This window comes from Equus quagga, chromosome 19, assembly GCF_021613505.1.
Source record: "Equus quagga isolate Etosha38 chromosome 19, UCLA_HA_Equagga_1.0, whole genome shotgun sequence".
NCBI classification, from domain to species: domain Eukaryota; kingdom Metazoa; phylum Chordata; class Mammalia; order Perissodactyla; family Equidae; genus Equus; species Equus quagga.
In genome coordinates, this window is record NC_060285.1 from 7,701,797 (window position 1) to 7,844,356 (window position 142,560).

General features: G+C 44.6%; 6 protein-coding genes and 1 pseudogene across 13 annotated transcripts in view; 4 read left to right on the forward strand and 3 right to left on the reverse strand.

Annotated features, from left to right (window-relative positions):
- LOC124230279 (cytochrome P450 2D14-like) overlaps positions 1–11,365 on the forward strand; it is a 16,362-nt pseudogene extending 4,997 nt beyond the window's left edge.
- Positions 11,366–29,797: 18,432 nt separating this feature from the next.
- On the forward strand, positions 29,798–34,132 carry LOC124230280 (cytochrome P450 2D14-like). The gene is made up of 9 exons (XM_046646177.1): positions 29,798–29,986; positions 30,690–30,861; positions 31,524–31,676; positions 31,768–31,928; positions 32,283–32,459; positions 32,638–32,779; positions 33,003–33,190; positions 33,660–33,801; positions 33,899–34,132. The coding sequence occupies exons 1-9, from the start codon at positions 29,798–29,800 to the stop codon at positions 34,075–34,077; spliced, it is 1,503 nt and encodes a 500-aa protein (XP_046502133.1). The 3' UTR covers positions 34,078–34,132.
- Positions 34,133–70,003: 35,871 nt separating this feature from the next.
- On the forward strand, positions 70,004–76,879 carry NDUFA6 (NADH:ubiquinone oxidoreductase subunit A6). Its single transcript, XM_046646748.1, has 3 exons — positions 70,004–70,165; positions 75,840–75,955; positions 76,672–76,879. The coding sequence occupies exons 1-3, from the start codon at positions 70,027–70,029 to the stop codon at positions 76,801–76,803; spliced, it is 387 nt and encodes a 128-aa protein (XP_046502704.1). The 5' UTR covers positions 70,004–70,026; the 3' UTR covers positions 76,804–76,879.
- A 1,091-nt stretch (positions 76,880–77,970) lies between these two features.
- SMDT1 (single-pass membrane protein with aspartate rich tail 1) lies at positions 77,971–81,109 on the reverse strand. Its single transcript, XM_046646749.1, has 3 exons — positions 80,905–81,109; positions 79,303–79,443; positions 77,971–78,215 (listed from the first exon to the last, which is right to left on the reverse strand). Exons 1-2 carry the CDS (start codon positions 81,088–81,090, stop codon positions 79,306–79,308), a joined length of 324 nt encoding a protein of 107 aa, XP_046502705.1. The 5' UTR covers positions 81,091–81,109; the 3' UTR covers positions 77,971–78,215; positions 79,303–79,305.
- A 351-nt stretch (positions 81,110–81,460) lies between these two features.
- On the reverse strand, positions 81,461–85,913 carry PHETA2 (PH domain containing endocytic trafficking adaptor 2). 4 transcript variants are annotated; one of them, XM_046646747.1, is made up of 3 exons: positions 85,802–85,913; positions 84,297–84,374; positions 81,461–83,527 (listed from the first exon to the last, which is right to left on the reverse strand). In XM_046646747.1, exon 3 carries the CDS (start codon positions 83,459–83,461, stop codon positions 82,682–82,684), a length of 780 nt encoding a protein of 259 aa, XP_046502703.1. In that variant the 5' UTR covers positions 83,462–83,527; positions 84,297–84,374; positions 85,802–85,913; the 3' UTR covers positions 81,461–82,681. The 4 variants fall into 4 exon arrangements, with proteins under 4 accessions (XP_046502703.1, XP_046502702.1, XP_046502699.1 ...); XM_046646746.1 differs by having other exon boundaries at positions 81,461–83,475; positions 85,802–85,863; XM_046646743.1 differs by lacking the exon at positions 85,802–85,913 and adding an exon at positions 85,569–85,699 and having other exon boundaries at positions 81,461–83,475.
- Positions 85,914–86,068: 155 nt separating this feature from the next.
- On the forward strand, positions 86,069–97,765 carry NAGA (alpha-N-acetylgalactosaminidase). 5 transcript variants are annotated; one of them, XM_046646740.1, is made up of 10 exons: positions 86,069–86,200; positions 88,394–88,485; positions 89,283–89,430; positions 89,954–90,125; positions 90,612–90,789; positions 91,137–91,231; positions 91,998–92,159; positions 93,481–93,678; positions 94,710–94,853; positions 95,308–97,765. In XM_046646740.1, exons 2-10 carry the CDS (start codon positions 88,470–88,472, stop codon positions 95,440–95,442), a joined length of 1,248 nt encoding a protein of 415 aa, XP_046502696.1. In that variant the 5' UTR covers positions 86,069–86,200; positions 88,394–88,469; the 3' UTR covers positions 95,443–97,765. The 5 variants fall into 5 exon arrangements, with proteins under 5 accessions (XP_046502696.1, XP_046502698.1, XP_046502695.1 ...); XM_046646742.1 differs by lacking the exon at positions 86,069–86,200 and adding an exon at positions 86,235–86,377 and having other exon boundaries at positions 89,295–89,430; XM_046646739.1 differs by lacking the exon at positions 86,069–86,200 and adding an exon at positions 86,236–86,377.
- Positions 97,766–125,687: 27,922 nt separating this feature from the next.
- The window catches only part of WBP2NL (WBP2 N-terminal like), a 34,428-nt gene continuing 17,555 nt past the window's right edge, over positions 125,688–142,560 (reverse strand). Inside the window, exons 2-6 of the mRNA XM_046646696.1 lie at positions 136,280–136,388; positions 135,876–136,017; positions 135,592–135,684; positions 133,126–133,236; positions 125,688–126,022 (exon numbers count right to left, since the gene is read on the reverse strand). Of these exons, the coding sequence (XP_046502652.1) occupies positions 125,688–126,022; positions 133,126–133,236; positions 135,592–135,684; positions 135,876–136,017; positions 136,280–136,388 (790 nt within the window). The remainder of the gene's footprint in view (positions 126,023–133,125; positions 133,237–135,591; positions 135,685–135,875; positions 136,018–136,279; positions 136,389–142,560) is intronic.

Genomic DNA, 142,560 nt, shown 5'->3' on the forward strand with positions numbered 1-142,560 from the left:
CCGTCTAGGTCTGTGTAAGTACACTCTTAGTTTCCCACAACGACTAAATCACCTAATGACACCTTTCTCAGAACCTGTCCCCATTGTTCAGTGACACATGATTGTATATGATTTGCAAATAATTTCTCCCATTCCATACATTACCTTTTTACTCAGTTGATAGTATCTTTTCACGTGCAAATTTTTAAAATTTTCCTGACATCCAATTTGTCTTTTTCTTCTTTTTAAATTATTTTATTGAGGTCATAAAGTTTTATAACATTATGAAATTTCAGGCGTACATTATTATTTTTCAGTTTCTGTATAGGCTGCATTGTGCTCACCACCAATAGTCTAATTTTCATCCATCACCATATTTATGTGCCCCTTTACCTCTTTCGCCCACCCCGCAACCCCTTCCCCTCTGGAAACCACTAATCTGTTCTGTTTGTCCATATGTTTGTTTATCTTCTATATATGAGTAAAATCATGCGATGTTTGTCTTTCTCTGTCTGGCTTATTTTGCTTCACATTATACCCTCAGGTCCATTCATGTTGTCGCAAATGGGACGATTTTGTCTTTGAGCAGTATTCCAATTTGTATATATGCCACATCTTCTTTATCCATTGATCAATTGATGGGCACTGGGGTTACTTCCACTTCTTGGCTGTTGTGAATAATGCTGCATTGAACATAGGGGTGTGTAAGTCTCTTTGAATTGTTGATTTCCTGTTCTTTAGATAAATACACAGTAGTGGGATAGGTAGATCTGATGGTATTTCTATTTTAATTTTTTGAGAAATCTCCGTACTGTTTTCCATAGTGGCTACATCAGTTTGCATTCCCACCAGCAGTGCATGAGGGTCCCCTTTTCTCTACATCCTCTCCAACACTTGTTATTTCTTGTCTTGTTAATTATAGCCATTCTGATATGTGTGAGGTGATAGCTCATTATAGTTTTGACTTTCCTTTCTCCATCGTATGTTCTTGGAACCTTTGTGGAAGATTAGCTGTCCGTAGATGTGTGGTGTTGTTTCTGGGCTCTCAGTTCTGTTCCATTGATCTGTGTGTCTATTTTTGTGCCAGTACCATGCTGTTTTGATTACTATAATTTGTAGTATATTATGAATTCAGGGATTGTGATGCCTCCAGCTTTGTTCTTTTTCCTCAGGATTTCTTTGGTCATTCAGGGTCCTTTCTTATTCCATATAAGTTTTAGGATTCTTTATTCTATTTTGATGTAGTGTGTCATTGGGATTCTGACTGAGATTACATTGAGACTGTACATTGCTGTAGGTAATGTGGACGCTTTAACTGTGACTATTCTCCAATCCATGTGCGTGGAATGTCTTTCTGTTTGTTGACACCATCTTCTAGTGCACTCAATAATGTCTTATAATTTTCAGTGTACAGGTCTTTCACCTCCTTGGTTAAATTTATTCATAGATGTTTTATTCTTTTTCTTGTGATTGTAAATGGGATTGTATTCTTGAGTTCTCTTTTTACTAGTTCATTATTAGAGTATAGAAATACAACTGATTTTTGTGATTTGATTTTGTACCCTACAACTTTTCTCCTGTTGTTGCTTATTTCTAATAGCTTTTGTGGATGGATTCTTTAGGGTTTTCTATATATAGAATCATGTCATTGGCAAATAGTGACAGTTTTACTTCTTCCTTTCCAATTTGGATCCCGTTATTTCTTTTTCCTGCCTAATTGTTCTGGCCAAAACCTCAAGTATATTGAATAAGAGTGGCGAGAGTAGGGAGCCTTGTCTTGTTCCTGTTCTGAGAGGACTAGCTTTCAGTTTTTCACTGTTGAGTATGATGCTGGCTGTGGGTTTGTCACACATGGCCTTTATTATATTGAGGTGGAGCATGGATTTTGAGATGGTCCCAAATGCTGCTCTGTGACTTTGACCTCCTGAGGTGACCCCTGAGACTCAGTCTCCTCCATGCCTTGGGAATCATAAAGCCAGCTGCCTTACGGGGCTGAGGGGAGGACACGCAGAGTGAGCAGCAGTGACTGGCACGCGAGTGCCCCATCAGTGGGAGCTGCAATTGCACAATGATTGCAAAGGCCATTGAGCTCATGGTTGTACTGTGTGCTCATTGCACTCATGAGGTTTCCTCAAGGCCACCCTGTCCTAGACAACAGGCCCCTAGTCTCGGGAGACTCTGCCTGAATTACAGGCATGTCGGTCCCTGCCCTTCATGTCCATGTTAGGATGACTGCTTGGGAGGGCGTGACACATCCAAAACAAAGAGTGGATAAAGACAATTTGTCCAAGGTCACTGTGTGACCAACATTCAAACCATCCTGCCCCCCTTGCTAACACCACCTGATTCTCTGACAGTCCTGGGTAGAAAGGTGCTGCCCAAGGACAGGACATTCAACTGAGGCCAATGAGAGGCCACAGGCTGGATCTGGGAAGTCCCCAGGGTAACTTTGGGTCTTGCCCTCCTGGTATGTTCCGTGGCCTCCAAACTGCTCTCCTGGCCATCTGGAGATGCAGCAAACCCAGTTCCCCACAGTCCAGTCCTCGGCCAAGAGTGCCGAGATGGCTCCCTCATGCTGTCCCTCACTCCCTCACTCCCCCTGCACAGGACTTTGCCCTGTGGTCCCGCTGCCAGGTCACCTTGGCTTGCAGTGCCAAGCCTGCCAAAGTCCTCCAGGAAGCCTTCCCAGAGAGTCTGGCTGCAGCCTGGGGCAGTGTCCCCACGACCCTCAGAGCAGCTCCTACACTGTCGGCCTGGCCTGTCAGCTCTCTGCCTTCCTGCTCCTCCTCTTGGCATGAGCACCTTGGAGCAGGGGCCCACCATCATCTCCCCACCAGGCTGCGAGTGCCCTGCCAGCACCCAGCACGTGGGACGTCCAGCGGGGCTGGAACACAGTCCAAGGCCTGAGGAAGGCAAGATGCAGGGAAAACGAGGTAAACTGAGGAAGCCCACTGGGCCCCAGCACACTACACCTTCTGGCAATCAACCTGGAGGAAAGAGGAAATGTGGGAATTCAGAACGGAAGGAGCAGCTTTCACACCAAGCAGGAATTTCAAATGTTGAAAGTCAATACCAAGAGACCACAGGTGACCATCTCTAGGTGGGGGATGTCCAGAGGTGCCTTGGGAACAAGTGGTCCTCTTACTGTTAGAGGTGAGGGAGGGAGAGAACTGGGAGGACATGTGGGTGGGAGGTGCCCCCTGCAGGCGCTGCTTCATCTCGGGGAGAGAATTCTCCAGCTGGTTCCAGGATGAGACCTTACCTCACATACCCCTGGGATGGGGAAGGGGGCCTGACCCCTCCCAGGAAATGCCCCTCCCCCACACTCTGGGCTCCTGCCCCTTCCCATCTGAGTGGGTTTTGGCCTCAGAGTTCCCATCAGCTTCACTGATTTAAAAACTCAGCCTCAATCCCACCCCTTTTCCTGTTGAAGAAAGAGGGTGCTGAGGCCGGTGGGCAGTGGCCTTCCCCTGGCATGGTGTGGTCAACCCCCTGCTTGGAGAGGGCAAGAGAATGAGCAAGAGGGAGGGCCTGGGAGCCACATTTCAGCTGGAAGGAGGCACCCACTGGCCTTGGGTGGTGCCAGGGTTCGCATCTTTCCTTGAGGGACCACAGAGGTAGGGTGGGAAGGGATGGAGCTGGAGCAGGGGGGACTGGACCCAGGAAGACAGAGGAGGCGGGTAAAGGGGGAGGACCTGGAATCCATTCTGCCTGGTCCTCAGCAGGCCTGTGTGGGTTTAAGGAAATTACATTGGCCCCACTTGCTTTCCGTCCCTCTGTCTTCCAGAAAGAATTTGAGCAGCTAACTTTCAAGGACAAATGATACTGAGGAGGAGGAACCAGGCCCACTCCTCTGGGGACAGCGTCACATCCTATGCTAGGGCACCCTAATACCCTGAGCTTCCTGGCAGCTCAGTCTAGAAGGGCGAGTACTCATCCCACATTTCTCTGAGTCAGGAAAGTGGACACAGGCATGAGGAGAGTCATCACCTGGGTGGCCACAAGAGTTAGGATGTCAAGGACCAGTCTGTAACCAACTTAGGAAGGGTCTCCTGGCCTCTGAACTGGCTGCTTGGGTGACTAGGGAGCTCTGAAAACAACGCTGCTGCCTCCCCACCCCCAGAGTCAAAGGCGCATCAGTCACAACCAGATGGAAATGGAAGAAACTGAGCCAGGCGCCAGCCAGGTGAGGGTCCGCAGCATCACTGCCATCAGCCTCCAGGCAGGGGGTGGGGGGGTCAGGTTTGGGGAACCACTGAGAACTAGGAGCCCTCCTGCTGGGTCTGCGTGTGTGTGTGTGTGTGTGTGTGTGTATGTGTGAGTCTGTGTGTAACTGGTGCATCTACTAATGTGTGTGTGCATGTGCTGTGTGTCATTATGTAAGCGTGTGGGTAGTGTCTTTGTGTCAAGTGACTTGTGAGTGTGTGATCTGTGTCTGTGTGTGTTGAGTGTACTAGTGTGAAGTGAGGGACACCAAGAACTTTAATCATCGCTCTCCTTGACCACCTTGGTGCCTCTTATATTGTGAACCCCCCTGAGAGTGTCAGTACAACCCTGGGAGGTGAAGGTCATGCAGGAGGCAGGTGAGAAATGGGAAGGTGAGGATGAGTTCTGGGGATGAGGTTGTGACCACATCAGGGAGTGTGAGCCTAATGCGTCACGTCTGTGGCAGAATCAAGTCCAAAGACCCCTGGTTCTTCCTCAGAGCTTGTACCGGGGGGAGATGCTGGGGAGTCAGGCTGAGAGTGGAGACTTCCCTTTTTTCCCCCACCCCGAATAAGCACCTGGAGAAGGGGGGAGGCAAAGGACTTCTGTGGCCCCCCCTGCACTGACCTTCCCTGTCCCTGCACCCTCTGGCAGGACAGTTTTCCATACAGGTAGTCTCAGAGCAGAGGACAAAGGCCAGTCTCAGCTCCTTTATAAAGGGCCCAGGCTGGTCAAACCCTCAGGGTTGGTGAGAGAGCCCTGCCTGGCCTGGTCCTGGTGTGGTGAGGGGCGCCAGTGTGTCCAGAGGACTCCAGTGTGCACTGAGGCAGGTATGGGGCTGCTGACCGGGGATACACTGGGGCCCCTGGCTGTGGCCGTGGCCATCTTCCTGCTCCTGGTGGACCTGATGCACCGACACCAACGCTGGGCCCCACGCTACCCCCCAGGCCCCATGCCCCTGCCTGGGCTGGGCAACCTGCTGCCGGTGGACTTCCAGGACACGGTTTGCAGCTTTACTCGGGTGAGGAAGGTGGGGGTGGACACAGAGGTCCTGGGGACCCCACGTAGCAGCAGACAGTGGGTGTCGGTGACGCCACAGGCTGGACAAGGAGCTGGTAGAAAGGAGGAGGCAGGTGTGAGAGGCCTCCTGGGGGAGGGCAGCTGGGCAGGGCCTGGGGGACAGTTTGAATTTCCCATCAAAGGTCAGAGAGGGCAAAGGCCTGGAGGTGGTGGCCCTTGGCAGTGGTTTCGGGATGCAGTGGGACAGAGATTAAGTTCTATGATCCTGAGTCCCTTCTGATGACATCAGGAGGACAGGCCCTGAGAGTGGGGGAGAGGGTCTGGTCATGAGCCCCATTAAAATCAAGAAATCGAGGTTGAGAGGGGACAGTGACCAGGTTCAAATCTTTTGCTGCTGTGAGACCTCGGGCCTCACTGCTGACCTCTCTGAACCTGGGTATCCTCACCTGTAAAATGGGATGTGACCTGGGCCCACTGACAATGTTGGTGACCTCTGCAAAGTCATAGCTGGGTGGTCTGATCCAACTTGAGGTCTCGACCACAGAGCATGTGACCCCCAGCGTCACCAGGGCAGATGAAGTAGTTTTACCCCCTTGCTCCTGGAGGCCCAGGGATTCCCCAAGGCTAGTGCCAGGAAACTCTGGCTGGCATCCTGCTGGGGACGTAGATTGTCCAATGCCCTTGACCCTTGGCCTGCAGCTGTGCCCTGTTTCATGATGTGTTCAGCCTGCAACTGGCCTGCACGCCGGTGGTCATGCTCAATGGGCACCCTGCATGAGGCACTAGTGTACCGTGGCAAGGACAGCTCAGACCACCTACCTGAGCCTGTCACGGAGCACCTGGGCTTCGGACCACACGCAGAAGGTAAGCTGAGGAGGTGGGGACCGCGGTCCAGCGGAGACTGGGCCCGCAGTGACCCGAGACCAGACAGGGCCAGTTGGAGGCAGGGTGGGGGACCTGCGGTGCAGGGAGGAGTCAGCGAATTTCTAGGGGCGGCAGGTGGATGAAGGCGCCTGTGACAAGGGTGGGGAGGTGGCTGTGGGCGGGCACAGAACCGGGTCTTACAGGGAGTGGGCGGGACCCGGTAATTGGGAGCTCAAGGGGACCTTTCGGGGCTGTGGGAACGAGGAGGATGGAGTCAGTGTGGGCGGGGCAGGGGGCTGGCCGGGACAGTCTCCAAACGGGAAGGCAGTCACAGCGGGCAGAGCTTGAAGTAGGGACAAGTCCTGCCGCCAGTGGGGACAGCTTACGAGGAGTGTGGGCGGACAGAGGGTAGGACGTGTCCCCAGCGAGAAGGAGGTGTAAAGTGGGCGGGATTTAGTGGGAAGGATAATGAGATTGCAGTGGGCGGAACAGAGGCGAGGCCGCGGGGGGTAGAGGCGGGGACTTCATCAAAGGGGCGGGACTAGGAGAGTAGGTCAGTGGGCGGACGAGATTCAGTCGTGTGGAAGCGAGGGCAGGCAAGCAAGTGAGGGAAGTTTTCGCATGGAGGCGTCGACAGGGCACAGCCGAGCCACGCCCCGTACCCGCCCCGGGCGCGCGTGGCAGGAGCAGCAGCGCTTCTCCATGTCCACCCTGCGCAACTTCGGCATGGGCAAGAAGTCCCTGGAGCAGTGGGTGACCGAGGAGGGCTCGTGCCTCTGTGCCGCCTTCGCCGACTAAGCCAGTGAGTGCTGGGCTGAGGGACAGGAGACAGGGATGGAGGCTGGGGAAGAAGAGATGGAGGCGATCCCGCGCAGTACGCCCCTTTAGCCCCGACGCCCTCCTGAAAAAGCTGTGAGCAACGTGATCGCCTCCCTGACCTTCGGGCGCCGCTTCGAGTACAGCGACCCGCGCTTCCTCGAGCTCTTGGACCTAATGGAGGACTTTCTGAAGGAGGAGTCCCACTTCTTGCCCCAGGTACACGGTGGAGGGGGCCAAGGAGCCCCACAGGGGAGCTCCATGGAGGGGGCCTGCGCCCTGCACTGGGCCTTCAGGAAGGAGGATTTATACAGAGGGGTGTTGGGTCGGCGGGCCCCAGGACAGGGCTAAGGAACCTGTACTTCCTTCAGTGGAAGCCAGGGGAGCCCATGAGATGTAGATTTTAGGTTTATCCTTCCAGGGCCCATACAAGGAGCACGGTCAAGGTCCGCATTAGGGAAGACCCAGGTCAACGGTGGGGACACCCAGAAAGGGGCTGGGACCTGATGGGTCCAGGTGAACACCTGAGCACAGGGAGGAGGCAGGACCCCACATCTCTGGCCCAAACAGGTGCTGGACGCGATCCCCGTGCTCCTGCACATCCCAGGGCAGGTCACCAAGGTTTTCCTGGCAGAGGGGCTTCGTGGCCAAGCACAGGGTGACCTGGGACCCAGCACAGCCTGCTCGAGACCTGACTGATGCCTTCTTGGATGACGTGAAGAAGGTGAGTGCTAGGGACAGAGACAGGGGTTGGGTTGAAGGCCCCATGAGGCGAGCTAGGGCAAGGTGGGACCTGTGTATCACCCAGTAAGAAGGCACCCAAGATGATGGGTACAGAATGGGAGGCCTCTGGGGGGCTTCCTCCCCCTTGCCCTGAGCCCACCCTCTCTGCATGGCACAGGCTAAGGGGAACCCCGAGAGCAGCTTCAACGATGACAACCTGCACCTGGTGTTGGCTGACCTGTTCCCTGCCAGGGTGGTGACCACCTCAAACACCCTGGCCTGGGCCCTCCTGCTCATCAGCCTTCACCCAGACGCATAGTATGAGCCTGGCCTGGGATCTTGGTGGGATGGGCAAAAGAGGAGAGGGACAGGCTGGGGACCCTGAGCTTGGTTTGACCACCAGAGCTCTGAGCAGAGGCTGGGCCCTGGCTCACAGGTCAGAGTGACCTTCTCCTCCACGTGGGCTCAGCCCCTACACAGGAGTCAGGAGGAGGGCAGGGGCAGCCCCCTGGGTTCTGACCACTGTGGGGACGCTTGTCTGTGCAGGCCGTGTCCAACAGGAGGTCGATGAGGTGATAGGGTAGGCACGGCGACCAGAGATGGGGGACCAGGCCCGCATGCCCTTCACCATGGCCGTGGTCCACGAGGTGCAGCGCTTTGGGGACATCGCCCCACTGGGCTTGCCCCACATGACGTCCCGTGACATTGAAGTGCAGGGCTTCCTCATCCCCAAGGTGAGCTTTCAGCCCTCCTCAACCCAGGTCAGCTCCACTTTCTGCCAGGTGGCCCCTGAATAGCCATTGCCAGGTGGGGCCAGGACTGGAACCCAAACCTCCTTATCCTCATTTTCACAGTCAGCAACTGCCCCAGGCTGGGTGGGTGTGGGGATGAAGCCGAGGCACGGACATCGCTGTCCATTCAGAACCTCCAGTTGGTGTTACAGGGGGCAAGACACAGTAAAGTGTGCCAAAGTGTTTTGGAGGAGGGACAGGTGTCAGTGAGCATGCCATCGGAGGCAGGTCACTTGGCCCCGCCATGGGGACAGGGAGGATGCCACGAAGCTTCTTGGGCTGAGATTGACTTGAAAGACTCCCCGTGTGTGCCAGGCAGAGATTGTGGTGCACGCGTGTTTGGTGACAGGGGTCCAGGCTTCCCCCAGCCCAGACCACACTCATGCCAGGCATCTCCTGCCAGGGGACCACGCTCATCACCAACCTGTCATCAGTGCTGAAGGACGAGACCATCTGGAAGAAGCCCTTCCGCTTCCACCCTGAGCACTTCCTTGACACCCAGGGCCACTTCGTCAAGCAGGAGGCCTTCATGCCCTTCTCAGCAGGTGCCTGTGGGGAGCCCAGCTCGCTGCCCCTCCTGGGGAGTCTTGGAGGCGTGGAGCCCAGGCCCCCAGGCTCACTGACCCCCATCCCCACCCACAGGCCGCCGCTCGTGCCTCGGGGAGCCCCTGGCCCTCATGGAGCTCTTCCTCTTCTTCAGCTGCCTCCTGCAGCGCTTCAGCTTCTCGGTGCCCGCTGGGCAGCCCACCCCAGTGACCACGGTGTCTTTGGCTGCCTGGTGACCCTGTCCCCCTACAAGCTCTGTGCTGTGCCCTGCTAGAGGGGGACACCAAGCCCCCATCCCACTCCTCAGCGAGGGCCCTGATGTCCAATAAACCAGTCTGATGGCTCTAAGCTGGCTTCAGTCCCAGCTGAGCCTCCTATCAAGCTTCTGGCAGTGATCCAGCCTCTGCAGCCTCCCAGGGCAGCCCTACCCCTGCCTGATTCTCTCTCATCTGGCATTTGACCCCATTTGAGGGTCAAATCAAGCTGTCAGAAGGTGACAGCTTACCCTCCAGTCACCCATGCAGACCCAACAGTGGCTGCCCTGGTTAGTGACTAAGTCCATGTAAGTCTTGATTCCTGGGTGTCAGGGGGCGGGAGGAGTGTGAATGGGCTTCTGATGGAATCAGCCCAATCCCGGGCCGGGTGAGTGCCCTCAGGTTCAGGGATTCACTGCAAGGACTCACGGGAGTCAGAACAGCTGTTATACTCACGGTTATGGTTTTCCAGAGAAAGGATCCAGACAGAATCAGCAGTGGTCAAAGGCACATAGGTGGAGTTCAGGAAGAGTGAACACAAGCTTCCAGCTGTCTTTCTGAGGATTCATGCAGACAGTGCTCAGCTCTCCCAGCAGTGATGTGTGACACAAGCAGACAGTATTGCTTAACAGGGAAGCTCAGCAAGTCTGGTGTCCAGGGATTTTGTTGGAGGTCACTTAGACTCAGAGGGCCACATGGCTGACCTCAGTTACTCAGTCCCCTCTCAAGGTCAAACAGTGTGGCCCAAGGCCCCCACCATGAAGCAAATTGTTGGCAGACACTGTGTGGTGTGACTAAGCCCAAGTTACAATGACGCTCTCATCCCAAGCGGGTAGGGGATATTTCCCAGGAGCTGGTCAAGGGCCAGGCAGTTTTTTGGAATGCGCAGGGATTGCAATCCCCGAAAACTACCAAGTAAACTTTTTACTGTACAGGTCACTCCCCTGGCTTTTAACTCTTACAGAGAAGTGGTCATATTTGTTTGAGTATCTACATTTTGTTAGTGTGAGGGAGGAAATACACACAACATAAAATTTACCATCTCCGTCATTTTTGAGTGTACAGTTCAATGCTATTAAGTTCTCATTTTGTTTTGCAACCATCACACCATCCATCCCAGAACACTTTTCATCCTGCAAAACTGAAACTCTGTCCCTGTTAGACAATAACACCCCATGCCCCCTCCCCATAGCTCCGGCAGCCGACGTTATCCTTTCTGTCTCCGTGAATTTGACTACTCTAGAGACCTCCCATCAGTGGAATCCTACAGTATTTGTCTCTTTGTGACTGACTTATTTCACTAAGCATGATGCCCTCAGGTTCATCGATGTTGTGGAGTGTCTCAGTATTTCCTTCCTTTTTCGGGCTGAATAATACTCCATTGTATGTATAGACCACATTTTCCTTATCTTTTCATCTGTCATTGAACACTTGGGCTGCTTCTACCTTGTAGCTATTGTGAATAATGCTTCAGTGAACATAGGTACAAATGTGTCTTTGACACTCTGCTTTCAATTTTCAATAGATAACCACTGAATTGCTTTCCACAGGAGCTGTACCAATTTACACTCCCACCAGCGGTGCACCACGGTTCTGGTACTCCACGTCCTAGCCCAAACCATTTCCTGTTTTGATGCTAGTAGCCATTCTAATGGGTGAGAAGTGATATCTCACTGTGGTTTCAATTTGCATTTCCCAAGTGATGAGTGATGTTGAGCATCTTTTCATGTGCTTCTTGTCCATTTATGTATCTTCTTTGAAGAAATGTCTATTCAACTCCTTTGCCCATTTTCAAAGTGGGTTGGGTGTTTTGCTGTTATAGTTGTTTTTAAGTTTTAAAAGGTCTCTGTATATTCTAGATACTAATCTCTTATCAGATATAGTCATGTGCCACATAGCAATGTGTCAGTCAACAAGAGACCACAAGTATGATGGTGGTCCCATAAAATTAGTACCATATAACCTAGGTGTGTAATAGGTTATACCATGTGGGTTTCTGCAAGTACACTCTATGATGTTCACACAACAAAATTTTCTATGGACACATTTCTCAGAACCTGTTCCCGTTCTTAAGCAACATGTGACTACATAAGGTTTGCAAATATGTTTCCCATTCCATAGGTTGGCTTTTCACTCTGTTGATGGTATCTTTTTTTTTTTTTTTGAGGAAGATTAGCCCTGAGCTAACATCTGCCACCAATCCTCCTCTTTTTGTTGAGGAAGATTCGCCTTGAGCTGACATCCGTGCCCATCTTCCTCCACTTTATATGTGGGACACCTACCACAGCATGGCTTGCCAAGTGGTGCCATGTCTGCACCCGGGATCCAAACCAGCGAACCCTGGGCTGCCAAAGCGGAACGTGCCAACTTAACCATTGCGCCACCGGGCTGGCCCCTGATGATATCTTTTGATGCACAAAATTTTTTAATTTTCATGATACCCAATTTGTCTACTTTTTCTTTTGTTGCCTACCCCTTTGGTGTCATATCCGTATGTCATGTCCATATCTCACTGTTAAGAACATTTTGTCCTATGTTTTCTTCTAAGAATTTTCTAGTTTTAACTCTTACATTTAAGTCTTTGATCCATTTTGAATTAATTTTTTGTATGATGCTACGTGAAAGTCCAACATCATTATTTGCGTTAAGATATCCGTATTTCCTAGCACTGTTTGTTGAAAAGACCATCCTTTCTCCATTGAATGGTCTTGGCACCCAGGTCAAAATCATTGGACTGTACATGAGAGTTTGTTTCTGGGCCTTCTGTTCTCTTCCGTTGGTCTATATCTCTGTCTTTATGCCGCTACCACAGTGCATTGATTACTGTAGCTTTGTAGTAATTTTTGAAATCTGGAAGTATGAGTTTTATTCTTTTTAAAGATTGTTTTGGCTATTTGGGGTCCCTTGAGATTCCATGTGAATTTTAGGATTCATTTTTCTATTTCTGCAAAAAAGTCATTAGGATTTAGATAGGGATTGCATTAAATCTGGAGATCACATTGAGTAGTCTTGATATCTTTACCACATTAAGTCTTCCATCCATGAACATAGGATGTCTTTCCATTTACTTGTGTCTTTTTTGATTTCTTTCAGCAATGTTTTGTAGTTTTCATAGTAAAGTCTTTCACTGATTTGGTTAAGTTAATTCCTAAGTATTTTATTCTTTTTGATGCTATTGTAAATCAAATTGTTTTTCTAATTTCATTTTGGATTGTTCATTGTTACTGTATAGAAATACAGCTGATTTTTATGCATTGATTTTCTTTCTTTCTTTTTTTTTCTGAGGAAGATCAGCCCTGAGCTAACATCTGTGCCCATTTTCCTCTACTTTATATGTGGGACGCCTGCCACAGCATGCCTTGATGGGCGGTGCCATGTCTGCACCCAGGATCTGAACTGGTGGACCCCAGGCCGCCAAAGCGGAATGTGCGCAGTTAACCCCTGCGCCACAGGACCGGCCCCTGATTTTCTATTCTTGCTACTTTGCCGAATTTGTTTGTAAGTTCTAACATGGTTCTTTGTAGAATCTGTAGTTTTTTCTACATACCATCTCGTATCATCTGCACACAAAGACAGTGTTAGTTCTTATTTTCCAGTTTGGCTGCCTTTTATTCCTTTTCCTTTCCTAGTTGCTCTGGCTATGACTTTCAGTGCTCTGGTGAATGGAAGTGGCAAAAGTGACCATCCTTTTTTTATTCCTGATGTTAAAGGAAAAGTTTTTAGTTTTTACAATTCAGTATCATGCTTGCTGTGGATTTTTCATATATGGCTTGTGTTATGTTGAGGTAGTTTCCTTCTGTTCCTAGTTTTTTGAGTGGTTTTGACATGAAAGAGTGTTGAATTTTGTCAAATGCCCTTTCTCCATCAATTGAAATGATCACGTAGTTTTTGTCCTTCATTCTGTTAACATAGTGTATAACATTGACCAATTTTTATATGTTGAATGATTCTTGAATTCCATTAATAAACCCCACCTGGTCATAATCCTTTCCCGCTTGTATAATCCTTTCAATACACTGCTCAATTTGGTTTGCTAATATTTTCTTGAGGATTTTTTCATCAATGTTTATAAAGATATTGGTCTGTCATTTTCTTTTCTTGTAGTGTCTTTCTTTGACTTTGAAATAGATAATGCTGGCCTCATTGAATAGGTTAGGAACTGTTCCCGCCTCTTCCATTTTGTGGAAATGTTTGACTAGGATTCACGTTAGTTCTTCTTTAAACATTTGGTAGAATTCAACAGTGAAGCCGTCAGGTCCAGGACATTTCTTTTTCAGGAGATTTTTGATTACTTATTCAATCTCCTTATTAATTAAAGGTCTTCAGATTTTCTACTTCTTTATGATTCATTCCTGGTAGCTTGTCTGTTTCTAGAATTTGTCCATTTCATCAACAGGTTATTCAATTTGTTGGCATACAGTTGTTCACAGAACTCTCTTATAATGCTTTTTATTTCTGTAGAATTGGTAGTAATGTGCCCACTTTCATTTCTGATGTTAGTAATCTGAGTCTTCTCTCTTTTTTTGTTAGCCCATCTAGCTAAATGTTTGTCAGCTTTGATCTTTTTGAAGAGCCAACTTTTGGTTTAATTGGTTTTCTCTATTATTCATCTAGTCGCCATTTCCTTTATCTCTGCTCTATAACATTCCCTTCATTCTGCTAGCTTTGAGTTTAGTTTGCTCTTCCTTTTCTAGTTCTTTGAGGTGTAGAGTTAAGAAATTGATTTGCTATCTGTAATAATGTAGCCATTCACAATTATAAACTTCCCTCTGAACATGATTTTTGCTGGATTCCACAAGTTTTGCTATATTGTGTTATCATTTTCATTCATCTCAAGCTATTCTACTTTCTCTTATGATTTCTTCTTTGACCCATTGGTTGTTTTTGAATATGTTGTTTAATTTCCACATATTTGTGAATTTTGCAGTTTTTCTTCTATTATTACTTCTAGGCTGTGGTAGACTAATATCCTGATCACTACCAAGCCAATCCAGCATGGCTTGCATGCACAGGCAGCATATCAGCCACTTCATCTGGAAAGTTCCACCTGGCATTTAAAGGACGAGACAAATAATCCCCCTTCTCAGGTTAAAGGAAACTTTTCAGTAGTTTCCTGATTTTCCCCACTTCAACTTTGACTATATTTGTGGTGACCAGAAGTCATAGAGGTGCTTTCTATTGCCCCAGCATAATTTTTCCCTTTGGGAGCATCCTTGACACAAGTGGCCAGATCTCAGACCAGATGAAATTTGAGCTTGCTGCAGTGTTAGCATCTAGCCCCACACTCCCCTCCATTTTCATTTTAGCTAATTGCATACAGAAATAACCACCAGATTGAATATTGTCTACTTCTTAGAGTTGGGTTTTTTCTTCTTTTGCATTTCCTTACATACCCAGTGAACCAACCCCTAAGAGGTCAGCTCTATCATTTCCAAATTCCATAGGTGACTTTTACCTCCAGTAACTGAGCACAGTGCAGCTTCTGCATTACACCACGAGTGATGCAGAAACCATTCAGGAATGAAGGTTGGTCAATTACCCCACCCCATTCTTCCTTTTCCCAAACTGTGCCTTCACCATGTTCCATTGAGTCAGGGTTATTCTAATGAATGCCACTTTTGAAGCCAACTCTTGTCAGGGGTCCCCAAGACTATCCTAAAATCAATGATTTGCTGGAGGACTCACAGACTTCATTAATGCTTTTACATCCGTGGTTATTGTCTTTGTCTATTTGGGATGATAGAATAAAATACCATAGATTGAGTGGGTTATAAACAACAAACATTTATTCCTCACAGTTCTGGAGCCTGGGAAGTCCAAAATGAAGGCTCTGGCAGATTTGATGTCTGGTGAGGACCCACTTTCTGGTTCATAGAAGGTCACCTTTTCACTGTGTGCTCACCTAGTCAAAGGAACAAGGCATCTCTCTGGGTTCTCTTTTATAAGGACTTCAATCTCTTTCATGAGGATGGCCCATCCTGATGACCTAATCAGCACCATTAACTCTGCTGCCCCACTTCACATATGACACCTCAATATGTGGGGAACTCAGGGAGGGCTGGGAAGGGATGTGCCAGGTTAACACCCAGGCTCAGTCCTCTTGTGCCATAGCCCTTCCTGGGAAGCCTGATGGCAGTCCAAGAGTAAGCATCTCCCTGAGCCTCTCAATCTTCCCAAGATGGGATGGTCTCCCTTTCTCAGCTTAGGGACGTTATAGAACCTTAGGGACGTTCATATCCAGGCGCTTCCTCAGGAGGAGTTGCTCACGGCCAGGCTGGAGCTACAAAAGGACACTTGTCTGGGCTCCAACCCAGGTCACCATCCTCGGATTGGCTGGGACAGGCCAGGCTCTCAAGAGGCATAGCCACAAACAGGGAATGAGCCCTGTGGGCCAGAGTTATGCCCTGGGGACAGCAGTCAGCTTTGGACCCATGTGACAGCGGGATGCCCAGAAGAGCAGGAGGCCACATTGGGACCTTCAAGGAGGATAGCTTAGCTCTAGCTCATGACCCTAGGCCACTTAATCCCTGTCCTGGGCTTGTGTTTCCCCTTGAGCCAATGAGATGATTATACCAGACAGCCACTGGGTCCTGTCTTCCTGCTCTGACTCTGCAACCAAGACCTTGTTAGCATGGAGCCCAGGCCAAGGACACAGACAGCATCTCCACCTGTACTCACCCCTATATTCACTGCCCCTGGATTGAGCACATGGAAAATGCTTAAGTTTCTCTAATGACTGTCTATTTACCTGAGTCTTGGGTAGACCCCCTGTACATTTAGGTAACAGCTTATGGACCCAGACACTCAGGGTAGAAGCATCTCCTCCCCACCTCTAATGCCAGAGGAGCCCCACCAACAGCATCCTTGACAGGGGTTCCACCAGCGTCTTCCAGGTGCTCTCATGACAGGGAGCTCCCAGCTCTCAGCACTCAGGGAACTTGATGTGTCCGTTGGCAGTGAGTCAGAAAGCCAGCAGGGCCCCCTTCAGCCTCTCCAGAGTATCCACTGTCGAGTCAGGGCTCTATGGCGAGAGGGGGGCTTTCCTGCATCTTATGGGGACAGGGAGTATGGACAGGGCTACAGTGGGTTTGTGAAGATGTGAGGCCCCTGAGAGGAGACAGGTGAGTCTCCAGAAGCAGCAACTCTGTGGATTTATCGATACTTCGTGATTCGTGCTTCTGAGTCTTGGGGATGTCAGAGGCTGGGAACCAGCTCAGCCACACCTTCCTCACGAGCTGAAGGACCCAGTCCCTGGGCCCTTCCTCCTTGCTCTCCACCTCAGAGGCCTCTGAGAAGCACAGCAGGCAGGCCCTGTGGGTCCCTTCCTGGGAGGACCTTTCCCTAGGGCCAGGGGCCTCCTGATGGTAGGGGATCAGGTCAGCATTGATAAAAGGCTAGGTATTCCTCCAGCCCAAGGGGAGTGGCCTCAAGTTCCTGCCAAGCAGAAAGGAAACAGGAGGCAGGGGAGGCTCATCCAGGATGGTCAGGGCATCTGGGTTTCTTGGCTTCTCCACTCTGAAGGGTGTGAATCCATTTTTTGATGTTTGACCACTGAGAGCTTTTAACCATCATCTCTATCTCTTCCCTTGTCCCTCATATCTGGACCAGCTGAGGATAAATCCTTGGTGCTCTCTCCTTTGATCTGTACTAGAGTTTCAAACCACCTGGATGCAACACACAAGTGAAGCCTTGCCCCAGCCCATCACCAAACCACAGTAAATATCCAGGCCACCCTCCTTTCCTGGCTCCCTGAAGCCTTTTTGGTCCTGCTTGAGAGGCCAGTCCTGCCCTGCCCAGAGACCTCGATGGGACTAGTAAAACTTTTCATATCCTCTTTTTGTGGGAATGGTGTCATCAGTCCACATCCAAATAAAATTTTGTGTGGCGGCGTCTCTCCTGGTTTTGAAGGGTGTCACTGTAACAAGAAGCCAAAGACTTGCAGAGCTATAAATAAGAAAGAGGTCTCAGTTTTAGGAACTGAATTATCATCAGACTTCTGAACACGAACCCCTGAGGTAAAAGACACTGAGAAAGGTCTTTAAAATCCTGCAGGAGAGTTATTTCCAATTTAGAATTCTAGACAGAGCTGAACTATTAGTCAAGTGTGAATGAAAACATTTTGAGACACGTAAGGTCTCATAAACCCCGTCAGGAGAGTAGTGATACCAACAAATATGGCAGACCTCTGAAAATCGGCCATTCCAGAAGAGCAATGAAAAACTGGCCAAATGATAGACAGCTTTTTCAGAAGTCTGAGAATTAACCAAAATCTCATGGCTACTCAGGAGCATTTTTTCAAGACAAATGGCTGAATCTCAGTGTGAAGAATGAGGTCTGTGGCATTGCCTCTTCCCTGGTCCTATCCTCCACTCTCCAACTGAGTGGTAGCCTAGAAAAGAATCACCCACATTCCCCAGGAAGCTTCCTGAAGGAGCACATGGTGCTGGAGCATTTTGAAAATCTCATTCCCAAGTAATTGTCTCTATTTTAACTGGCTGAGGGTTCCCTGGAAGACCCCATGTGCAGGACTGTCTGCATTTGCCCTGAGAGCTCCCCCAGGGAAAACAGCCTTTTCGTCAGGACAGTTTGTTGGAAGTAATCAGAGGCCACTGTTGAAAACCAAACCTGCATGAGACAATGGATAACAGTTGGGACATACAACATACTAACCACAAAACCTAAAAGGAGAGGCTGGGGTATGAGATGTCAATAGGGGCTTTGCAAACCTCTGACACATTCCTGGGAATCTAAGAGGCCATGCACATGTGTAGGGCTGTGTGCAGCTGTGTGAATGCTCAAGAAAGATCTTGGGGGACCCTAAGCTCTCCTATCTTCCTGAGCTTGAGATTCTGTGCAAACAGGAAGTGAAGGCTGAGGTAAACTTTTAAACTCTAAAGCCAGTGCCTGGCTGAGTATTGGAAGTAAGTCCCAACACACACAGGGAGAACCTCTGTGCAGCAAAGACTAGGAGAGTTACTGGTTCCAGGCATTTAAGGAAATCTCCAACCAAACATTAGTGGACCACCAAACTGAGCAGAGAATTCAGCGGCCACACAGAGCAAGGAACAGAGACATTATAGAATTAGTTCAGAAAAGACACTAAGCAAAGAAACAAGTGCAATGACAACCAGCAACCACAACAAACCCTGAGGAGCAAAGAGAATCTGATTTCCAGAGTTGCCACATTATCCTATCTGAAATGTACAGTTTTCAACAAAAAAAACTTACAAGCCATGCAAAGGAACTACTAAGTATGGCCCATATAGAGGGAAAAGGCAATCAGTGGAAACTGTCCCTGATGTTGGCGTTGTTGGACAAAGACTGCATATCAGCCAATTCAATACGTTCACACAACTAAAAGGAGCCATGTTTAAAGAACTAAAGGAAAGTGGGAGAATAATGTCTCACCAATCAAGGAATATCACAATGAGGTGGAAGTTATAAAAAAGGACTCAAGTAGAAATTCTGGAGTTGAAAAGTACAATAACTGATATGAAAGCTCACTATAGGGATTCAAGAGCAGATTTGAACAGGCAGAACAAAAATCAGTGATCATGAAGACAGCTCAGCTGAGCTAATCCAGGCTGAGGAACAGAAACAAGAGTGAAGAACAATGAGCAGAGACTCAGAAACCTGTAAGTCACCAGCAAGCATATAAGCATACACGTACTGGGAGTCCTATTAGAAGAAGAGAGAGATAAAGGACTAGAAGGAATATTGAAGAAATATTGAAAACTGAATACTCCCTAAATTTGATTTAAAAAATTAATCTAGGTAGTCATGGCAGCCATGGAGCAGGAGAGGCTGTCAGTGGGAGACTAGGTGCAGGAGGTGGAGCCAAACCTGAAGCCTGAGCCCTAGGTGGAGAAGTAGGAGGAGTGCCGAGTGGCAGCAACAAGAAGTGATTGTGCTTATCATATGTCCTTGGGCCACCTCCCGCTGCTCTTCCAGAGAGGAGGACTGAGGTCAGCATCATGGTGGAGTGAGTTCTTCCCTTAGTTTCTCCCCCCTAAGATACAATAAAAAGGACATTCATAAACCAGCAGAGGACATCCCTGCAACACAATAGACGTCTGAGAGGTCCACGCAGTCATATGTTTGAAAGTGGGGCTGCTGAATCTCCTGGAAGGCAGTGGAAGGAGGTAAGTGGATCTCCTCTCCCTCCCCATTGGCAGTGATCCAGAGCATGGGACCTCAAGTGGCAGCCACCACGGGAGTCTGAGAGGAGAAAGATGAAAAGGCAGCCCTCTGCCGGAAGGCTTTGGCTCTTGGAGTTGCCTTCCAGCCCACAGGAACACCGCACATCAAGACAGCTAAGCAACTGCATGGCCGTCCCCAACAAGATGAACAGCCCAGGGGGGCAGCCAGTGAGTGCAGAGCAGGAGTGCAGGTGGGAAAGAAGGCATCCCCTCCCTCCATCCTGCCTGGTGCATCAGCTCAGCTGGTCAGCCAGGGCAGGGAATCCCCACAGAGCACCTGCACCTACATGTGTAAACCTGAGGCAGCCAGACGCAGAGAGCCCTATTGTCACAGCTTCCAACAGATGACCACAACTGCCAGGGGTTGTGGTGGGCTCAGAAAACTCAGTTCCTACCCCCACCCAAGGGTGGCAGGTGGAATCTGCCACTATGTGATGGCAAAAGTCCACCCCATCAAAAGCATGAAGAAATATATTAACATTCCAGACCAGAAAGAAAATGACAAGTACCCAGAAACCAATCCTGAAGACACAGAAATTTACAATCTAAATGACAGATAATTCAAAATAGTTCTCATAAAGAAACCCAACAGGTACAAGAAAACTCAGAAGGATAGTTCTTTGAACTCAGGGATACAATTAATGAGCACAAGGAATTCTTCACAACAGAGATTGAAACTATAAGAAAAAAAGAAACCACTCAGATATGTTGGAGATGAAGAACACAATGAATGAGATTTAAAAAAAAATGTGGAATCCTTCAAAAACAGAGCTGATGGGAAAGGGGCAAAAATGTGGAGACTAAACAACATGCTACTGAACAAACAATGGATTATTGAAGAAATTAAAGAAGAAATCAAATATTATCTGGTGACAAATGAAAAAGAAAACACGCCATACCAACTGATTTGAGATGCAACAAAAGCAGTCCTAAGAGGGAAATTCATTGCAATACAGGCTCTCTTCAATAAACAAGAAAAATCTCACATAAGCAACCTCAAACAACACCTAACAGAATTAGAAAAAGAAGAACAAACAAAGCCCAAAGTCAGTAGAAGGAGAGAAATAATAAAAATTAGAGCAGAAATAAACGATATTGAAACAAAAAAGACAGTAGAAAGGATCAATGAAACACAGAGTTGGTTCTTCAAAAAAATTAACAAAATCGACAAACCCTTAGCCAGAGTCACTAAGAAAAAAAGAGAGAAGTCTCAAATAAATAAAATTAGAAATAAGAGAGGAGAAATCACAATGGATACCAAAGAAATACAAAGGATCATAAGAGAATACTATATGCCAACAAATTGAACAACCTAGAAGAAATGGATAAATTCCTAGACTCTTACAACCTCCCCAAACTGAATCAGGAAGAAATAGAGAATCTGAATAGACCAATCACAAGTAAAGAAATAGAAACAGTAATCAAAAACCTCCCCAAAAATAGGAGTCCGGGACCAGACGGCTTCTCTGGAGAATTCTACCAAACATTCAAAGAACATTTTATACCTATCCTTCTCAAATTATTCCAGAAAATTGAGGAAGATGGAGCACTTTCTAACACATTCTATGAAGCCAACATCACACTGATACCCAAACCTGACAAGGACAACACAAAGAAGGAAAACTACAGCCCAATATCACTGATGAACATAGATGCAAAAATCCTCAACAAAATTCTGGCAAACCAAATACAGCAATACATCAAAAAGATTATACACCACGATCAAGTAGCATTTATACCAGGGACACAGGTATGGTTCAACATCCGCAAGTCAATCAACGTGATACACTACATCAACAAAATGAAAAACAAAAACCACATGATCATCTCAATAGATGCAGAGAAAGCATTCAACAAGATCCAACATCCATTTATGATAAAAACCCTCAATAAAATGGGTATAGAAGGAAAGTACCTCAACATAATAAAGGCCATATATGACAAACCCACAGCCAACATCATACTCAATGGACAGAAACTGAAAGCCATCCCTCTGAGAACAGGAACAAGACAAGGGTGCCCATTTTCACCACTCTTATTCAACATAATACTGGAGGTGTTGGCCAGAGCAATTCAGCAGGAAAAAGAAATAAAAGGAATCCAAATAGGCAATGAAGAAGTAAAACTCTCACTGTTTGCAGATGACATGATCTTATATACAGAAAACCCCAAAGAATCCATAGGAAAACTATTAGAAACAATCAACAACTACAGCAAAGTTGCAGGGTATAAAATCAACATACATAAATCAGTAGCATTTCTATACACTAACAATGAACTAACAGAAAAAGAACTCAAGAGCTCAATCCAATTCACGATCGCAACAAAAAGAATAAAATACCTTGGGATAAATTTAACCAAGGAAGTGAAAGATCTATACAACGAAAACTACAAGACCTTCTTGAAAGAAATCGATGATGACATAAAGAGATGGAAAGACATTCCATGCACATGGATTGGAAGAATAAACATAGTTAAAATGTCCATACTACCTAAAGCAATCTACAGATTCGACGCTATCCCAATCACAATTCCAATGTCATTCTTTACAGAAATTGAACAAAGTATCCTAAAATTCATATGAGGCAACAAAAGACCCTGAATTGCTAAAGCAATCCTGAGAAAAAAGAACAAAGCTGGAGGCATCACAATCCCTGACTTCAAAACATACTACAAAGCTACAGTAATCAAAACAGCATGGTACTGGTACAAAAACAGGTGCACAGATCAATGGAACAGAATTGAAAGCCCAGAAATAAAACTACACATCTATGGACAGCTAATCTTTGACAAAGGAGCTGAGGGCCTACAATGGAGAAAAGAAAGTCTCTTCAACAAATGGTGCTGGGAAAACTGGACAGCCACATGTAAAAGAATGAAAATTGACCATTCTTTTTTACCATTCACCAAAATAAACTCAAAATGGATCAAAGACCTAAATATTAGGCCTGAAACAATAAGTCTTCTAGAAGAGAATATAGGCAGTACACTCTTTGACATCAGTTTCAAAAGAATCTTTTTGGACACCATAACTCCTCAGATGAGGGAAACAATAGAAAGAATAAACAAATGGGACTTCATCAGACTAAAGAGCTTCTTCAAGGCAAGGGAAAACAGGATTGAAACAAAAAAACAGCCCCCTAATTGGGAAAAAATATTCACAAGTTATTTATCCGACAAAGGGTTAATCTCCATAATATATAAAGAACTCACACAGCTCAACAACAAAAAGTCAAACAACCCGATCAAAAAATGGGCAGGGACATGAACAGACATTTCTCCAAAGAAGATATAAGGATGGCCAATAGACACATGAAAAGATGGTCATCATCGCTAATCATCAGGGAAATGCAAATCAAAACTACACTAAGATATCACCTTACACCTGTTAGAATGGCAAAAATATCCAAAACCAAGAGTGACAAATGTTGGAGAGGCTATGGAGAAAAGGGAACACTCATACACTGTTGGTGGGAATGCAAACTGGTGCAGCCACTATGGAAAACAGTATGGAGATTTCTCAAAAAGTTAAGAATAGAAATACCTTATGATCCAGCCATCCCACTACTGGGTATCTATCCTAAGAACCTGAAATCAGCAATTCCAAAAGTCCCATGCACCCCTATGTTCATCGCAGCATTATTTACAATATTCAAGATGTGGAACCAACCTAAGTGCCCAGCAACTGATGATTGGATAAAGAAGATATGGTATATATATACAATGAAATACTACTCGGCCATAAAAAAGGACAAAATTGTCCCATTCACAACAACATGGATGGACCTTGAGGGTATTATGTTGAGTGAAATAAGCCAGACAGAGAAAGACGAACTCTGTATGACTCCACTCATAGGTGGAAGTTAACATACAGACAAAGAGAACTGATCAGTGGTTACCAGGGGAAAGGGGGAGTGGGGGGAGGGCACAAAGGGTGAAGTGGTGCACCTGCAACATGACTGACAATAATGTGCAACTGAAATTTCACAAGGTTGTAAACTATCATAATCTTAATTAAAAAAACAGAGCTGAAATTAGGGAGGACAGAATTATTAATTAAGAGGACAGAAATACAGAAATGCTTCAGGTGGAGGAGGACCAGAGAACTAAGACTAAACAGAAATGAAGACGTTCTCTGAGAAATATCCCACTCAATTAGCAAATGCAACAGAAGAATTATAGGTATTCCAGAGGGAGAAGAGTGGGAGACAGGAGCAGAGAGCTTCTTCAGAGAAGTAGTAGCTGAGAACTTCCCAAACCTGGGGAAAGGAGCTGGAATTACATGTAAATGAAACTAATATAATTCCTAATTACATCAATGTAAAAAGACTTTCTCCAAGGCATATATTAGTAAAACTGGCAAAAGTCAATGGAAAGAAAAAATATTAAGGGCAGCAAGGCAGAAGAAAATAACCTACAAAGGAACTCCTATCAGGCTTTCAGCAGATTTCTCAGCAGAAACTTAACAAGCTAGGAGAGGGTGGAATGATATATCGAAAATACTAAAAGACAAAAACTTGCAGCCAGGAATACTCTATCCAGTGAAACTATCCTTCAGATATGATGGATAAATAAAAACTTTCCCAGATAAACAAAAGCTGAGGGAGTTCACTGCCACAAGACCCCTGTGCTCACAAGAAATGATCAGGAAGACCCTCATATCTGAAAAAAAAAAAAGGGGGGGGTTACAAAGCCTTGAGCAAGGACATAAATAGACAAAATCAGAAAATTGCAGGTCTCTATCAGAGCAGGTTAGCAAGCACTTAATTATAACATTAAAGATAAAGGGAAGAAAAGCATGAAAAATAACTCTAATCATTTCATTTTAATCACAAACTGACAACACAAAAAGGAATAAGTTGTGACAACAACAACTTAGATAGGGAAAAGGAAAGGGATGGAATCTGCTTAGACTAAGGAGATACGAGGCTATCAGAAAATGGATGAGCTCATCTATGAGATCTTTTATACAAACCTCATGGTAACCACTGAACAAAAAATCAGAGCAGAGACACAAATGATAAATAATGAGAAAAACATCATAGAGAATCACCTAACTGAATTGGCAGTCGGAAATACATGGGACAAGAAACAAGGGAAATACAGAACCAATGGAAAACAAGTGAGAAAGGGGCAGTGTTAAGCCCTTATATATCAATAATCACTCTAAATATAAACTCCACTCAAAAGACAGGGAGTGGCTGGATGGATTAAAAAACAAGACCCAACAGTATGCTGCCTCCAGGAAACACATCTCAGCTCTAAAGACAAACACAGGCTCAGAGTGAAGGGATGGAAGATGATACTCCAACCTAATGGCAAACAAAAGAAAGCAGGAGTTGCCATTCTTATATCAGACAAAGTAAACTTCAAGATAAAAAAGGCAACGAGAGACAAAGAGGGGCAGTATATAATGATAGGGACAAACCACCAAGAGGAGCTAACACTTATAAATATATATGCACCTAACACGGGAAGACCTAAGTATATAAAACATCTATTCAAAGACCTAAGAGGAGAAAATAACTGCAACACAATAGTAGTAGGGCCCTCAACACCCCACTTCCATCAACGGAGAGATCAGCCAGACAGAAAGTCAACAAGGAAATGGTGGAATTAGATCAAAAACTAGACGAGATGGACTTAATAGACATATATAGAACACTCCATCCAAAAACAGCAGAAATACACATTTTCTCAAGTGCACATGGAACATTCTCAAAGACAGACCATATGTTAGGAAACAAGGCAAGCCTCAATAAATTTAAGAAGATTGAAATCATACCAAGCATCTTCTCTGATCACAATGCTATGAAACTAGAAATCAACTACAAGAGAAAAGCTTGGAAATTGACGAATATGAGGAGACTAAATAACATGCTACTGAACAACCACTGGATCAATGGAGAAATCGAAAAATATCTGGAGACAAATGAAAATTAAAATACATCATACCAACTCATAAGGGATGCAGAAGAAGTGGTCCTAGGAGGGCAATTCATAGCAATACAGGCCCACCTCAACAAATAAGAAAAATCCAAAAAAGTAATTGTAAACTACACCTAACAGAATTAGAAAAAGAAGAACAAACAAAGCCCAAAGTCAGAAGGAGAGAAATAATGAAAATTAGTGCACAAATAACTGAAGAAGAAACACAAATACACCATAGAAAGGATCAATGAAACTAAGAGCTGCTTCTTTGAGAAGATAAACAAAGTGACAAACCCTTAGCCAGACTCACTAAGAAAAAAAGAGAGAAGACTCAAATAAATAAAATTAGAAGTGAAAGAGGAGAAAGTACAATAGATACCACAGAAATACAAAGGATTATCAGAGAATACCAGGAAAAACTATATTCCAACAAATTGAACAATCTACAAGTTATGGATAAATTCTTAGACTCATACAAACTCCCAAAATTGAAGAAGAAACAGAGAATTTGACCAGTCACAAGTAAAGACATAGAAACAGTAATAAAAAATCTCCCAAAAAATAAAAGTCCAGGACTAGATGGCTTCTCTGGAGAATTCTAGCAAACATTCAAAGAAGATTTAATAACTATCCTTCTCAAAGTATTCCAAAAATTGAAGATAGAATGCTTCCTAACTCATTCCATGAGGCCAACATTACCCTGATACCAAAACCAGACAAGGACAACACAAAGAAGGAAAGTTACAGGCCAATATCGCTGATGAACATAGATGCAAAAATCGTCAACAAAATATTGGCAAACCGAATACAGGAGTACATTAAAAGGCTCATACACTGTGATCAACCGGGATTTATACCAGGGATGCTGGGATGATTCAATGTCCACAAATCAATCAGTGATGCACCACATTAACAAAATGAGGAATAAAAACCACATGATCATCCCAATAGATCCAAAGAAAGCATTTGACAAGATCCAACATCCATTTGTGATAAAAACTCTCAATAAAATTAGTACAGAAGGAAAGTACCTCAACATAATAAAGGCCATATATGACAAACCCACAGCCAACAACATGCTCAATGGGGAAAAACTGAAAGCCATGACTCTGAGAACAGAAACAAGATGAGGGTGCCCACTCTCACCACTATTACTCAACATAGTACTGGAGGTTTTGGCCAGAGAAATTAGGCAAGAAAAAGAAGTAAAAGGTATCCAAACTGGCAAGGAAGAAGTGAAACTCTCGTTGTTTTCAGCTGACACAATTCTATGCATAGAAAACCCTAAAGAATCTATTGGAAAACTATTAGAAATAATCAACAACTGCAGCAAAGTTGCAGGGTACAAAATCAGTTTACAAAAGTCTGTTGCATTTCTATACTCTAACAACAAACTAACAGAAGGAGAACTCGAGCATACAATCCCATTTACAACCTCAATAAAAAGAATAAAATAGGAATAAATTTGACCGAGGTGAAAAACCTATACAATGAAAACTATAAGACAGTATTGAAAGAAACTGATGATGACATAAATAAATGGAATGATATTCCACGCACACGGATTGGAAGAATAAGCATAGTTAAAATGTCCATATTACCTAAAGCAATCTACAGATTCAATGCAATCCCAATCTCGCAATCAGAATCCCAATGACATTCTTCACAGAAATAAAACAAAGAATCCTAAAATTCATATGGAGCAACAAAAGACCCTGAACAGCTAGAGCAATCCTGAGAAAAAAGAACAAAGCTGGAGGTATCAAAATCCCTTACATCGAAATATACTACAAAGCTACAGTAATCAAAATAGCATGGTACTGGCACAAAAACACACACAAATCAATGGAACAGAATTGAAAGCCCAGAAATAAAACCACACATCTACAGACAGCTAATCTTCGACAAAGGAGCCAAGAACATACAAAGGAGAAAGGAAAGTCTCTTCAATAAATGGTTTTGGGGAAACTGGACAGCCACATGCAAAAGAATGAAAGTACACCATTATCTAATGCCATACACAAAAATTAACTCAAAATAGATTAAAGACTTGAAGGTAAGACATGAAACCATAAAACTCCTAGAAGAAAATATATTTAGTACACTCTTTGACATCAGTCTTAGAAGCATCTTTTCAAATACCATGTCTACTCAGGCAAAGGAAACAAAAGAAAAAATAAACAAATGGGACTGCATCAGACTACAGAACTTCTGCAAGGCAAGGGAAACCAGGAACAAAATGAAAAGACAACATACTCACTGGGAGAAAACATTTGCAAATCATATATCCGACAAGGGGTTAATTTCCAAAATATATAAAGAACTCATACAACTCAACAACAAAAAATTAAACAACCTGATCAAAAAGTGAGCAGAGGATATGAACAGACATTTTTCCCTAGAAGAAATACAGATGGCCAACAGGCACATGAAAAGATGTTCAACATCACTAATCGTCAGGGGAATGCAAATCAAAACTACGAGATTAAACCTTATGCCTGTCAGAATGGCTATAATCACCAAGAGAAGAAATAAGTGTTGGAGAGGATGTGAAGAAAAGGAAACCCTCATACACTGCTGGTGGGAATGCAAGCTGATGCAGCCCCTATGGAAAACAGTATGGAAATTTCTCAAAAAATTAAAAATAGAAATACCATATGACCCAGCTATTCCACTACTGGTTATTTATCCAAAGAACTTGAAATCAATGATTCAAAGAGACTTATGCACCCCTATGTTTACTGCAGCATTATTCACAATAACCAAGAAGTGGAAGCAACCCAAGTGCCCATCAACTAATGAATGGATAAAGAAGATGTGGTGTATATACATATATATATATATATATATATATGCAATGGAATACTACTCAGCCATAAAAAAAGACAAAATTGTCCCATTTGTAACAACATGGATGGACCTTGAGAGTATTATGTAAAGTGAAATAAGCCAGACAGAGAAAGACAAACACCACATAATTTCACTCATATGTGGAAGATAAACAAACACATAGACAAAAAGAACAGATTAGTGCTTAAGAGGGGAAGGGGGTTTGGGGGTGGGTAAAAGGGGTGAAGGGGCACATATATATGGCGACTGACAAATAAGAATGTACAACTGAAATTTCACAACATTATGAACTATTATGACCTCATTAAAATAAAAAAATCAATCTAGACATCCAAGAAGATGAGTGAACTCCAAGTAGGATAAAATCAGAGATTTACACCTACACATCATACTCAAACTGTCAAAAGAAAAAGAGAGAATTTTGAAAGCAGCAAGAAAGATGTGAGATGTGTGTCACTGTGAACAAAGGATCCATCCTCAATAATATTGACATCAGATTTCTAATCAGAAGCCATAGAGGCCAGAAAGCAGTGAAATGACACTATCCCACAGGAGCTGACTAGAGGATGCAACAAGCTTAGGAAAGGGCCTCCAGGCTCCACCAATTGTCCGTGGTGGAGGGCAAATGGGGAGCCCAGAGAACAACCGTGTTGCCCCTCAACACCCAGGTTTAAACTTGCCACGGCCAGGCCAGAGCCTGGGAATCTGGGCTGTGCTGCAAGTCGGGCGAGGACCCTGAGCCTTGTGGGGAGCAGCCTGCATCAGAAGAGGTCCCGTGCAGGCATCCAGGGGCATTGATGAGAACCAGGGCACTTGGTGCTGGGTCTGTGTGTGAGAATCTGTGCACCAGAGTGTAAGTGTGAGTTTGTGTGTTGACGTGTTGTCTGAGTGTGGGTGGTATTGTGGGTGTGTAGATTTCTGTGTGGTGTTTCTGTGTGTGTGTACATGTGTGAGCAAGGAAATAAGAGTCTGGGAAAGGGTAAGTATGTGATTAGGTGTGTCTGTGTGTGTCAAGTGTGTGGGGTGAGGTGAAGGACAAATGGAGAACCTCAGCCCCCTCTGTCTCCCTGCCACCCCCTGCCGCTGTGGTTCCTCTCATCATCAGACAAGTGCCAACAACCTTCCAGGGGAAGGCCTCTCAGGAGGAGGCAGGTGTGATAAGGGAAAGCAAGGACTTGTTCTGCGAATGAAGCTGTCACCACACTAGGGGGTGAGAGGCCTAATGAGACAGGAGAGTGGCAGGATCAAGCCCAAAGATCCCTGGTTCTGCCTTGAAGCTAATACAATGCTAAGGAGTCAGGCTGGTAGGGGGGATATATTGACTTCCTCCCACCTACACCCAGGGTAAGCACCTGGAAAGAACAGCAAGGACAGGACTTCTGTGCCACCCCTGCACTGACCTTCCCCGGCCCCTCCCTGCACCCTCTGGCAGCACAGTCATGCCAACAGGTAGGCTCAGGGCAGAGGGCAAAGGCCAGTCTGGCTGCTTTATAAAGAGGTCCCAGGTTGGTCACACCCTCAGGGTTGGTGAGAGAGCCCTGCCTGGCCTGGTCCTGGTGCCTGGTGTGGTAAAGGGTGCCAGTGTGTCTGGAGGAGCCCAGTGCCCACTAAAGTAGCAATGGGAGCACTGACCGGGGATACACTGGGGCCTCTGGCCGTGGCCGTGGCTATCTTCCTGCTCCTGGTGGACCTGATGCATCGGCGCCAACGCTGGGCCCCACGCTACCCACAAGGCCCCATGCCCCTGCCTGGGCTGGGCAACCTGCTGCAGGTGGACTTCCAGGACTCGATTTGCAGCTTTACTCGGGTGAGGAACGTGTGAGGTAGGCACAGAGGTGCTGGGGATCCAGCTAGCAGTAGACAGTGGGTGGTGGAGAAGCCACAGGCTGGACAAGGAGCTGGTGGAAAGGAGGAGGCAGGTGTGAGAGGCCTCCTGGGGGAGGGCAGCTGGGCAGGGCCTGGGGGACAGTTTGAATTTTCCCATCAAAGGTCAGAGAGGGCAAAAGTCGGGAGTGCGGACGGACTTGGTTGTGAGTTTGGGATCCAGTGGGACATGGCATAAGTTATGCGAGCCTGAGTCCCTTCTGATGACATCAGGAGGAAAGATCTTGAGATTGGGGGAGGGGAGTCTGCTCATGAGCCCCATTTAATTCAGGAAGTCGAAGTTGAGAGGGGACGGTGATCAGGTTCAAATCTGTTGCTGCTGTGAGACCTTGGGCCTGATTGCTCACCTCTCTGAACCTCAGTTTCTTCTGCCTGTAAAATGGGATGCTAACTTGGCCCTTGACAATTTCGGTGACCTCTGCAAAGTCATAGCTGGGTGGCGTGATCCAACGTGAGGTCCTCAACCCTATAGGTTGTGACCCCCAGCATAACAAAGCCAAATACAGTCCTTGCACGTGCTAGCTGCCAGCAGCTCGGGGGTCCCCCAAAGCTAGTGCCAGGAGACTAGGGCTGGCAACGGGGCAGGGGGCCAGGCTTCACCAACGCCCTCGACCCTCGGCCTGCAGCTGCGGCGTCGCTTCGGGGACGTGTTCAGCCTGCAGCTGGCTTGGAAGCCCGTGGTCGTGCTCAACGGGCTGGCGGCCATGCGCGAGGCGCTGGTGCACCGCGGCGAGGACACCTCCGACCGCCCACCTGCACATATCTTCGAGCACCTGGGCTTCAGGCCGCGCTCCGAAGGCAAGCGGAGGAGGGGGGGCACCGCCGCCCGGCAGGGACTGGGACCGCAGTGACCGTAGACCCGGCAGGCACAATTGGAGGAAGGATGGTGGTCTCCTAGCGCAAGGATATCTCAGCAAATTTGTTGAACGGCAGGCGGAGGAAGGAGCCTGCGCCAAGCTCGAGAGGGGTGGATGTGGGCGGCGCGGAAGGCGGGGACTTGCAGGGAATGGACGGGCACCGGGCCAATGCGAGAAGAAAGGGGACGTCCGGGTGGGCGGGAAAGAGGGGGGACTGAGTCAGTGTGGGCGGGTATGGGGCGGGCCAGGGCCTTCCCTGAATCGGAAGAGTGTCACGGTGTGGAGAGGAGATTGGGGCCAAGAACTACCCGCAGCGGGTAGAGCTGGCGAGCAAAGTGGGCGGACAGAGAGTTGTACCCTTCCCCAGCCAGTGGCGAGTGTAAAGTGGGCGGGATTTTGAGGGGCCCAATGTGGTTTGGGTGGTGGGAGCAGGGGCGGGGCCTTCACCAAAGCGGGCGGGACTGAGAGAGTAGAGCCTGGGGCGGGGTCAGGGGAATATCGATGCCTTGACGGAAGGGCAGGCGAGCCTGTGAGCAAGGTGTGCGCGCAGAAGAGGGGCGAGGTCACAGCCGAGCCACGCCCACGTGGCCGCCCCACCCACAGGGGTGATCTTTGCCCGCTTTGGACGCGCGTGGCGGGAGCAGCGGCGCTTCTCCGTGTCCACCCTGCGCAACTTCGGCATGGGCAAGAAGTCCCTGGAGCAGTGGGTGACCGAGGAGGCCTCGTACCTCTGTGCCGCCTTCGCCGACCAGGCCGGTGAGTGCTGGGCTGAGGGCCAGGAGACAGGGATGAAGGCTGGGGAAGAGGAGATGGAGGCGACCCCCTGACCTGCACCGTCCCCTTCCAGGAAGGCCCTTTAGCCCCAACGCCCTCCTGAATAAAGCGGTGAGCAACGTGATCGCCTCCCTGACCTTCGGGCGCCGCTTCGACTACAACGACCCGCGCTTCCTCAAGCTCGTGGACCTAACAGAGGACTTGGTGAAAGAGGAGTCAGGCTTCCTGCCCGAGGTTAGAGGGTGGAGGAGGCCAAGGAGCCCTGCAGGCGAGCTCCAAGGGGAAGGCTTCTGCCCTGCAATGGGCCTCCGCGGAGGAGGATTTGCAGAGAGGGACCTTGGCTCAGCCGGCCCCAGGGGAGGGCTAAAGAATTTGTACCTCTTTCGTTCAAAGCCACAGGAACCCATGAGATGTAGATTTTAGATTTATCCTTTTGGGGCCCAGGTCAGGACACAGTGTCGAGGCCTCAACTTTGGTAGGAACCAGGTCAATGGTGGAGACACCCTGGAGGATGCTGGGAACTGACTGGGGGAGGTGAACACGGGAGCACAGTGAGGATCCAGGACTGTACATGTATGGCCCCAAAAGGTGCTGAACGCGATCCCCGTGCTCCTGCACATCCCCGGGCTGGCTGCTAAGGTCTTTCCAGGGCATAAGACCTTCATGGCCCTGCTAGATGAGCTGGTCACCGAACACAGGATAACCCGGGACCGGGCCCAACCACCTCGAGACCTGACTGATACCTTCCTGGATGAAGTGGAGAAGGTGAGCTGCCAAGGACAGGGACAAGCTGGTGGGTTGAGGACCCAATGATGCAAACCCAGGCAAGGTGGGGCCTATGTATCACCCAGCGTTAGGGCACCTCGGCTGAAGGGTGCAGAGTGAGAGGCCATTTGGGGTTCCCTCACTCTGCCCCTGAGCCCACCCTCTCTGCATGGCCCAGGCCAACGGGAACCTGGAGAGCAGCTTCAATGATGACAACCTACGCATGCTGGTGGCTGACCTGTTCTCTGCCGGAATGATGACCACCTCGACCACGCTGGACTGGGCGCTCCTGCTCATGATCCTGCACCCAGATGTGCAATGTGAGCCCACACTGGAAGCCTGGTGGGATGGGCCAGGGTGGAGGCAGAGAGGCTGGGGACCCCGACCTTGGGATGGCCACCAGGAGCTCTGAGCAGAGGCTGGGCCTGCTCACAGGTCAAAGTAACCTCCTCCTCCACATGGGCACAGCCCCTGCGCGGGAGTCAGGAGGTTGGGGTGCAGCCCCCTGTGTTCTGACCACTGTGGGGACGCTTGTCTTTCCAGGCCGTGTCCAACAGGAGATCGATGAGGTGATAGGGCAGGCGCGGCGACCAGAGATGGGGGACCAGGCCTGCATGCCCTTCACCATGGCCGTGGTCCACGAGGTTCAGCGCTTTGGGGACATCATCCCACTGGGCGTGGCCCACATGACATCTCACGACATTGAAGTGCAGGGCTTCCTCATCCCCAAGGTAGGCCTGCGGCCCTCCTCACCCCAGCCCAGCTCCACGTGCCCCCTGGTAGCCCCAGCATTACCATTGCCAGGTGGGGCCAGGACTGGAACCCAAGCCACCTAATTCTCATTTCCACTGGCACCAAGTGTCCAGCCTGGGAGGGTATGGGGATGAAGTAGAGGCAGGGCTGACCCCGTCCATTCAGAGCCCCAGTGGGGGGCTGGGGGGAGAAGACAAACTAAAATATGCTGCAGTGTGTTGGAGGAGCCATGCATGCAGGGACAGGTGGCATGAGGGCACCTATGAAGGGAGGTCACTTGGGCATGACATGGGGACAGGGAGGGTGCCAGGCAGCTTCTGGGGCTGAGATTGACTTGCAAGAGATCAGGTCTGTACCAGGCAGAGAGTGTGGCCCAAGCACGTTTGGTGGCAGGGTTCTAGGCATCCCCCAGCCCAGACCACACCCATGCCAGGCATCTCCTGCCAGGGGACCACGCTCATCACCAACCTGTCATCAGTGCTGAAGGATGAAACCGTCTGGAAGAAGCCCTTCCGCTTCCACCCTGAGCACTTCCTTGACACCCAGGGCCACTTCGTCAAGCAGGAGGCCTTCATGCCCTTCTCAGCAGGTGCCTGTGGGGAGCCCGGCTCGCTGCCCCTCCTGGGGAGTCTTGGAGGCGTGGAGCCCAGGCCCCCAGGCTCACTGACCCCCATCCCCACCCACAGGCCGCCGCTCGTGCCTCGGGGAGCCCCTGGCCCGCATGGAGCTCTTCCTCTTCTTCACCTGCCTCCTGCAGCGCTTCAGCTTCTCGGTGCCCTCTGGGCAGCCCCGCCCCAGCGATCATGGTGTCTTTGGCTTCCTGGTGACCCCGTCCCCCTACCAGCTCTGCGCTGAGCCCCGCTAGAGGGGTGACACCAAGCCTTGAACCCACTCCTCAGCAGGGGTCCTGATGTCCAATAAACCAGTATGATGCTCCAACCTGGTTTGAGTCCCTTATGGGCCCCCTGACCAGCTCCTGGCTGTGATGTGGCCTCAACAGCCTCCCCAGGGCCAGCTCTTACCCTTCCCTGATCAAGCCTTATGTGGCATTTGACCCCATTTGAGAGACTGGCATACTGAGGCTCAGAAGGTGACAGCTTACCCCCTAGTTACCCATGGAGACCCAACACTGGTTACTCAAATTAATGACAAAATCTACACATAGGTCCTGGCTCCTGACAGGAGGAGGTGGAATAGTCTACTGAGAGACATCACTGAGGCCCTGGTGGGGATGGGGAGGGCCCTACTCAGTCTGGATACACACATTTCAGGCCCAATGACACCCAACTCACAGCACATGCCAGCAGCTCAGCCAGCACCATCAAATCTGCTGCCCGCCTTCATCTATGACACCCCAATAGGTGGGGAACTCAAGGATGGCCGGGAAGGCATGTGCCAGGTTAACACGCAGGCTCAGTCCTCAGGTGCCAGCATCCTCCCTGGGAAGCCTGGTGGCAGTCCAGGAGTGAGCACCTCCCTGACCCTCTTAGTCATCCAAAGATAGGAGGGTCTCCCTTTCTCAGCTCCTCAGGGATACTCATGTCCAGGTCACTGAGCAGTAGGAGTTGCTCACAGCCAGGCTGGAGCTGGAGGAGTACACTGGTCTGGGCTCCAACCCATAACACCATCCTCAGAGTGGCTGTGTCAGGCCAGGCTCTCAGCAGGCTTGGCCAAGAGCAGGGAATAAGCCCTGTGGGCCACAGGCATGTCCTAGGAACATGGATCAACCTTGGACCCATGTGATAGTGGGATGGCCAGAGGAGAAGGAGGTCACTTTGGGACCCTGGAGGAGGATACCCTGGCTCTTGTCCTTGCTCTGCCAGTACAGTCCATGACCCTGGGCCAGTCTCCCACTGCCCTGGGCTTCTGTTTCCCCTTCAGCCAATGAGATTGTTGTACCAGATGGCCACTGGGGCCTCACTTACTGCTCTGACTCTGCGGCTGTGACCTTGTTAGCTCTGAGCCCTAGCCAAGGGCACAGACTGCCATGCTCCCCCTGTCCCCACCCCTACAGTTGACTGGCTCTGGACTGATCATACAGGCAGTGCCCAAGGGTTTCTAATGACTGTCTGCTTACCCGAGTCTTGGGCAGACCCCCTGGTGCATTTAGGTAACAGTTTAGGGACCACCAACACTCAGGGCAGAAGCAGCATCTCCAGGCCTCTTTTTCCAGATCAGCCTCACCCAATGGCATCCCTGACAGGGGTGGAATGTCTTCCAGGCGCCCTCATGACAGGGAGCTCCCAGCTCTCAGCACTCAGGGAATTTGATGTGTCCCTTGGCACTAAGTCAGAAAGCCAGCAGGGCCTCCTTCAGCCTCTCCAGAGTATCTACTGTCATGTCAGGGCTTGGTGGCAGGAGGGGGCGTTCCTGCAGCTTGTCAGGACAGGGAGTGTGGATGGGGCCACACTGGGTTTGTGAAGACATGAAGCCCCAGAGAGGAGGCAGGCGAGTCTGCAGAAGCAGCAACTCTGTGGATTTATTGATACTTCGTCATTCGTGGTTCAGAGTCTCGGGGACGTCAGAGGCTGGGAACCAGCCCAGCCACAGCTTCCTCAGGAGCTGGGGGACCCTACCCACGGGCCTTTCCTCCTTGCTCTCCACCTCAGAGGCCTCTGAAAAGCACAAGCAAGTGTGCCCTGTGGGTCCCTTGCTGGGAGGACCTTTCGCCAGGGCCAGGGGTCCCTGATGGCAGGGCAGCAGGTCCACATTGATAAAAGGCTAGGTATTCCTCCAGCTCACGGGGAGTGGCCTTGAGTTCCTGCCAAGCAGGAAGGAAGCGGGAGGTGGGGGAGGCTCATTCAGGAAAGTGGGTGCATCTGGCCACCAGGGGTCTTCCCTTCCCTCTCTGGGGCAGGAGGGTCTGAGAGGGGCTGGGCTATTTGTGACCTCTGCAAGGTCACTGAAATTAGGGAGGGAGGCACCTGGGGTCCTCTCTTACCAGCAGGATGTACAGCCATCTCCTTCCGGATCTTTTTACTTTCCTGGAAAGGAAGGAGCACAGTGGTGGGATGAGACAGGTTCTACACTGTGCAGATGGGGAAACTGAGGCCTCACTTCACAGGAAATCAGAGGAGGCTAGGATTCAGACCTACTTTCTGCTCACACCATGTTTACTGCCTCTCCCCTCCACACACAGCTCCTTGCTCCACTGAGATGGCAGTTTGGGCCAGTGGTCTTAGGGGTGCCCCCACCCCAGCCTCCTTCCCCACGGCCTCCCTACCCTGCAGTGCTCTGGGGCTTCTCAGTAGGACCCATGCTGGGGATGTTCCAGTTGGGGTGCCAAGCTGCCTTACCTCCCAGCTTGGGTTCCCTGCCACCTCTTCCTCCTCAGCCACCTCCTTCCCAGAAGGAATGGCGCTGGCTGCTTCCTCCCCTAGGGATCTCACCTCCCCTTCATCCTGAGACAAGATGTCAGTCTCCTCCTTGGGGGCAGCATCATTCAGTCCTCCCATTGCCTTGGGGGTCATGGCCTGCAGGGAGGAACAAGAGGGCAGAATATAGGCAGAAAGCTCCCCAGAATGCCTCATCCCTCCCCTGTTCTCCACACTTGGGGGGTGTGTATAGTTCTTTGCTTTGCCAGGGATGTCCTTCCCTTCTCAGCTCAAGCTGTGGTAGAGTGGCAAGTTTCCCATAGGGGGCCCTCCCACTATCCCTAGGGCTCCCTGCCATGGGCTGGGGTGTCTGTGGGTCTCATGGAGCTCTGACACGAGACAGCCCCAGCCCTGGACCCTTCCAGGGGAGGCATCACTTACCTCAGAGGCTTGCTTCTTCCCACTCTTAACTCTACGTCTCTATAGAGGGAAACAAGAGAGGAGATACACAGCTATGTGTGGCTGGGAGTTTTCCCTGCCTGGCCCATTCTCTCACTGTGCCTTCCAAGGGTACCCAGGACAGCCACCCCACTCTAGGGGAAGAGGGAACCCCAGCCCTTACCCACCTGAGTGGTCACAGGGTAGCACTTATCCATCAGCCCCCACACTGGCCTTAAGGTCTTCCCTATGGGCTGCATGACAAGGAGAGAGAGGAGGGAGGGAAGGCTGAGGTGACATGTAAGGGCTCAGCTACAGACTAGTCCACCGTCACTGCCTGTATATGCAGACGCCTAAGATTACCAGAGATTTAAGGAAAACTTCAAACAAACAGTAATTGATGTCTTTAGAAAGATAAAACTTTGCATTCATAAAACAAGAATAGGCTCCAAAATAGAAATATTCAAATAACAACCTCTAATTTGTGAAAAACAAAATTATGATATGATAATGGGAATGAAAAAGCTAATCAAAGTGTAGAAGATAAAAGTTGAAAGAAATATTCCCCAGAAAGAACAGAGCGAGATCAAGAGCTCCAGCATCTCTATCATAGATCTTTCTAAAAGAGGGAACAGAGACTGGAATGGCAGGGAGAGATATCAAATAAACACATTGCTTTTCTACCAAAACAATTTCCCAAAGATGAGGGCAAATGAGTTTCCAGAAGAGAAGGAATCACTAAGTGTCCAGGACAATGGATGAAGGAGACCCATCTGAGGTTATGTCATAAATAATTTCAGAACACTGAAGACAACGAAGAACCTAAAAACTTGCAGACATGCAAAGAAAAAGCCTGTTTCAGGAATTCAACTTTCATCAGACTTTTCAATACCAACCTTTGAAGCCAGAAGACGATGAAGATCTTCAAATTCTGTGAGAAAATTATTTCTAGTCTAGAATTCTATACCCAGCCAAACTCTTAGTCGAGTATGAATTAAGACCTTTTCAGACATGTAATATCTCAAGATTACCCCTCAGGAAGCAACTGGAGGTTGTGCTCCACCAAAATAGAAGGGTACCATGGGCTCCCACACATGAGAGAAATACAGTGTTCCCCAGAGCAACGGTGAAGGGAGATCCCAGGACGGCTGACCATCCCATCCAGATGGAAACAGGAGGATGGAGGGCTCCATGAGATCTGTCTCCATGAAAGTGATCATACTAATAAATCATCTAATTTGTCTAAATGTATTAGAAGGAGATTTATGTTTTTGGCAGAGAGCTTAGATGAATTAATTATAGATACAGAGAAAACTAAAATTTTAAAAAAGAGGCAAAACCAAAATTATACACAAAGAAGAGTAATCATAGTACACTACGTGACTCAGCTAGGAATACTACTTACATAGTTTTAAAATGTAAACCTTCAATATTGGTCTAATGAAATTATGACATACACCTACAGTCATGCATTGCTTAATGATAGGGATACGTTCTGAGAAATGGCTCATTAGGCGATTTTGTCATTGTGCGAACATCATATAGTGTGTGTACACAAACCTAGATGGTATAGCCTACTACACACCTAGGCTATGTAGTATTATTCTTATGGGATCACTGTCATGTATGCAGTCAGTCATTGATGGAAATGTTGTTATGTGACACATGACTGTATTAGAATGGCTAAAAAATAAAGGCAAGTGCTGGAGTGACTGTGGAACAACTGGAACCTCTCTTTCATTGCTGGTGAGAATGCCAGATGGGTATGAGCTACTTTGGAGAAGTTTGACAGTTTTTTACAAAACTAAACACACACTTACCACACGCCCCAACAATCCCTCTGCTAGATATATACCTAAGAGAAAGGAAAACCTATGCTCATACAAAACTTATACATGAATATTTATAGTGGTTTGATTTGTAATCACCGAAAACTGGAAACAATCCAAATGCCTTTTGACTGACGAATGGACAAACTGTTGGACATCCACACAGTGGACAACTACGCAGGAATAAGAAAATCAAATGACTGCCGCACTCACAACTGGATGGATACAGGTGCATTGTGCTAAGTGAAAGAAATCAGACTCAAAGTCTACATACTTATGTGACAATCTTGCACAGGCAAAACTATAGGCACAGAGAACTGTTCACTGGATGCCAGGGGCTGGGAGCAGGGGAAGGGTTGACTGCCGTGAGCATGAGGGAATTTTTTGAAGTGATGGTACTGTTCTGTGTCTTGGTTCTGGTGGCGGTTACACAACTGTATACATTTATCAAAACTCACAGAATTGGGGCCGCCCCATGGCTGAGTCGTTAAGATCACACACTCCACTTCAGTGGCCCAGGGTTCGCCAGTTCGGAGCCTGGGCACAGACCTACACACCGCTCATCAAGCCATGCTGTGGCGGCGTCCCACATAGAAGAACTAGAATGACTTACAACTAGGATATACAACTATGTACTGGGGCTTTGGAGAAAATTAAAAAAAGAGGAAGATCAGGGGCCGGCCTGGTGGCGCAGTGGTTAAATTCGTACCTTCTGCTTCTCAGCAGCCCGGGGTTCACTGGTTTGGATCCCGGGTGTGGACATGGCACCACTTGGCAAAAGCCATGCTGTGGTAGGCGTCCCTCATATAAAGTAGAGGAAGATGGGCACAGATGTTAGCTCAGGGCCAGTCTTCCTCAGCAAAAAGAGGAGGATTGGCAGTAGTTAGCTCAGGGCTAATCTTCCTCAAAAAAAAAAAGGAAAGATTGGCAACAGATGTTAGCTCAGGGCCAATCTCCCTCACCAAAAATTTGTTTTAAAAAAACCCTCACAGAACTGTACACTAAACAGGATGAATTTTACTCTATGTAAATAATACCTTAATTTTAAAAAATGGATAAAAAGAGCCCACTGTGGGGGAGGGAGACCTAAAAGCCAAAATGATAAAAATCAGCAAAAAAGCAAAAATGATACTTAAAAAATGTTAAGAATCGAATATGTCATTACTCAGATTTTAAAATTTACAATGCCAAAAACTAGGCTATGACTGTATTGTAAGGCTGGAGAGAAGAGGTGTGTGTATTGGAGGTGCAGTAAGTGTACAGTTGTTACAAGAGCTAAATCCTCATGTTCCATTGTAGGAATTCACTGGATAATGTTTAAATCTGAAAAATCAAGACAAAGCAGGATAAGCTGTCTATTTAGAAACACAAAGGCAAAATCAAAGGCTACAGCGGGAAAGGTTGGAAGATGGAAAGACTTGCCCGGGCTGTGGGAATCCTGGGTGAGGAGGGGTGGGGCAAAAGGGAGCTAGTTTTTTGTTTCAAGTCTTAAAACTCTGACTCATCAAACTATGTGCATGCATATCTATCTTTGATGACAGTATAACTTTTTAAAATGGAAATTTGACTGGTTAATTTTTTTTTAAAAAAAAGGAAGCAAAGTGGGACTCAGTGATCTTCAAGGCACCTACGAACATGGGCCTTCTTCCTGGCTCCCCAGCCTCTGAACAGCCACTCCCAAAGGGTGCAGCCCACACTGCTCAGTGTTTCTGGGTCACAGATAACCTTGTCCCCAGAGGAATCTCCTCTTCCCAAGAGCACTAGACGGAGAGCAGGAAGCCTCCAGAGACCAGGTGTGCTGTTCTGTCCTATCACTTTGGGCAGCCTGGGTCTAGACACTCTTCCTCATCTATAAAATGGGAGCTGCTGGTTGCTGTGAGGTTTAAATGACATAACAGATGGACAGCACCTAATACAGTGCGTGGCCCTCAGCAGGCATCCAGTGGGCATCCATTTGTGTTCTCCTGACCAAGGGCTGGGAGTAGGGGCTTCTGCCATAGGTTCTTGCACCTGAGACATCACAGAGGGTATGCAACACCAGGTGTCCTACTCACCACCACCATATTCACATGAGTGTGGAACTACAGTCAAGGGCTACTCACATGCATTAGGGAATCATCTGTTCTCTCAGGTTTGTCTAGGCCACTGTTATGGAGCTCTGAAGTGACCACATGATCAGCCCATGAGGGGTGGTCCTCTGTTTTGACACTTTGCCAGAAATACAGGGAACTTCTCCAGAGCCCTCACATTCATACACACACACACACACACAGAGTTGGTTGATCATCTGAGGTCAAGGAGCATGACCCCTATTCAGGCTACAGTGAGACTGTCCCAGCCTCTAGGCCCTGACAGAAGTTCCTACCTGGGATGATTCCCCAACAATCTCATGGTCAGGGGCTGTTTTCCCCACAGACCCGTGAAAATAGTAGTACACCGCTCCTGCAGGGAGGTGAAGAAAGACTTGTTAAACCATTTAAAAGAGCAATGTAATTATGTTTAAATATCAATATTTACAATATTCCGGAAATCATATCCTTTTAAACTATTTAAACTTGTGATGAAAGATATTAGGTATTAAGTTAAAACGTGTGAGGGGATATATAGTTTTTCCAAATGTATGCAAGCAAAAATTTGAAGACCACTGCTGTAGGATGTTACTAGGCTGTGTGAGTTTTTTGGTTGGTTTGTTGTGGGGTGGGGGTGGGGGGCATGGTTGGCAGGAGGAAGTATGGGTTTTAGAGTTAGACATGGTTCCCAGGTTCGCTATGAAGGTGCAGAGGGAAGAAAGGGAAAAAGAAGGCCAGCTTTGGCTCTGAGCAGTGTGGAGCCCCTGGGGAGCCAGGTATATAGCAACCTCAGGAGGGGGCCTCTGGGAGCCCTGGTGGCAGCTGGAGACTGGGGTAGCTCTGAAGGGAGAACCAGTTTCATCCCCAACTACCACAGCACCCAGGCCCTTACCTGCAAGAATGAAGATGTGTACTATGTATAGGGTCTTGTAGAGCCTGGAAGGAAAGCAGAGCTGAATGTGAGGCTGGGGTCTCCCATGCCCTCACTGGTGGTACTAGCTTTCCTCCCCAATCTGAGCCCCAGGACCTACTCCACTAAGGCACGTCCAATCAACACTTGGGGATGAATAAATCCGTCAGCTGTAACAGGGCTCAGCCTGGGCTCCCCGCTGACTGCCAGCATGACTGTGTCTCAGCCTACTTCAAAAGCCAGACTTGGAGCCTGAAGAACACAAGGACCCCCTGACCCGCTGCTGTCTCCTTTCCTCCTTTACTTGTTTACATGGGTCCATCTTAGTTGTTCATTCAGCACTGGATTACATCTTCTCCCTATAGCCCTCCAAAGCCCTCTCTACTCTGCACTGACAGATCCCACAACCAGATTAGAAATAATATCCCATGTCCCATCTTCCTCTTCTGGGACCCCTCCCTTGGGACAAGTTGACCTTCTTGGCACTACCAAGATGGTGGCTACCTGCCTACATGCACACAGGTATGTCCCACCTGCCAGGACCAGGACCTCCATCCTGACCCTGAGACCCAGAAACACTGTAACACACAGGTAAAGGGGAACAGAAAATCTTATTTTCCCTGCCTCTTGGGCCCAAGTGGGGGTCCTCCTTTCTGGTCATTCGGGGCATGATAACAGAGCCCACCTACACCTTACCTCTCTCTCTGGCAGCAGCGATCAAACATCATTTTCACTCTAAGAAGAGAAGATGGGCCACTGTCAGTGCATCACACGGCGCTGGGACCCCAGTGTTCCTCTACGCTGTGGCTTACAGGTTTCACAATGGGCCAGAGGCAGCTAGGGGAATGGCAAGGACCTCACTGGCAGGACACAGCCAGGGGGTGGCCTGCTAGAGGTCAGACTCAGGATGGAGTGGGCTAGCACTAGGAGCTTGGAAAACGCTCAGAAATTTCTCCCAAGACCTCAGAGCCCCAAACAAAAGATGGTTTCAAAGCCCTCAGAGCTGGAGAGGTAGATGCCAGGGAATAAGGATGGGGAAAGAGGGTTGGGATAGCATTAAGGAAAAATGTAGAGTTCTATTGAACATTTGGTGTAAAATGTCCCCAGGTGTAGGTGGCCAATTATAATAGTAAATAATCATAATTAAAAACTGCTAATATGTTAAAGTATTTTCTGTGTTATGCAGCATTTTTGGAGTAATTTCGGGAGTACTGGGGGAGACTCCCTAGGCTTCTCAAAATGCCCCCTCTGTCCGGAATCCCAGCATCAGTGTCGGAATTCCACACAAACTGACGCTGTTGTTAAGTCAAGGTCTCCAGTGTAAGGTGGACCCCCAGCGTGGCCCAGCCAGCCTCCACTTCCCCAGTCAGTTTCTCATCCTCCACAGGGACTATTTCAGAATCTCTCTTTAAACCTCCAACCCCACCTCACTTTCAGCAGAGAACACAGGCACCATCAGATGGGAGCTCCCTGGACTTTCTGCCACCAAACCCATCCATTTTCTGCTTCCACAGGCCATTTCCCCTTCAGGGGAGGAGGCTGCACTCCCCTCTCTGAGGCTAGCCCCACTCCTGCACTCCATTTCACCCGGTCTTCGCACAACCTGGGTGGTTGAGGGGCCCCTCTCTTACTTGTGTGTTCAGCCTTTCCTTCTCTTCTGGCTCCTTCCTATTAGCATTTAAACACATCAGTTGTTTCTTCCATTTAAAAAAAAAAGGCTTCTCCCTTGAACCCATATCCCTTCTCCAGCTACTGTCCTAACTGTCTCTTGCCCTTCCCACCAGATCTGTCTACAATGGATGTCTTCACACCTCCCCACCTCTCCCTCACTCCACAACCCACTTCAATCCATTTCTGTCCCAGCAGGTCCTTTTCAGGCCTCGGCTCAGTTCACCTCTCTGCAGGGCACTACAGCACCTTCCTCCTGAATCACACTCTCTGAGAACATTGCTAGCAATGTATTCAACAGTAAGCTTTGTTAGTCATTTATAACTTGGGGTGAGTGAAGTTATTAGGCTTCTTCTGAGAGGAGGTTTGATGGAGGAAAGGAGAGAAAATGAGTCCTGAGACAGGCGAAGAGGGGAGAAGGGGATGCCAAGTAGGAAGGGATACAGAAAAGGTAGGCTAGGAGTTGTAAAGTCAATTTTCACCTGCTTGGTGGGTTTACTGAGAGCAGCCTTTCAAGCCCACTTACCAAATATGCAACCCTGATGACGTTAATGATTTGTAGAGTATCCTTTGACCATATCAGTGTCAAGGCAGCCTGCTCACCTCCCCTCAGGCTCCAAGACCAAGACAGAGAAGGGCACTGGAGCCCAGCTGAGTCTGGAAGTCCAGCACACAGCCCCTCCCTTTCACAAGGAGAGTGATGTCTATGTGTGACATCATGTGTTAGGGGGCTTTATGACAGGACAACCTCTCCAACTTTAGTCAGAGCAGTTTGTCACTTGCCTCAGGATGGCTTTAAATCCCCACCAGTCAGAGGAAACACCTTTGTAGGTATCTCTTCAGTTCCATTCAATGCCATCAATGTTGCCTGAGCACCTACAATGTGCCAAACGCTATGCAAAGTCCTGTAGGGACACAAAAACACAAAGGTGTAAGACTCAGTCTTGTCACATAACACAATAAGCATATTTTCTGAGTCAAAAACAAGAACACAGTCTGACAACTTCTAAGTGTCATCCATTCATCCATTCATTCAACTGGTGTCTGCTGAGTTTCCATCTTGGGCCAGGAACAATGCTGAGGAGATAAAAAGGTAAACAGGACACAAAGCCTACCCTTGAGGACCTTGAAGACATCAAATAGACATCTTTTGACTCAAGACAATAACTTCTACTATCCCCAAATTATTATAAATGTAACTAAATAATAATTACAAAACTATGGATGGTTAAAACTGAGTAATGCCCTAGGTTCACATATACATGAAACATTTACTAAGACAGATCTTATTCTCAACCATAAAACAAGCCTTAATAAATTTTTAAAGATTAAAGTCATTTCAAGTATGTTCTTTGACCACAAGAGAATTAAATTAGAAGTCAGTAACAGAAAGATCCCAGAAAACCCCTAAATATTTGGAAACTAAACAACCCACCTTTAAATAACATATGGGTGAAAGAAAAAAAATCAAAAAGAAAGCTAGAAACTATTTCAACTGAATAAAAACGAAAAAAATCAAAATTTGTGGGATGCAGCTAAAGCAGTATGTAGAAGGAAATTCATAGCTCTAAAGACCTATATTAGAAAATAAGAAAAGTCTCAAATCAATGACCTCAGTTTCTACCTTAAGAAATTAGAAATAGAAAAGCAAATAAACACAAAGTAAGCACAAGAAAGAAAATAAAAAAGATCAGAGTGGAAATAAATAAAATAGAAAACAGAAAAACAATAGAAAAAAACAATAAAACCAAAAGCTGTCTTAGTGAGATCAACAAAATGTATACTCTTCTAGACAGAAAAGATCAGGAAAAAAAGAAACAAGATTGGGCCAGCCCTGATTGCCTAGTGGTTAAGTCCAGCATGCTCTGCTTCGGCTGCCAGGTTCAGTTCCCAGGCACAGACCTACACCACGCTATCAGCAACCATGCTGTGCTAGCAGCCCACATACTAAAAAATAGATGAAGACTGGCATGATGTTAGCTCAGGGCAAATCTTCCTCAGCAAAAAAAAAAAAAAGATCAATGTCAAGAATGATAAAGGTGACAATGATGCAGATTCTATAGATACTAAAACGATAATAAGGAAATATTATGAACAATGCTATGCCAATAAGTTTGACAACATATATGAAATGGACAAAATCTTTAAAGACACAAAGTACAAAAGCTCATGCAAGAAGAAACATATGACCTAAATAACCCTATATCTATTAAAGACATTGAGTTTATGTAACTTTCCTACAAAGAAAACTTCAGGCCCATATGGCTTCACTAGTGAATGCTACCAAACTTTTAAGAAAGAAGTAATATCAATTCTACACAACCTCTTCCAAAAAAATAGGTGGGAATATTTCCCAACTCATTCTATAAGGGCAACATTATCTAATACCAAAACCAGACAAATAGGACACAAAAAAACTACATAAACATCCTTCATAAACATAGATGCAAATATTATTAACAAAATCTTATCAAAGTGAAGTCAACAACATATAAGAAGGATAATACACATAGATAGATTAGATTGGTGGTTACCAGAGAGGAAGGTGGGAGAGAGGAGGGTGAAAGGGGTGACAGGGCACATGTGTATGGTAACGGATGGTAATTAGTCTTTGGATGGTGAACGTGATGTAGTGTATGCAGAAATCAAAATATAATGATGTAGCTAACAGGCGGGACCAAGATGGCGGAGTGAGTGGTCTTCTTTGTCTCTCCCCCATCGAATCTACAACTAATTGGACATTCACCGATTAACAAAGGATATCCAGATAGCATCACAAGACGCCTAAGAGTCTCGTGCTGCTATACATCAGAAGGCGGATGGACTTCCCCCCGGGAGGAGGTGGAAATAGGTGAAAACTCTCTGACCCCCAACCCCCGACCCCTGGACAGCCTAGTTCCTGCAGGAGGCTCTTTTCCAGCAGACTCCCCCATAGCATTGCCACACACCAAGGGCAGGAGTGTGCACTTACCAACGGAGCGACGGTGGAAACAGGTGACAACAGCCCTACTCAAGGCCCCCACAATTACACCTAAGCCCAGGGGGAATCCCCAGGGTCCTGCACCCACCGGCAGGGAAGGCCTCTGCTTGCCATTAGCAGGGAGGCACCGCCCAGAATCCAGAACAAAGGGAAGCTCCCGGTGGGCGGATTCCCTGGCATGGCACCAGACCACAAGCTGCTGCTGGGCCCACGGTCTCTGGCACGTGGGTCAGTGCAGGGGGCACCCGGACTTCCCGTGGACGTGCTTGGGGACAGAGTTGGAGCTCCAGTGCCCGGCTCTGTGGCCCGGGGGGACACTTCAGGGTCCCGCACCCCCCCAGCAGGGAGGGCATCCACTCGCCATTGGCAGGGAGGCCCCGCCCAGCATTTGGAACACCAGTAAGCTCCCTAGAGCAGAATTCCCCACAAGGCAGCAGCTTACAAGCCACCGCCAGGCCCACGGACTCTGGCCATGTCCCAGACGAGGCAAGGGGCTCCCAGAGATCCCGTGAGAGTGGAGTGGGGCAGAGCAGAGCTCCGGTGAAATGGCTACATAGCCCGGGGGGAACTCCAGGTTCCTACAGCAGCCTCAGCAAAAGCCTCTGCACAGCACTAGTGGAGAGGTCCCGACTAGCAATCGCAAGGCGGGAAGGCCCTGGGGCAAAAGTAGCACAGCTAGGTGAGCTAACAACAGACTGCAGAAGATACCCATAGCTCTGCTGGGACCTATAGTGGACAAGTGTGATCTTGTGGCCTCTGTTAGGGACAAGCGGCGATTATAGGTGATCCTGCTCCTGGCTGCTGGGAAAGCCCATAACACTGCTGCAGACCACAAGGAGGGAGTGCATCTAAGTGGGCTGCAACAGTAGGCACCAGCAGCCTGAGGCCCCCTTGCGATTGCCCCCACAACCAACAAGGGACCCCACAGGACCACTGTGACTACGAGGAGGGGTCCAGGTCCAGTCAGTAACAGCTGACAGGGTTCCTAGTTGGCGCAGTCTAAACAGCTTCCCCCCCCCACACCAGTTGCAACAAGTGGAAGCAGGGACTAAACTCTATCTCTTTGCGGAGGCACAAATCCATGCCATCAAGCAGTACAAAAAAATATATTAAATCTCCAGAACAGAAGGAAAATGATAAGCACCCAGAAAACAATCCCAAAGACAATGAAATCTATAACCTAAATGATGATGATTTCAAAACTGCCATTATTAAAAAACTCAACGAATTAAAAGAGAATTCAAACAGACAACTCAATGAGTTCAGGAGCTATGTCACAAAAGAGCTTGACACTATAAAGAAGAACCAATTAGAAATACTGGAGATGAAGAACACAATGGAGGAGATTAAGAAAAATCTGGACTCTCTGAACAGTAGGGTCAATAATATGGAGGACAGAATTAGCAATTTGGAGGACAGGAATATAGAAATGCTGCAGACAGAGGAGGAGAGAGAACTAAGTCTAAAAAGAAACGAAGAAACTCTCCGAGAATTATCCGACTCAATTAGGAGATGCAACATAAGGATTATAGGTATACCAGAGGGAGAAGAGAAGGAGAAGAGGGCAGAAGGCCTGTTCAAAGAAATAATAGCTGAGAACTTTCCAAACTTGGGAAGAAAGATGGAACTTCATGTGACAGAAGCCAATAGATCTCCAAACGTTATTAACCCAAGAAGACCAACCCCAAGGCATATAGTAGTGAAACTAGCAAAAGTCAATGACAAAGAGAAAATACTAAGGGCAGCCTGGCAGAAGAAAATAACTTACAAAGGAAACCCCATAAGGCTATCAGCAGATTTCTCAGGAGAGACCTTACAGGCTAGAAGAGATTGGAATGAAATATTCAAAACTCTGAAGGACAAAAACCTGCAGCCAAGAATACTCTACCCAGCGAAAATATCCTTCAAATACGATGGAGAAATAAAAACTATCCCAGATAAACAAAAGTTAAGGGAGTTCATCGCCACAAAACCTCCTCTTCAAGAAATGCTCAGGAAGAACCTCATTCTTGAAAAATCAAAAAAAGAAAGGGGTTACAAAATCCAGAACAAAGGAGATAAGCAGAAGGACAATAACACAAAGTAACAGCTCTCCATCAGGACAAAATCCAAAAGAACCAGAAAACAAGTGATAAAATGGCAACAGTAGGCCCCCACGTTTCAATAATCACTCTAAACGTGAATGGATTGAACTCTCCAATCAAAAGCACAGAGTCGCAGGATGGATCAAAGAACAAGATCCAACAATATGCTGCCTCCAGGAAACACACCGCAGCCCCAAAGACAAACACAGATTCAAAGTGAAGGGATGGAAGACAATACTCCAAGCTAATAATGAACAAAAGAAAGCAGGTGTCGCTATACTAATATCAGACAAGGTAGACTTCAAAGCAAAACAGATAAAGAAAGACAAAGAGGGGCAGTATATAATGATAAAAGGGACGTTCCACCAAGATGACATAACACTTATAAATATATACACACCTAACACAGGAGCACCAAAATTCGTAAAGAAACTATTAACAAAACTAACAGGAGACATCAACAGCAATACAATAATAGTAGGGGACCTCAACACCCCATTAACACCAATGGACAGATCATCCAGACAGAAAATCAACAAGGAAATTATAGAATTAAATGAAAAATTAGATCAGATGGACCTAATAGATATATATAGGACACTTCACCCAAAAACAGCAGGTTACACATTCTTCTCAAGCACGCATGGAACATTCTCAAGGATAGACCATATCTTGGGAAACAAAGCAAGCATCAATAAGTTCAAAAGGGTTGAAATATATCAAGCATCTTTTCTGGTCATAATGCTATGAAACTAGAAATCAACTACAAGAATAAAGCTGGGAAAGGGCCAAAAATGTGGAGACTAAACAACATGCTACTGAACAAACAATGGATTATTGAAGAAATTAAAGAAGAAATCAAATATTATCTGGAGACAAATGAAAATGAAAACACATCATATCAACTCATTTGGGGCACAGCAAAGGCAGTCCTAAGAGGGAAATTCATTGCAATACAGGCTCACCTCAATAAGCAAGAAAAATCTTACATAAACAACCTCAAATGACACCTAACGGAATTAGAAAAAGAAGAACAAACAAAGCCCAAAGTCAGTAGAAGGAGGGAAATAATAAAAATTAGAGCAGAAATAGATGATATTGAAACAAAAAAGACAGTAGAAAGGATCAATGAAACACAGAGTTGGTTCTTCGCAAAAATAACAAAATCGACAAACCCTTAGCCAGACTCACTAAAAAAAAAGAGAGAGAAGTCTCAAATAAATAAAATTAGAAATGAGAGAGGAGAAATCACAACAGATACCGAAGAAATACAAAGGATAATAACAGAATACTATGAAAAACTATATGCCAACAAATTGAACAACCTAGAAGAAATGGATAAATTCCTAGACTCTTACAACCTCCCCAAACTGAATCAGGAAGAAATAGAGAATCTGAATAGACCAATCACAAGTAAAGAAATAGAAACAGTAATCAAAAACCTCCCCAAAAATAGGAGTCCGGGACCAGATGGCTTCTCTGGAGAATTCTACCAAACATTCAAAGAAGGTTTAACACTTATCCTTCTCAAACTATTCCAGAAAATAGAGGAAGATGGAGCACTCCCTAATACATTCTATGAAGCCAACATCACACTGATCCCCAAACCTGACAAGGACAACACAAAGAAGGAAAACTACAGGCCAATATCACTGATGAACATAGATGCAAAAATCCTCAACAAAATTCTGGCAAACTGAATACAGCAATATATCAAAAAGATTATACACCATGATCAAGTGGGATTTATACCAGGGACACAGGGATGGTTCAACATCCGCAAGTCAATCAACGTGATTCACTACATTAACAAAATGAGAAACAAAAACCACATGATCATCTCAATAGATGCAGAGAAAGCATTCGACAAGATCCAACATCCATTTATGATAAAAACCCTCAATAAAATAGGTATAGAAGGAAAGTACCTCAACATAATAAAGGCCATATATGACAAACCCACATCCAACATCATACTCAATGGACAAAAACCGAAACCCATCCCTCTCAGAACAAGAACAAGAAAAGGTTGCCCACTTTCACAATTCTTATTCAACAAAGTACTGGAGGTGTTGGCCAGAGCTATTCGGCAGGAAAAAGAAATAAAAGGAATCCAAATAGGCAATGAAGAAGTAAAACTCTCGCTGTTTGCAGACAACATGATCTTATATATAGAAAACCCCAAAGAATCCATAGAAAAACTATTAGAAACAATCAACAACTACAGCAAAGTTGTAGGGTATAAAATCAACATACCTAAATCAGTAGCATTTCTATATGCTAACAATGAACTAACAGAAAAAGATCTCAAGAACTCAATCCCATTCACGATCGCAACAAAAAGAATAAAATACCTTGGAATAAATTTAACCAAGGAAGTGAAAGATCTATACAACGAAAACTACAAGACCTTCTTGAAAGAAATCGACGATGACATAAAGAGATGGAAAGACATTCCATGCACACGGATTGGAAGAATAAACATAGTTAAAATGTCCATACTACCTAAAGCAATCTATAGATTCAACGCTATCCCAATCAGAATTCCAATGTCATTCTTTACAGAAATTGAACAAAGAATCCTAAAATTCATATGGGGCAACAAAAGACCCCGAATTGCTAAAGGAACCCTGAGAAAAAAGAACAAAGCTAGAGGCATCACAATCCCTGACTTCAAAACATACTACAAAGCTACAGTAATCAAAACAGCATGGTACTGGTACAAAAACAGGTGCACAGATCAATGGAACAGAATTGAACGCCTGGAAATAAAACCACACATCTATGGACAGCTTATCTTTGACAAAGGAGCTGAGGGCATACAATGGAGAAAAGAAAGTCTTTTCAACAAATGGTGCTGGGAAAACTGGAAAGCCACATGTAAAAGAATGAAAATTGACCATTCCTTTTCACCATTCACCAAAATAAACTCAAAATGGATTAAAGACCTAAAGGTGAGACCTGAAACCATAAGGCTTCTGGAAGAAAACATAGGCAGTACACTCTTTGACATCAGTATTAAAAGGATCTTTTCGGACACCATGCCCTCTCAGAGAAGGGAAACAATAGAAAGAATAAACAAATGGGACTTCATCAGATTAAAGAGCTTCTTCAAGGCAAATGAAAACAGGATTGAAACAAAAACACAACCCACTAACTGGGAAAAAATATTTGCAAGTCATATATCTGACAAAGGCCTAATATCCATAATATATAAAGAACTCTCGCAACTCAACAACAAAACATCAAACAACCCAATCAAAAAATGGGCTGGAGACATGAACATACATTTCTCCAAAGAAGATATACTGATGGCCAATAGGCACATGAAAAGATGCTCATCATCGCTGATCATCAGGGAAATGCAAATCAAAACTACACTAAGATATCACCTTACACCCAATAGAATGACAAAAATATCTAAAACTAATAGTAACAAATGTTGGAAAGGTTGTGGAGAAAAAGGAACACTCATACACTGCTGGTGGGAATGCAAACTGGTGCAGCCACTATGGAAAACAGTATGGAGATGCCTCAAAAAATCAAAAATAGAACTACCATACGATCCAGCCATCCCTCTACTGGGTATTTATCCAAAGAGCGTGAAGTCAGCAATCCCAAAAGTCCTATGCACCCCAATGTTTATTGCAGCACTGTTTACAATAGCCAAGACACAGAAGCAACCTAAGTGCCCAGCAACACACGAATGGATAAAGAAGATGTGGTACATATATACAATGGAATACTACTCAGCTGTATAACAGAACAAAATCATTCCATTTGCAATAGCATGGATGGACCTTGAGGGAATTATGTTAAGTGAAATAAGCCAGTGAGAGAAGGATAATCTGTGTATGACTCCACTCATATGAGGAATTTAAAATTATGGACTAAGAACAGTTTAGCGGATACCAGGGGAAAGGTGGGGTAGGGGGTGGGCACAAAGGGTGAAGTGGTGCACCTACAACATGACTGACAAACATTAATGTACAACTGAAATTTCACAAGATTGTAACCTATCATTAACTCAATAAAAAAAACAAAAAAGAATGAAAATCAACCATTCTTTTTCACCATTTACTAAAATAAACTCAAAATGGATCAAACACCTAAAGATTAGGCCTGAAACAATGTCTTCTAGAAGAGAATATTGGCAGTACACTCTTTGACATCTGCTTCAAAAGAATCTTTTCGGACACCATAACCCCTCACATGAGGGAAACAATAGAAAGAATAAACAAATGGGACTTCATCAGACTAAAGAGCTTCTTCAAGGCAAGGGAAAACAGGATTGAAACAAAAAAACAGCCCACTAATTGGGGAAAAAATATTCACAAGTTATTTATCCGACAAAGGGTTAATCTCCATAATATACAAAGAACTCACACAACTCAACAATAAAAAATCAAACAACCTAATTACAAAATGGGCAGGGGACATGAACAGACATTTCTCCAAAGAAGATACACGGATGGCCAACAGACACATGAAAGGATGCTCATCTTCACTAATCATCAGGGAAATGCAAATCAAAACTACACTAAGATATCACCTTACACCTGTTAGAATGGCAAAAATATCCAAAACCAAGAGTGACAAATGTTGGAGAGGCTATGGAGAAAAGGGAACCCTCATACACTGTTGGTGGGAATGCAAACTGGTGCAGCCACTATGGAAAACAGTATGGAGATTTCTCAAAAAGTTAAAAATAGAAATACCTTATGACCCAGCCATCCTACTACTGGGTATCTATCCTAAGAACCTGAAATCAGCAATTCCAAAAGTTGCATGCACCCCTATGTTCATCGCAGCATTATTCACAATAGCCAAGTCATGGAACCAACCTAAGTGCCCAGCAACTGATGATTGGATAAAGAAGATGTGGTATATATATACAATGGAATACTAATCAGCCATAAAAAAGAACAAAGTCGTCCCATTCACAACAACACGGACCTTGAGGGTATTATGTTGAGTGAAATAAGCCAGACAGAGAAAGACGAACTCTGTATGACTCCACTCATAGGTAGTAGTTAACATATGGACAAAGAGAACTGATTGGTGGTTGCCAGGGGAAAGGGGGGTGGGGGGAGGGCACTAGGGGTGCAGTGGTGTACCTACAACATGACTAATAATGATGTACAGCTGTAATTTCACAAGGATGTTAACTTTCATAACCTTAATAAAAAATATATAATGATGTAGACTTGAAATTTCTATAATGTTATAAACCAATGTTACCTCAATTAAAAAACAGGGTTGGGGGAGAAGGCATAACTAACCAAACTCAGGAATTAAAAAGTGGGGGATCCTTACTTTATATTCTAATGCACCATTTGGCAACCTATAGTAATATTAACAATGCTGTGTATTGTGACATAACTTTTTACTGTACGAATAATATATGATGCTCATGTATATAACTTAGAAAAACAAATACCAAAATAAAAAATAGTTCCACAACTTAAAAAAAAAAGGATAATACATCATTACCAAAGGAGTTTATCCTCAGGAATGCAAGACTGGTTCAACATTCAAAAACCAATCAATATAATTCCCCATATGAACAGACTAAAATAGAAAAACTATATGATTATCTCAATAGATGCACAAAAAACATTAGACGAAATCAACATCTGTTTTTGAAAAAAACTCTCAGCAAACTAGGGCTAGTTGGGAACATCCTCAACCTAATGAAGGTCATCTATGAAAAACCTAGAGCTGACAATATACTCAACAGTAAGATACTGAATACTTTCTCCCTAAGTTGAGGAATAAGGCGAGGATGTTTGCCCTCATCACTCTGTACAACCTTGTACTGGAAGTTTTAGACAGTGAACTAAGTCAAGAAAGAGAAGTAAAAAGAAACAGATTGAAAAGGAAGAAGTAAAATTGTCTTTATTTGCAGACAACATGATTGTGTATAAAATCCTATAGGATCATCCAAAAAGCTACTAGAGTTTAGCAAGGTTGAAGGATAACAAGATCAATATATAAAAATCAACTATATTTGCTGTGAACCTAAAACCACTGTAAAAAATAAAGTCTATTAAAAAGTCAATTATATTTCTATATAATAGCAATGAAAAATTTGGAATTGAAATTTTAAAAAATATTATTATAGCATCAAAAATATGAAATACTTAGGGGCTGGCCCCGTGGCCGAGTGGTTAAGTTCGTGCGCTCTGCTGCAGGCGGCCCAGTGTTTCGTCGGTTCGAATCCTGGGCGCAGACATGGCACTGCTCATCAAACCACGCTGAGGCGGCGTCCCACATACCACAACCAGAAGGACCTACAACGAGAATATACAACTATGTACTGAGGTGCTTTGTGGAGAAATAGGAAAAAAATAAAATCTTTAAAAAAAAATTAAATACTTAGGGGAAAATCTGACAAAAGATACGTGCAAGATCATACACTAAAAACTACAAAACATTGCTGAGAAAAATTAAAGATCTAAATAAATTAAGAGATATACCATGGTCACTGATCAGAAGACTTAATATTGTTAAGATGTCAATTCCACCCTCAAATTGATCTATATATTCAGCGTAATTGCAATAAAAATTCCAGCAAATTTTTTTGTTGTTGAAATCAATATGCTATTTCTAAAGTTCATATGAAAATGCCAAGGACCTAGAATAGCCAAACAATTTTGAAAAACACAAAGCTGGACAGTAGTCAAGACAGTATGAGATTGTTGATGTCAAGATAGATCGAACATGGGGCCGGTCCAGTGGCACAGTGGCTAAGTGCGCACATTCCGCTTCTCAGAGGCCCAGGGTTGCAGGTTTGGATCCCAGATGTGGACATGGCACCTCTTGGCAAAAGCCATGCTGTGGTAGGAGTCCCACATATAAAGTGGAGGAAGATGGGCATGGATGTTAACTCAGGGCCTGTCTTCCTCAGCAAAAAGAGGAGGACTGGCAGCAGTTAGCTCAGGGCTAATCTTCCTCAAAAAAAAAAAAGAAGAGATGGAACAGAATAGAGTCTAGATATAGATCCATATACTGGTAACTGATTTTAGGCAAAGGCACAAATACGATTCAATGGATGAAATATAGTCTTTTCAATAAATGGTCTCCGAATAATTGGATATTCATATAGAAAAAATGGACTTCAATTCATATCTCATACCATATACAAAAATTAGATCATAGACCTAAGTGTAAAACCTAAAACTGTAAGATTTCCAGAAGAAAACATAGGAGAAAATCTTTGTAACCACAGATTAGGCAAAGATATCTCAAATATAACACCCAAATCATGATCCCTAACATGATAAATTGGACTTCATCAAAATTAAAATCTTCTGTTGTTCTAAAGACACTGTTGAAAGAATAGAAAGACAAGCCACAGATTAGAAGAAAATATTTGCAAATTATATATCTAATAAAGAACTTGTCTAGAATATATAAAGAACACTCAAAACTCAATAATAAGAAAACAATAACCTAATTTTTAAAAAGGGCAAAAGATTTGAACAGATACTTCAGAAAGAAGATAAACAGATGGCAAATAAGCACATGAAAAGAGACTCAACATCATCAGTCATTAGGGAAATGCAAATTAAAACCATAATAAGATATTAGTACACATCTATTAGACTGTCTCAAATTAAAAAGATTGACCATACTAAACAGTAATGAGAAGGGGAATAACTGAAATTCTCAACCACTGCTGATGGGAATATAAAATGATCAAGCTACTTTTTTTAAGTTTGGAAGTTTCCTTAAAAATAAAAATATATACCTACCATATTACCTAGCCATTCCACTCTTGGTATTTACCCAAGAAAGTAAGCATATTCCACACAAAGACTTGTACACAAATATTCATAACAACTTTATTTGTAATACCAAAAACTGGAAACAACCCAAATGTCCATGAACAGGTAAATAAATAAATAAATTGGGGCAGATCCATATAACAGAATATACTCAGCAATAAAATGAATGAACAATTGATATCTGTAACAATAAGGATGAATCTTAAAATCTTCCTGAAAGAAGCCAAACAAAGAAGACATACTGTATAATTGCATTTAGACAAAATTTTACAAAATGCAAATAAATTTTAGTGACAGAAAGCAGATCAGTTGTTGCCTGGGGATGGGGGTGGAGTAGGGAGAGATGGGATGGGGGACCACAAAGGTGCGTGAGGAAGCTTTTAGGGGTGATAGATGTGTTCATTCCCCTAATTGTGGTGATGATTTCACAGGTGTATAATATGTGAAAACTTATCACATTGTACACATTAAACATGATGTTCAGTTTGTTTTATGTCAAGTATACATCAATAAAACTGTTTTTTAAAAAGAGTAAATTTATATGAACTGTTCTATTTTCTCTTTCTCCAGACTTCAAACATTTAAATGTTCATTAAACATTTAAATAGGTACTCACATAATCTCTAAAAGAACCCCCCTCAACTCCCAATATAGAACAAACACAGATATTCTTTGTAAGAATAAGAAAGAGAAAAGACCTGTGAAAAGAAATGGCAGTCCAAAAGGAGGCATTCAGCGTGATGATTCAGAGCAACTGTCTACTGTGTAACAGTTGCAAAAAAAAAAAAAAAAGAAGAAAGCTAGAAATGTTCTATTTTATATTCTCAACAATTTTCAAGAAGACATTATATCTATGAAACTGGAGCAGGCAGTAATAAAAATACAACTTGATATAGGACAATAACTACATTTTAAAATGTTAACAGAAACAGTGAATAGCAGGTTGGATACTACAAAAAACTGAATTAGTGAATTAAAAGAGAAGAGCAAGAAATTCTCCCAGAATGGAGAGGCAAAAGACAAAGAATAGAAATGTTGAGAGAAAAGATGAGAGATATGGAGGACAAACCTAGAAGAGTGAACAGACATATAAAAAGAATACCAGGAGGAAGAGAGCTGTGGGAGAAGCAACAAAAGAAATTAAAGAAAAACGTTCCTTGACGTGAAGAAAACTCTGACTCTTAAATCACATGCTTTTAAGTTTATGTAATGAGGCAAAAGTAATACAAAGGATTCCATATATATATATATATCCTGGTGAGATTTTTTCATTTTAAGAATAAAGAAAGCATGGGGGCCAGCCTTGTGTCTCAGTGGTTAAGTTTGGCGTGCTCCACCTCAGCAGTCCAAGTTTGGTTCCCAGGCACAGACCTATACCACCCATCAGCAGCCATGCTGTGATGGTGACCCACGTACAAAATAGAGGAAGACTGGCACAGATGTTAGCTCAGGGCAAATCTTCCTCAAGCAAAATGAGGAAGACTGACAACAGATGTTAGATCAGGGTGAATCTTCTTCAGAAAAAAATAATAATAAAGAAAGAAAGCACTAAGGCAGAAAGAAAAAAAAGAATAAGTTACCTAAAAGGAATAAAGAATCAGAATGGTATTGGAATTACTATATGAAATGTTAAATGTCAGAGGACAATGGAATAATGTTCTACAGAGTTTTGAGGGAAAATGATTGTGACTCAAGAATTCTATGTCGAGCCAAGCCAGCTTTCAGTGTCAGGACAACAAAACGGTTCTCAGGAGCCACTGAGTCCAGATATGAGACTGCCAGCTGTGTACACTGATTCTCTTCTACCTCAAACCATGAGATAAAAGAAAGTAGATCTTAAAATAAATCCATAATAGTACTGGAAAGCAAAAAGTGGTGCCCTGTTGAACCAGAATAAAAGGGATCCCTCTAAAACGGACGGCAGACAGGATGAGGTTAACAGAGGAAACCAAAGCACAAACTACAGGCAAGAGAGCATCGCTGTGAAAGGTGGAGGGTCTCTGAGGGTCTCTGGCTATCTCTGAGTGATCATCAAAGTGACAAATCTGGGGAGCAGGAGAGAATCCTATCAGGATGATTGGTTGGGGGATTCACATGAAGCAAAAAGATGACTGGCTTCTCCTCTTTCCCCGCCTGCACAAGCAGACAAAAACAGACGCATCAACCACCAGGTGAGAGCAATGAATGTGAGAATCCCTGGCCAGAGAAGCGCTAGGTGACTGGTAACACACAGCAGGAATGGGGAGCCCCAGTGCCCCAAAGTCTAACCACAAGTACACCTTGCCTGGCAACGTCTTATCGTGACCCCGTAGAGACTAATGCACCCCACCATAAATAAAAGCATTCAAGGAGAGGCCATCAGAGAATCTCAAACATAGGCCTGAGCATTTAGCCAGAACTCACCAAACATTTGAAGAAAACCAACACTCAGAAAGAGAGGCACCAAGCTGTAAAACAAACAAAAGAACTAATGACTAAGGAAAAGAGTTAATAGAGAAAATCAAAGGAGACTTTAAAGTAAATATAGTTAAAATCCTCAAAAAATAAGAGAGGATATGGTACCCATCAAATGTGAATTGTCTGTTAGGGAAAAGAAACAATTAGCTATAGTGGAAATAAAAATATAGCTGGTGAAATGTTGGCTTCCCATTACACTTAAGCCCTTTGAGGACTTCAAGTTTCAGCCATGAGGGAGTAGCTGGTATTGGATTTACCCTCCCGCAATAAACAAACATAAAAGAAGAAAATATGTACAACGACAGCTATTTATAGGCATGGAGAGCAACGAATGCAAGGCTGTGATTCTTGAGAGGCGAGCCCTACATTCACCCAGGTTTTCTCCTGAGGATATTTTCCTAAGTGTGACTGGAGAGGTGAAGCCAGGACAGAGAGCAGCACTCTTATTGGGTGTAGGAGGCAGAGAGGGGAATTGAGGCTGCCAGTGTGACTGGGATGTGAGAGACAGGGAATCAAAGTGAAGGGAATCAGAGGAAGGAGCCTGACAGATCCACACAAAGATGCTCCTCAAGTCCTTGGCCAACTGCTAGGTTGAGCAGACAGGACAGCCTAGCAGACAACAGCTTCTGGGAGCTGAGAGCTGATAGGGAAATTCAGACGTGCCCAGGGCTGGAGTGACACTGGAGACTGGGCCTTGCCAGAGAAAAGAGATCTTGGTGCATACTCCAGGCATTCAGTCAAAACTCCAGAAAATCATCGCCAGAGGAGTAAGGACTACACCCTAGAAGTCTGGGCAAAACTAAAATAGTTTCGGTTGATTAAAGCCTAAATTCAAGCCTCAAAGCCTGCCAAAACAAAACTTAATATTCCTTTAAAGAAAATTAATATAATCTACAACATATCCATGTTGTATAGCTTACAATAAAAAGTTAGTAAACATGTAAAGAAGCAGGAAAAATTAACTGATAATTAAGAGAAAATGGCCAAAGAAGCTGAGCCAGGGATAATCTAGATATTGGCGTTAGCAGCCCTAATAATCCCCACTTCCTATTATTCATGCCCTGTGTAATGCCCTCCTTTTGAGTGTGGTCTGGATTTACTGACTCACTTCCAAAGAATAAATTTGGTAGAAGTGAGATGTCACTTTCAAAATAGTATGACAAAAAAGATAGTGGCTTCCATATTGGATGCCCACTCTCACTCTCTGAACGCTTGCCATGGGGGAAAACAGTTGCTATATAATGAGGCAACCCTGTGGGGTGACGCATGTGATGAGGGACCATCAAGCATGTGAATGAGCTTGAACATGGATACCATGTGACACCACCATCACCCCTGCAGTTGCACTCTCCTCCCCTACCCCAAATCACCCTTCAATGAGATCACAGCACCAACTGTTTGATTGCCACCTCATGAGGGACCTCAAGCCAGGGGTACTCAAATAATCAAATCACCTAGATTCCTGGCCCACAGAAACTGTGAGATAATAAATGTTTGTTGTTTTATGCGGCTAAGTTTTGAGGTAATTTGTTCATAGTGATGCATAAAATAGACATTCTAGAATACAAAATACAATATCTGACATTAAGAACTCACTTGTTGGGTTTAACAACAGACTGGACACAGCAGAAAATAGAATTCATGTGTGGAACAGGTACAAGATGAGTGAGTAATAAAGCTCTGTTCCTGATCCAGAAGTCTTATGTTTCTGTTAGGGTCTGAACATATATACACATACTAAGTGTAAAACATGTCATGTTCCGTATTTGGAAGACGCAATAGTATAAAGATGTCATTTCTATATTCAACACAATCTCAATCAAAATCCCAATGAGATTATTTTTTTAAGTGACAAGCTGATTTTAAAATGAATGCAGTTTTAAAAATGCACAAAATTGCCAAAAATATTGGAAAAATAAGACACATTCTAGGGATGTCAAAACATATCTACACCATTATCAACTAAAATTGTGTGGTATTGACAAAAACAAACAACTCAATGGAACAGAAATTGATCCATGTGTTTTAGGTCCTTAGACTATGATAAAGACATATTTTGATTGATGAGAAAAGGTGTTAGTTAGGATAACTGATCATCCATCTTGAAAAAAAGTTTGATTGCTGTTTACAACATTCAAGTCCACAAAAACAATCTAGATGGATTAATGTAAAATGGTAAACACTTTAAAAAATCAAAATATTAAAAAAGAAAATGTTTGTAACCTTAGAGTAGGAGAGACCTTCTTAAGACACAAATACTTATACTATATAAATATTTAAATTTCTGTATGACAAAGCCATAAACAAAATTGAAGACAAACAAGAAATGGGGTATTTGCAGTACATATGGCAAAAGATTAATATAGAGACTATAAAAAAGCACTCCTTAAAATCAATAAGATAATGAAATAGAAAAATTGGCAAAGAATATGAAGAAATATAAGTTACCACATAAAAAGCTCAATTTCATTGCTAATCATGAAAATTAACAAAGACATTATTTTTCTCCCTTTAAATTGGCAAAAATTTGAAACTGATAATATTAAATGTTGAAGTGAGTGTGAGAAACCAGTACTTTCAATCACCAACGAGAGGGCAATTTGGCAATATCTTTTAGAAATGTACATACATACCTTTTGCTTCAGCAATTCTACTTCTAGTTATCTATTCCAGAGAAACACTCACCCAAGTAGGCATAAAGGAGACACGAATGAGGATTTGTTGTTTTTAATAGCATAGAGTTGGAAACTAGCTAGATCTATGAATAGGGGAACAACTAAAATATGATATATCCATATTACAAATTCTTTCTAGAACTAAAATGAGGCAGATCTATAAAACCTGACAGAATGATCTCGGAGACATTTAGTAGAAAAGATACGTTGCAACACAACAGGCATTGTAAGATATATATATATATATATATATAATCTCAGTCCTCCCAAAAATCTCAGTCCACAAACTCAAATGTGCAAGAAACAGTGAAGTAGTACAATTCTTTATTGTTACTTAAAGCAGCATTTTTAACTCCAATCCCTCAACTCAAGTTGGTGGGAAATGAATCATAAATAATTCTTGAGGAATTGTTGCCGCTCACCCCCAACCCAGAATTTTGTCCAGATTCCTGGAGTTTATGTATTGTCAAGGCTTATGAGAGCAAAGACTATGTCTCCCTCTTTTCTACGTCCACTGTATTTGGCTCAAGGGCTGACAGAGAACACCACTCAGGAAATGTCTGGGAAATGCATGCCATGGTGAGACAGTGGGTGTGGCCAAAGATCCAGACTCTCATCCTCTACCCTCTGCTCCTAACGACTGTGATTAGGTGCATGCTTTGTAAGATCTCCCTCTCCAGCAGCAACCTGAAGTGACAACGTTATTTTCAAGGCCACATTTACAGGCATGTAACCTATGCGGTCACACACAGCCCCATGCTCAGAAGGGCCACACTTGGTACACCTCCCTCTGCTTCCTGGGGAATGCTAGAGGAGACCTAGTCGAGAATCAAGACTTTGACCTCTGACCATAGGTAAAAAGGCAACCTCCCTCCCATGGTGTCAGTGGAGACCATGGAAGGAGGAGCAGTAATAAGGCACTCCTACCCCTGCCAACCAGAGAGGCATCAGGGGAAGACTGGTGGGGAGCAGGCACTCCCACTCCCGCTAATTACTATGAGGGGCGCCCTCAATTAGTGTCAATTGAGACTGAATGTAGAACCTGGACTTCTACCCCCACCTGCAGTGACAAGGAAGCTCCTCCATTTCCCCTGCTGGAGTGCTGTAAAAGGACACCAGCTAAAAGAGAAAGTTTAAATAAGATCTAGGGTCTCATAACGTAATACCCAAAATGTCTATGTTTCAATAAAAAATCACTCATCATACCAAAAACAAGGAACATCTTAAACTGAATTAAAAAAGACAATCATGGGGGCTGGCCTGGTGGCAGTGGTTAAGTTCGTGCACTCCGCTTTGGTGGCCCAGGGTTCTCTGTTTGGGATACTGGGTATGGACTGACACACCACTCATCAGGCCATGTTGTGGCAGGCGTCCCACACATGAAGTAGAGGAAGATGGGCACAGATATTAGCTCAGGACCAATCTTCCTCAGCAAAAAGAAATTGGCAGAAGATTGGCTAATATTCCTCAAAAAAAAAAAAAAAAAAGACAATCACTAGGTACCAACAGCAAGATGTAGAGATGGTAGAATTATCTGACAAAGATAAAATGCCTCAACAAGCAATTATGAACATGCTTGAAACAAAATCAAAAAGAGAGTCTCAGTTGGGGCTGGCCCCGTGGCCGAGTGGTTAAGTTCACGCGCTCCACTGCAGGCGGCCCAGTGTTTCGTTGGTTCGAATCCTGGGTGCGGACATGGCACTGCTCATCAAACCACGCTGAGGCAGCGTCCCACATGCCACAACTAGAAGGATCCACAACAAAGAATATACAACTATGTACTGGGGGCCTTTGGGGAGAAAAAGGAAAAAAATAAAATCTTTAAAAAAAAAGAGAGAGAGAGTCTCAGCAAAGAAAATATTAGCTATAAGGAAGAAGCAAATGGAAATTTTAGAACAATAACTGAAATAAAAAGCTCACTGAATGGGTTCAAAAGCAGAAAGGAGAGGAAATAACCAGTGAAGTGGAAGATAGAATGGTAGAAATTACCCAATCTGAACAACAGAAAAAAACAGACTGAGGAAAAAATGAACAGAGCCTCAGGGACCTGTGGGGCTATTTAAAAGATCAAGCATCATGTCCTCAGAGTCTTGAAAGGAGAGGAGAAAGAAGGCAGGGCTGACCAAATACTCAAAGAAAACTTTCCAAATTTGGTAAAAGGCATAAAATGACAGATCCAAGAAGCCACGCAAATCCAAATAAGATAAATCCAAACAAGTCCACACGAAGACACATCATAGTGAAATTTCTGAAAACTAAAGTAAAGAACAAATCTTGAGAGTAGCCAAAGAAAAACAAGACCTTACCTATATGGGAAAATCAATTCAAATGACAGCTGATTTTTCATCAGAGGACATAGAGGCCAGAAGGAAGTGACACAACATTTTTCAAGTGTTGAACTGTCAACCCAGAATCCCATATCCAATGAAAATATCCTTCAGGAATCCTGGGGGAAATCAGAATATTCTCAGATGAAGGAGAACTCAGAGAATTTGTCACTGACTGATATGCTCAACCAAAGGTACAAAAGCAATTCAGCGGAAGGAAGCTGGCTTTTCAACAAAAGGTCCTGTAGTAATCAGATATCCATAGGCAAAAAAATGAATCTTGACCTAAATCTAATACCTTATACAAAAATTAACTCAAAATGGACTACACATTTAAATACAAAACATAAAACTCTTAGGGGAAAAAAAATCACAGAAAATCTTCTGGACGTAGGGCTAGGCAAAGTGTTCTTAAATTTGACACCAAAAGCACAATCCACAAAAGGAAAAAAATTGATAAATTGGCTTTCATCAAAATTAAACACTTTTGCTCTGTGAAAAGCCCTGTTGAAAAGATAAAAAGACAAGCTACAGAGTGGGAGGAAATGTTTGCAAACCACGTATCTGACAAAGGACTAGTATCTAGAATATATAAAGAACTATCAAAACTCAACAGGTAAACAAAATCTAATTAGAAATGGGCAAAAGGCTTGAAAAGACATCTCACTAGAGAGAATACAGGATGGGAAATAAGCATGTGAAAGGATGTTTAACATCACCAGCCAAGAGGAAACACAAATTAAAACAATGAGATATCCCTACACATCTATCAGAATGGCTAAAAAAAAAGTCGCTGCACTAAATGCAGAAGATGTGGAAAAACCATATTTCACTCATACATTGCTAATGGGAATGTAAAATGGTAGTCACTCTGGAAAACAGTTTGGTAGTTTCTTAGACAACTAAATATGCAGCAATTGCACTCCTGGGCATTTATTCTAGAGAAATGAAGACTTATGTTAACATAAAAGCTGTACACAAATGTTTATAGTAGTTTTATTCATAATAGCCAAAAACTGGAAACAACTCAGATGTCCTTAAAGGGGTGAATGGTTAAACAAACTGTGGTACATCCATACTGTCGAGTACCACTCAGAATAAAAAGGAATAAACCATCAATACATACAACAACCTGGATGGATCCTAAGGGAATTATGCTGAGTGGGGGAAAAAAGCCTAACCAAAGTGTTACATACTGTATGATTTCATTTATATAATATTCTTTTTTTTATTCCTGAGGAAGATTAACCCTGAGCTAACATCTGTTGCCAATCCTCCTCTTTTTTCGCTTGAGGAAGTTTAGCCCTGAGCTAACATCTGTGCCAATCTTCCTCTAGCTTTTATATGTGGGTTGCTGCCACAGTGTGGCTGACAAGTAGTGTAGGTCCACGACCCAAACCCACAAACCCAGCCCTCTGAAGTGAAATGCACTGAACTTAACCACTATTCCACAGGGCTGGCCCCATATAACATTCTTGAAATGACAAAATTATAGAAATGGAGCCCCTTTATCAGGTAATGAGGAGGGGGAGGGGGAAAGACAACATGAGGGATCTTTGTGGTGATGGAAGTGTTCTGTATCTTGATTATAGTAAAGTCCGTATCCTGGCTGCGATACTGTACTATATAGTTTATAATATGTTACCATTGGGTAAAGGGTACCTCTGACCTCCCTGTTTTATTTCTTATACATGTGAATCTAAAATTATCTTAAACATTTAATTTAAAATATATAGTAGAATATACAGAAAATGATAAAAGCCACTTTTCTCTTCCCTACAGGGGCCAGAAAGAAAAGGCTGAGTACAATGTGTGGCTATGTATCTGGGCCCTGATGGGTGTGTTTCCAGTTCCTGATACCTCCTCCTTGCTTTTGCTTCCATCTTGGGATCCCATGATCCCATATGCCACTGGAGACCAAAAGATCTTCTGTGTTATCTCTGACTCTAAGGTGGTCTCAGAGAAGTAGGATGCAGATAGATGTTGACCATCTTGGACAGGAGAACTTTAAATAAAGGCCAAAAGTGGGGTGACAGGAGAGCAGGAGTGGAGGAAGAGGTAAGAGGGAGTGAACTGGAATAAGAAATTCTGGGATCTAGTTTCTCCCTCCATGACCAACTGCACAAGTCCTCTAAACGCTTCAGGCTTCAATTCAACCCAAGTTAACACTCACTGGGCAACAAGGACAGTGAGAAGAGGGGGTTGGGAAAGTGGTTAGCCCTTAACCCATATCTACACCAACATCACCCACCAAAAATAAGAATATTCTTTGCTACAGAAAATGGACGTTTTCTTAATCTTGGGTAAAATGTGCATAAAAGCACTTTTAAAAATCTCTATTTGTATTAATCCATAACATACAATGTAAGTAAAAAATGGGGGGCTTAAGCTGCAAACACATAATCAAGACAACCACCTAGATGCATTCCAACCCTCCTCCCTCAGCAAGACTGCCCCTCTTCACTGGCTCTTGGTCACTAGGATCTACTCTGTGTAATGTATTATAGGGATTGAGGCTAAAGAAAGTTAACAGGATTCTCATAATCTGATTAGTAGACAAAAGAAAGGAAAACCAACATTTATCAAACATCTGTGTGCAGTAGACACTCTTCTAGGCACTTATTATTATATACATCATCTCATTTAATCCTCACAACCTTGTGTGGTAGCCACCATTATCCCCATTTTACAGATGTGGGAACCAAAGTTCACGGAGGAAAGGTGACTTGATATACAGCTAGGCACTGGTATCAGAGACTGACTAAACTCTTTTCACTGTGCTCTACATTACCTCTACTTCGATGGAGGCTATTTACTTTCTGTACTGTGCTGTTCCTTCACAATTTTCTAAAATCATTGTTTTTAATAAGGACAAACAGAGGTTTTTTCCTTTTTTAAGATGATGAGAGCAAGAAGGCATCATTAAGATACATTGGACTTTACCCATTTGAAAAATCATTGGAGACTATTTTTGTCCAACAGCTTTGCTGAGATATAACTTACATGCCATAAAGTTTATCCTTCACCCATTTTAAGTGTATAATTCAATGAATTTTAGTATATTTGCGAAGTTGTACACTATCACCACAAACTAATTTTAGAGCATTTCCATTAGCCTACACAGACACGTCATAATACGTCGATTCTTCATTTCCATTCTCACCCCTGAACAACCACTAACCTACTTTCTGTCTGTATAGATTTGCCTTTTCTGAACCCTTCATACAAATGGAATCATACAATATGTGTTGTTTTGTGTGTAGCTTCTTCCACTTAGCACAATGTTTTCGAGATTCCTCGTGGCTGAAGAGGATTCCATCGTGTGGATATAGCACATTTTGTTTCCCTACTTTTTTGGGGTTTTTGTCCATGCAGTTGAGGGGCTTTTGAGTTGTTTCTATCTTGTGGCTATTGTAAATAACGCTGCTATGAACGTTTGCATACAAGTCTTTGTGTGCACAAATGTTTTCACGTTCCTCGGTAAATACCTAGGATTGGAATTGCTGGACCATATAGTTAAGTCTATGTTTAACTTTTTAATAACCTGTCAGACTATTTTCCAAAGTGGATGCACCATTTAACATGACCACCAGCAACGGATGAGGGCTCCAATTTCTCCACATCCTTGCCATCACTAACAATTGCCTGTCTTTTATTCTAGGCATTCTAGTGGCTGAGAAATGGCTATCTTGTTATGGTTTTGATTTGTATTTACCTAATGACTAATGATGATGTGTCTTTCCATGTACTTACTGGTCATTTGTATATCTTCTTTGGAGAAACAACTATTCAAATCTTTTGCCCATAAAAAAAAAAAAGACTTTATCTTTTAAGAGTGGTTTTAGGCTCCCAGCAAAATTGAGTGTGGAATACAGAGAATTTCCCTATACCCCTTGTAACGCCCATACTCACAGCCTCTTCCACTATCAACATCCCCCACCAGAGTGGTACATTTGTTACAATCGAACCTACACTGACACATCGGAATCATCCAAAGTTCACAGTTTACATTAGGGTTCACTCTGCAGGTTTGGACAGTGTATAATGACATCACCCACCACTATAGTATCACACAGAATGGGCTCACTGCCCTAAAAACTCTCTGCGCTGCACCTATTCATCATTCTCTCCCCCAGCAACCAACAATCTTTTTATTGTCTCCATAGTTTTACCTTTTTCCAGTACGTCACATAGCTGGAATCATACAATTTTACAGCCTTTTCAGATTCGCTTTTTTCAATTAGTAATAGCCACTTGAGGTTCCTCCATGTCTCATGAGGCTTGATGGCTCATTTCCTTCCAGCGCTGAAGAATATCCCATTGTCTGGATGTACCACAGTTCATTTATCCATTCACCCCTTGAAGGACTTCTTGGTTGCTTCCAAGTTTTGGCAATTACGAATAAAGTTGCTCTAAACATTCATGTGCAGGTTTTTGTGTGGACATAAGTTTTCAACTCATTTGGGTAATACCGAAGAGCGTGACTGCTGGATGATATGGTAAAGTGTGTTGAGTTTTGTAAGAGACTGCTAAACTGTCTTCCAAAGTGGGTTACGATTTTGCATTCACACCAGCCATGAAAGAGAGTTCCTGCCACTCCACATCTTCGTCAGCATTTGATGTTGTCGTTTTTGTTCATTTTTTTTATTTTTCTTTTCACTGTTGAGTTGTAAGAGCCTTTTATATATTCTAGATACAAGTCCCTTACAGAATATATGATTTGCAAATATTTTCTCCGAGTTTGTGGGTTGTTTTAGAGGCTATTTTTTTTTCAATGAAAAGGAAGATTAAACACTGAATTAATGACAGTGGTTACCCCTGGAGAGGCCAGGAGCACGGATCAGGTTAGAATTACACAGGCAGATATTGTACAGGTGCTGGGAGAGGTGGACACAGACTCCGGGGCCAGCTACCTGGGTCTCAACCCAACGCTGCCAAGTCACTTAGTCTCTCTGCTTCTCAGCTTTCTCCCTGTGAAATGGGCATAACAGCGCTCATCGCACAGGCGTGTGGCGAGGCTTAAGCAAGTTAACGTGCCCCGAGAGGTTAAAACAGTGGTTACCAGGAACTCAGGATGCTTTATGGAAACTGGAACTGTACTACCACTTCTTGAAGTGGGTACTGAGGTGTAAGTTTCCATTTTATTATCATGCTCTGTAACATAGATGTGACGTGCTTTCTTTTATAACTTATTTAAATGTACGAATATTCTTTAAAAGATAATAAAGGGGGGGAAAATCCAATTCTTTACCCTTTTAAAACGGGAAAGACTGGGCTAGAGGCAGGGCCGTCCCGCAGGCTGGCCCCGCTCCTTCCCCAGCCTCACGAGGTGCCTGTCAGCTGCGCTGTCAGAAAGAACCGGGAAGCCCAGGCAGGCGTCAAGCGACCGCGACTCGGCACCACCGCAGCGTCCGCACCTGTAAAGCGGTCATGCTGAGGGCACCCACCTACCTAGAGATCGCGAGGACCAGGGACAGCATCTCCTGCACGGCTGCCGGCTGCCGCTTCTCCCTCTACGCTTCCAGGCTGCCCCGACGGCCAGGGAACCTCTGCAGAAAAAGGCCCGGGAAGAGACAGAGGCCCAGGACGCACGGCTGAAGGTTCCGCCCAGCTCCAAAATTCTGGGCTGTTTTTCACAGAGATCCACAGTTTGGGAGGAAAATGTCTTTGTCTGAGATGGGGCTGATCAGATAACTACCTCCCGGGCGGTGGAGAAAGGCCGAGAAGCCAAGGGCCGGGAAAGCGCTTTCCCATCTACAGCGCGCTTGCAAAGAGCTGGTTTATTTTTTAAAAAAGTCGTTGCTGTGGGAAAGCCGCAGAGAGGTCGGGCCAGCTCCACGGCAGCCCAGCCACCGGGATGCGCCTCAGCCTCAGCCGTCGTCTCGGGGCCGCGCCGGCGAGCGACCGAGGAAGCTCCGCGACGCCCTGCGCGCCCACGGGCGTCCCAAACGAGAGACGCTCGACCGCGCGCGCCGGCTTCCCGCCCAGCCTCCAGCCTGTGGCGCGTGCGCCCCCTGGCGGCGCCGTCGGGCCACGTTTAGGACGACCAACGGCCGAGCGGGCGTTTCCTCAAATGAGCATGCGCAGGCCCCACCTGCCGATCTTCTCCCGCCCACAGAGCCTTTCCAGCCAATCAAAGAGCCACAGAGCCGCCCACCCTTGGGGCTTAGGGGCGGGGCGTTTAATCTTAGCCAATGACAGAAGATATTCGTTCTTCCGCCACACTCGCGCGTTGAAAAGGGGGTGGGGCTAGGAGGCGATTTCCTTAGCAAGATGGCGGCGAGCGGCGTCAGTCGGGCAGCCGCCGCGGCCGGCACCTCGGTGAAGCCCATTTTCAGTCGGGACATGAACGAGGCCAAGCGGAGGGTGCGCGAGCTCTACCGCGCCTGGTACCGGGAGGTGCCGAACACTGGTGAGAGGCAGCGGCGCACGCGGGGCCCCGGAGGCAGCCCAAGGTCGCAGCCGTCCCGGCCTCCGATTTCTCCCGGGCCGAGCCGAGGTCACCAGCTTGGGCAGAGGCGACTCCGCGTGCTTCAGGGCAGGAGGGTCACTCGAGTCTTGGTGGACCCGACCTGGCGGCGGCGCCGGAGTCACATCAGCCCTTCCCAGCGTCCGTCCCGCGCTTCTAGGCGCCCTCGGCGCTTTGGCTTCTAGGATTCCCGTAATTCTTACCGAAACCCCGGGAGGGAGAGCAGGGACTGTCAGTGACATACTCATTTTATAGGGGAGGCAACTGAGGCACCGAGAGGCCAAGTGACGCTTACAAGGCCCAGAGCTAGCCTGTGGTGGGTCTGGAACCCCACGTCAACTCTAGAGTTCCAGAACATACTTACAGATGCCCATAGGTTGTATAACCCAAGTGGCTGTAGGATTTGAGCGATCATCTGGTTCCCACATCCCCACCAAAAAGAGAAACTGAAGCAGAGAAGGGAAGTGACTTTCCCAAGGTCATCCGTAAATCAGGAGTGCCTTTACACCCCTGCAGGCGAGATGTCCTCCCCCTCTCTCCAGTCTCCCACGCCTTGCCCCCGATATTCTACCTGCCCCTAGTTTTCCTTAGGAACTCCTCCCCCTGCCCCCTGCTGGCTTGCCTGCTGCTTCCTCAGAACCCCTGCCTCCACTGAGTTGTCAGAGAACCAGTCTGTTAACCTGAAGGATTAAGATATCAGCTCCCCGGGTGCAGAGCCTGTGTTTTTTCTTATCTTGGCATCCCCAGTAGTGCTGCCTAGTGCACCTGATGAAAGAGGGGTTGGGGAAAGTGCCGTCTAAACTGTCAAGGGCAGTACCACTGTCAGGGACTGTTTTGTTGATTTAGTGTGCTTCAGTGTAGACCATCACTGCTAGTCTGAGGGAAGGTTTTTTTTTTTTAAAGGAAGGTTAGCCCTGAGCTAACATCCGTTGCCAATCCTCCTCTTTTTGCTGAGGAAGACTGGCCCTGAGCTCACATGCGTGCCCGTCTTCCTCTACTTTATATGTGGGACACCTGCTGCGGCATGGCTTGCCAAGCGGTGCCATGTCCGCACCCGGAATCCTAGCAGACAAGCCTGAACCCCGGGCCACCGAAACAGAGTGTGCGAACTTAAGCGCTGTGCCAGTGTTTTTAAGTGATCTGGAGCACCATAGCACCCATCAGGGCTGCCACTGCCCTGCCTGTGTGTGAGAAGCCGTAAAATGTGGTGATTATATAGACTTGCCTCCACGCCCTGCACTTACTAGCTGTGTGACCTTAGACAAATTATTTCATCTCACTGTGCCTCAGTTTCCTCATCTGTAAAATGGGGATAATAATAGTACCTTCTTCAGAGGGTTACCTGTTAAGTAGATTAATAGATCTAAAGTGCTTAGGCGAGGGCCTGGCACTTAGTCAGGCGCTCATTAAATGTGGGCTGCTACTGTTGTTTTTATTGTTGTTATTATTGTCATTCTTATTTATAGGGCTTACCCTAGCAGTAGCCTCCTGTAGACCGCAGTTCTTTGATGTGTGGGAGCTGTGTCTGCTCCACAGTGTCCCTGTCCTCAAGCTGCCTTTTTGAGAGGCTGCTGATGACCAGAACTTAAACCCACAGGATGCTAGACAGGGAGACTTGAGTGAACCGCTGGGTCAGACACTGCAAATTCAAATGCCTTCAGAGGACGGCTGGGGGAATGTGTATTCAAATTCAGATGTTTAAAAACATAATGTTTGCCTAGCAGAATACTTCTGTGAGTGCCCAGAACCCTTTCTTGTTGCAGGGAGGAGCAGGAGGTGGGGAACAAGGCCCAGATGCGGGAAGAGCAGTGTGTGAAGGGGAAAAAATCAATGGCTGAGTTGAGGATAGAACACAAGTATCCACTGTCAGGACCCATCTCTTTCTAAACCATCCGCTCCCAGAACCTTCCTTCAAATACTATTTGAGAAGATAATCCCAGAGTCAGAGGTTCCTGGGAGGAGGAGGAGAAGGCCAGGGGTTACAGGAGCCTAGAGAGCAGGAAAAAAGGGAGTCAGTGGGGTGGTACACCCTTATAGGAAGGATCACTGATCTATAGCTGGTCACTTGCTCAGACCTCTGTCTACACTGGTGCCTTGCTATCCACAATTGGGACTCCAGCTGGGGAACCAAACCAAGAATTGGGAATAAGTAATAGTATTGATAATAACTAACATTTATTGAAATGCACACACATGGCCCAGCACTATGCTAAATACTTTACATTACCTTACTTTAGAGTAGGCTCTGATTGTTCCCTGTCTTACAGGTGAGAAAACTGAGCCTCATGAACTTGTCTCATGTCACACTGTTAGTAAGTAGAAGAGCCGGACTTCAGAGGCTGTCCAGCTGTTACCCCTCACTCTTATCTCCTGCTGTAATTTTCCCTGAATCTCACAGAACCCAGTTCTGCTGCACATGTGGGGCAGAGTGCCCTTTGCCCGGATGGTGGCAGCCTTGGCGTGGGAGCACAGGGAGAAACCACCGTTGAATCCTTCCTTTGAAAAAATATTACATGCTGCTTGCTGGTTACAACATAGCAGGAGACTTTGTATAGAAACTGTTCATTCATTTAATTTCCATGTCATCGAGTACCGCTTGGACTATAGGGTCAGTGCTAGGTGCCTAGAGAGACACAAAAATGAATAAAACACAATTCTGCCTTCAAGAGTCTTATGGTCTAGTCAGGAAGATAGGCATATAACCAGATCATTAAAACCCAAAATATAACAGAGGTATGGGAAATAAGTGCTGAAATTTTTAATAGTTAACATTTGTATCAACGTTTAATGTTTACCAGATGTTGTCACTAGAATTTCACCTCATTCCTGTGAAGGTTATTTTCTATTTTTTAGATGAGGGAACAGGCTGAAGAGGCTGTACCCCAGACAAGGTCATAGTTCATAATGGTGTGGAGACCTTACCCCGTCTTTGCCCCTCGATCTCATTCTCTTTTCCATTATACCATGCTGCCTTCCCATCTAGGGATCTCCCAGTGCCTGGTATGAATGCTACCAAAATGAACTGGAGCCAAGAGCTGAGACCATATCAATGTCGACTTTCCTAATCTGTCAGGGCCTTCCTGACTCAGAAAAGCCTTAACAGTAACTTTGGAAGAACACACAGAGACCGTGGTAGTCACCTTCATCCAAAAGGGGCACTTCCGTATTTTCCTTTTGAGTGTCTCAGATTTTTTCAAATTGAAAGTTAAATATTCAGGAATGTCTGAGTTGAGGAAGGACAGTTAGAATTGATTTAAGCAGTGTTTCTCAGCAGCAGCGTTTGTGCTGGGTAAGTGTTGTGGGGGCTGTCCTGTGCGTAGTAGGATGTTTACCAACATCCCTGGCTTCTACCCACTACCTGCCAGTAGCACTCTCCCCCTAGTTGTGACAACCAAAAATGCCTCCAGATGTCACCAAATGTTCCGGGGGAGGGGTGCAAAATCACCACTGGTTTGAGAGACACCAATTTAGTCCAAAGAACAATTCAGCAGCTATAGCTTAGACTGTTACTTTTTGCATGCCCACAGCCTTTCTCACTGGTGGAGGGGTGTGTTCAGGGGGTTAGGATGAGAGGGGGAAGCCTAGGACAAAGCTGTGGAATTTGTCTCTCCGGAGACAAGGGTTCTTAACCTTGGAAGATGGGCATTCAGGGATCTGTGAACTGACATCATAAGCCCCACTGCCTGTGAACATTTTCCTGAGAAGATTCGTACACCCAGTGCCCTGGTGTGTGGCTCAGGGCATGAGGAAGGGGAGCGATGGGCACCAGCTCCCTGAGTATGCCTAGAGGCACCTTGTTTTTTCCTCCCAAGGTTGGGCAGGCATCTAATATAAAAATGCAGGAAAAGGAAGCACTAATAGCAAGGAAGATTCCCCATATTCCTTTCCTTAAAAGAGCACCAACTGTAAATTTAAAAAAACAATAAGCAACCTGGATTCCCGGCCCGTGTTTGCCAGGGACCAGTAGTGGTGACTTAAGGCAAGTCCCCAGGGTGCGCTAGCCCTCACTCCCCACACGGTAAGATTCTAAATTCTAGGATCCGTATTAGTTTGCATTTGTTTTTATGTCTGTCTTACTGTCCCTTTGCTCTTTTCTAAAATTCCTAATATGATGCTGACTGTAGTGTTTAACAGCTAGCTCTCTGGAGGGAACCCTAGATTGATAACGTTTACCATTTTCCATGGTGTAAATACTCCCACCACGGTTGATTTTAAGCTACCAAAGTGAAGTCGGCAAAGGCAGATTTGAGAACAGATGTGTATCATTGGCTCGCCATGAGAGCCTACTCCAGACACCACAGAATCCTGAGCTCTTTCTGGTGTGAGTGATCCTCTGTCCTCTCTGTTACGCCTTCCCTACAAAGCTGGGATGCACTTCCCCTTTTAGATTGCTGCTGTTGCTGGTTCCCTGGTCGGATGAGAAACATTGTCGTCTTTGCGGCAGCACAGTATTTCCCTCAGCAGAAGCTTTGGTTCTCTATCACTGTCACTAAGTTATGAATATAATTAAAGATTCTAGCTTTATTGTTGAATAGCCCTAAATAGTGGTTTCAGAGCTGGTTGTGGTCGTTCTATAGACCAGAGTGGACGTCTTACAGGAATGGCCACAACACAAGGTATCCTCACCAGATGGGCAGCCTGGTCTCCTTCCTCCCACAGTGCTCACGCTGTCCCCTCAACCTAGTGTGCCCGTCCTCCTGTCTGTATTCTACCTAGCACACAAGGCCCTGTTCATGCCCTTGCTGTCATCAGCAATCCACTGAAGGCTCACTGCCAGGGATGGGAATACGAATGACTAAAACCTCATCTTCAAAGGACATCCATATGCCTCATCTGAAGGCCCAGGGCACTGTTTCAGGCACCTACTTCATCGGGGATTGCTGAATATTATGATTTTATGTTTGCATTCATGGATGGCTATCCCTCCAACAGACTTTAAGACCTAGGGAGCTTTAAGACAGGAGCTACATCTTAAATTCTCTCCTTCCCCCGAGTAACCTAACATGGTAGTCATTGCTCCTGCATCAAAGCCTTCCCTGCCGGCACAGATCCTCAGCAGTCTCCCTCAACTGTAAATTTGTGTGGTGCACAGACCCATATCAGTTTACGTTCATTTCAACCCCATCATCTTTTGCCACTTGTTCCATATAATAATAATGCTACTGTATTGAGAGCTTTATTCCCTGCCAGGTACCATGCTAAGGATTTTGCATTCTCTCATAGAATCCTCACAACAGCTCTGGTGTTATATGTACTGTTATCATCCTCATTTCACTCATAAATAAATGCACTCAGGCACAGAGAACTTAACATACACAGGATTATAGCTGATAAATGACAGAGCTGGGATCTGAACCCTTGAACTCTGAAACTCTGCTATCCTGCCTCTTCACTGCAGTGGTCTTGTCTCCCCAAACAAAATGTCAGCTCCTTGAGAGCACATACCACGTCTCATGCTTCTTTGCATCGTCAAGCGCCTAGCTTAGGGTCAGGCTAATATTTGGTGAATGGAATGAATGGGCAACCTGTACCTGTTCAATGAATATCCAGTGACTCAATGTTGAAGAAACATGCTTTAACCATGTAATTTCTACCCTGAATCATGTTTTCTCTCTAGTGCATTTGTTCCAGTTAGACATCTCTGTGAAACAGGGACGGGATAAAGTCCGAGAAATGTTTATGAAGAATGCCCATGTCATGGACCCCAGGGTAGTTGATCTTCTGGTCATTAAGGTAAATGACTCTCCCTGACCCACTTAAAAGAGCAGCCAACTTGTCTGGAGCTTTTCAGTCTTCCCAGATGAACACTTTGTCTCCAGGTTTAAAAAGCAACTACTGGATCAGCAACAGTTGCATAGTGTTTCAAAAGAACAGTTGAACTTGGAAGTTATCACCTGGTTAAATAGATGATAAGATTGTTCAAGGGAGAATCCATTGCAGCTTGTATTTTATAACTTAAAAAGATATGGGGAGGAAAATTTGAACTCTTCTTGAACCCCATCTCTGGAAGTTACTGCTTCACCTGGTTGCCAGCTGACAGCTAGAAGAGGCAGGCCAGTTGACTGAGTCCTGCATAAATGGGGTCAAATCCTAGGCCTGATTCTGTCTCTCTGGTCAGTCACGTTAGCATCAATGGGAGCTTCAGCATGGACCAGTAAGTAACATGATAGAAACATTATGCAAAAACATAAGCCAGTCAGATTAGGCGTTCATGGCACAGGGGCCTGTTGACCTGGTAGTCTCTCCTCTTAGGACCAGTTAGCCACAGAGTTAAACAATATATCTCATTTTCCAGATGCAGAAACTGTGTTCTAGACAGAGTACGTTACTTGCCACCCAAGGTCACTCAACAAGTCAGTGCCAGAGCAGAGAATAGAATGCTGGCCTTCGCTGTTGTATTCCTTCTACTTGACCACGTTAATGAATGACCTCTCCCCTCACTTTTGCAGGGAAAGATGGAACTGGAGGAAACGATTAAAGTGTGGAAGCAGCGGACACATATTATGCGGTTCTTCCATGAAACAGAAGCACCAAGGCCAAAGGACTTCCTGTCCAAGTTTTATGTTGGCCATGACCCGTGAAGTCACTCAATGGAAAGGTGCATGTTGATATTTAAATACTTTAGAGCACAAATAAACAATATATGATGGTCATATACTCACGATAGAATTCCATTGGTGAACCAAGGGGAAGCTGTTTTGCAGTCTCTCTCCCTTTTTGCCTGAACAAGTCGGGTCTTGGTATACACACCAGCTGATCTTTCCCTTTTCCTGAAGTGTGGTGTTTCCTGTAAATTAGATTGGATTCTCTTTCTCAGAGCCTTGCATGTCTGTAAACAGGAAGGATGAGGCCATCTGCTCAGAAACTGTCATCCTGGGTGTGAGGCTGGATGACTTCGTTCATTCAGCTGTGTTTCTCCAGCCTCCAGGATGGGACAGCTTGGTGTCACAGCACAGGTCATCCAACATCAGTCAGCTCTTGCTGTTGGAGAGGGATCAGAGTAGCACTAAGGCACAGAAGTAGAGCTGACAAGCTGGGCTCTTTTACCCTGGGTTCTGAAGAAAACGGCTGTTCAGAGGTCTAGCTGGTCTATTTGCAACAAGCACCAGCCCTTCACATGAAATTAACTTCCTCCTCAATTAGGCACCCTGCTAGGGACTCAGCTGTTCAGTGCACACACGGAACAGAAATATTCCTACTGTTTTTGCAAGTTCGGGGGTAGCTCTAAAGTGACAGGAGAATAAATGTGAAGCCAGGTTAAAGAACTCATCTCCGTTTGCTTTGGATGGTAGTCTTCTCTGCTTCTTCCCTGGGCAGTCTGAATGCTGGACAAAAGGGTCAGTATCTATGGGTACAAGCACCCTGAGGATTCCCAAATTTTTCACTGCCAACAACCCCTTTATTATCTTTTCCTCTAAGGAAGGCAGGTTTTGAAAGAATCATTCTAATAATGGTATTTCTCAAGTAGTTTTAAACTAAGAATCAAAGCCCCTTAGGATTAGCATGTGACAATTAGGCAGTGTTACTCAACACAAAAAAAGTTTGACTTTATTGAGAGAAAACGGTTTCTGTTGCGCTTTTGTAAATAATGAATATAGGTCCCAGGCCCCCATGATTATGGATTCATAGGGGCCTAGAGATCCTGGATTGTAAATCAAAGGCCTGTATGTTCAGCTGAGAGAGAAAGGACAGCAGAGACAAGAAACTGCAAATAGAGCCTGCTCTTATTAAGAAACTTCAGCCATCGCTTAGTCATACAGAGCTGATGTTTATTCATAATCTGATTGTGCTCGGTGGACAGCACATCGCAGGGAACCTCCTAGAGCCTGGGGATCTGGGCTGTGGTCACAGACCATGCAGGAGGCTTCACTGGAGTCGGGAGGCTGAGGGCTTTCTCTGGACTCTTCTGCTGATAGGGGAGGAGGGGAGGCTGTGAGCATCACCGTTTCTTAGTTAAGGTAGGGTTTTCTCCTTGCTGTACTTCCTGCATACCCTGTAAGAAAGGAAAGCAGCAGTGAATTGGGCAATAGAGCACTCATGTATCCACATACCAAAAGAGAATTCCACAGAGTGCTTCTCCCAAATGTGAGGGGAGAGGCAGTTTTGAGGACGTTTGATTATTCATTCATATATTTCCTGAGCATACACCACAGACCAAGCGCTGGGAACCCAAGGGTACAAAGTACATGTTCCCTGCCACCAAGAAGCTCATAGTCTAGTGGAGTTTAGGGTGTGTGTATGTGTTTAAGTACACAATGCTGAGTGTCACAAGAGAGGTACTGGTCAGAGGAAGGAGCAGTCACTTTCAAATTAAGGAATGCGGGAAGACTTCATCAAAGACAATGAAGAATTGATGGAAATAAGACAGGGGCTGGGAAACAGGCTTCCAAGTGAGAGGAACAATGAGCCAATGCTTGGGAGAAGAAATGGTCAATACTGGGGACAGGTGTGTGGTTGCGAATATAGATGAGGCTAGAATAACAGGTGTGACCAGATCAGGGCAAGCCCTGAATGCCAGGCTAAGGAGTCAGGAGTGTCCTTACCCATGACAATAATGCAGCCACGCAGCACATAGCACCAGAAGTCAACACAAGGAAGCGGAATGGGACAGGCACTGGGGGAAGGGTTTGTGAGCAGTATAGGAACCAGGCTGCAGTGCTCATGTATAGGCCGTACTGGTACAGAGCTTGGTAACCAGAGCTGACCATAGTGAGGATCTGCAGTTCCCAAATTTCAATGTGGAGCACTGAAATGAAGCTGTTTGTGGTGGGTATGTAAGGCAGATTGTCAAGAAAATTTGTGGGTTGAGAGACTGAGGGTACATAAAGGGCAACTGAAAAGGCTGGCTGGGATCCAGCCTAGTTGGAAGAGATCCCAGTGATTTGTAAGTAAGACTGTTTCCTTCATCCAACAGAGAGAAAAGGCAAAATAAAAACATTGGCCTCTAAGTGAGTCAATTATTAAAGATCTGAGCTGCTGTTTCAAGTGTCCAAATGCTGCTACCAGGCCAAACTACATCACACCTCAGATGTTCCACCCCCCTTTCTGCTCGTCCATGTAGGGGGAAAAGCAGGTCTTACCTGTTAGTCATCGTCATCATCGTCCTCTGGGACAAAAATGTCATGCTCCTCAAGTAGAGCAGCAAAGTTCTTGCTAATGAGCGTCCCAACATAGAGAAAAGGGATCACGATGGAGAACACACGGAGGAGGCCGAAGGACATCTGCAGGGGGTCAGAGCAATGGCTGTGAGCTCCGGGCCCGAATCTAGCAGGACCACAGAAGGCCCAGCCCTCCTAGGGGCATTGCCTCCTGTGGATCCCAGACCCATCATAAGCAACTTCACTTTAAAGTCCTTGGAAAAAATCAAAGCAAAAAAAATAAATAGAAGAGATGAAGTGATTGTGGCCATCAAAGTAGATACTGGAAAGAAAAGTATTAGGCACTCCGGACATCTAAAAATTTGGGCACAATCTGGTAATTACAGATACCTACAATCAAACAGGTGAGAAAGTACTCAGAGAGCTTGACTCTGGAAATAGAGTTCAGCTCCACTTGAAACACTAAACACATGAAAATGGATCACAGAAAGATGCACCATGAAGGGATATTCCATACAGTTCTTTAACAGGTTCCCTGGTGCCTGAGAAATTTTATTTCACCACATTAAAATTTAGAAACAGGCGTGTTTTGAAAAGTGAGCATGTCTTTACACTAAAAGACTAGCTATTTAGATGGACTAGGGGAGTTCAGTACAAGCTTAACATCTCCTCTCGTGTTTTCCTGGAGTGTCAAGAAAAAAAAAGTTCAGCTATGCCTTTTTATAAGGCAGCTCTTCCCCCAACATGGACCCTGCACCTTCCTGCTTCTTGCTTTGAAACAACCCCGAACTCACTTTATATGAGCTAACATAGGCCAGACTAGCTTTAAAAGAATTTATTTTTGTTTTTTAACTCCCACACAGCCCTGGAGTCAACAAACTTTTGCTGGGTATAAGGGACTGTTTCCACTTAGAAAAAACCAAGGATATTGATGGCATGTGATAGCATTCAGTGGTGGAAAAAATAGGATCTGGTGGGGGTTGTACCAGCAAGAACCCTGGATTCCAGGACCCAACTCAGCTAGTAGCTTTGGACACTGGCTTCACTGCTCTGGCCCGATTCTTCATTTGTAAAAACAGTGATTGTAATAATTCCCTGCAGACTTCTCAGGACTGCACATCACATGAATTGAATACTAGGTCAAAACTCATAAAAAGATAAGGCCCGTCCTACGTATCCTTTGTTTATAAAGTCCTTTCACAATTCGTTATTTCATCCCATCGACGGGGCAGAGAGGTTACGTGACCTGTCCGTATTAGATGCAAAAAGCCGAGACTTCTGGCTCCGGGGAACTAGGGCCCCGCGCTCCTCACGATCAGCTAGTGCGGAATGCCGTCTTTCTCGGCTCTTCCCCCCATCTTCTGTCTCCAAGCACCCAGCTCAACTCCGGGATCTCTGCCGGCCATTCCCTCCCATCTGTCAAAATTAGCCGCGTATCAGCGCAAAACTTTGTCCTTGATCCGCCTTCCGGTCTAAAGAGGTCGTATTATTGGCCTGTGCTCCTGTCAATCAGCGTCGACACCCGCACACTCCCCACAATGATTGGCCTCGGCCCCTTCGCCCCGCCTCCAGGCAGACACTCACTTTCACCGGTTTGGGCAAAATGGCGCCGCTGCGAGTAACGATGACTGACCTCCACGGCACCAGGGTCCGACCTGGACCGCCTCGTCCTGCGGAGACCTCTCCACCTTTCCTCCAGTTCGGTCCGCTCCTCAGAGCCCCACATCGGACGGGCGCCAACGCCAGCCAGCGAGCCGCTCCGGACGCCATCTCCCAGCTCCGCCCCTAAACCGGACTCCCGGACCCCACCGACCGGCCCCGGTGACGCCCTCGGGAAGAACGCCGCCCCAAGCCTCGCGAGGCTTTCGGCAGCAGACGGGAGGCCCAGCCTCCCACTTGCGCAGTGCTCCTAGTTCCCGTTGCGGTGGGAAAGAGGCATTTGTCTCTGGCCCGACGTGGTGACGTCACGAGGATGACGCCGACGCCCCCGTTCCGCCCTCATTCTGGGCGCGGGGCGGGGCCGTCAGCCAGCATCTTGTGGGTAAACCGCACGGATTTCTGTCTTTGTTCCCCAGGCAGGGCCGCCAGGCTGAGCAGCCCTCAGGAGACAGTTGAAATAAATTTGAGGAACCAAAGTGAGTAATAAAAAAAAAACTTAGTGTTTTAATCGTATAAAAAACACAGTGACAGTAAGAAAGATAAAAGTCTGGAGTGTCTGCGTATAAAATAAGGTGCCGTGAGCTGTGGGCTGGTCTGGGCTCTGCTCTATGGACCCAGCCAATTTGCCTCCCGAAACAATCAGAAAAGAAAACACTTGGCCCCAGGCTGGTGAGCGTAGCAATGAGAGGGTCTTGGGAGGTACACACTGGGTGACAGGCAGAACTGTGAACGAGTTCCCAGGGGGTTTCAGGAGCAGAACACCTCTTTGGGAGACAAGTCAAGAGAGAATAGTTCATCACAGGGTACCAGGAATCCTGTGCCCAAGCTCCTGGAATGCCCAAGACTGGGAACCAAAGTAACAAACTGGCTTTCCCAGGGAAAGCCACACTGCCTCCGCACCTTTTCTTTAGCTTCCCACTTGGCAGCCCTAGGAGCTGGCTGCTGAGGACAAGGTGTAAGGATTTCTGCTGATATATAAAAGCTACCAGCCCCTCCTGGGGCAACATCCAGCACCATCTGTTGACAGGGCAGCCAGGGAGAGAGTATGGGGGCCCCAACACTTTCTGAGCAGAATAAATCCCTCTGTATTGGATGAAGGCCCTCTCCCTCCAAAAGGCCCTTCCCAAACTGCAGAGTGGGGGGTCCCATGCCCCCCCTGCATGAGTGTAATCCCTTCCACCACTCAGAAAGAGCTGGGCCCCAGAAATCCCCATGACACAAAAAAATCCACTTTCTCTGACAAGGTCAGTCCCTCGAGTCAACAATGCAGCCAGCTTCCAGTATTTAAATGCACACAAGAATCGCCATGTTGGAAATTATGGCTGTACAGTCTGGTGTGTAGGTGAAAGGGTGACTTGTGGCCATGAAATATTTCCCCACTCCCTCCATTTCATTAATATCTTCTGAGAGAGGGGCACTCCAGCGCAGAGTGAGGAGACGTGGGTCGTACTTTGTGGCTGCTGAGCGAGCCACCTTTCCTCTCTGGGCCTCAGGAAGTAAAGGGGTTGGAAGCAATGACTCCTCAGTCCCCTCCAGGCACGAGGGTGGGTCTGGCACCTGGAGAAAGCCAGAAAAAGCAGGAAGGAGGGAACCACCCCTTAAAAAAGCAACTTTGGAAATGAGTAAACATTAAACTTCTGAAAAAGCACTAGCCCTGGTGTCCTGACCAGCAGGACGAAGGCAGAATCCAAAGGGCCCAGGCTCAGGGCCTATCCTGTCCCTCACGTTCTGGCCGGCTCCCCTGGGCCCTCTGCAGCCACGCCCGCCTCAGCTCCATGATCTCTTGGCCGTACCAGTCGTGCAGGGTAGAGAAGCAAGAGGTCTCAGGGGACACAGGACTCTGTCCCCTGCCTAGGAGGAGGTTGGCAGGGCCCTGCAACTCCCACTCAGCCAAGCCCCGCCCTACTGGCCTGCTGCCCCCTTCTTCAACCAAGCCGGTGGGACTGCAATCCCTGGAGAGAGTGTGGCCGTTCTCCAGGCCCGGAGACCAGCGGTCAGGAGCCTGGGGCTTACAGCGGCTAGTAACAGCCTTCCAGGACGAGCGGCGATGCAAGGCCAGGCTCTGACGGGCATCACGCAACTGGCTCTCCAGCTCGCGCACCACCAGGCGCATGTAGCCAAAACTTGCCCGAGACAGCGCCTTCACCCATGCCTCCTGGGCCACGGGCCCATCTGCCGCGAGCAGGTGTGGGCGCACACCAGGGGCGTCGAAGCGGATGGCAAAGGCAAACTCCTCAGGCACCGGGGCCTCAGCCAGCTCCACCGTGCAGCCCTCCAGCACCACCAGGCTCAGCGGGGCCCGGCCCTCTCGACTCTCGAAGGAAAACAGCAGGTTGCCCTTGAGGACAAACCAGCATCTTCGGCCAGTGCCACTGGGGGTGGGTGGAGTCCCTGGCCCCCCCCAAGTGCGCAGGAAGCCCACGTGGTCTGCTGGGGAGTCACTCAGTGCATAGTGGGCCACACTCCTCTCGTTCAGCTTCATGGCTTCTGTAAGAACTGTGAGGTGAGAGAGGTGGCCGCAGATCAGAGAGGGAGGCAGCTCCTGTGCCTGTGGGGAAAAAAGTGCTGGCTCTGGAGGAGACCTGGGCCCCAGTGCTGTAGCATGGACTCACTTGCTGTGTGCCCTGAGGCTCTCAGGGTCTCCATCTGTGAAATGGGCTGGTCTCCCCTGCCTTTTCTCTCAAAGAGTTGTTGTGAGGGTCATGCAAAAAACGGGACATGAGAGGACTCAGAGAAAAGGATACTGTGATTGGATCTGACCAGGAGGTATGGCAGGACTTTGACGTGGCTTGTAATATCAAAAGAAACAGGCCCCAGCTGAGCTGAAATGGACCCCAAACCCACAGAAACCATTTTGCTTAAACCATCCCTTAATCTGGGGGGCCCTTAGCTCCAACCCTGAGTCCAAATACCTCGGGTTTCCAAGACCCTCCTGGGCCCCTGCTGGCCTCTCATTTGCTAATGGCACAGGTATCCTTTAGTAAAAATCTGCAGCCTTCGGGGCCAGATGGGGGGGGGGGGGGGGGGGGGCAGGCCTGCCTCACTCCTCCATCATTCGGTGGCTCAGTTGGGGACCTGCTCAGTAAACAAGAGTGTGGCACAAACACAGGACATAGCTGAGTAGGACCAACCTCAACCACTAAATGTCGGTGTCCCACAGATCATAAGTGGCACCTAATCTAACTGTCCTCCTGACTCATGGAAAACTGAGCAGTGAAAGTGAACTGCTCAAGCTCACACGGCCAGTGAGAAGCAGAGCTGGGTCTCCTGATTCCCTCACATATTCTGGGGGCAAGTCTTGGCAGTGACCCACTTACCAGCGAAGCTTGCTGGGCAGGGGCCTCTCTTGTTTGGCCACTCAGCTCAACCCTCTGACCACGTGGTTCCCTGGACACCTGCAAAACAATTCTCAAACTCAGTCAACCCATCCTAAACGATGAGAACTAGTCAGTCTCTGGGGCCCAGTGAAACCACTACCGCCTCCAGGAAGCCTTCTCTGACCCCTGATAATCCCCTCCACCCACCCAGCCAGGCCAGGCTCCTACGAGCAACTTTAGGTGCTGGATCCCATTGTCTTGGACATCAGTCACTCTTCAGGCCTCAGCTCCCAGCCGCCTGAGGCCAGGTCAGAGTTAAGTGCCCTCATATCTTCCTGCTCTTCCCTCCCAGCACTTGTCAAACTGTTACTTGTGGGTTTTAAGGCACCTAATCTGAGGCCTGTCCTAATCACTATATTAAGATGGCCCTAATCACCAAGGGGCCCCATCTTAGATGACACAAATAGCAGCATGCACTTCTGTCTCATTTCCTTCATCTCGCAAGGATCTCCTCTGTGTTTACAGCGTTGTCCCTAACCCCAGAATTTGGAGGGCGGGATCGACATTGGGCGGGATCGCCTTGGCTCCAGGTATAACCCCAATATCCAGCCCCTGCACGGCTGGCGGATGCCCTCAGGAAGTATGTGTTGAAATAACTAATACGACAGTGGACAAAACAAAGTCTCTCCCTCCTGGAGCCTACGTTCCAGCGGGGAAGACACACTATAAACAAACAGACAAAAATGATTATAAATGAATTTTAAAAATTAATAAATAACGGAAGGACCAGTAATGATGAGGATGTGGGGAGAAACAAGCAGGGTCCTGGGATGGGGGAGGGGCCACTCCAGACCGGGGCGGGGGGCGGGGGGGAGGAGACCACAGATGTTTGTTGCAGGAGTGGCCTAGTCTCCAGTCCCGGGCCCCGCACCGGGCACGGAAAGGGGGTCAGAGCCCGCAGAGCTGTCCCCCTCCCCCGCCGCGTGCCTGGGGAAGGGCGCCCCCCACAAGCCCTCCTAGGGGTGCGAGGCCCAGACCGCACACCCAGCGGGAGGCCGGTGCACCGCGTCTTTGCGGATCCTTTGGCTGGAGGAGCAGCGGGCTGGCGCGTGGGCCCCTGACCCGCCATCGCCCTGAAACAGGGGTCGCCTCACCGGGAACTCCCCGGGGTGCGGCTGCCGCCTCGGTTTCCCCGTCGGCGCAGTGGGGCTGTCCTCGCGGGCCACGCCTTCCCCGGGCCGCCTCCTCCCAAGCCCGCCCGGCCGCTCTCACCTCTGTGCCGCCGAGCGCGCCGCCGCCCGGGAGGGGGCCCCCCCGGGGGTCTGAGGCCGCGTCCCGGGCCGATCCCGGCTCCCGACCCCGCGCCTCCGCCCGAGCGCGAACGTGGCGGCGGGAGCCCGGAGACCCCGCCCCTCCCCGCCCAGAGCTCGCCGGGCCTGGGATCCGCGAAACCGCCCCCTGATCCACGCGGGAGGGAAACTGAGGCCCGAGAGACCGGGACCTGCCTGAGCCACAGAGCTGGTCGCGAGCGGGCGGCCTCGAACCCGGCGCCACACCTCAGCCCGACCGCGGATCTCGAAGCCAGCACCCCGCCCCGAGAACTCGGAGTCCTTTTCTTCTCCCCTCCATTCCCCCTCTCCCCGCCCGGCCCACTTCTCCCACAGAGCCAAGCCTGGGACGGCCTCGGCCCCGGGCGCCTCCTCTGGGCGGGCTCCTACCCAGCCCGCGAGGCCCAGCCGCGCTTCCCGGCTACCCGCCCAGGCCCCTGGGGTCGGCCCGCTTATCCCTTCTAGTTCCACCGCTCGCGCGGGCCTGCATCCCACCCGCGGCCCCCGGCTCTGCCTGCTTTCGGTCCACGGGCCGGCCTGCGCTGAAGGCTGCGGCAGACACGACCAAAGAAGCCGGTGAGCTCAGAACGCCTGCCCACGAACTTGTTGGTCCCCAGCTCAGAGCTTTTGCCCCTGCAGCTCTTGCAGCCCAGACCGCTCTTCCTTCTCACCCCTACTCCTCACCTCTGACACCTCAGGGCGCCTTCGCATCAGTCAGGTCTCGACACAAATGTCCCCTCTCTGCCTGTGCATGTAAGTAGCCTACCCTCAGGTCTCCACGGCATCCCTGGGTTATATTTTCATTATAGCACTAACCACTACAGAAAATTTCCCCACACTCATACTTTTTTGCCTGTTTATTATCTGTCTCTCCTGCTAAATTTTATTCGATTAATAATATAAACCATAATAAATGTGTTAGAAGGTAATTAATGGCATGGAAAATGTAGAGCGGGGTAAGGAAGATTCGGAATTGTGGGAGTGGGGAGGTTGCAATTTTAAATAGAATGGTCAAGTAGGCCTCACTGCGAAGATGACATTTGAGAAATCCTGGAAGGAAATGAGGGAGGCCAGTCATGCCAACATCTAGAAGGAGAGCACTCCAGGCAGAGGGAACAGCTAGTGCAATGGCCCTGAGGCCTGTTGTGTTTGAGGAACTGCAAGGAGGCCAGTGTTGCCCGGCACTGGTGAGGAGGGGGAGAGCAGTCGGAGATGGGGTCAAAATGTGTGGGGCGGGACTTTGCGAATGTGTGAGGGCTGTTAACTCCAGCTGATGAACAGCCATCACAGGGTCTTGAGTGAGGCGTGACCTGAGCTATGTTTTAAAGGATTAATTCCTCTGGCTACTGTGGAGAGAATAAATGTTAAGTGGAAGCAGACCATTGAGGAGGCTGCTGCAATAATCCAGGGGAGCTGTGGTGGCAGCTGGGAGAGCCTTGAGAGGTGGCCAGAATCAGGGTGGGTTTTGAAGGCAGAGAGTGCAAAGTTTGCGGAGAGATTGCATGTGGAGAGTGAGGGAAAGAGGAGGTAAGGAGGACCCCAGGGCTTTCGCTTGAGCACCTGGAAGGAGAGATGCCATTACCTGAAATATGGAAGGTGGCAGGTGTTCGGTTTGGGGCCCATTATGTTTGAGATGCCCAGCGGCCATCCAAGTGAAGGGGCCAAGAATAAAGTGTTTGGCGCCTAGTAGTTGCTCAATCGATTTTTGATGCATGAAAGAGGGAAAGGCATATGCAAAGTGTCTGGACGAGCATAACTGGTGGCCGGAGTCTCAGGTTGGGGAGGAGAGCCTCCTGGCTTTGCAAGAGCTGTGCCCTCCACCTGGTTTGCTCTCTTCCCCTTCCTCCCGTGGTGTCTATTCATCTTCCGCTGCCGTTTTCAAGCGGTTACTATGACCCATGCTTCAGGGCATTCTCATTTCCTCTTAGCAAAGCCCGCAGCGGGTATCACGCCCCAGCTATTCATTGAGCGTCTACAGTGTGCCAGGTACTATCCTCGCCCTCAGGGCCCCGCGGAGGTGAAAGGTCTAGCCCCGCGGCGCGGCGCGGCGGGTGGACACCGGGTCCCTAAGCCCTCTCCTCTCGCGCCCGCTCCTCTCGCGCCCGCCTCGGGAGCGCGCAGAGCGGGAGCCCCAAGGGGGCGGGGCTCTGAGAGGTTCGGAGGGCGCCTGGGGCCCCTGGAGGGCGGGACACGTCGTTGCTAGGGGAATCTGATAGGCTCCGCGGGGAGACGTGGGCCGCCGCCAGGCCCCGCCCCCCGGAACTCGGTAGTGGAATCAGGCGAACACAGCGATCTGCGGCTCCGGAGGCCGCAGGAGGTGCTGGGTGCCAGAGCCATAGAAGGTGTAAGTGCCGCGGGCGGGGTGCTCTGGGGGATCCCCGCGCTGGCGCGCTGGGTCTGCCGTCCTTGGGGGCCGGGGGCAGCAACCCAGACCCGGTGGGAGTCCGGAGCCTGGTCCCGGTCCGGCGCCTCCCCTCGTCCGGGGCGTCCTTGAGCCGGTCGCCGACTCTCTCTGGCCATGGCGCAGCAGAGGGCAGCCCTTGGGCTCTCGGGGCTCCCAGCCCCGCAGAGGGGGTGAGATCTGAAATCCAAGATACCTTATTTAGTATTTCTGAAGGAAGAACCTAGGCTCCGGGAAGTGATGGCTGAGAGAGAGGGTAGGGGTAGTGAGCGCAGCTTGCGGACTGAGTGTGGGATCCACGCCCAAGATTAAGGGCATCAGGGCTAGCTAGTCAGCAGTGACCCCAGTGCTTTTCTAACGTTCCTTAGCTTCCAAAGCCCAACATACAAAGCTGATGAAAGCGGAGCAGATCTGGTCAGATCCTAAGACGCTGAGTCCAGAGCAATGTTGCTGAAGACAGGTACCTACACGGGTGGGGATGGCTTTGGGAGGGTAGTTGGGGGTGGGAGTTACCTGGAGGAAGCTCCAGCCTTCTGGTGTCTGGGCCTCCTTCTCTGATGTGGGTATGTGGGGAGACATGTTCCTCTTATTCTTGGAGCTGGACCGGGAAAGGAGAAGGAGATGTTCCCCACCCAGGAATCAGTTCCCCTCCAGAGGCCTCTTCCTCTCTCACCCCCTCCTCCCCAAAAGTGCAGAGGCCCTATCTTACGAGCCGAGAACAGCCCTGTGAAGTCGGTATAGTAACTCTGTTTTACAGATAAGAGAACCCAGGCCCAAGAGGGAAAGGGCTCACCCAGGTGAGCTGGCTGGGTGCAGGTCCAACCTGGCTGAACTCTTAAGCCCCTCTGAGGCCTTTTGGGGGGTCTGTGGTGGAAAGCAAAGAGCCCTGGATGGGACTCGGGAGACCTGGAGTCTGGCCACAGTGTACTGTCAAGTTCTATGAATGGAGTGAGGGGAGCTGGTCAGGGTGTAGAAAGGATATGACCCCAGATGTTAGTTTTTGTTAATTCCAGCACCTCTGTGGCAACAGGAATTGGAGACCCAGGGCTCAAACACATCGCCCTACCCCGTGCACCATCTGCCCACTCAGCGCACTATAGGAGCCAGCAGTTGCAGGAAGAACCAATTCTGCCTTAAGCCCAGAAGTCTGGTTCCCTTAATATATGCAAGCTGGCAGCCTCTGCAAGGCAGAGCAGCGTGCGGATGGGGTGCGGTGAGGGCCAGGGCTATGGGAGCCACTCAAAGCCATCCCCTCAGTCCCTCCTGCAGTGCTCTTGCTGGCCCTGGTGGACCACGTGCTGCTGCTGGAGAATGGGCTCCTTCAGAAGCCACCCATGGGCTGGCTGGCCTGGGAACGCTTCCGCTGCAACATTGACTGTGATGAGGACCCGAAGAACTGCATCAGGTAAGGTCTGCACTGCCTGACAAGCCTTGCCCAGGGCCCTGCAGTGTGGGGGCAGAGAGTGGAGAGTCAGCTAGAAGAGAGGGCAGGGTCAGAACCCACCCATCCCAGAAAGACTGCAGCCACAGGTGACTTTTGGGACATCTGACATTCAGCCTCATGACCTGCTTGGGGCCCCTGTGGAGCCTATCAGATCTGTGAGGCAAGGACCCTGTGGTTGACGCAACCTTGAGATATTCAAAAGGAGATAACTGTTAAGGCCAGGCCAGACTCCATATGCTACCTGTGGTCCAGTCCTGCCCCTTGGCCTGGGGGCCAGACCACTCCTTTCACTCCGCTCTCCTTAGGGCTCATGACACAATCCCTGGTGTCATTTACACTTGTTACCTGGCTTAGTTCAGCTGACAGCAAGGCCATGGTTCTTATAGCCTGGATTCACAGAGCATCTGAGAAGCTCTCAGGAAGGGGGGGAGGAGTGAGGGCCATGCCGGGCCACTGAGCTGCCCCATCCCCTGCCCCTCGCCAGTGAGCGACTCTTCATGGAGATGGCTGACCGACTAGCACAGGATGGATGGCGGGACCTGGGCTACACATACCTTAACATCGATGACTGCTGGATTGGTGGGCGAGATGCCAAAGGCCGCCTGGTGCCTGATCCCAAGCGTTTCCCCAACGGCATTGACTTCCTGGCTGACTATGTGAGCTCCATCCCAGCCCTGCCCCTTGGCCTGGGGGCCAGACCACTCTTTCCACGCCATCCTGCTTAGGGCTCATTTCCACAATCCCTGCTTGAGAACTCACAGTCTGGTGGGGAAAACAGATAAATGAGCAGCTATTTTGGCTCATTGTGGTGGGTGAGAGCCAAGAAGGGCATCTTATCCAGCCTGGGATTTCAGGAAGCTTCTCTGGAGGAGGCAGTTCTTGGACTGATACCAGAGAGATGGCATTTGAGGCAAAGGAGATGGCAGAAGCAAAGGCCTAGAGGCAAGAAACAGCCCATGGGAGGTGTGTGTGTTGGAGGGAGAGGAAGGACCGTAGTTGGCAGAGGCCAGGGAAGCAAGCTGAGACCCTTTCCTTTGGTTGTTGGGAAGCCATTGAGGGTTTTAGTGGGGCCTGGTCAGATGTGCCTGTGAGGCAGCTCCCTGAGGGTCCTGCCTGAGCCCACTGTCCTCGATGCCCCACAGGCACACTCCCTGGGCCTAAAGCTGGGCATCTACTCGGACCTGGGCAACTTCACCTGCATGGGTTACGCAGGCACCACGCTAGACAAGGTGGTCCAGGATGCTCAAACCTTCGCCGAGTGGAAGGTGGACATGCTGAAGCTGGATGGCTGCTTCTCGACCCCCGAAGAACGGGCCAAGGGTGGGTCCCACAGCTGGCTAGGGGCCATCAGGTAGACAGGAAGAGGTAGCCATGGAAGACCCACCAGTGCCCACCTGGCTGAGCTTGTCTGTCTTTGGGCCCTAGGCTGTAGTGTTTCCCAATTCCCCTCTTCCAGGGGCTGGAGGGACCTTGGCTCCCAGGCTCCCTAAAGATGGGTTGGCACCATGCCCCACCCAGGAAGCGTTTGCGGCTCTGGGTACAGGGGCAGGCACCTCCTCTTTGTAGCCCCAGTTTCCTCACATTTGGTGGGAGAAGGTTTGGGCTGGGGCCTCAGATTTCCTCCTGCACCTCCTTGGTCCTGAAACATGGGAGTTGGACTTCTCCAGGGTACCCCAAGATGGCTGCTGCCCTGAATGCCACAGGCCGTCCCATCGCCTTCTCCTGCAGCTGGCCAGCCTATGAAGGGGGCCTCCCCCCCCAGGTAAGCCATTCTGTGCACACCTGGCACTGCTCCCACCAGGCCTCCTTGCCTCCTGCACAGTCAGGGCTGCACTCACCACAGTAGCCCACGTGCTGATTCGTAGAGCTAGAGAGAGGATCCTAAGTACCCTAGGGGGGCCTCAGCCAGCCCAGGGTCTTAGAAGAGGAGACACTTGTCAGGTGGGCGAAGGGGTTGGCATCCAAGTCAGGGGAACCACAAGTGATGTGCTGACACACAGCATCCAGCAAGTCGTCAGAATCCTGGGTTGTACCGAGTGGGCAAGGAGATCCAGAAGGCTGGTGAGTCCAGGCAAGTGGGACCAAGCCTCTGAGGGCCTTGTGGGTCCTCTCAGCCTCTCAGCATCTCAGACACTAGAAGGGTGGGATCAGACTTGCAGATCTGAGGGAGGATGGTGGCAAGTGGTGGGACTCTCGCTGAGAGAACATGGGGGAAGATGTGAGGTAGGGATGCTGTGGATACACCAGCCCAGGCCCATAGCCTGGGCTTGATCCCAGCTGACATGAGAGGGCAGGGTAGGCTTCTGGCATCAGCACGCATGGAGGGGAGGCCTGGGCAGCCCCAGAAGAGGGCTACTCTCTCTGAGGCCTTCCTCATCCTTTGGTCAAGGAACAAGCTCAGGACCTGTTCTCTTCCTCCCCCTTCCCCACCCTCTGTGTCTCCTGCTGAGCCTCCCCAGGCCCTGTGCGGGCTTCTGGGCAGCAGGGTGTGACTCTGGTACTGGACTCTGCCTTCCGCCAACATCCAGGTGAACTACAGTCTGCTGGCAGACATCTGCAACCTCTGGCGCAACTATGACGACATCCAGGACTCTTGGAGGAGCGTGCTCTCCATCCTGAACTGGTTTGTGGAGCACCAGGACATACTGCAGCCAGTGGCGGGCCCTGGACACTGGAATGACCCAGACATGGTACCAGCATGGAGGGGGATGTCCCAAAGCCCACATCCATGACAGAGCTGCTCCCCGCTGCCCTGTGCTCTCTTCCAAGAGGCTCACTGCCAGGTTCTAGATCAGCGTCTCTGAAACGTGTCCTTGAACTAGCTGGAGTAGACTTGCCTTGGGAGCTTTTTTACAGTTCTGTTCCCAGGGCCCCACGCTCACCTTTGGGATCAGAATGTTGGGGGAAGGCCTGGGAATGCCCATTGTTAACAGACTTCCCAGGCAGTTCTGATGTTCCTTGAAACTTGAGAACTCGGTCTGTAGTGACTCGTGTGAGATGTTATTCCTCTGCAGGGTGAAGCTCGTGAATATTCCACACTCTCTTGCTGTTGCCCTCCTACACTGCCCTCACCCCGTTTGCCTCTGGCCCTTCTTTCAATGCCCTGCACCCTGCTACCCTCCCGCAGAGTCTCCGCAGGCGCAACTCACCCCGTGTACCTACCTCATTCATGGCCCTGGGGACTTAACATTTTTTGCAGTTTATCTTAGAGTTTTATAGCTATCTCTTCACCTAGTCAACAAGCCTTTTACTACCAGTGATGATTAGAATAATTCCAAATCCTAGGCCAGATGGAGGGTTGCCTGGAGAAACAGGAGTCGGCCTGCTTTAGAGTTCTAGCTCTGCCGCCGACCTTGGGCAAGCGACTCAGTTTTTTCTGTTCCTCAGTTTTGTCCATTGGAAAATGAGACTAATAATAATAGTACCTTATATAGGGTTGTTTTAAGGGTTAAATGGGTGACCCTTTAAAATTCTTGACACAGTTTGGGATATTTTCAGTGCTTAGTAAAACTGGTGTCACTAAGTATGTAACCGTGTTGCATTAGCAATAATCGTTTGTGGCCCATCTGTGCATTGGTTGCCTTTGGGTCACAAGCCCCCATTGGTCCAGTCAGCTGTGGTTAGGGCTCATGTAGGGCTCATGGCAGGAGCAGACACTCTGTCCAGGTCTGGTTTCCTACCGTTGCCACCCTGGGTGTATTTCTTGACTTGTGTCTTCCAGTTTATAAACGCTTTTGGTAACAAGATCCCATTGGATCATGTGACGGGGCCAGAGCATATTATCACCCCCTTCTTGGTAAATAAAAAGTTGAGGCTCAGATGGCAAGTGACTCAACCCACCCCAAGGCCACACCAGGGGGAATGTTGTTTGCCAACCAGGCCCCACATATGGTCATCTTCCCCCATCTCCATCTTCTCTTGCCTCCATCTTCTCGGCTCTAAGTTTAGGGTTGGTCCTCGTGCCTACCTTGGAAGAGGGCAGAGCTCACTGCTCCTCTCCTCTGCCCCTAGCTGCTCGTTGGGAACTATGGCCTCAGCTTCGAGCAAGCCCAGTCTCAGATGGCCCTTTGGACGGTGCTGGCAGCCCCCCTTTTCATGTCCACGGACCTGCGTACCATCTCTGCCCAGAACATGGACATTCTGCAGAATCCACTCATGATCAAAATCAACCAGGATCCCTTAGGCATCCAGGGACGCAGGATTCTCATGGTACTGGGATGTGGGAGGAGGGAAGGGGAGGCTGAGGGACTGGGCTCCCCTGAGAACACAGTTGCAAAGTTTGAGCCAAGCCTGGAGGTCACCGTCGGGGGAGGCTGCTGGGCCTCTGAAATCTGCTCAAGCCCACCACCTCGTGGCATTCAGTCAAGGACTCTACAGGGACCTGTTCCAACTGTCCCTCACTTGCCTAGGTGAGAGCAGGACAGCTCGTGGAATTTGGCCACACAAGTGCACATGGGAACAGCGAGGCCCCTCAGTTTGGAAGCACAAGACTTCTGCACACTTTTGTAATGTCTGGCAGAGAACTAGAGCTTCCCTCCAGAGTTTAGTTGTTTGATCCAAGGAATACAATGACTACTACTACTAGCATCTGCTGTCTATTGAGCACCTACTGTGTACTGGGCATTCCAGTACTTTTTCTCAGAAGGTAGATACTCCTTCCCTGTTTTACAAATGAGGAAACTGAGACTTGAGGAGTCTAAGTAACTTTAGCTCACGCTCACACCATTGATAACTGGTACCACAGGACTTGACTCCAACAGTGTTGTGTCAAAGCATGTGCTCTTTGCACAGATCTTTGCCTTTCTAGTAAAAAGAAATCCATCTACACAACTATAGAAGGCACCTGTGGAATAGGTGATACCCAGAGGAGGTAACTAATCCCTGCCTGATGGTGGAGCCAGGAGCTCAGGGCAGTGTTCATCGTGCCTGCTGGCCAGTGCCCTTCACTCCAGCACCAGCAGCTTCCACGTCTACCCCTCCTATTATCCTATGAACTTTCTAAGGCAGGACCTCATGCAGCAGCTGTCTCTGTGTCGTAGCATGAGGCCTGGCATCTGCTGGCATCAGGGAGCGTCTGCTGAGTTGGGGAAGGAAGGAAAGAAGGGTTAGATAAGTTGGGGTGCTGAAGGGCTATGGTATCCCCCCCCAAGCTTCTGCATGGCTCAAAGGAGGACTGGGAAGGGGGACGTCAGGGCCCGCCTGAGCAGGGACCCCAGCCGGTATCCATCTTCCATGCCCAGGAGAAATCCTACATTGAAGTGTTCATGCGGCCTCTGGCCAATGAGGCCAGCGCCTTAGTCTTCTTCAGCCGCAGGATGGATATGCCTTATCGCTACCATTCCTCCCTCGCCAAGCTCAACTTCACCGGCTCCAACGTGTATGACGTGAGTGCCCTGCTGCCTGCAGGGCTTCGGGTTTCCCTGGGAGGGCATTGCTGAGGCTGGTCCTCACTCACACATGGCCTCCCTAAGCCGTGGGCCTCGGTCCTCTGGCAGGCACGGGCACTGAGGGCTGTGGCTGTTCTCTGCACGGATGTTTTCAAGCTGTGCAAACAGAACTGTGTATAAATGAGTCCCATGCTCTGAGGCCGTGTTCTCTTCCTCGTTGGTCAGTCCTTGCTGGCTCATTCCTCAGGTTCTCTGTGGGCTGGGGCTTTGGCCACTGTCTGTGTTTGGGCATCTGTTGGCTTTGCCAGTGGAGAAATAATGGGAGATTCAGGGCTCCCACTTCTGTCTGGAGGCTCAGCACAGACAGGCCAAAGTCCAGGCTTTTACGTCCTCTGAGGGGTCTCTGCACTAATTCTTATGGTGGCATTGGTGATGTCCCTCCCCACTGCAGGCCCAGAACGTCTACACGGGTGACATCATCAGTGGCCTCCGGGCTGAAACCAACTTCACAGTGGTCATCAACCCTTCCGGGGTGGTGATGTGGTACCTGTATCCGGTGAGGAAGCTGGGGATGCCCCAGCAATGAGAAGCTGGGACAAGTGACAGGCTGTGGTGGCATCACTGAGCCCAGACCATGGAGCCTTGGCATGCCGAGGGCCAGTAGGTGGGGTTATCTGCTACACAGCCCTACTTGTCGACCTGACCCCATCAGACCCAAAAAGCAATTTCAGGGCCAAGATCCACGTCCAGCCCAAGTGTGAACCCTCTTGGAAACTTGTCTTGGGGCAACTCCTGTAGCCTTCCTGCCTCTGCCTCCTCTGCATAGCCCCACAGGTGTTGCTGAACAACTCAGCCAGCCTCCTGAGCCCCCACAGGCAGGGGCGCTGATAGCCATCAGGACTCCAGCCTCTGACCTTCTTTTTGTTGACTCTGAAATCAGAATCCGGAATTTTTCTTAGAATTAGGAGTGGAGATCTGCTCTCTTGTCAGGAACTCCCATGAACTGTGTGATTGGCTTCCTGCCCAGAGAAGGCCTTGCAGGCTAACACCACCTGGGAGTGATCTTGGCTCCCTCGGGTCACCAATAAAGCTGTTCTTTAGTCAAGTAGTTGTAATATGGACCTGGGCCCATGGGCATCTTCAGTTAGGGACTCTGGGTGGCAGTACACAGGGTGCTGGTTTCAAATCTCGCCTTACATGGAAGATGTATAGCATCTTCTGGTCCCTCATTTTCCAAAGCAACCTGCAGATTGTACTTCTAGACATGCCAGACTTGCCTCATGCTGGGGAGCCATCCCTGCTTTGCCCAACACAGTGGTAGTGGTGGTGAAACACAGTGAGGCAGAGCAGTGATATTCCCAGGCCCTTCCTCACCCCATTCCGATGTTACGGGGTCTGCTGACCACTACCCCCTCGCACCAGCCCCCCTGCTGCACAGTGAAAGGCCCTGATCTGCTGAGGAACTTGGCATTGCTGTCTTAGGCGCCTTTCAGCTCATCTCCCCTTTCTGACAGGGCTTCATTCAGTGGCGCCCTGGGGCTGGGTGTGGGTGCAGAGGTGTCAGCTCTGCCTTTCTCCCACAGGGTCCCTACAGCTTGTCCTATGCCCGGCAGTGTTCCACGGCCCCACCCTTAGTTTCTTCTTTCCTAACTTGTCTGCATCGGAGATTCAAATTTCCCAGGTCTGTCCAAAGACAAGTCCAGGGGCTCTTTGTGTCTTAAAATATATTTCCTGCTCCTCTTCCTAGGGAAAGGGGTATTAAAGGAAAAGAAGGACAGGTTCTTGACTGCTTTCCTTGGTTTCTAATTCCCAAGCCCTCTTTCCTTAGCTAAAGCCGCAGGGCACCTGTCTTCCTGATGGCTCTTGTCCCCATTTGGAAAGCTAGCAGCAGAGCAAGCTAGGTAAGTTTTCCTTGGGCTTTGAATGTGAGAGCACCCAGTGCCCCAGGCCTTGCACTATCCTGGCCTCTGGATGGATCTCCCATGCTCCCTCCTCAGGGTTTGACGTCCTTGTCTTTAGAGTATGGTGTAGAAAACTTACAAGTGCACATTTTATAGTATCATTTAAGACTACTGGAGCTTCACTGATTGAGACTAGAGTTATCAGAGAAAGCTCCTTTTCCCCAGTTGGTATCTTGAGGCTGTGGATCACTCAGGAGGACAGAAGCCTACCTCATCCCAGACCTCTGCCCTTGGAGGCCTGTCACCCTATGCATAACTCCAGCTTTGGGTCTTTGTCATAGTGCTGTTCAAGCCAAATAGAATAGTCTCGGGTGGGAACACTTCTTTTGCCAGCCCCAGGAAAGAAGTCTTTGCTGCCACCCTGGGATGCGGTGAGGTATAGCGGTGGAGACCATGGACATGGGAGTTGGAGCCAGGGATCAACCTGGGCTTGACCACTCAATTCCTTTGCCTTCCAGACTCAGAGATAGTTGCATGTCTTTACTTGCTGTATAACTTCTTTTATTCTGGGGGTGCCTGATAGATGCTCTCTTTCACTTTCATTTTTTCAACATACACGCTGCCTATCTTCCAGGACATTGTTTTACTCCCTTCTACCCAAGGCTAATTAGGGACTCAATTATTTTTTTCCCAGTTCAAGGCAGCCTTGTTTGGTACTCCTTGTCTTTTAAAAAATTTTTATTAAAGAAAGTTTCAAATACAAAAACAAAATGGTAGAGTGAACCTCCATGTACCCAACACCCAGATCCAACAACCATCAACATGTGCTATTATTTCATCTCTCTCTTCCCACACATACTTTTTCTTTGCATGTGAGCTGGAGTATTTGAAAGCAAATCAAAAAAATCTAAACACCACTATGTAGCTCTAACAGATAGGGTTTTTAAAAATATATATGACCTTAATACAATTTTCCTATCCAACCAAATAAAATTTTTAATAATCTAATAACCAGTATGTGTTCTGTTTTTGCCATTGTCTCAAAACTATCTTTCTGTAGTTTGAATCAAAATCCAAGCAAGGGATCAACAAAAATGGTCCAGTGAGAACCACTGAAAGTTTGCTCCCTCAATAAAAGCAATGAAAAACCTCTATTACATGTCATCAGAATCAACTTTCACAGAACTCTGGAAATTAACCAAAGGCTTGCAGCAACCCAGAGAGCATTCAGTTAAGAAAGACAGTAGAATCTTGGTAAGAACAGCAAGCTCTGTAGTGTTTTAACTTACCCTAGTACCAGATTTTAAATCAGCTATTTTAAATATGTTCAAAGAGCTAAAGGAAATCATGTCTAAAGAACCAAAGGAAAGAAAAATGATATCTCACCAAATACAGAATATCAGTAAAGAGATAGAAATTACAGAAAGGAAACAAAGGAATTCTAGAGTTGAAAAGTACAATAACAGATAAACTATCACTAGAGGAGCTCAACAGCAGACATGACCAAACAGGAAAAAATCAAAAAATTTGAAGACAGGTCCATTGAAATTAACCTGAGCAATAGAAAGAAGAATGAAGAAAAATGAACAGAGGCTCAGAGACCTATGGGACACCATGCAGCATAGGAACATACACATGAGAAGAAGAGAGAAAGGGCAAAAAGAATATTTGAAGAAATAATGGCTCAAAACTTCCCATATAATGATGCTTAATCAAATTAAGATAAAATCAAATTAAGATGTGCTTAATCTACACATCCAAGAAGCTCCATGAACTGGAAGTAGGATAAATTCAAAGAGATCCACACCTAGACACATCATCAATCTCTCAGAAGACAAAGACAAAGGGAGAATTTTGAAAGCAGCAAGACAGAAGCAAGTCATCACATACAAGAGAAAACACTTTGAGATGAATGAAAATGAATACACAACATACTAAAAATACTAAAACAGAAGATACCAAAACTTATGGAGTGAAAGTAGTGATCAGAGGGAAATTAATAGCTATAATTTGCTTATATTATTAAAAGGAAAGAAAACCAACACAATGGGAGAAAATGTCTGCAATTCATATCTGATAAGGAACTTCTATTTAAAATATATGAAAAACTCTTGCAACTCAAAAAATGGACAACTAAAAGATTAAATAGGGGCTGGCCCCATGGCCGAGTGGTTAAGTTCGCGCGCTCCACTGCAGGCGGCCCAGTGTTTCGTTGGGTCGAATCCTGGGCGCGGACATGGCACTGCTCATCAAACCACGCTGAGGCGGCGTCCCACGTGCGACAACTAGAAGGACCCACAACGAAGAATATACAACTATGTACCGGGGGGCTTTGGGGAGAAAAAAGGAAAAAATAAAATCTAAAAAACGAAAAAAAAAAAAAGATTAAATAATAGAAAGACCCAATTAAAAAATGGGCGAAGGATCTGAACATAAATTTTTTCCAAGGAAGATATGCAAATGGCCAATGCTCAACATCAGTAGTCATGAAGGAAATGCAAATAAAAACCACAATGAGATATCACTTCATACCCAAAAGGGTAGCTAAAATAAAGTTAATAACTATTGGCGAGGATGTGGAGAAATTGGAATCCTGTACCCTTGTACGCTGCCGGTAGGAATGTAAAACTGGTACAGCTACTATGGAAAATGGTGTGGCAATTCCTCAAATGATTAAACTCAGAGTTACTATATGATCTAACAATTCCACATCTAGGTATATACTCAAAAGAAATGAAAACATATGTCCATACAAAATCTTGTACACAAATGTTTATAGCAGTATTATCCATAACAGCCAAAAGGTGGAAACAACCCAGATGTCCACCAAGTGATGAATGAATAAACAAAATGTGGTTAACTATAGAGTGGGATATTATTCAGCCACAAAATGGAGTAAAGTGATGACACATGCTACCACATGGATGAACCTTGAAAACAGTATGCTAAGGAAAAGAAGCCAGTTACGAAAGACCACATATATGATTCCATTCATATAAAAATCCAGGATAGGGAACTCTATAGAGACAGTGGATTAGTAGTTCTTTAGAGCTGGGTGGGGAGGCTGGGGGGATAGGGGAAGGTACAAGTTTTCTTTTTGAGATAATGAGAATATCCTTAAATTAACTGGAGTGGGGGCTGGCCCCGTGGCCAAGTGGTTAAGTTCGCGCGCTCCGCTGCAGGTGGCCCAGTGTTTCGTTGGTTCGAATCCTGGGCGCGGACACAGCACTGCTCATCAGACCACGCTGAGGCAGCGTCCCACATGCCACAACTAGAAGAACCCACAACGAAGAATACACAACTATGTACCGGGGGGCGTTGGGGAGAAAAAGGAAAAAATAAAATCTTAAAAAAAAAAAATTAACTGGAGTGATGGTTGCACATATCTGTGAATATACTAAAAGCCACTGAACTGTGCACGTTAAATGAGTGAACTGTATGGTATGTGAATTATATTTCAATAAGGGTGTTTAAAAAAAAACAACTCGTACTCACGTCCACTGCAGTATTATTCACAATAGCCAAGACATCAATGTAAGTCCATCGATGGATGAATGGATAAAGAAAATGGTGTACAGATATAAAATGGAATATTCTTCAGCCTTTTAAAAAAGAAGGAAGCTCTGTCACATGCTACATCATGGATGAACCTTGAGGACATTATGCTAAGTGAAATAAGCCAATCACAAAAAGACAAATACCATATGATTCCACTTATATAAGGTATCTAAAGTAGTCAATTTCATAGAAACAGAAAGTAGAATGGTAGTTGCCAGGGGGTTGAGGGAGGAAGAAATGGGGAGTTGTTCAATGGGTATAGAGTTTTAGTTTTGCAAAATGAAAAAGTTCTAGAGATCCATTGCACAACAATGTGAATATAGTTAACACTACTGAAGTGTACACTTACATGGTTAAAAAGATAAACTTTATATTGTGCTTTTTACTACAATTTTAAAAAGAGAGAGATCCTTGAGACTGAACCAGAAGATGCTCAGCATTTTAGGGATGGTAGCCGTGGACAGGCCCAGGTCAATAGGGTCCAACATGACTAGAAAACAGTACATGGGCTTATGGAGAATACACTCAGTCTGAATCATAAACAGGACAGCAGCATCCTCCAGAAATCCAACAATATACACAAAGAAAAGGTGAATCCAATCCAGACGTGCACATCTTCCAGCCTGGGATGCCCAAGAAGAGGAATGAAGAGGGATAGAACTGGGTGTCAGTAGGAACGGACATCCTCCCTGCCACTGTTGGTGATTGTGTATATCAGTTACATATCAACCTTCCATTAATGATTCTTGCTCTACTTCCTTCTTTTTCCAGACTCCTGGTAAAATGCAAAATAACATTGTAATATTCCTTTTCTCCCATTCAATGTTATCCAAACTTTTTTTTACCATGCTTACCTGAACATCAGATGGCTCCAGGAACAGAGCCAGCCTCATTCTTCCCCAGATCATTCCCATCCATAAAAGGGTGAACAAGAAGAGAGGGGAAAAGAATGTCATCTGTCGGTGAATATTTAGAGTAAGGAGTAAGAATTTAAAAAGTGGGGTGATGTCAACACATGGCTGAATAAGATATCCCTGGTGTATCTTCACACTCAGCAGCAACAATGTCACATCCATCCACAGACAAAAGTGCCTCTTGGGAGCTGTGAGATCCAGCAGCATACACCAAGAAACCCAGGAGGAGTCTCATCTACCCATGCTGTGGACCCTGCAATGGCCTGTAAATTGCCTCTCAGCCACAGTCCAGAAGACCCTAGAGAACACTGTCTTAGACAATCACCCACAAACCAGACAGCCTTTGTGGAAGTCCAGGTTTCCAGTGGAGAAGTTCTAGCACACTGGTGGAGAAAGAAAATACAAGTGTGGATGCACTGGAGAGGGAAAGAGGAACAGTTTGACTTTACCCACGTCACCCCTCTCCCAAGGCATCACAGCTCAATGCCACGTGCGACCTTCTTGGCCCCTGATTTCTCCCACAGGGGAAAGTGAGAGCATGTGAGTGAGCACCTGGCTTCCCTAGCTGTGCAAGATGTTGCCAAAGAGGCCCAATTCTCACTCCATCCAGAGTACTGCGTCGTGAGCTGCATGACTAGGGGGTGGGAAAAGGCTGAAGGAGTGGCAGGCAGGACTTTCTGAGATGAGAGCACTAGAGGGATGCAGATCCTACTAACTGCATTGCAGCCTCCAACGAGAAGCCCGCCCACAAGCTGCTGGGGTCACCTTGCCTGCAGATCCCCCCCAACTGGCCCACAGGCATCCCCAGTGCTCTGCATGCCTCACTTACAGACACCCCTACGCTGTGGCCGGCTCTCTGCACACTCCCAGTTGTTGCTGGTGAGAGTGAGCTTTGGCAGACAGCTAGTGAGCACATGCAGAGAGCCAGCCGGAGTCTGCAAGCCAGGGAGAGACCACAAACTTGAGCTTTAGCTCTGCCTTTGGGAAAACAAAAGGGAGGCTGTCAGCACATGGTCTGTTGTGTTGCAGGATCAAGAGAAGGCATACAAGCTTAAGAATTCTGCAACAAGAGAGAGTAAAAAGTGTGAAGGCAGCATATCCACAGAAGGTCTGAGAAAGCCTCAGAATCCCTAGCAGGACTGATGGAAGGGATTTCTCTCCAGAAGTCAGTTAGTAAAGATTGGAGGAGCTAAAACTATTTATCAGAATAAAGTGGTTTTGCTAATAACAACAAAAAGACTGGAGGAGGTGACTGCTACTACAAATGTGAAGACAGCAATACAAGACTTCAAGAAACATGAAAAATCAAGGAAACATGACACCACCAATGAATCACAATAATCTTCCACTAACCAACCCCAAAGACATGGAGATCTGCACTTTATCTGATAAAGAATTCAAAATAGCTGTTTTAAGGAAGTTCAATGAGCTACAAGAAAACACAGAAAGACAATTCAATGAAATCAGAAAAACAATACATGGATAAAGTGAGAAGTTTAACAAAGAGATGGAAATCATAAAAAGAAGAACCAAACAGAAATTCTGGAGCTGAAGAATATAAGAAGTGAAATGAAAAATGCAAGCAAGAGCATCAACAGCAGAATGGATCAATCAGGGGAAAAAATCTGTGAATTAAAGACAGGAACTTTGAAATCATCCAGTCAGAGGATAACAAAGGGAAAAGGATGAAAAACAGTTAAGAAAGCCTAAGTATCTACAGTATACCATCAAGCAGCAATTTATTGCTTTTTTGTTTTTTTGGGGTTTTTTTGCTATTTATTGCAAATTATTGAGTCCCAGAAGAAGAGAGGGAGAAGGGGGCAGAAAGCTTATTTAAAGAAATAATGGGTGAGAATTCCCAAACCTGGGGGAGATTTGGGTATTCAAGTTCATGAAGCTCATAGGTCACTAAACAAACCCAACTTCAAGAGATCTTCTCCAAGATACCTTATGACAAAAGTGCCAAAAATCAAAGACAAAGAATCTTAAAGGCAGCAAGAGAAAAGAAGCTTGTAGTTTACAAGGGAGTCCTCATAAGGCTGTCGGTGGATTTCTCCACAGAAACCTCACAGGCCAGGAGAGAGGGGGATAATACATTCAACGTGCTGAAAGAATAAAACTGCCAACCAAGAGTACTCTGACCTGGCAAAGCTGTCCTTCAGAAATGAAGGAGAGACAAAGATTACTCCAGACAAACAAAAGCTGAGGGAGTTCATCACCACGAGATGTGCCTTACAAGAAATGCTGAAAGGAGTTCTTCAAGCTGAAATGAAAGCCTACTAATTAGTAACATGAGCATATGAAAATATATAACACATTGGTAAAGGTTAAGTATATAGTCAAATTCAGAATACTCTAATACTGTAATGTGGCGGTGTGTTAACCGCTTAACTCTAGTATAAAGGTTAAAGGACAAAAGTATTAAAAATAATTATAGCTACAATAATCTGTTAATGAATCCACAATAAAAATGAGGTAAACTGTGACATCAAAACCCTTAGAGGAGGGGGACTAAAAGGGTGGAGTTGTTTGTATGTAACTGAAGTAAAGTTGTTACCAATGTAAAAGAGACTGTTGTATCTGTAAGATGTTTTAATGTAAGCCTCATGGTAACCACAAGACAAAAACCTAAACTATAAAAAATCCCACAAAAAACAGTAGATACACAAAAGATAAAGAGAAGGGAATCAAAGCATACCACTATAGAAAATCATTAACTCACAAAGGAAGACCGCAAGAGAGGAAGAAAGGAACAAGAGAACTATAAAACTGTCAGAAAACAATAAGATGACATTAGTAAGTCCTTATCTATCAATAATTACTCTTAATGTAAATGGATTAAATTCTCTCATCAAAAGGCATAGAATGGCTAGATGGATTAAAAAAAACAAGATCCAGCTATATGCTGCCTACAAGACACTCGCTTCAGCTTTAAGGACACACATAGGCCCAAAGTGAAGAGATGGAAAAAGATATTCCATGCAAGTGGAAACCAAAAGAGAGCAGACATGGCTATACTTATATCAGACAAAATAGACTTTAAGCCAAAAACTGTAGAGACAGCTTTTGGAGACAAAGAAGGTCATTATTATATAAAGATAAAAGGGTCAACTCATCATGAGGATCTAACAATCATAAGTATATATACACCCAACATCAGAGTACCTAAATATATTAAGCAAATACTAACATATCTGAAGGGAGAAATAGATAACAATACAATAATGGTAGGGGAATTCAATACCACATTTTCAACAGTGGATAGATCATCCAGACATAAAATCAATATGGAAATGTTGGACTTGAACTGTACTTTAGACCAAATGGACCTGACAGAGATACACAGAACATTCCACTGAACAGTAGCAGAACACACATTCTTCTCAAGCACACGGGAACATTCTGCAGGATACATCATATAACAGATCACAAAACAAGTCTTAGTAAATTTAAGAAGATTTAAAGCATACCAAGTATCTTTTTCAATGCAATAGTATAAAACTAGAAATCAATAACAGGAGAAAAACTGGAAAATTCACAAATATGTGAGAATTAAACAACACACACCTGAACAACCGGTGGGTCAAAGAAGAAATCAAAAGAAAAATCAAAAAATATCTTGAAACAAATGAAAATGGAAACACAACATACAAAGACTTATGGGTTGCAGCAAAAGCAGTGTTAAAAGGGAAGTTTATAGTGATAAACACATACATTGAAAAAAACCTCAAATAAACAACCTAACTTTACAACTTAAGAAACTAAAAGAAGAAGAACAAAGTAAACCCAAAGCTAGCAAAAGGAAGGAAATAACAAAGATCAGACCAGAAATAAATAAAATAGAGACTAGAAAAACAATAGAAAAGATCAATGAAACTAAGAGCTGTTTTTTTGAAAAGTTAAACAAAATTGACAAGCCTTTAGCTAGACTTACTAAGGAAAACAAGAGAGAAGACTCAAATAAAATCAGAAATGAGAGAGGAGACATTACACCTAATACCACAGAATACCAAAGAGCTTAAGAGACTACTGTGAAAATTACACAGAAACAAATCAGGTAACCTATAAGAAATGGATAAATTCTTAGTATATAACCTACCAAGACGGAATCATAAAGAAATAGAAAATCTGAACAGACAAATAACAAGTAAGGACATTCAATCAGTAATCAAAAATCTCCCAACACAGAAAAGCCCAGAACCAGATGGTTTCCACGCTGAATTCTACCAAATATTTAAAGAAGAATTAATACCAATCATTCTCAAACTCTTTCAAAAATACTGAAGAGGAGGGAACACTCAAAAACTAATTTTACAAGGCCAACATTACCCTGAAACCAAAGGCAGAAAAGGACACTATAAGAAAAGAAAACTACAGACCAATACCCGTAATGAATATAGATGCAAAAATTCTCAACAAAATATTAGCAAACTGAATTCAACAGCACATTAAAAGGATCATACCATGATGAAGTGGGATTTATCCCTGGGATGCAAGGATGGTTCAACATATGTAAATCAATCAATGCGTAATGCAGAAAAAGCATTTGACAAAATACAACACCCAAACATTGCTGAAAGAAATTGGACACCTAAACAAATGGAAAGACATCCCATGTTTGTGAATTGGAAGATTTAATATTATTAAAATGCCCCAAATTGAACTACAGATACAATGTAATTCCTATCAAAATTTCAATGGCCTTTTTTTTTTTTTTTTGAGAAAGATTAGCCCTGAGCTAACATCTGCTGCCAATCCTCTTCTTTTTGTTTTTTGCTGAGGAAGGCTGGCCCTGAGCTAACATCAGTGCCCTTCTTCCTCTACTTTATATGTGGGATGCCTACCACAGCATGGCTTGTCAAGCGGTGCCATGTCCGCAACCAGGATCCAAACCGGCGAACCCCGGGCCACCAAAGCGGAACATGCACATTTAACCGCTATGCCACTGGGCCAGCCCTTCAATGGCCTTTATGCATAAATGGACAGCTGGTCCTGAAATTACACAGCAAGGGACTCAGAATAGCTAAAATAATCTTGAACAAAAAAGAAGAAAGTTTGAAGACTCACATTTCCTATTTCAAACCCTACTAAAAACACTACAGTAATAAAAACAGTGTAGTACTAGAATAAGAATAGACATATAGATCAATGAATTATAAATTAGAGTCCAGAAATAAACCCATACATCTATAGTCAACTGATTTTTGTCAAAGTCACTAAAACCATTCAATGAGTAAAAATTGTCTTTTCAACAAATAGTGCTGGAATAGCTAGATATCCACATGTAAAAGAATGAATTTGGACCTCTAATTCACACCATCAACAAAAATGATCTCAAAATGGATCAAAGACCTAAATGTAAGAGCTAAAATTATAAAATACTTAGAAGAAAACATAAGTGTAATTCTTAGTAACTTTGGATTAGGCAACAAACAGTTTCTTAGATATGACACTAAAAGCACAAACAACCAAGGAAAAAATAAGTAAATTGGACTTGATCAAAATAAAAAACTTCTGTGTGTCAAAGGACACTACTGAGAAAGTAAAAAGACAACACACAGAATGAGAAAATACATTTGCAAATCCTATATCTGATAAGTCTATTATCCAGAATATACAAAAAACACTTACAAATCAACAATAAAAGACAAATAGTCCAATTTAAAAATAGGCAAAGGATTTGAATAGACATTTCTCCAAAGAGATATACAAGTGGCCAATAAGGCCATGAAAAGATGCTCAACACCAGTAGCCATTGGTAACTGTGGAAAACTGTCTGGTAGTTCCTCAAAATGTCAAACATTACCATAATGACCCAGCAATTCCACTCGCAGGTATATACCCAAGGGAAATGAAAATATATGTCCACACAAAGACTGATGGGTGAATGTCCACAGCAGCATTATTTATAATAGCCAAAAAGTGGAAACAACCTAAATGTCTGTCAACTGATGAATGGATAAACAAAATGTGGTATATCTATACAATCCATACAGTATATCCATACTGATACATGCTACAACATGGATGGACTTTGAAAACATTATGTGAAGTGAAAGAAGCCACACACAAAAGGGCACTTGTATGATCCCATATATATGAAAGGCCTAGAAGAAGCAAATCCCTAGAGACAGAAAGTAGATAAGTGGTTGACAAGAGGGAATGAGTAGTGATTGCTAATTGGTGGGGGGTTTCTTTTTGTGTGATGAAAATGCTCCGGACTTAGCTAGTGCTTATGATTGCATAACTCTCTCCCTATTCAAATAACTGGTGTGGTTTCTGTCTCCTGGCTAGACCCTGACAGGTATACAGGTAGCCTGGAATCAACTGTGCAAGGGTCCAGGTGAGACATAGGGAGACAGGGCCAGGGGGTGGTCGCAGTGAAGCTGAAGAAGAGGGACCGGCCAGACCTCCACAACTAAGTGGCAATGGAGAGAGGACTGCTAAGGCAATATGCACAGGCCAAAGACATATTGGTGGTAGAATAAAGACGAAAGTGTTGGGGAGTGGTTGATAAGTACCTATTTCAGTACTCTGTCTCCAGCAACAGCCTAGCATTCCTAGACTCCCCTGAAAAAAACAACAAAATTAGGTTCCTGTTTAAAGAAACTCAACCAATTTTCAGAAACTATCCCCCCAAACAGTCCCTGAATAGTGTGTGTGGTAGGGGTCCTACAAAGATTCATCTCCTAGCTGAAAGAGACCCTTTACCTCCCCAGGTTGGAACAGAGGCATCTGTAATGACTCAGGATGCACAGTATAATAAAGTGAGATGATTTTCCTCATTAAAAAGACTGCCCAATTCATAGAATGAGAACAAGCTGCATGTGGTGATTTAGTTACATACTCTAACATCTAGATTGAAATCTTGGCTCCATTTACAACTGTGCAATCTTGAACATGCTACTTCATTTCTTTGTGTTTCCACTTCCTCCTCTGTAAACTTGGGATGTTAATAGTTCCTACCTCATAGGATTGTTCAAGAATTAAATGAGATAATTTATGTAAAGTATTTAGAATGGCACCTGAATAAGTTATTATTCAGGCTCAGGTTTTCTACATTGTGATTGATTGATTGATTGACTGATTGATTGATTGATTGATTTTCGTGAGGAAGATTGTCCCTGAGCTAACATCTGTTGCCAATCTTCCTCTATTTTGTATGTGGGAAGCCACCATAGCATGGCTTGATGAGCAGTGTGTACATCCGTGCCCGGGATCTGACTCTACGAACCCCAGGCTGCCAAAGCAGAGCGCACAAACTTAACCACTATACCCCAGGGCTGGCCCCTACATTGTAGTTTTTGCCACTAAGCTCAGGAGCCCGCTGTGGGAAATAACAGGTTCTCTCCCTTGATGGGTTCCCCAGTCTTCATCTCTCGCCCCCACCACCCTTTTTTAAAAAGCAGTTTTAGGTTTACTGAAAAACTGAGCAGACAGCATACGAAATATAGCCAATAATATTGTAGTAACGTTGTACAGTGACAGAGGTAACTAGACACATTGTGGCGATCATTTTGTAATATACAAAAATATCAAATCATTATAGTGTACACCTGAAACTAATATAATATTGTATGTCAGTTACACTTCAATTAAAAAAAGAAAGAAAAACTGAGCAGGAAGTAGGGTTTCCATATACCCTCTCTCCCTACCCAGGCCTCCTCCAGTGTTTCCCCTATTATTTGCATTTTGCATTACTGTGATACATCTGTTATAACTGATGACAATATTGATACATTATTATCAGTTAAAGCCCATAATTTACATAGGGTTCACTCTTTGTGTTGCGCATTCTATGGGTTTTGGCCAATGTATGACACGTATCCACCATTACTGCACAGAAGGCTCACTGCCCTAAAATCCCCTGTGCCCCGCGGACTTATTCCTGCCTCCCCGCACATCAACCCCTGCAACCTCTAAACTTCACTGCCTTCATAATTTTGCCTTTTCCAGAAGGTCAGAGTTGGAATTATACAGTATGTAGCATTTTCGGAGTAGTTTCTCTCACTTGATAATATGCATTTAAGGTTCCTCCATATCTTTTCACGACTTGATAACTCATTTCCTTTTATTGCCTAAAATATTCCATTGTATGGATATACCACTGTTTATGTACACAGCTATTGAAGCAGAACATCTTGGTTGCCTCCAGATTTTGGCAATTATGGACAAAGCTGCCATAAACATTCATGTGCAGATTTTTGTGTGGACATAGGTTTCCAGCTCCTTTGGATAAATACGAAGGAGTTGAATTGCTGGATCATATATTAAGATTATGTTTAGTTTTATAGGAAACTGCCAGACTGTATTCCAAGTGGCTGTACCATTTTATACTTCCACCAGCAATGAATGAGAGTTCCTGTTGCTCCATATCCTTGCCAGAATTTGATGTGGTCAGTGTTTTAAATTTTAGCCATTCTAACAGATGTGCAGCAGTAACTCATTGTTTTAATTTGCAATTCTCTAGTGACACATGATGCCAATCATCTTTTCACATGCTTATTTGCCATCGTATCTTCTTTGGTGAGATGTCTGTTCGGATCTTTTGCCCATTTCTAATTGGGTCATTTTTTTCTTATTGTTCAGTTGGAGGAGTTCTTTGTATATTTTGGATATCAGTCCTTCACCAGATGTGTCTTTTTCAAATATTTTCTCCCAGTTTGTGGTTTGTCTTTTCACTCTCTTAACAGTGTCTTTCACAGAGCATAAGGTGTTAATTTTAACGAAGTCCAACTTATCCATTTTTTCTTTCGTGGATGAGGCTTTCTGGCGTTGTTTCTAAAAACTGATCATAAAAGCCAAGGTCATTATGTATTCCCTTATGTTATCTCCTAAGAGTTTCTTAGCATTTTACATCTAGGTCTTTGATGCGCATTGAGTCAATTTTTGTGAAAGGTCTATGTCTAGCTGCTTTTTTACACGTGCATGTCCAGTTGTTCCATTTGTTGAAAAGACTATCCTCTCTCCACTGAATTGCAGTTGTTTCTTTTTCATAGATCATTTGATCATACTTGTGAGGTCTGTTTCTGGGCTCTCTACTCTGTTTCACTGAGCTAGTTGTCTATTCTTTCACCAACACCACACTGTCTTGATTACTGTAGCTGTATAGCAAGTCTCAAAGTCAGATAGACGTAGCCCTCCAACTTTGTTGTTCTTCTCCAATATTGTGCTGGCTATTCTTGGTCTTTTGCTTCTCCATATAAAATCTAGGATCAGTTTGTTAATATCCACAAAATAACTTGCTAGAATTTATTAGGATTTTGTTGAATCTATAGATCAAATCAGGAAGAACTGACATCTTGACAATATTGATTCTTCCTGTCACTGTACATGGAATATCTCCCCATTTATTTAGAATTTCTTTCATTAGTTTTGTAGTTTTACCCCAAATAGATCTTGTACATATTTTGTTATATATATATACCTAAGTATTTCCTTTTTTTTTTTTGGTAAATGATATTGCATTTTTAATATCAAATTCCAGTTCATCCCTGGTATACAGGAAAACAATTGACCTTTGTATATTAACCTTGTATCCTGCAACCTTGCTATAATCACTTGTTAGTTTCAGGGGGATTTTTGGTCAATTCTTTAGGATTTCCTACATAGAAAATCATGTCATGTGTGAACAAACTTGGTTTTATTTCTTCCTTCCCAATGGGTATGTCTTTCATTTCCTTTTCTTGTCTTACAGCATCAGCCAGGACTTGCAGTACAACAATGAATAGGAGTGGTGAGAAGAGACATCCTTTCCTGATCTTAGCAGGAAAGCATCTAGTTGCTCACCATTGAGTTTGATGTTAGCTGTAGGTTTTTCGTAGACGTTCTTTATAAAGTTGAGGAAGTTCTCTCTATTCCTAGGTTACTGGGAGTTTCTATCATGAATGGGTGTTGGATTTTGTGAAACGCTTTTTCTGCATCAATTAATATGATCATATGATTTTTCTTTAGTCTGTTGATATGATGGGTTACATTGATTGATTTTCAAATGTTAAACCAGCCTTGCATATCTGGAATAAATTCCACTTGGTTATGGTGTATAATTCATTTTATATATTGTTGAATTCAATTTGCCAATTTTTTTTGAGGATTTTAGCATCTATGTTTATGAGAGATATTAATCTGTAGTTTTCTTTTCTTGTAATGTCTTTATTTGGTTTTGGTATAAGGATAGTGCTGGTTGCATAGAATGATTTAAGAAGTATTTCCTCCACTTCTATTTTCTAGAAGAGATTGTACAGAATTGGTATCATTTCTTCCTTATATGTTTGGTACAATGCACCAGTTAACCCACCTGGGCCTAGTGCTTTCTTTTTTAGAACGTTATTAGTTATGGATTCATTTTCTTTAACAGATATAGGTCTATTCAGATTTTCTATTTTTCTTTGTGTGAGTTTTGGTAGACTGTGTCTGATATCGACCCTGATATCAGTTTCCCCACACTAAACCCAGCATATATGGGGTTAAAACCAAAACACTCTTTCCCTGCTTACTCTCTGGCTTCCTGGCTCCAGAATCCACTATCCTCCATGGAGACAGACACTGTCAAGGACAAGCACCTGGACTATCTCCTCCCGCAAAGAGATACAGACTAGTGGGAAAGCTCCGACCAGCAAGGCCATATACTGCCCCTCCCCTACCTAAAACTCCAAATAAAAACCCTTCCTTTTAGCTTTTTCGGAGAGTTTGGGATTTCAGCGTTAGCTGCCCTCTCTCCTGCTCAGCGCTGTGCAAAAATAAAGTTCCTACTTTCTTCCACCACCCCCGGTGTCAGAGACTGGCTTGCTGCGCGACGGGTGAGCGAACTCACTTCAGGTTCCGTAACACGTCTTTCAAGGAACACTGTTCCATTTTATCTAGCTTATCAAATCTGTGGGCATAGAGTTGTTCATAATATTCCTTATTATCCTTTTAACGTCCGTGGGATCAGTAGTGGCTGACCCACTTTCATTTCTGATATTAGAAATTTGCGTTTTCTTTTTCTTAGTTAGCCAGGATAGAGGTTTATAAATTTTACTGATCTTGTCAAAGAACAAATTTTAGTTTTGTTTTTCTCTATTGATTCTCTTTTCAACTCCATTTATTTCTGCTCTAATTTCTTTTCTTCTCCTTACTTAGGATTTAAGTTGGTCTTTCTCTAGTTTCCTAAAGTGGAAGCTTAGATTGTTGATTTTAGATCCTTCTTCTTTTCTTATATATGCATTTAATGCTATAAATTTCTCTCTAAGCAATACGTTTACTACATCCCACAATTTTGATAAGTTGTATTTTCATTTTAATTTAGTTCAAAATATATTTTGACTTCTTTGAGACTTCTTCTTTGACCTATATGTTATTTAAAAGTGTGTTGTTTAATCTCCAAGTATTTGGTGATTTTCCAGTTATCTTTCTCTTATTTATTTCTAGTTTAATTTCCTTGTGGTTTGAGAGTATACTTTGTATAATTTCTATGCTTTTTCATTCGTTAAGGTGTGTTTTATGTCCCACAATGTGTCTATCTTGGTGAATGTTCCATGTGAGCTTGAGAAGAATGTGTATTCTGCTGTTGTTGAATGAAGTATTCTATAAATTAGATCTAATTGTTTGATAGTGCTATTTAGTTCAACTATGTCCTTACTGATTTTCTGCATGCTGGATCTGTCAATTGCTGATAGAGGGGTGTTGAATTCTCCAACTATAACAGCAGATTTGTCTATTTCTCCTTATAGCTCTCTGGTTTTGCCTCATGTATTTTGGTTCTCTGTTGTTAGATACATATGCATTAAGGACTGTTACATCTTCCTGGAGAATTAATTCTTTTATCAGTATATAATGACCCTCTTTCTCTGTGATAATTTTCTTTGCTCTGAAGTCAGCTTTGTTTTGGGTTTTTTTTTTTTTTTTTTTTGAGGAAGATTAGCCCTCAGCTAACATCTGCCACTAATCGTCCTCTTTCTGCTGAGAAAGACTGGCCCTGAGCTAACATCCGTGCCCATTTTCTTTTACTTTATATGTGGGACACCTGCCACAGCATGGCCTGACAAGTGGTGCTAGGTCCACACCCGGGATCCGAACCAGCAAACCCCAGGCAGCTGAAGCAGAACGTGTGAAATTTAACCACTGCACCACTGGGCTGGCCCCCCATTTTCTTTTGATTTCTGTTAATGAAGTATATCTTTCTCCAACCTTTTACTTTTTTTCTTTTTAACAATTTGTGATAAAATCCACATTAAATTTACCATCTTAACCATTTTTAAGTGTACAGTTTAGTAGCGTTAGGTATATCCACATTGTTGTGCAACCAATCCCAAGAACTTTTTCTATCCCTTTCCTCTTAATCTGTGTCTTTATATTTAGAGTGGGTTTCTTATAGATAATATACAGTTGAGTCTTATTTTTTTAATCTACTCTGACAGTCTCTGTCTTTTGATTTGTGTATTTAGAGTCTTGGTATTTAAAATGATTATTGATATAGTTGGATCAATATCTACCATATTTTTTACTGTTTTCTATCCATTCTCCTCAAACTTTTTTTTCTTTTTGCCTTCTACTCTTTTTCTGCCTTCTCTTGTTTCAATTAAGCATTTTATGATTCCATTTTCTCTCCTCTCTTACAACATCAATGACATTATTTTTTCTAACTTTTTGTAGTGGCTGCCCTAAAGTTTGCAGTATGCATTTACAACTAATCCGAGTCCACTTTCAAATAGCATTACACCGCTTCACAGATGGAGCAAGCACCTCATAACACAGTATTTCCAATTCCTCCCTTCTCTTATAACATTGCTGTCATTCACTTCATTTACCCATGAGCTATAATCACTGAATGCATTGTTGCTATTACTATTTTCAACAAATTATTATCTGTTAGATCAATTAAGAATAAGAATAATAAAAGATTTTAGGGGCCGGCCCCATGGCCAAGTGGTTAAGTTCACGTGCTCCACTTTGGCAGCCCAGGGTTTCGCCGGTTTGGATCCTGGGCGCGGACATGGCATCACTCGTCAAGCCATGCTGAGGCGGCGTCCCACATGCCACAACTTGAAGGACCCACAACTAAAATATACAACTATGCACCAGGGGCTTTGGGGAGAAAAAGCCTTCATTTATTCCTCCACTAATACTCTTCCTTTCTTTACGTAGATCCAAGTTTCTGACGTATATCATTTTCCTTCTCCCTGAAGAGGGTTTTTTAACATTTCTTGCAAGGCAGCACTGTTGGTGACAAATTCCCTCGATTTCTGTTTATCTGAGGAAGTATTTCTTCATTTTTGAAGAATAACTTTGCTAGCACAGAATATTACATTGCTTTTTTTTTCTTTTAATACTTTACATATTTTACTCCATTCTTTTCTTACTTGTATGGTTTCTGAAGAGAAGTCTGACGTAATTCTTATCCTTGCTCCTCCTCAAGTAAGAGGTTTTCCCCTCTGGCTTCTTTCAAGATTTTCTCTTTGTCTTTGATTTTTCTGCAGTTTCAATAGGATATGTCCAATTGTAGATTTTTTGGTATTTATCCTGCTTAGTATTGTCTGAGATTCCTAGATCTGTGGTTTGGTATCTTTCATTAATTTTGGAAAATTCTCAGTCATTATTACTTCAAATATTTCTTCTGTTCCTTTCTATCTTTTTTCTCCTTCTGGTAGTCCTATTATGTGTATGCTACACATTTTGCAGTCGTCCCACAGTTCTTGGATATTCTGTTCCATACTTTTCATTCTTTTTTCTCTTTGCATTTCAGTTCTGGAGGTTACTATCATCATATGTTCAAGCTCACCGATTCTCTCCTTGGCCATGTGCAGTCTACTGATGACCCCATCAAAGGCATTCTTCATTTCTATTAGAATGTTTTTTATTTCTAGCATTTCCTTTTGATTGTTTCTTAGAGTTTCCATCTCTCTGCTTACATTACCCATCTGTTCTTGTATGTTGTCCACTTTTGCCATTATAGCCCTTAGCATACTAACCAGTTGTTTTAAATTCACAGTCTAATTCCAACATCTTTGCCATGTCTAAGTCTGGTTCTGATGCTTGCTCTGTCCAAGCTATGTTTTTTGTATTTTATCATGCCTTGTTGTTTTATGCTGAAAGCCAGACATACTGCACTATGTGAAAGGAACTGAGGTAAATAGGCCTTTAGTGTGAGGCTTTATGTTTATCTGGCTTGGAGTTAGGCTGTGTTTACTGTTTGCTGTAGCTGTAGGTGTTAGGTTTAAATTTCCTCTGATGTCCTTATTTTATCTCCTCTTTTGTCTTTGTGTTTCCCTAGAGACTTCTTAAATAATATCCTAGATGTGCAGTTCTTTCCATTGTACTCCCCTGTTATTTTGCAGGAGCCCTCCTCACGTGGTATAAGGTGTTGGGAGAAGGGAAGCATTCTATAGTCGTATAATTAGGGGTCAGTCTTTTAGTTAACTTCTGCCCCTGGGCTTTGACCTTCACAAGTGTTTCCCAGTTGTTGGATCCCCCCAACCCACACCTGGCCCCACTTAGTTGCGGCAGAAAGGCTAAAGGGCTGGACCTGGGTGTTTCTCTTCCCGCATGTAAAAGGCTTCAGGGGGCTGGAGTTGGGTATTCCCCCTCCCCAGGTAAGTTAGGCTCTGGTTAAATAGTTTCTCTTAAGGACAGGCCATGTTAAGGAGAACAGAATGCTTTGGATGTATTTTTCAAAATAGCTACTATTCCATTCCCCCTGCCAGAAGCACAAAGAGATTTTTCTTCACTCTTTACTGTGGGGACCTGGTAGGGCTCCTGGAGGTAAAACTCACAAAGATGTTAGGATCCTCCCTATGACTGGGCCCTGTGAAACTTTTTAACAAGCTTGTCTACACAGAGCCTCCACAAATTTCTCAATTACAGTTTAAGTTTTCCAACCCAGGTACTGGCTCCATCAGTGGGCTTCATTTCCTCAGCTTTTACTTTTAGTAAGTTGTGATTCTTTGTATCTACCTGTCTCTCCAATTTTATAAGCAGCCATTTGCCCCATGAGTTCAATTCTCTGATGGATCTAAGAAGCGTAACTGATTTTCAATGTGTTCAGCTTTTTTCTTGTTGTGAGGATGGGAGTGTTGACTTCCAAGCCCCTGACACACTGGGCCAGAAAACCCTCATCTCTTTTTTAGGAATCAATCTATGAAGGGAGCATGAGGACTTGCAGGCAAGGAATATTTGGATGAGGGGTCTCCTTACTAAGGTTGGACCATATGCCCAGACCAAAGGCCTTCCTGGTTGGGGCATCAAAACAACACAGGCATCCCCTTTGCCAGAAAGCCTATAGGACCACCTTAGGCTGGTTAGAATTCCTCCTCTAAACCCTGTGCAGACCTCTATCATTGTACTTTTGTCAGGAATTAAGAGTGTCTCTCTCACTCTCTCTTACTGGTCATTGGGTAAAAGCCAGGTCTAACACCAGAATTGGGTCCAAGGGAGAAGCCTATGCTTGAGCAAAAATATTTCTAAAATAGTTCCCAAAGTGAACTATGCCAAGGCCCAAACTGGGGTCAGAGAACCAGGGAAAGTAAGATTCACAGTAAGCCAATAGGAGGAGGTCCAGACAACCTCCCCAGGGGGATGACAGAAAGGGAGGAGTATCTACCACCCACCTGCTGCCATCCTATATTTTAGGAGTGGGTGGGCTCCAGGACACGGTGGACACTTGAAAAACATAATGAAATTGTCTCTCTCTGGAGCAGTCTGTGTACTCCCAGAGATCAGGGCATGTCAGATTCCTCAAAGCACAGGGCTGACACACAGTAACCTCAGTAAGTACTGAACTGATCCTTAGGAAGCCCAGAGCACAATACCGGGCAACACAAGAAGCAAGTGGTCAGCCCATAAGCTCTTATATCCATTTATTCCGGCCCTCCTTTCTATGGAGAGTCAGAGAACAGGTTTCCTTGACTTAGGCAAGTGCCCCATTAGGGGGATTCAGAGACTTCAGCACTCAGAAGATCCATCTCTCTTGGAACCAGACAATGAACAGCTGAAGCAGGACAAGTGCAGAGCATAGCCAGGAAGCTGAGAGCCCGGGCACATCCAAGCTGCCCTACTGGGTGGCCCCAAGGGAGCAGCACCAGGCAAACGATATCACAGATGCCCTCAAAAACAGAGAGACTAATCCCATACTAGATGTGTTTGACAGCAAGCAGACTTTAATTGAGAGTGTAAAACCAAGGTGACCCCAGCCTCTTCAGTTACATTAATTTCCCTTTTCTCCTCAGGACATAGGCAGGAAGACAGCCTGTTTTCTAACAAGAATCCAGAAATCAGTCTCCATCCCCAAGCTGTTTTATGTAGACTGGTTCAGATGTCTCTCACTCTGGTTGGCTTGTGATCTGTGTTCAGGCATTTTCCTTCCTTGAGAACAGGAGTCCGTCTCACAAGAGTCATCTGTCTTTTGAGGCACTGGGTATAAGGGAAGTCACCCTGGAATTAAGCTGCCTTTATACTAGCTGTTCGCTCTGCCTAGAACATTCTTCCCCAGATATCTGCACGGCTAGCTCCCTCACCTCCTTTATCCTTCAAATCTTTACTCAAATACTACTTCTCAACAAGGCTCTATTACAATCTGCGCCCTTGGCCAAGCCCCTAGCATCCCCAATCTCCCTTACTTTGCTCTATATTTTGTCACAGCTCTTATCAACTTCTCTGTCTTTGCTTTTTCTGTAGTTTGAATATGATATGCCTAGCTATATTGTAGAACTTATAATATGCACTGACTGCATCTTAGTATTACTAGAATGTAAGCTCCATAAGATCAGGAATTTTTGTCTGTTTTAGTCACTGATATCCCAAGCACACAGACATGGCACATAAAAGGTACTCAATAGATGAGTGTGTGAATGAAAGAGCGGCCTAGGGTCAGATCCCACCCTGTCACTTACTCCAGCTGTGTGCCCTAGGCACTTTGCTTCCCTCTCGGCCCCAGTTTCTTCATCTCTGAGACTGGGGTCTAAGCACCCACCTCCTGGATAATGCATGTGAAGTGTCTGGCAGGGTGCTTGGCATGAGCAGACGGTTAATAAATGGCGGCCAATTGGCATGATTACTTCCCCCCTCGAACTCTTCACCTTCCATCTCTTATAAGTACCCTTTACTCAGGGGCATCACCAAGATAATTAATGTGGCAGAGCCTTCAGGTCTGGGGCTGTGATGAGGGGGTGAGGGCATGAGGCTGTGTAAAGCTCAAAGACCTCAGAATTCTTTCTTTCCTGTGCCAGATGGACTTGCTCTAGAGGAACGGGCATCAGGCTCTCAGCAACCCCCAGCCCGCAGTTACACGGCAGCAGAGGATCTAGAACCAACCTTGGGTCCTGTGAGAAATCTGAGCCGCCCTTTGACCTACTAGACCACATTTGCCACAGTTGATTTTCTAAGCCCTCTGACTGCCAGAGATCAAGCCTGCAATAAGTAAGGGACTCAGAGCTCACCAGGACCTCACAGATGTGTGGAGAAGATCAGGCACTACAAGCACAGGAAACTCCTCCTACTGCTTGGCACCTGTGGGATGAAAAAAGGATGCTAAGTAGCGGGTTCCCCAGTCAGAGGTTAGGGCCCAGAGGGTTCATGTCCTGCCCCCACCACTCAATAGTTGTGGGTTCTTTGGTTTGCTAAGTTCTCCAAGCTTCAGTATGCTTACTGTAAAATGAAGATATTAACAGTGCCCACCTCAGTGGATTGCTATGGGGCTTAAGTGAGATATGCTTATGAAGTACCTTAGCACACTGGCTGGCACTCAACTAAATAATGATCATTAAGTCACTTTCAAAGGCCTTTAAATACCAGATGAGTCCTATCAGACCACCTTGCCAGCAGTGGCTTTGGCCAGTAGGAACCATATAAACTATGGCTGTGAGGTAGGAAGAGGGGAAACATTACCATGCCTTCGGGACTGTTCAACTCAACCAGCCAGAGAGGGGACAGCTTCCTCTAAAACCTCAAATTTTAATTTCTAATCCTCTTTAACAGTCTGCCAAATAAAACCGATTCTGCAAATTATAATCTTCAGCTGGTGGCCAGAACTCAGTGGTGTATGCATGTATCATAAATCAAGAAACAACTTATTCACGGCTTTATTCACTCAACAAATGTTTACTAGACACCCACTCTGTGCCATGCTTCTGCTGCTAGGCGCCCTGCAATGGGATACAGCCTCTGCTCTCGAGGAGCTCACAGGTAATAGGGGAGATGAGCACACAAACAATCCCGGTAGGACTAGCACAGTATTTCGGCAGAAACATGCTGAGACTACAATACAAGCTCAGCAGAAGGGCAAGGACCCTAGAAGGGGAGTTCAGAGAAAGATTCTCAGAAGAAAGCGTTTCTGGGCTGTTTTGAAAGATGAGCAGAACACAGTGAGGAGGCAAAGGCCGCACCAGGGTCAGTGCCTGCATTACGTCTGCTCTGCAGGATCACACAGCCGGAGAGATCACTGAAAGGGCCAGACTGCACAGGGCCTTGAATACTAAGGAGCATAATGTGATCTACGTACACGTGAAAACCAAGAGTTTGGACTTTATCCTGAAGGCTGTGAGGAGCCACTGCACAATTTATAAGCAAGGTAGAACCTAGCATATTATTAATTTATTTCTTATTCATCTCTAAAAATAGAAACACGGTGTACACATGCACATAGTACAAAATTCAAAAGGTCCAAAAGGGTTTATAGTGAAAAAACTAAGTCTCCCTCCCAATCTTTCTCCTAGCCATGCAGCGACCCAACCCAGAGGCAACCCCTGCTACCACTGTCCTGTACATCTCCCTAGAGACCCGCTAGATCACTCTCTTTGCATAATGCAGAGAATGGCAACACAGTAAACACAGTTTCATGGCTTTTTTCATTTACCATCTTTTGAAGATTATTCCCTATTAGTACATTTTCAGTTGCCACATTCTTTTTAACAACCCTGCAGTATTCCAGTGAGAGAGATTTAGATTGTTTTAGATTAGCATTGCAGAAGGTACCTGCCCTCCAGCTGGCACCTTGAAAAGTAAGGGAGCTGCAGTTGGCACAGCCCTTTGCTCTCCCCTACTCCCCTTCCCTGGATGTGGGCATGATACCTGGAGGTGATCACCACCTTGACCCTGAGGCAATAGGCTAGGGAGAGCAGGGATCGCAGATTGGAAGGTAAAAGGAGCTGAGCCCTGGATGATGTGGTTGAGTTGTTGCACCAAGCTGGTCAGCCTGCCTCCTGGAGTATCATTTGTGAGGAAAATTAGTCCCTATGTATTTAAAACAATGTAGTTGGTTTTACCTGTAACTGATGGCACTTCTAATTGAGAGAGAAGTTTCCTTCCCTCTTTCTTTTCCTTTTTTCATCCTGTTTTTCAGAGATTCCACCCAGAGTTAGGGAACCCAATGAGGAAAGCCAGGGGCCTAGTTTTATAACTTTATTAATCATATCTTTTACTTTTTGTACTGTGACACTTTGACTGGGACCTTGCTAACCCTGGAGGGACTGCCCCCGCAAGGTTAGCCAATTTATAGAGATGGTAAACAACTCGCCTGTGAGTGTACCTTTCAAATGCAACCAATCCAGGCCATTCCCCAACTACCTGTTTTATCAGGTTCCACCTGCTCTAATCACCCCAGGGCCAGGTACTAGACAACAAGGATGCCACTTATACCCCAGAGCTCACTGAAATTATTCAAAGTGCCCAATCCTAAACCTGCTTACCCTGCCTCACACGTTCCTTGCCATGGGAACCACAAGAAAGGCTCTGGCCCAGTTTCCCGAACTCCTTCTGCCTTATGACTGACCCTGGTGCTTTCCTGTGTGGCCCCCGTGGCATGGCATGTCCCTGCCATGGGATCAGTGAGCATAACAAACTATCTTTTCAATGGCAGTTGTCTCCTCATCTGTTCGCCCTATGATAACTAAATAATAACTATGTTAAAACGATAACCAGAAATTCTTTTCTCTGGATCTTCCAGAAGAGTGGCAGAGTGAGGCAAACAAACTATTTGCCCTCTTGCCCTACAGATCTCAACAATAAGTTCTTAGAAGACAGGGACCATATTTTAAATAACTTTGCCTCCTCTCCACAGCACTAGGAATAATGCCTTGCACCAAATAATGGCCCAAAATGGTCTTCAGACAACTCACAGTTCAGGTCAGAGACAGACATGTAAGCCAGCAATGACAATGTTCTCTGTAAATGCTCCAATGGAGTAGTGCACAAAATAGAATGGGACAGAGGAAGAAATAACATCTGATTTTGGTTGGGAATTGAGGAAGGTTTCACAGAGGGTTTGCAGTGAGATTCAACAGATGAATAGGACTTTGCCAGGGACCAAAAGGCAGCAAAGTATTGGGGTGGAGAGAGGGATGGGTAGAAAACATTCTAGGCACAGACATGGTGAAAGAGGAGAGCAAGGCACGTTCTGGTAACTCTTCTCCAAACCCAGGAGACAACTGTTGCCTCTCCCTGAGGCCAAGGAGGAAACCATCCTTTCTTTTTTTCATGAAATCAAAAATCTAGCCCCAGTGGCTTTGGCTAGGGCACTTAAAGATTTGTTGAATGACTATTTAGCCTTTAAAAGAAATTTACCAACTGTGTTCAATATTAGTAGCTACTTATTAACACTAGGTTCAATTAATACTGTTTTATTATTTACGATAAATGATAATTCCCAAATATTACACAAATTTTTTTATACTTGCTACTAAGCATATATCTAGATTAATCAAACTGCTGGTCAAATCTACAGACCCTCTTCCTTGGACAGAATCCCTTCTTGATCCATTTAGGAAATTTCAAAAACAAGTTTATTCTCCAGCAGTCCATAGTTGAGTGTGTCCCACCATCTCCCCTTTCCTGAAGACACTCCAGGTCAATGTTGGCATGGATGCCACATGTTTTACTTCCTACCCAGTGGCTAGGTAACCTGTGCAGCAGAATAATTTTTTGCAGTATTAATTTGGATCTGTTCTTTACATTCCATACATACTCACACATACACGATTTCAAGGAAACCTCCAGGCAGTGGGCAAGGAAAGCCAAGTCAACGTGAAGGCAAAGGCTGTTCCTTGTCTTTTGTGGAAACTCAATCCTGAGATTGGCATTAGGATGGATGCTCAAGAGGAGGAGGGGATGCAGACCAGCAGCTTGCTGGGAGGGCAGAATCTGGAAGGTTGGGGAAGGAAATGTGACTCTCTCAAGGAGGGGGCACTGCGGTCCTGCTCCCCAGGGTTTAGGAGTGACATGGTGTATGGGGTTGGATCTCTGACACCCAGCTCCCAGCCCTACCCAAGATTCTGGGGTCATAAGAAAACAACCAGGCTATCAGACTTGATGGGATTGCCAGGACTGGACAGTGGCTGTTTGAGAAGCAATCTGATGACTGGAAGGGCCTTCCCAGCATCTTGGTGCAACATAAGATTTGGATACACCTGCATAAACTTGGGAGTTGGGGGGAACCCACCAACAAGCCAGATAGTAATGTGGGGTCTTGGTAACAGAATTAAATTTAAGGAAAAGAGAGACATGCAATATTTCTTGTAAATGTTAGTGACTCAGTAACCCCCTCTTTCACATAATATCCACGAACATCCACCTGACTTCCCTGGGAAAGGCTGTCCTTGGGAACATAGGAGCATCTGGTTTCCTAACTGTTACAATGAGGATCAATGAATAACTCTAACCTGTTTTAATGAAATAATCCAAAATTCAAAAACAGTTCTATATACAGAGAAGTTAATCACGATGTTGTTTGTAATAGCAAAAACCTGGAAACAACTCAAGTATCTTAAAATAGGGATTGAGAAAATAGGTAATGGTGCAACCATATCAGAATATTATGTAGCTACTAAGAAATTCATCAAATCATACACATTAAATATATGCAGTTTTTAATCAATTATACCTCAATAAAGCTGTCTAAAAAAATTTATGAAAATGTTTGTAAAATGTCAGGTGAAACACTGTATATATAGCATGTTCTCAATTACATACAAAATATGCACAGAAAAAAAATATTGATTAAAACATCTTTTGGGTCTGGTAATATTGCAGACTAGAGCTCCTGAAACTTGTCTGCTGTATAACATCTAGAAATATTTGACATAATACATTTTTTTTAAAGATTGGCACCTGAGCTGACAACTGTTGCCAATCTTTTTTTTTCCTGCTTTTTTCTCCCCAAATCCCCCACCACATAGTTGTATATTTTAGTTGTGGGTCCTTCTAGTTGTGGCATGTGGGACACTGCCTCAGCATGGCCTAATGATCAGTGCCATGTCTGCACCCAGGATCCGAACCAGCGAAACCCTGGCCCACCCAAGTGGAGCATGCGCACTTAACCCACTTGGCCACGAGACTGGCCCAACATAATATTTTTAAGGCCTCACTTTTAGGTAGCTTGATAAGCCTGCAAGAAAGGAAGGAAAGGTCAATGAAAGTAGGAACTTGGTCAGAATGGAAGAAGAGTAAGCTCTTAAAATGCTGAAAACTTTGGAATAGTCTAGAATAGTCTAGAATGGTGGTTCTCAGTAGGGATGGCATTGCCCCCCAGGGGGCAATTAGGGAATAGGTGGGGGGCATTTTGGGTTACCACAATTGGAGGCCACTATTGGCATTTAATGGGTGAGGGGTCAAGAATGCTAGACATCCTGAAAGGCACAGGGTAGTCCTCACAACAAAGAATCATCCTATGAATCTCTGGCCAGTGATGTAGGTGAAACACATGCTTATTATCATTTGAGCCTAGAGCCTAACCCCTGTTTTACACGATTTTAATATACACAGAACTTTTCAGGAATTCGGCCACTGTGTAAATCAAGGAAAACTAAACTGTTTTATTTGGAAATTCGTCAAGAATTGTTCATCATTTTGGAAAAAAGCATTGCCAATGGCAATGCCATCATGGTATTCAAGTCACTGATACAAAATACACACAGCAGTTGGCATTTTTGGTGTTTACGTCCTAGTGTTTACGACCATGGCGCATCTACATAGAGTGGGGTTAGCGCCTGATTACTTCGTTACGTCTTCTAGTACAGTGGAGTCTGAGCATTTATGCACTAAAATACTGAAAATTTCACTACAAACTGCCTTTCTATTATTCCTTCTTTACGTCACATTTATGGTATTGTATTGATTTGGGTTGAAATGGTGCACAATCATGTGCAATTGTCTACAAATTCCATTCCAATGGAGTAAAGGAGACATTACAAAATATTTGTTATAAAAGGGGGCATTAAGTCTGATGGACTGAAAATCACTGTGGTCCATACTCCCCACAAATTGCTCTTCTCATTTAACAATAAGACTTAGAAATTTTTGCATATGTAGCATGGATGTACCATAGTTTATTTAAATATTTACTCTTAATGAATATACAGGTTATTTCTAATTTTGTGTTGTTAGAAACAATGAATGTAATGAAATCTTCCCATATACATCTTTGTGCACATGTGCACATCTATCAGGGATAGATATTAAGAAGAGAAACTGCTAAATCAAGAGTACATATATTTCAACTTTTAAAAGATACCACCAGATTTCTTTCTAAAAAGGCATACCAACTTACACTCCCATCAATAGTGTATAAAAATGACCCTTTCCCCACATTGTTCCCAACACTTGAGTTTTTCAGTCTTTTTAGTATTTGTAAATCTTTGGAGATAAAAACTGTTTTTCAATTCAAGTTGCATTTCCCTAACAGTAGTCAAGTTGAATGAACATCTTTTCAAATGTTTCTTGGCCACTCTATTGCCTTGATTAATTGAAATTCATATCTTCTGTCCATTTTTTTCTTTGGGGCTTATTTATAGGAGTCCTTCATATATTCTGACTATACATTTTTTGTCTGTTTAATATATATGTTGGAAATTACTTTCTCCTAGTCTGTTGGTTAGCTTTTAACTCTGGTCACACAAAAGTTTAAAAATTTTGATATAGTCAAATTTATCACTGTTTTTCTTTATTGCTTCGTTGTTTTTGGTCTTCTTAAAGAAAGCTTTCCCTACCTCCAGACATCATTTTAAATAGCTGCATAATATTCCATTGTATGGATGTACCATAATTTATGAAATTCTCTCTCACTATTAGAAATTTAGCTTGTTCCATCCTTTCACTAATATAAATAATGCTGTGGAAAACAACTAAGTGTTCCACTTAATATTTCTAACACATATCTTAGTGCCTAGCAAACTAAGCATAAAATGTGTTTCTTGAATAGGGGAGGGGAGAAAGGCAGGAAGGTTTTGCCCACTCACATTCAAGGCATGGTTAAAAATGCAGCTTGATGTCAACCAAATTATTGCAGAATTAGCCCTACAATTCTACTTCTCCTTTAGCCCATCTAATCAAGAATTGACTCTGCTTCTAAAATCTAGGCATGGAAGTAAAGCTTCACTTTCGCCTTCCAAAGGGTGGGACAACTACCTGAGACATCTTTAATCACATACCTGAGTCCTCCTTCTTACCCTGACTTCAGTTTTAGGGTGCCACTTTGCTTGGTGAGTCTTCAAGGTTTACTTCTTAGAAGGTGGTAAACGAGCCTGAGAAGATGAGGCAACGGAAGGAGAGGTCTCAGACCCAGCCAGCTGGGCTGCCACAGATTCATGAGCCCTAGCTCTATTTCCAGCAGGTGGAGTTTCACATCTTGCAGGCGGGGCTTCATTTCCAGCCAGTAGGACTCCATGTCCTGCAGGTGGGGCTCCATGTCCTGCAGGCGGGGCTCTGTATCCCACTGGTGGGGCTCCATATCCCGCAGGCAGGACTCCATATCCCGGAGGTGGGGCTCCATATCCCACAGGTGGGGTTCCATATCCCGCAGGTGGGGGTCCATAGACAACAACTGGGTATGCTGAGACAGAAAAAAAAATCAATTACTCATTTTTTAGAGTGGATGAGGAATCAGTGAGAAAAAAGAGGAAGATAAAAAATAACACTGAAGCAAACTGACAATGGAAGAGAATTCAGGCCGAATAATGCTAAAGCCAGATCCTTCAGCCACCAACAGCTGAAGGTTTTATCATTTCCTGTTGTGGAGGGATTCAAATTAATATGAAAACAACACTACAGTTATATCTCTACATTACTTATGGCTGTGCATCGATATATATTCTACTTAATAAAGTTTGTTTTGATTATGAAAAAAGTAATACATGCTCAATGAGGAAGATGTATTTGGAAAAGAGAGAAAAGATGGATTTTAAAAAGTCATCTATAATTCCATCATTAAAGACAAAAACCTAATATTTTAGTGTATTTTTTGTAGAATCTCTGTTAATATTTTTTAAATAAGCATGATTATAACAACTGTACAATTTTTTATCTGGCTCTTTTTATTTGACATTATAAGAAATTTCTTTACATGATTAATGCATTTCATAAATTAAAAGCTAGACAGTACTTTATCATATGGATAGGTGCTACTTAATTCCCCTGTTGTAGGAAAGCATGTTGTTTCCAACTTTCCAATTAATATTACAATAGACATGGGTTTTATTTATTTCCTTGGCTACATTCCCAAAGCGATTTAATTGGATCAAGGTGAATGGACAACTTTCAGGTTATTTTGCTTTAATCCATATTTATGCTTAAGCTCATTAGAAAAAAACTTTAAAAGAACTGTCTTGAGGATGCTCAAAGAACTAAAGGAAGATGTGGAGAAAGTAAAAAAAAAACAATATAAGAATAAAATACAATTATCAATAAAGAGATGGAAAATGCACCAAAAAGAAATTCTGGAGCTGAAAAGTACCATAACTGAAATGAAAAATTCACTAGAGGGATTCAAATTTAGATTTGAGAAGATATAAGAAAGAATCAATGAACTTGAAGACAGGATGATGGAAATTGTTGACACTAAGGAACAGAAAGAAAAAAGATTGAAGAAAAGTGTACAGAGCCTAAGGGACCAGTGGGACACCATCTAGCAGACAAACATATGCAGTGTGGAAGTTCCAGAAGGATGAGAGAGAGAGAAAAGAATAGAGAGAATATTTCAGGAAATAATGGCTGAAATTGTCCCAAATTTGATGAAAGACATGAATATAAACATCCAAGAAGATAAACAAACACCAGGTAAGATGAACTCAAAGAGATCCACACTGAGATACATTACAGTCAGACTTTCAAAAGCCAAAGATAAAGAGAGAATCTTGAAAGCAACAAGAGAGAAGTGAATCATCACATACAAGGGATCCTCAATAAGATAATAAGCAAATTTCTCATCAGAAATTTTGGAGGCCAGAAAAAAAGTGTCAAACAAGAATCCTATATTCCTGGCCAAATTCCTTCAAGAGTGAGAAATTAAGACATTCCTGCATAAACAAAAGCTGAGGGAGTTCATTACCACTAGACTTGCCCTGCAAGAAAAGCTTACGGAGCCCTGCAGGGTGAAAAGAAAAGACAGTAGACAGTAATTTGAAGCTATATTAGGAAATAAAGATCTCAATAAAGGTAAATCATTGGGCAATTATAAAACCTAGTATTACTGTAACAATGGTTTGTAATTCCATTTTTTCTTTTCCATATAATTCATTTATATCTACATATATTTATGAGTCATAAAGAATTATTAGATTATGTTTTTGGGGGCACACAATGTATAAAGATGTAATTTTGTGACATCAACTGAAAGGGGTCAAGACAGAGCTGTAAAGGTACAGAGTATTTGTATGTTATTGAAACTAAGCTAGTAAAAAATTCAAATTAGTGTTATAACTTTAGGATGTTAAATGTAACCCCCACAGTAATCACAAACTATTCTATAGGTATAGAATATAGACAAAAGTAAATGAAAAAGAAATTTAAACTTTTCACTATAAAAAATCTAATAAACACAAAAGAGGGCAGTAATGCAGGAAATGAGAGACAAAAAAGCTGTAAGGCATATAGAAACCAAATAGCAAATGACAGACTAAGGCCCCATTAGCAATAATTACTTTAAATGTAAATAGATTAAACTCTCCAATCAAAAGACAGAGACTGGGGCTGGCCCAGTGGCATAACAGTTAAGTTCATGCATTCCACTTTGGGGTTCAGCGCAGGGTTTGCCAGTTCGGATCCTGGGCACCAATACATTTCTATTTTTTTTTTCTCTTGCTGAGGAAAATTTGCCCTGAGCTAACATCTGTGCCAGTCTTCCTCTATTTTGTATATAGGTCACCACCACAGCATGGCTGCTGTGTAGTATAGGTCTGCGCCCAAGAACTGAACCCAGGCCACCAAAGTGAAGTGCACCGAACTTAACCACTAGGCCATGGGGCCAGCCCCCATCCCTTTCTATAATTTTGCCATTTCTAGAATGTTGTATAAATGGAATCATGCAGTATGTAAGCTTTGGGGACAGGCTTTTTTCACTCAGCATAATTCTCTTGAGACTGTGTATCAATAATTTGTTCCTTTTTATTGCTGAGTAGTGTTTCATGGTATAGATGTACCACTATATATGTAAGCATTCAGCAGTTTAAGGCTATCTGTGTTTCTGCTATCCAGGTTTTGATTGATATGAGTAAAGCTGCTACAAACATTTGTGTACAGGTTTTTTTGTGAACATGTTGTCATTTCTCACACTCATTAGGATGGCTACTATGACAAAAAAAAAAACAGAAAACAACAAGTCTTGACAAGGATGTAGAGAAACTGGAACACTTGTGCACTGTTCATAGGAATCTAAAATGGTACAGCCACTGTGGAAAACAGTATGGAGTTTCCCCCAAAAAATAAAAAATAGAACTACCATATGATCTAGCAATTCTACTTTGGGGCATATACCCAAAAGAATTGAAAGCAGGGTCTCAAAGAGCTATTTGTACTCCCAGGTTCATAGCAGCATAATTCACAATAGCTAATAGAATGAGTTAGGAAGTGATACCTCCTCTTCAATTTTTTGGAAAAGTTTGAGAAGAAATGGTATTAGTTTTTCTTTAAATGTTTGGTAGAATTTACCAGTGAAACCATTAGGTCCAGGACTTTTCTTGGTTGGGAGATTTTTGATTATTGATTCAATCTCCTTACTGGGTCTATTCAGATTTTCTATTTCTTCATGATTTAGTCTTAGTAGGTTTTGTGTTTCTAGGAATTCGTTCACTGCATCTAGGTTATCCAATCTGTTGATGTATAGTTGTTCATAGTACTCTATTATAATTCTTTCTATTTCTGTAGAATCAATAGTAATGTCTCCACTTTGATTTATGATTTTAATAATTTGAGTTTTCTCTCTTTTTCTCTTGGTCAGTTTAGCTAAAGGTTTGTCAATTTGTGGGTCTTTTTGAAGTACCAACGTTTGGTTTCACTGATTTTCCTCTATTCTCTATTTCATTTATCACTGCTCTAGTCTTTATTATTTCCTTCCTTCTGATAGCTTTGGGTTTAGTCTGTACTTCTTTTGATAGTTCCTTAAGTTAGGTTGTTGATTTGACATCTTTCTTATTTTTTAATGTAGGCATTTATAGCTACTTTATAAATTTCCCCCTTAGCACCACTTTTGCTGTGTCCTGTAGGTTTTGGTATGTTGTGTTTTCATGTTCATTCTCTAAGTATTTTCTAATTTCCCTTGTAATTTCTTCTTGATCCATTGGTTCTTTAAGAGTGTGTTATTTAATTTTCAGCACAGATTAGTGGTTGCCATAGGTTAAAGAGGAGGAGAGTGTGGAAGGGAAGTAGGTGTAGCTATAAAAAGGCAACATGAGGGATCTTGTGGTGATGGAAATGTTCTGCAATTTGATTGTATCAATGCCAATATCCTGGCTGTGATATTGTACTATAGTTCTACAAGATATTACCAATGGGATAAACTGGGAAAAATGTATAAGGGAATCTCTCTGTATTACTTCTTAAGACCGTATGTGAATCTACAGTTATCTCAAAATAAAAAGTTTGATTTAGTAAAGCATAGTTCCAGCAATAGAGAATCCAAAAAGGAAAGTAAGAAAACAATTCCATTGAATAAAATACCTAGGAATAAACGTAACCACGGAGGTGAAAGACTTGTGCACTGAAAACTACAAAACATTACTGAAAGAAATTAAAGAAGACCCAAATAATGGAAAGACTTCCCATGTTCATGGATTGGAAGACTTAATATTAAGTTAAGATAGCAATTCTCCCCAAAGTGATCCACAAATTCAATGCAATCCCTATCAAAATTCCAATGGCCTTTTTTGCAGAAATGGAAAAGCTGATTCTCAAATTCATACGGAACTGCAAGAGACCAGGGATAGCCAAAACAATATTGAAAAAGAAATACAAAATAGGAAGACTCACACTTTACTATTTCAAAACTTGCTACAAAACTATAGTAATCAAAACAGCGTTGTAGTGGCATAAGGGTAGATTTATATACTAATGGAATAGATTTGAGAGTCCAGGAATAAACCTAAACATCTATGACCAATTTATTTGCAACAAGAATGCCAAGACCATTCAGTGGGGAAAGAATAGTCTCTTCAGCAAATGATGCTGAGACAACTGGGTAACCACATGCAAAAGAATGAAGTTGGAATGTAACCTCACTCCATATACAAAAATTAGCTCATAATGAATCAACAACCTAAATATAACGGCCCAAATTATAAAACTCTTAGGTGAAAAAACAATAGGGGCATATTTTCATGACATTGGACTTGGCAATGGATTCTTAAATTTGACACCAAAAGCACAAGTAACAAGAGAAAAAACAGTTAAATTCGATAAAAATTAAAAACTGTGCAGCAGAGGACATTATCAAAAATGTGAAAGACAACATACAGAATGGGAAAACATATTTGTAAATCCCATATCTGATAAGAGTTTAATATCCAGAATATATAAAGAACTCTTACAACTCGACAACAAAAAGATAAACTACCCAAGTAAAAAATGAGCAAAGGACTTCAATAGATACATCACCAACGAAGACATACAAATGGCCAGCAAGCACATGAAAAGATGTTCAACATCACTGGTCATTAAGGAAATGCAAATTAAAACCACAACGAGAGACCACCTCACACACATTAGGATGGCTTTAATATAAACAAAAACAACAACAAAAAAAGGAAAATAAGTGTTGGCAAGGATGTGGAGAAATAGGAACTTGTACACTGCTGGTGGGAATGTTAAATAGTGCAGTTGCTGTGGAAAACAGTTTAGTGGTTCCTCAAAAAGTTAAACATTGAATTACTATGCAATCCAGTAATTCCAATCCTAGGTATGTACTCAAGAGAAGTGAAAACACATGTCCACACAGAAAGCTATATACAAATGTTTACATTTTATAGCAGCTATTATTCATAATAGCCAAAAGGTGGAAACAAGCCCAATGTCCATCAATGGATGAATAGATAAACAAATTTTGGTACATACATACAATAGAATATTATTCAGCCACAAAAAGAATAAAGTACTGACACATGCTACAACTTGGATGAACCTTGAAAATATTACGCTAAGTGAGATAAGCCAAACACAAAAGGTCACATGTTCTATGATTCCTTTCATGTGATATACTCAGAATAGGCAAATCAATAGAGACAAAAAGCAGATGAGAGGATACCAAGAGATGTAGGGAGGAGACAATGGGGAATGATTACTTAGTGGGTAGGGAGTGTTTTTATGGGGTGTTGAAAAAGTTTTAAAATTAGAGAGAGCTGATGGTTGTACAACATTGTGAATATACTAAAAGCACTGAATGGTACTTTTTTTTTTTTGAGGAAGATGAGCCCTGAGCTAACTGCTGCCAATCCTCCTCTTTTCACTGAGGAACACTGGCCCTGACTAACATCCGTGCCCATCTTCCTCTACTTTATACGTGGGACACCTACTACAGCATGCCGTGCCAGGCGGCGCCATGTCCACACCAGGGATCCAAACTGACGAACCCCGGGCCGCCAAAGCGGAACGGGCAAACTTAACTGCTGCGCCACCGGGCTGGCCCCTGAATGGTATAATTTTAAACGGTTAATTGTATGTTATATGAATTTCAACTCAATAAAAAAATGTTTTATAAAACCTTAGCAACACTTACTTTTAGATTTTGAATGTTAGATTTTAAAAATCGTTAAAAACTAAGGTAACTATTAAGGTTACAAATAAATATCCTTTAGGGGCTGGCCCCGTGGCCGAGTGGTTAAGTTCGCACGCTCCGCTGCAGGCGGCCCAGTGTTTCGTTGGTTCGAATCCTGGGCGCGGACATGCACTGCTCATCAAACCACGCTGAGGCAGCATCCCACATGCCACAACTAGAAGGACCCACAATGAAGAATATACAACTATGTACCGGGGGGTTTTGGGGAGAAAAAGGAAAAAAATAAAATCTTGAAAAAAAAAATAAATAAATAAATTATTTTATTATCCTTTAGTTGTATACAAAACTAAAAGTTGATGGACACGCACATCATGCTCTAAGGACAAGTCAAGAAAGGGCCCACATTTTTGGGTCTATTGGCAGTTAAGAGACCCTTTGTGGCCCACCAGTAGGCTGTAGACCACAATTGAGAATCCCTCAGCTATCATGTTCCTCCCAGGAACAGAAGTCAGCAGCTGTGGACAGGCACAACTGTTAAGCGGTACCAGGCACACAGCTCAGAGCTGCAGTCCTCAGCAAGGTTGAAGGGCACGGCACAAGCATGGTGGCTATGCTTGTGTGAAATGGGCAGGGGGAAGTGGGCAGGACCATACGTTTTCTGCTCAGGCTGTAAGCAGGAAACGACTGTTCCCACTAACGGGAGTTGCCCAGGTAGGCTCCATTTTTGTACGTTATAGTTAAAAGGAAGCCTGAAACCAAAGCCCGGTCACTTGTTGACTTGCCACTAGGTTTCAGTCTGGAGATAAAGTCATAGACTCAACCATTTTCCAACCCCCCCAAACCTCTGCTGCTTCTTCTACAGTACAATTGGAGGCAAGCTAGCAGCGACTAGATCTTTGAGCCCATGGCATATTTTTCCACCTCCCAGGAAGAACCTCCCTGCCATACCTTACCTGGGCCAGGCATCTGTTGGGTGCCCATCATGCTTCCCTGACAGGTAACTACACTCAATCCTGGAGCACCGAACCAGCAAGTTACACTTCCAAGTGGAACTCCGCTGGCAGCTGAGAAGACAAGTTTAGCAAAATGGGACTGTAATTCTTTTAAGTCAGATGTAGTAGCTATCAACCAAATAAATGAGAGTATTAACCATCCCCTTAGATGTGAGTCCAACAATGCTCCCAGGATACAAGATAAAAAAAATACATACCACCCTTGTCCTGAACCATATGCTTCTTGAGGGCAGAGATTGTGTCTTATTTGCCTGTGCTTATTCAGGGCCTGGCACTGACAGCAGCTGACACAGATGACCACTCAGCATTGCTTGAAACTTTCTCCTCCCTTGACTTGTGGGACAACAAACTCACTTGATTCTCCTCCTACCTCTCCATCAGTCCCTTCTCAATCTTCATTGCAGGTCACTCCTCCCTGCCCATCCCTTGAATGGAGAGGACCCTTGGAATGCCATCCATAATTCACTGAATGAGCCTATGACTCACATAGCTCCAGAGATGACCTGTGTGCTGAGAATTTCCAAATCAGTTTCTAGATACAGTTCATCTTTGGAGCTCCAAGCTGAATGTCCTCTGGCCTCTAGCATTAGCATGTACTTCACACTTAATATGGTACACAGGTTAAGAGTGGAGGCTTAAAATGACACAATATCCCTTATAGAGTATTCCTGCCAAAATGCAATGACCTGGATATAATCATGAGGAAACAGACAAACTCAAATTAAGGGACATTCTACAAAACAATAAGCCTGTATTCTTTTTAAAATGTCAATATCATGAAAGACAAAGAAAGGCTAAGTCCAGATTAAAGGATACCAAAGAAATAGGACCACGAAATTCCATGTGTGATCCAGGATTAGATCCTGGACTGGAAAAAAAAAGTACTATTAGAATTAGGAACAGTAATGAGTCAATCATTTGAGTTTGAATATAAACTATGCATTAAATAGTATTGTTTCAACATTCCATTTTCTGAATTTGATAAACACACTGAGGTTAGACAAGAGAATGCCCTCGTTCATAAGAGATACACATTCAACTATTTAGGAATAAAGGAAATGCTCTTTGTGACTTAGTCTCAAATAGTTCAGTGAAAATAAAAGCAAAAAATAATAAGATAAAGCAAATGTGGGAAAATGTTAATAAAGGGTGAATCTAGACGAAGGATTCATGGAAGTTCACTGCAATATTCTTGCAACTTTTCTATAAACTTGATTTTTTTTTAAATAAAAAGTTTAAAAAGAGAGAAAGAGTAGGTTTAGGATTCAAATTCCAGCTCCATCACTTGCTAACTAAATAGCCTTGGGAAATTATATAACCATCACTGACTCAGTTTCCCCAGCTATAAATTGAAGATAATGATAGTACCTACATTATAAGGTTTTCGTGAGGATTAAATATATTGACACATGTAAAGGGCTTCGAACATTGCCCAGTATATGGTAAGTATTCAATAAATATTAGCTAGTATTATTATGTCTAAAATTGAACTCATTTCCTCTCCAACTTAGACTGTCTCTTATATTCTTGACCATGGTTTATAGCATCATGATCCAGTCAGTCTTCTAAGCTAGAAACTTCACTCCATCCTTGTGTGTGTCCCCCGCACTTTGTCCACGCCTCTATTACAACACATGCCACAAGATAGGATAATGTATTTGCATATGTCTGTCTCTACTAAAGTGTGTTTGTTTAAACTAGATTGGAGTTGGGGATAGAAGGCAAGGGAGAAAGGAAAAGAGCATGCCAGACAGCAAATAGCATGAAGGCTCAGAGGTGAGAGAACAAGGCACAAAGAAGTCCTGTTGGACTGGAGTACAAAAGGTGAGAGAGTGAAGGGCATGAACTGAGGCTAGACTGAACAAAAATATATCATTAAAAAAATTATTTGTACTCAAAGTTTGAAAGAGTTTTCTGGTACTTCTATTAGATCAGGTCTGCAAGGCTTGACAGTGCCTCTTCCCTCCTCTCAAGGAAGATAGGGACTAAACCTAAGAGAATCAAAGGCAAAGCCAGCAAGGAGAGAAGACAAAGAACCATCCCAAGGGAAGAAGAGCTAAGAAAACTGGGGCTCCCTGACCTGAGAAAGAGACTACTCAACAATATATGAGACCAGCATTTATATGGACAAAAGACGATCAGGTCAAGCAGTCTTTCAGACGTCTGACTGTAAACTCCCACCACACTGCAAACTCAGGGAGAGACTGAATAACCTTTGTGTTCCCAGCAGGTAGTACGGTACTCGGCACACAGTAGGTAGGCTTAGGAAATGCCTGCGGAATACATGTGCAACTACCAACTGCCTGACCACAGAGGCTAGAAAATCTTGACTGGTTAACAGTCCTGTTACAATTTGATAGGCCTCAAAACCCCACAGTGCCTAAGATCTTTATAATTATCGCTCACCAGCAGAGGCAGCTTTCATCATCAACTGGGCAAACTGGACGGCGCCTCCTTTTCTGAAGCTTAACTTAAAAGTAGCCTGTCCTTCCCAGCCACCTGGGGAAAGAAACGGCACACACATACTAAAAGGCAGGCACAGCTGGCAACAGAACTGCCACAAACAGTGAGAGACGCACTACCCAAAGAAGCACAGCAGCTTTTGCTTGACTTCCAACATGAGCCAAGTCTGAATCCCAAACCTTCTGGAAGCTTTTGAGAAAAAAAAAATTCTGAGGGGGAACACTTACCATCTGGAGCTGCCTGAATGGTTCCTTTAATGTAGTTGGCGGCAAAGACTGGCTGTTCAAGTGTCCAGTTACTAATCAGATCAAACGGCATCATAAAAGAAAGCATGGGATCGTTGACTGAGGGTAAAGTCACAAAGATCACCTAAGAGAAGAAAAAATCTTTGGAAAAGGAACACAATTTGTCCATAGATTGAGACATACAAGAGTAATAATAAGGTCAAGGCCGCTTTGGCATCCTGGCCTAATTAAGAAACATCACCCGTTTTCTTCCATAGCTCTTCAACTCGGAAAAATCTCCAGGTACAAAATGTTTTAAAATACTTTGAAAGTCAATGTTTAACCTCTCTCCATTTTAAGGAAAACACATGTAGGGTTAATCAAATCAAAGTAGAAGTAGAAATTACCCGGTATGAAGTGAGAAATAATGTTCCCCTCTTTGTACCACTAAAGAGATTGGATCCCTCTGGTTGCTGTGGGAAGGAGAGGTACACTTCCTGACATTGCTGCAAGACACTGAGGAAAAAACCGACAGACAGCACACAAATTAGATGTTATATAAAATGGTACACATAACGCCCTTAGCATAGTTCCTAGCCTGGAGGAAGCACTCAATAAATGTCAGCTGCTGCTGCTGCTGCTACTATGACTACTATTTTATTGAAACAGAAAGGAATTTAAATTATCATATTCTCTGACCATTCACATTTATTCTTCTCCCTCTTTACTCCACTGGGTTCTTTTCTCTCTTATCAAACCTACTTGTATTCTTAGTGTTTATTCACTAATTCTTATACTTCTTGTGCAGGAAGTATAAAGGACTGTGCTAAGGGAAATGTTTCTTTGGCTCTGGTAAAGAAGGTAAGGTACACAGAGCGCTCTAGAAGCCTCTGACGTGTTCCCTCTGCCTGTCATGTTCTCCCTTCACTCTTAACCCAAAAAATTTGAACTCATCCTATTCTCACTCATAGAATCTTTTGGGGGTTTTTCGTTAGTAATTATTATAATATATATGTGTTTATTTGTTTAATGTCTTCCCTAATGATCATTAGGGACAATGTCTGCTTTCTTTGCCACTGTAGCCCCAGCAAACAGTGGGTGCTACTAAATATTTATTGAAAGAATGAGTGAATGAAAACATGAATACAAATAATAACACAAGCAATATATGACATATATAAATGACACAAAAATGTCATGGCAATTTAGTGGAAGGAGGAATTAGTTTTGGTTGAAGTAATTAGGAATGACTTAATAGAAAGGTGGAAATTTGAGTTGATTCTGAAGAGATGAATAGTGTTTCAGGAGGCAGAGGTGAGGCTAGGGAACAATCCAGATGGGGAACAAACGACATCAATGGAGGCACGCAGTGGAAAGCAAACTGCCTACTTGGAAGAAGCCTACCTGTGTGGATTCATCAAAACAGCATGGAAGTAAGGTTAGTAAGGGAGATAAAACTGGAAAGCCATGCTGGGACCAGAATTTGGAAACGTCATTTGATAGACAAGGAGGAACTGTGAGCTGCAGCTGTCTCAGCAGGGCAGTCACATGATCAAGAAGGTGGTGTATTTCAGAGGAACCAGTTTAAAAGTCCTGACGTGAGGTAATAAGAACTGGAAGTAGGGTGGTGGTGTGTAGATAAAAAGGGCTTTTTAAAATACAGAATGTCAGCAAAAATGGTGAAATAGGGAAGTCCAAAAGTCAGTCCAGAATTCCGGAATCTAACCAGATTTTATAGGAACCAAGGGAATGTTAAATCAAGAAAAAAATAGCTGAATCTCAATAAAAGAGCTTTGTGGGGGCTGGCCCTGTGGTCGAGTGGTTAACTTCACGTGCTCCACTGCAGGCAGCCCAGTGTTTCGTTGGTTCGAGTCCTGGGTGCGGACATGGCACTGCTCATCAAGCCATGCTGAGGCAGCGTCCCACATGCCACAACTAGAAGGACCCACAACGAAGAATATACAACTATGTACCAGGGGGCTTCAGGGAGAAAAAGGAAAAAATAAAATCTTAAAAAAAAAAAAGAGCTTTGTGGTATTTTAACTTACCCTGGTACCATCCTCCACTCCCCAACTTGACAACAATCTTGAAAACAACAACTCACATTTCTAGTATAGGTACCAAGTACCAGAGGGAGCAGAACAGACCTTATTCTCAAAGAATTGTGGTTGTTTGTTTTGACCTGTCTGGTGGCTCCCTGAAAGACTAGCTCAAAGGGTGTGTGCCTAATTCAGAACTCTCCCAGGACTGAGGTGATTACCCATGGCACATCTGTCAAAAATATTTAAAGGCAATTGTATCAGTTGCTATTGTCTGGAGCAAAGGATGACATTTTGTTCAAACAATAAACAAAAAAAAAAATTAGGGAGGAAAGGCTGGGGAATGAGATGCTTTGTGGAATAAAGGCTTTGAAAAGCTCTGACATTCACAGGAATCTAAAAAGCCACATGCATACATGCCCAGGGTTGGTTCATGCTCAGAAGAAACCAGAGAAGGCCTTAAACTTTTACCTTTGGCTGATGATGAGGCTTTGCTCAAGCAGGAAATGAAAGCTATGACAGAGCTGTGAACTCCCTGGCTGAGTGATAAAGATGTGCTCCAACACACACACACACACACACACACACACACACACAGCCCATCTGCAAAGGCTGGGAGATTTTTTGTTGTTGTTCCAGACATGTAAGTAAATTGTCAAGTCACTAGCTGGCCACTAAGTTAACATAAAAGAGACTTCAGTGGCTGCACATGACAAAGAATATAAACTTTACAAAATTTATAGATCAGAAAAGCCACTAAACAATAAACAGTAACTACAACAAGCAGCAACAACATAACCTGAGGAAGACAGTGAATCTGATTTCCAGAGTAGCCACATTATATTCAAAATGTTAAGTTTTCAACAAAAAATCATAAGGCAAAACCCAAACTTTCTCCTGTGAACAAGAGAAAAAGAAATTAACAGAAACTGTCCCTTAGGACAGACATTGGCTTAACTAGACATAGATTTTAAAGGACTTTAAGTATGCTCAAGAGTTAAAGGAAACCATGTCTAAAGAACAAAAGGAAAGAATGAGAACAATGTCTCAGAGGAGAGGATATCAACAGAGAGACACAAATTATAAAAAGAAACCAAATATAAATTCTGGAGTTGAAGACTACAATAACTGAAATGAAAAATTCAATAGTGGGGAACTCAATGGCAGACTTCAGCAGGCAGAAGAAACAACCAGTGAACTTGAAGATAGGTCAACTGAGAATAACAGTTACTACTCAAGTAACAGAAATAGAATGAATGAAGAAAAATAAACAGAGTCTAACAGACCTGTGAGACACAATCCATCATACTAACATATGCATAATGGGAGTGCCAGAAGGAGAGGAGAGGAAAAAAAGAGGGATAAAGACTATCTGAAGAAATAATAGCCAGGGCTGGCCCCATGGCTGACTGGTTAAGCTGGCGCACTCTGCTTCAGCTGCCCTGGGTTTTGCCGGTTCAGATCCTGGGCACGGACGTAGCACTGCTCATCAAGCACACTGAGGCAGTGTCCCACACAGCAGAGCCAGGAGGACCTACAACTAGAATATACAACTATGTACTGGGGGCTTTGGGGAGAAGAAGGAAAAAAAATGGTAACAGATGTTAGCTCAGGTGCCAATCTTTAAATTAAAAAAGAAAGAAAGAATGGCCAAAAACTTGCCAAATTTAGTGAAAGACATGAATCTACACATCCAAGCTCAAAAAACTCCAAGTAGAATAAACTCAAAGAGATCCACATCAAGACACATTATAATCAAACTGTTGAAAGCCAAATACAGAGAATCCTGAAAGCAGCAAGAGAAGTGAATTGTCACGCACAAGCAAGTCTCAGTAAGATGACCAACTGACTTCTCATCAGAAACTATGGAGGTGGGAGGTAGTGGATGACACATCCAAAGTCAACCAAGAGTTCTATATCTGGAAAAACTATCCTTCAAAAATTTAGAAAAAATTAAAACACTACCAAATAAACAAAAACTGAGAGAGTTCATCACTGTAGACCTGAACTATAAGAAATTGCTAAAGAAAATCCTTCGGGTGAAATAAAGACACTAGATAATGAGTCAAATCCACACAAAGAAATAAAATAACATTGGTCAAGATAACTACATAGGTAACTATAAAATTCAGTATTAATGTATTTTTGGTTTAGAACTCCTCATTTCTTCCCATACAATTTAAAAGACAATTGTACAGGGGCAGGCCCCATGGCCTATTGATTAAGTTCAGCACACTCTGCTTCAGTAGCTTGGGTTAAGTTTCCAGGCACAAAGCTACACCACTCATCAGCAGCCATGCTGTGGCAGCAACCAATATACAAAATAGAGGCACAGATGTTAGTTCAGGGCAAATCTTCCTCAAGCAAAAAAGAAAAATAAAAATAGGAAGATTGGCAATAGATGTTAGCTCAGGGAGAATCATCCTCAGCAAAAAAAAAAAAAACTAAAAGACAATTCTCTAAAACAATAATTATAAATTGACAGTGATGGGTACACAATGTATAAAGATGTGATTTATGACAATAACAATATAAGGGGAGCAGAGCTATATAGGAGCAAAGGTTTTGTACACAACTGAAACTAAATTGGTATTAACTTGAACTAGCTTGTTATAAATTAAGATGTTAAATGTAATCTTCAGGACAACCACAAAGAAAGTAACTGAAACATATACAGTAAAAGAAACGAGGAGGGAATCAAGATGGTACACTAGAAAATATCTTTTTTTTAAATTTTTTATTGAGTTGATAAGTTACAATCTTATGAAATTTCAGTTGTGTATTATTGTCTGTCAGTCATGTTGTAGGTGCAAACCTTCACCCTTTGTGCCCACCCCCCACCCCCCCTTTCCCCTGGTAGCCACTAATCTGTTCTCTTTGTCCACAGGTTTAAATTCCTCATAAGAGTGGAGTCATACAGAGATCATCCTTCTCTATCTGGTTTATTTCACTTAACATAATTCCCTCAAGGTCCATCCATGTTATTGCAAATAGGACGATTTTGTTCTTTTTTACAGCTGAGTAGTATTCCATCGTATATATATACTACATCTTCTTTATCCAATCATCTGTTGATGGGCACTTAGATTGCTTCCATGTCTTGGCTATTGTAAATAATGCTGCAATGAACATAGGGGTGCATAGGACTTTTAGAATTGCTGACTTCAAGCTCTCTGGATAGATACCCAGTAGCGGAATAGCTGGATCATATGATAGTTCTATTTTTAATTTTTTGAGGAATCTCCATACTGTTTTCCATAGTGGCTGCACCAGTTTGCATTCCCACCAGCAGTGTATGAGGGTTCCTTTTTCTCCACAGCCTCTCCAACATTTGTTACTTTTTGTTTTAGTTATTTTTGTCATTCTAATGGGTGTAAGGTAATATCTTAGTGTAGTTTTGCATTTCCCTGATGATCAGTGATGATGAACATCTTTCAGTGTGCCTATTGGCCATCTGTATATCTTCTTTGGAGAAATGTCTGTTCATGTCTCCAGCCCATTTTTTGATCAGGTTGTTTAATTTTTTGTTGTTGAGTTGTGTGAGTTCTTTATATAGTATGGAGATTAACCCTTTGTCAGATGTATGACTTGCAAATATTTTTTCCCAGTTAGTGGGGTTTTTTTTTGTTTCAATCCTGTTTTCATTTGCCTTGAAGAAGCTCTTTAATCTGATGAAGTCCCATTTGTTTATTCTTTCTATTGTTTCCCTTCTCTGAGAAGACATGGTGTCCAAAAAGATCCTTTTGATACTGATGTCAAAGAGTGTACTGCCTACATTTTCTTCCAGAAGCCTTATGGTTTCAGGTCTCAGCTTTAGGTCTTTGATCCATTTTGAGTTTATTTTGGTGAATGGTGAAAAAGAATGGTCAATTTTCATTCTTTTACATGTGGCTTTCCAGTTTTCCCAGCACCATTTGTTGAAGAGATTTCCATTTCTCCATTGTATGCCCTCAGCTCCTTTGTCGAAGATTAGCTGTCCATGGATGTGTGTTTTTATTTCTCGGCTTTCAATTCTGTCCCATTGATCTGTGCACCTGTTTTTGTACCAGTACCATGCTGTTTTGATTACCGTAGCTTTGTAGTATGTTTTGAAGTCAGGGATTGTGATGCCTCCAGCTTTGTTCTTTTTTCTCAGGGTTCCTTTAGCAATTCGGGGTCTTTTGTTGCCCCATATGAATTTTAGGATTCTTTGTTCTATTTCTGTAAAGAATGTCATTGGGATTCTGATTGGGATGGCATTGAATCTGTAGATTGCTTTAGGTAGAATGGATGTTTTAACTATGTTTATTTTTCCAATCCGTGTGCATGCATGTCTTTCCATCTCTTTACATCATCATCTATTTCTTTCAGAAAAGCCTTGTAATTTTCATCATATAGGTCTTTCACTTCCTTAGTTAAATTCACCCTGAGGTATTTTATTCTTTTTGTTGCGATTGTGAATGGTATTGTGTTCTTGAGTTCTTTTTCTGTTAGTTTGTTATTAGAGTATAGAAATGCTACTGACTTATGTAAATTGATTTTATACCCTGCAACTTTGCTGTAGTTGTTGATTACTTCTAGAAGTTTTCCAATGGATTCTTTGGGGTTTTCTATATATAAGATCATGTCGTCTGCAAACAGTGAGAGTTTCACTTCTTCTCTCCCCCCCC

Bases quoted from the DNA above. Each gene is read 5' to 3' on its own strand.
- LOC124230280 (XM_046646177.1), top strand. From the start codon at position 29,798: ATGGGAGCACTGACCGGGGATACACTGGGGCCTCTGGCCGTGGCCGTG. The intron at 30,862-31,523 runs GCAAGCGGAGGA...CCCCACCCACAG, and splicing joins CTTCAGGCCGCGCTCCGAAG to GGGTGATCTTTGCCCGCTTT. The intron at 33,191-33,659 runs GTAGGCCTGCGG...ATCTCCTGCCAG, and splicing joins AGGGCTTCCTCATCCCCAAG to GGGACCACGCTCATCACCAA.
- NAGA (XM_046646740.1), top strand. The intron at 89,431-89,953 runs GTAAGGTCTGCA...GCCCCTCGCCAG, and splicing joins GACCCGAAGAACTGCATCAG to TGAGCGACTCTTCATGGAGA. The intron at 93,679-94,709 runs GTACTGGGATGT...TTCCATGCCCAG, and splicing joins AGGGACGCAGGATTCTCATG to GAGAAATCCTACATTGAAGT.
- SMDT1 (XM_046646749.1), bottom strand. From the start codon at position 81,090: ATGGCGTCCGGAGCGGCTCGCTGGCTGGCGTTGGCGCCCGTCCGATGT. The intron at 79,444-80,904 runs GTGAGTGTCTGC...GACCCCCTGCAG, and splicing joins TTTTGCCCAAACCGGTGAAA to ATGTCCTTCGGCCTCCTCCG.
- NDUFA6 (XM_046646748.1), top strand. From the start codon at position 70,027: ATGGCGGCGAGCGGCGTCAGTCGGGCAGCCGCCGCGGCCGGCACCTCG. The intron at 70,166-75,839 runs GTGAGAGGCAGC...TTTTCTCTCTAG, and splicing joins CCGGGAGGTGCCGAACACTG to TGCATTTGTTCCAGTTAGAC. The intron at 75,956-76,671 runs GTAAATGACTCT...TCACTTTTGCAG, and splicing joins TTGATCTTCTGGTCATTAAG to GGAAAGATGGAACTGGAGGA.
- PHETA2 (XM_046646747.1), bottom strand. From the start codon at position 83,461: ATGAAGCTGAACGAGAGGAGTGTGGCCCACTATGCACTGAGTGACTCC.